At 33.1% G+C, this 144,179-nt stretch overlaps 2 protein-coding genes and 4 pseudogenes across 5 annotated transcripts; 4 read left to right on the top strand and 2 right to left on the bottom strand.

The window, feature by feature from the left end:
- Positions 1 to 13,940: 13,940 nt before the first annotated feature.
- On the top strand, positions 13,941 to 15,630 carry LOC148606855 (uncharacterized; annotated as a pseudogene).
- A 523-nt stretch (positions 15,631 to 16,153) lies between these two features.
- Positions 16,154 to 18,052, bottom strand: LOC148606854 (uncharacterized; annotated as a pseudogene).
- An 8,894-nt stretch (positions 18,053 to 26,946) lies between these two features.
- LOC148606853 (uncharacterized) lies at positions 26,947 to 30,994 on the top strand (annotated as a pseudogene). The gene is made up of 5 exons (XR_015915366.1): positions 26,947 to 26,962; positions 27,401 to 27,600; positions 28,476 to 28,715; positions 29,410 to 29,578; positions 29,843 to 30,994. The product of XR_015915366.1 is annotated as an uncharacterized LOC148606853 (transcript).
- A 7,232-nt stretch (positions 30,995 to 38,226) lies between these two features.
- Positions 38,227 to 51,817, top strand: LOC148606852 (glycine receptor subunit alphaZ1-like; annotated as a pseudogene). The gene is made up of 8 exons (XR_015915358.1): positions 38,227 to 38,411; positions 39,539 to 39,603; positions 41,103 to 41,170; positions 44,974 to 45,200; positions 45,832 to 45,914; positions 46,635 to 46,781; positions 47,517 to 47,887; positions 48,761 to 51,817. The product of XR_015915358.1 is annotated as a glycine receptor subunit alphaZ1-like (transcript).
- A 9,881-nt stretch (positions 51,818 to 61,698) lies between these two features.
- LOC148606851 (uncharacterized) lies at positions 61,699 to 96,158 on the bottom strand. 2 transcript variants are annotated; one of them, XM_088545336.1, is made up of 4 exons: positions 96,028 to 96,158; positions 89,336 to 89,416; positions 66,567 to 66,673; positions 61,699 to 63,502 (listed from the first exon to the last, which is right to left on the bottom strand). In XM_088545336.1, the coding sequence occupies exons 1-4, from the start codon at positions 96,113 to 96,115 to the stop codon at positions 63,251 to 63,253; spliced, it is 528 nt and encodes a 175-aa protein (XP_088401462.1). In that variant the 5' UTR covers positions 96,116 to 96,158; the 3' UTR covers positions 61,699 to 63,250. The 2 variants fall into 2 exon arrangements, with proteins under 2 accessions (XP_088401462.1, XP_088401463.1); XM_088545337.1 differs by lacking the exon at positions 89,336 to 89,416.
- Positions 96,159 to 106,685: 10,527 nt separating this feature from the next.
- LOC148606850 (microfibril-associated glycoprotein 4-like) lies at positions 106,686 to 133,379 on the top strand. Its single transcript, XM_088547080.1, has 8 exons — positions 106,686 to 107,123; positions 107,413 to 107,469; positions 108,122 to 108,199; positions 108,829 to 108,903; positions 114,489 to 114,625; positions 118,477 to 118,573; positions 121,628 to 121,789; positions 132,890 to 133,379. The coding sequence occupies exons 1-8, from the start codon at positions 106,949 to 106,951 to the stop codon at positions 133,150 to 133,152; spliced, it is 1,044 nt and encodes a 347-aa protein (XP_088403206.1). The 5' UTR covers positions 106,686 to 106,948; the 3' UTR covers positions 133,153 to 133,379.
- The last annotated feature ends 10,800 nt before the right edge of the window (positions 133,380 to 144,179 follow it).

The following is a 144,179-nucleotide window of genomic DNA, read 5'->3' as shown; positions in this document are numbered from 1 at the left end:
TGTTGCAGGCGATGTTGCCATAGATGTCACAGCGGTACGATCCAGTTCGAGTCCCGCGGAGGGAACGACTAATAATGTGCTTAGCAAATTGGACCGTTCTAGCATTCTTTGGAATTTATATATATATATAGAAAGGTCTGAAAAATTCCCAACGATGTTAGAACTGTCAAATTTGCGATGCACATTTTTGGTCGTTCCCTCCGCGGGACTCGAACTCGTACCGCTGTGACATCTATGGCAACACCGCCTGCACAAGGTCCAGCGCCTTAGACCACTCGGCCAGGAAAAGACATTGAATGTACTAACTTCATTGCTGACTATTGTTCTTATGTGCTTCTTCTGGCTTATGTCACTAAATCATCTCCCTGAACTTATTCTACACTTCACAGCCTTCATCCTGAAAGTTAAACAAGGATTTAACAGTTCCTTCATGTGTAAAATACTTGGGCTTGTATTTGACTGAGCTGAGAAGTACAATCTGAATATAATTACACATATGCATATAGTGTACATCAATCAATACAAAATACATGTACATTGTACACACATGTATAGAGCAAAAACAATGAAACACAAAACATTGATAATGTAATGTTGATATGAACAAAAATATGATATTAATGTTTTACAGTAGTACAATGAGGTATTGAGTTTTTTTGCCCCCATCAAATGTCTTGAGAGAATACCAGATTACTTAATGACCTGATGCATTGTTTAGAATAAAATAAGGAGGAAGGTCTATTGTTACTCATTGATTTTGAGAAGGCTTTTGATTCAACTGAGTGGGATTTCATTAAAAAAGCACATCAAAATTTTAATTCTAGTGAATCTCTTTGCAACTGGGTTAATATTTTATCAAGGAGCAAAAAGTTGTCTGATAAATAATGAACACTTATCAAATTTCTTTGAATTAGAAAGAGGATGTCGTCAACGTGACCCTCTCTCACCTTACTCGTTTATAATTGGAGCAAGCAAAGATTAAACATAGTCCGTCTCCGTATAAAAATGACAATTTGGTTAGCACATATTCTATTGCACGCTCACATGTTGAAGAATATAATATGTGGCGAGGAGAAAATGAAGTATTTAGAAAAAAAAAAACATGAAATGCATTAATAACGTGTTTTATGCATTATCTAAACCAATACAATAAAAAAAAATATGCAGTAGTACTTTAATACTTTGCATACAAAAGGTGACTAATGGTTTTAGATCCTGACTTAGACTAGAGCTTGAAACCTCTTTTATACATGTACATGCATCAAGAATAAATCTTGGATACATGTACATATATGTCATGAATGAAGGGTTATTTTGATGAATTTACACAGATAACTCATCATTGGATTTAATACTGACATATTTTTTTTTTAAATTAGAAAAAAAAAATTATGGCAACCATTTTGGCTTTAATACCTTGTCTTCCTTACAACCATTCTTTCTATATGAAACAAATGCCTGTGCTTAAAATTGCTCCCCTTGACTTGAGACCTACCTATAGCTAGAACACTGAGAGTACTGAACATTTTTAATCTTCGTTCAGCATGAACAAGATCCAACATACCTGTATTAGGTCGACCAGCTTTGAAACTCCCTGCCAAAATTTGACTTGATTGTAACCTGCTTCTGACAAAAATTGTAAACAATAACATCTAGGAAAACTTCGCGCTTTAAACTTTATCTTCCGTGCGCTTGCTTACCTTGTAAATGATAATAAGAATTACCAACACTTTTCTGATCACGATTAAAGAGCATAATGTGACGCCCTCTTTATCAACACGTTATTACTTCAGCTATTTATTGATATCAATAAATGATTTAATAACATGTTAATAAATTGAACAATTTATTGATATCAATAATTGATTATCAACATGTTGATAAATATTTATTAACATTTTGATAAATCATTTATTGATATTAATATATATTTATTAACAGGTTAATAAATATGAAATATTTATTGATATCAATAAATGCCAATTTATTGATATCAATAATTGATCCTAAATATCAATAATTCATTTATTAATATCAATAAATGAATTATTGATATCAATAAATGGGGAATAAATTCCACAACGACTTGCCATACTTATACGACGATATTCCTATTACACTCGTGTCAACGATCCTGTTTATTTTATCCATTACATAGGTGGATGTATACCACGTTTAAACTAGCCATACATGTACCATGCAATATAGGTCAGTCATACTTATCACCGTAAAAATACCGGTCTTTGTACACAAAAAACCCGTCCGTGCGAGACTCGTAAATGTAGTCAAGGACGTTAAGAAAATCTTTAGTACTAAGACAAAAAGATGTCATTTTTTTCTCAAATTGAAATCTGTACACTGCCATTGAAAAGGACGTAGAAAATACATATACAATGTATATATAGGCGCAATATAAATTATAAAAATAGACATTGACATATACTATAAAGTGTAATGCGCAAAATAGCATAATTTTAAGAGCTACAAAACGATTTTAAGCGGAAAATTTTTCAGGCTAATTACTGAACAAATATATAGTATTTGATTGTCATAATTGCCTTTTTTCACAATCAAGCAATCTGATGAAATTTTGAACGTTTTTAAGACATTTTGCTTAAACCTAAATATTTGATAAACAGAAGAGATCGTAATGTGCAGTGTATGTTCTTACTGTGGGATCGAAAATCCAATATGTTTTGAACTTGTGATACTGTATTATATTATAAGACAGAAATTACAACAAGCCTTCCTGAATGTATACATGTAGTACTACATGTACTGGCATCATGTATCAGTTTGATGGACGTTTTGGCCTCGAATGTTTCGGTCTAAGACATTTCGGCTAAGGATATTAAAGTCTAGAACATTTTAGTAGAACGACTGAAAATATATAAATTTAGTGCTCATTTATTATCCTTGGCCAAAAAAAATATTCACTATTGAGTGAGTGGACATGGGGTTACTTCATCCCCGCCTCCCGACCTCTTATAATTTATCACTGGTTCCTAACCATAATCCCCGTTCACCGAAATCAACCCCCTTAACCTCTGCATCCCTATCTTCGCTGTCCACCCTCCCAGTATTTGATTAATTAAGATATCAAACAAAGCAGATGCATTTGGTTAATCACTTAAAAACTGCACAAATTTACTTCAGAGAAAACTACTATTAATGGCCGTAATCACTCTAGAACTATATTATACTATTATTCTATTACGACTTAAACACTTGCATAGGAAATAAATATAATTTGGCGGAAACGTCAACCTTTTCAAAATTCCAAAGGCCGAAATGTCTTAGGCTAAAATGTGATACTTCAAAACGTCCACTGCCGAAACATCCTGCATTCAAAGTATCAACATACATGTAATTAAATAGCTTCCATTCAGAGAACTGCGTGCTGCAGTGCAGGGATGTTATTTACTATCAGAGAATTTTTCTATATTTCATCATGTTTGGTATGTAGAAATGTGTCTACTAAAGTGAACAAATAGTTTGTTGTTTTGAGTTCTAAACATTAATCATTTCGGGTCTACAAAATGGACTCTTACGATGTCGTATGGTCATCGTACAAATGATTTCACCTTAAGCACTTAATTTTTGCTTTTTCAACCATACCCCAAGCTTCGGGTATCGCATTGTTATTGTATAATTTTAAAATGTCTGTTTGTGGGGACAAAGACCACTGGTACATATCGACTTCACCTCTAGAACTTACTTCTGTTCGTAAACACACAGACGGCAGACACAAATTGATGTCAATGTATTTACTGATATAGATGACAATGAATTATCGAATGTTCCCTGTGTAATAAATTTCTTACTTTCACGCGTGAAATAAAGCCTTTAATTTCACTCTCGGACTTTCGTCGGCCAAAATACTGATGAATTAAAAATTTACTCGAAAATTGCTATAAACTGTTGAGAAAATCTATATGATAAATAGGTAAATCAATTGATTATCGTAAATGACCAAAATTAATAACAATAATAACACTTTGAGATTGAACAGTTAATTGTAGGGGTTCTTCGGCACTCGTGATCATGTTTCGGTTTTCAATCATCATATCTATATTTTTGGAAGAAATATAAAACTAAAAGTAAAATCAGACTAAACCAACTATTTTCCATTACCTTAACCTTGTTCTAATGCATTTATATAATATGAACATGTCATTTCTTCAAGTAAAAACATGCATTAAAATCTCTTGTCAGAGCGAAAAAAAACGAACTTTTTAAAGATATCTGCGGTTGTCTCATAAAGTTTTAACACTAAATGAAAACATAAACACTACCGGATGTCCACAAGGCTGATTTTAGATAGGAACGAGCGAATTCCATATATATTTACATTTTTTTTAAATTGACGAAAATAGATGCATTTACTTTTATTGCTCAAGTTGAATAAATTTTCAAGGGTTTGCATTTTTCATATCATTTCCCTCGTATCCGTGTTTTAATTTAAAATACTCTTTCACGATTTTGAATTACATGAAATCTTTAACGAATAATTATCTACAATTAAATAATAAATGAAAACCTTGGCACTTTTGGATGTCTAAATGGCTGATTGTAAATGTTTTAAACAAATGTTCTACTAATTAAATAAAAATATCCACACCCAACTGTAGACATCAAAGAGTTCAGGTCAGTGTCTGTTACTCGCGTAACTGCTGACATGCCGGGAAAACTTTGCACAAAAGACTAAATTTCTGATGATTTTATGACTTATTTTTTAACTAACTTTTTAAATTAACTTAGTGCATTGCATGCCTTCTCCACTGGTAGTACTTTATATTTACTTGTGAAAAGTGTCTTCCTATTGGTCTTAGTGCACGAGACCGGTCTTTGCGATGTTTAGATGGACCCGTATGCTTCAAACACATTCACTTAATTTAACAGACTTTGTTTTTACACATTCACAATAGTTATGAATTATACTATACGTTTAGATAGGATAAAATGTTTTAAATAATATTTGATATTTGATTTTGACCAGTCCCCATCCATTACAAACCATAACAGTACATAACTGGTCGAACACATCTTGTCATTCTCTGTTACAAGATATACCTGTTCATAATCGGGCGATTTATGATGTTTTCACCTATTGTTACCAATAACAGCTCAAGACAGTCCATGACAGGCAGTGAAAGTATTGACTATACCTTTCATGAACTTTGACAATTCAACAAAGTTATAGACAACAACTAAATTATTGTAGCCATCTGTCAACACATGTGACAATCTACGACAGTCCATGACAGTCCACTGAAAATTGTCATCACCTATCAAGAACTGTTATGGTTCAGGACAGGCTATGACAACTTGGCAAATTTCTATTACCACTTATCACGATCTTGGACAGGAGATGACAGTTTATGTTATGTGTAGAGTAGTTACTGTGAACTCCTATTATCACATTTCTTAATAATTCATGACAGAATTTCATCTCTTTATCACAGTCATTTATCAGAAATTTGCAGTACACAATAGGTCAATAATCATGGTTCCTGGAACAGACAGTACTGTTTTTGGTTCATGTGGTTGTTCATGGATAAGATTTACATTACTGTTCAATATATTTTATGATTGTTGTTCATGAAATTCATGAAATAATTGGAATAGATACAAATCAGTAGATTTACGTCTTTTATAGATTTCAATAATGTTGCTACATTGAAAAAAAAAGAACAAATCTGGACAACCTTCGATATGATTTCATGTCACAGATACGGGAAAATACATATTTTGTTCTCAATTTGCGTACAAAGACAGCAAAACTATACGAAGTTAAAAAAGTACATTGTCCTTACTTCTAAGAAAAAAAGATATTAAATAACCCTTTACATGTAGATGATGTAAATATCGATACTTTTGTGTAATTAAGATCGCGCTTTATTAAACATGAAAAAGGCAGTTGTCACAAATAAATCGAATACACTATAAAGAGACATTTCGTTCTAGTATTGGTACCATTCATGCCGATGAGGAGCGTTTAAAATGTCATACGTCTATGAAACAACATTTACAGTGGCGATCAATAATGAAATAAGTTCGTTAAAATTTATAGACTGAAGAATTTCAGCACTTGATTTAACGAATGCCTATAGCAACAAAGTAAAGGGTATGGGACACTATTATACTAAAAAGCAACATTGATAGAAAATAAGCTTTTGTACACTTTAAAATAATAACAAAGAAATAAAGCCCCAAAATATATATCTGAATAAATTGGCAAAACACCATGTTGAAACACTATCGTTTTTTTAATTCCATAGTACATCGTCATACTCTTCCATTTTGGTGTGCTAAAAAATTCTAATTAATTTATCAACTTGACATTATAAATATGGAAATGTATTTACATTAACGACATATGATTTTCTATTTATCATAAGTTGACAAAAGCGTGTTGTAAAGGCGACTGTCTTGAGGTTGAGGTTGTGGACATAAATGATAAATTTGTTGGACATTCCTTCTACTTTAATGAAATTCCATTGAATCATATGTTTATTAAGTCAAGCATTTCATATTCCCTAGTGGGGTGAGGGGTCCTGATTCTTGTTCATAGTTTAAGATGATTTTTCATAAATCTAGATGACAACCACAGATCGAGGGAAAGGGTTTGGTAGATTTGTCACTTATCTTCGATTTTATAGTTGATGCCTTAAAATAGCAATTATGTTGATAACTGGAGTTTATTGATTAATTCTTTAATACACTGAACTTGATGTTGTCTTATCTACAACCAGCTGTTTATTCAATAACCCCAGAGGCTGTTTCGTAATTAGGTAATATGTCAAGTGGGTCAAGTCAGGGATACGTCATCAGTTTTGCAGTTTCTGTTCAGTTAACAGGCTATTTATTGAGGTCATCCAAATTAGTGTTTTCTTTTAAATTTTCTATTTTTTTCATCGGATATTTAAAGTTGTACTATATTATACGTATATACAATGATTTCTAGTCTTGGATTTACGTGCATATATTACACAGCTGCAAGCGTCTGTATTTGGCTATATCGATTCAAAATTTTGGTTATTTGTTTGTTTGTTGGGGTTTAACGTCCAAGCAGCTATATTTCAGCTATATTCAGACGAAAATTTTGGTAATTATTGAAAAAAAATTCTCTCATTTCCAAGTTTCATAGTTAATTGAGTTGTCTCCCTTTCAAGAGAGACATTATATGCATTGTATTTTCAGCTGCAGTTGTGTAAGTCCCCATTTGCCAAAATGTAAATTTTGTAAATAAATAGTTTAGTTTAATCTGGTTTGTTATTCTATAAGTATAGTGTCATGAATTTCATTGAATGTAAAGCTTCATACATGTACATGAGAAAAAGTTCTGGGCTTGGTGTAGTTTCAGGTATTATGTTGAAGGTACACTGTGTTCGGTCATTTATTCACTACAAAACAAGGAGCATTGTTGAAGAACATGAGTTTGCTTACAATGGCGAAATACAGTATTTGAAACTTTAGGTGCTTTGTGTGTTCATATTTATATATGTACATGTAAATATGAGATTTGGGTGAAATATGGTATGGCACTGTTGTTGTTCTTTACAAAGAAATAGAGTAATAAACTATTCCTGTTTAGTCCTATTTGACTAGTCGCAATAAGATAAAAATAAGTTGTAAATCCATATTCACTGGATGGAAACAATAAATGCATGTTGTAAGACAACCATAAATACTTCATATATCATACATATTGATTAAAATATACCTCTTTTACACATCTGGCCATAACTTGGCGTCCGTCATCGTCGAAATAGATGAATTTTGGAAAGCTAATGCATCATAGACGGAATGAAATGGAAAGAAGTAAAAACCCAATATGAAACTTCACAAATATACTCTAAATAATTTAACAACTGCTTTAAAATTGTATCAATTTAAACAATCTCATTACGGGTCGAATGGATCACGATCCGAGATGTCCGTACAGATTTTGACATAAAGTACTGCCGGTATAAAGCATTTCATTAACTGTTATGGTCTCAGTCTTGTATTCTTTTGCTTCATAGGCTTCTATAATATACCTTAAATTTTCATGATTTTTTTTTAAATAGACAAGGAGTTTCAATCTAATTTTTGACCATGTTTTTCAATTAAGGAAATGTCAAAAATAATTTTTAGGCCTGTACTTTTGATAAAAAATGATAGTCATTTGCCGAGAAAAAAAACAGGAAGAGGTAAAACGGAAGCGCACTATGTTTTTTAGCCTCCATGCTTTGACGTACACCCGCTCAGGAATATGTAATACAAGATTGATACCTTATAGGCATCGCGCCACGAGTCGTATAATAATCAGAAATTGTTAGAGTAGATCTTACTTCAACATATAAACTGAATATATGTTGTTGTTGCTGAGATAAGGTATAGCATTTAGTTTAAAGAAGAAACAAGTCAAGAACCTATTTACAAAATTAAAACAGGTCTAGAACAAGTTTTTTTTTAAACAGGACCTTCAGCAAAGAAGATATCAAGATTCAGTTTTACATGTAATCTGAACTAATATACTATTATTAAACTAACTAACATAAATCAAAATAATACCCGTTGTGACATACTGATTCTTGCGCATGAATCAAAATACATCAATGGAACACGTCAATTTATTGAAGAAAACTTTTCAGGAAAGACAGCTGCCTAAAGGAAGATAAATGCAGCTCAATAAAATTATGTAATTCTTGAGTACATGCAGTGGTTTTACTTAAAGCTTTTGAAAACGAAAAAAAAAATATTTAAAGCATATTTGCGTGAATATTTCTCCAGATAATATATCAAACTGTAATTTATTACAAATATAATAACAGGATATACCGTACAGGGGTGGCTTTCTATGATTATTTGAGAACTGATTAACCGAATGTCAACTGATAAACATGTTTAACGGTCTGAATTCCCTTTAATATTTGTCTCACCGAAGTTATGAAAATCTTTCTACACCACAGGGCACGTATAGCTATATATTCACAGATGGTGTTTTTGAAATTCACATCCTTTCACTTGAAATATAATTGTCGTACGTGTTGTTATTAGTGTTATGTTTGCCGCAAAGAAAGAGTTGTATAAACATTCAAATAATTAGAACATAGTACTCATTTGAACTTTTATTTTCATAGCTAAATATTAAAAAATATACATCAACAATATTAGTCTTTTTTTCCACTGTTTGTTTTTATTTTCAGGTTTGTTTATACATTCATGTTAAATCAATATACCAAAGCAAAATTCACTGATTAAAATAAAGGACACATTAAAAAATACCGCAAAAGCGAAGTTGTGTGTTTATTGACGTAACTTACACATGGTGAAAATGGAAATCCCCATAACCATTTATTAGTCCTTTTATGTAATGATATACATGGATCCCTTTTTTCATAGCAGTAAATCAAATCAAAATAAAGAGTTAACTCTGGTTGCTAAAAAGAACATTTTAATCTTAATTGCTTGAACATATCGGAAATGTTCTTCAAACACCAAAATCAAACGGGACAAAATTTCAACCACACACATTTTCTATTGAATTAGTAAAGTAATAGTTTCATTTATTTTCTTTCTCTCCTTGTAAAACAAGTATCGTATGCGGCTTCAAATGACTTAGTATGATACAACAGTATATATTGTTTTCTTCGATGCAAATAAAACATTTGTAATGTCATTCAATTGACAAATGTAATATAGAAACAGCAAAAGATACGCTAAAACAAGTAATCATATATGAAAAAAGATAGAGAGAAAATGATAATTACTTTATATTTTACCAATTATTTCATGATATTTTGTTTAATTGAATGGTATCATTTATGTAAGTATTGCTCCGTTGTTTTTGGTTGGCCCTTTGTGACTGTCTTTTGTTGTGCAGCATCATTATTTATTATTGTTGATAGGCTATTACCGTATTTTACATGCAATGAGACGGTTGCCACTTGCAGAGCAGTACATGCTCATCACTCCGGAGTACCTGATTTCACTCACGTTTTTTTTTGTTTTTTTTGTGAGAGTTCATATTGTCATCCTTAAATTGTTTTGTATTACGGCTTGCTTCGATATCTTTAGTTTTTTTTTATGTAATCTATGTGTTTGGTCGCTATTTTTTATGTAGATCTTTTTTTTCTTTCTTTTTTTTTTGTTTTGTTTAAGGCATCTGCTTGGATTTTTTATGTATCTTAATTGACCGATTATTGACGCTTCGGAGTATTTCTTGGTAAACACATTCAAAGAAACAAAAACATTTACTTCATTTTCGTTATTTTGTTCGGTTAACTTAAAATAGATGATGCCTGAAACACTATTATTTTTGTTGCTATTAGTTCGGGGAAAAGATAAACTATATGATAGACTTAATGGCTCGTTAAGTATACTAAACTTAACACTTAATTGGCGAAAACAGAAAGGACTTAAAATGCGCGGATGCTGTTATCGATATTTGATCAAATTTTTTAAAGCTTTTGCGAATCTCATATTTTAACTTTTGTCCTGTAGAAATTTTTTTGTCAGCGCTTTTATGACTGATACACGTAAAAAACATGTTAGATACAGTTAAATATTATCTATGATGTGGGTTGCTAATACACATACTTTACAGTATGGTCCTGGTATTCCTTATGACGGTTAAGTATTATAGGTGTATGCTTCTACATCTGAGGTAAATCTATCATTGAATTATCTACGCAGACGCAAAAAAAATGAAATTGACTTATATCGTAAATACAATTGGCAGATTTTTAACCCATCACAAACTTTTAAATTCTAGTCATACTTTGTCTAGTACTGATGTCAATATTTAAGTAGTAATGTTTAATGCAATATATCCTCGCAGAAATGTTCCAACACATCAAGTTTGCTATGCTAACATTTTAGGTCTCAATGACAGGAAAAAGATGTTGGTCAGACTCAATAAGTGTGAAATCTCCTTTGCCTCGGGTATAGGGAGGGACATTTGTAAAAAAACTAGATTGAACTTAGTAAAGAAAACATACATTTTAGCTTATAATATTACAGGCGGGTTAACCAACATGAATAACACCTAACAGAAGCATGCATATTCTGCCTATATTGATAGATAAACTACAAGCAATAAAAGATAGACGACATAAGTCCTGACTTAACGGAAATCTATACAAATTTCAATTATCACTTAGAACCACTCCGGGTCTGATTTCAGCCTTGACGAAAAGTTATATAGCTCACCAAGCTCTACGCAGTCGCAGACTTCCGTTTCCTCTCTTACGAACCTCTGCAGACAAGCCTTTCCAAATTCTCGGACATTATTCAAATCAAACGCCGTTTAACAATCTGATAACATCGCGTAAAACATTTAATTTGTCCCGACTTTGCAAGATTCCTGCATTTTCTGAGAGGACTGGCTGCAGCGTCTAGAGTCAATTTCGAACGTCAGACGCTGTTCGGAGCTTGATAACTTAGAATCACTCCGGGTCTAATTTCAGCCTAACAAGAAATGATATACCTTCATTTCAAGTGGTATAAGTACGAAGTTGAGAAAACAAACACAAACAAACCTAGGGTAATTGACATGTCTACCAATAACGCATCTCCATGTGCCCCATATGCAAACGTCAGGTCTAAAGACGAAAAGCTCTTACTTCATAATCTTATACTTTTAGCACGATTTATCTTTTGTACTGGTATGAACTATGTTCATAAACAGTTTACTGCACCTGCTCAAACAATTATGCAATAGAGATATATTTTTTTGAAACTCAATGTATATGGTACTTAAAGTATTTGATTAATTTCCCTTGTTATTTAATGTATCAATGATATAAATCAGTCGCATAGTTGCATTTAAGTAAAACATCTAAACTAGACACTCCTGCAAATGCAACACACACCATATGAAAAAAAAACAACAACAAATATTCAGACAAACCATACAATTTTTTGTATCAATCCAAAACATTGAAACATGAAAACGTGTGATATAACATGACAAATTTCAAGTCAAAACAGTATTTAATCCCAAAAGATGTACAAATGTACATGGTGAGAGAAATTTCATTCAGCGGCATTAAACATCTCTGATATTATCCGGATGCAATGAAAAATTTGTATAAAATAACTGAAATAGTTTTATGGTTTTCGCTGGCATATTGATAGGACAAAAAATAATTGTGATATCCTATTATTAGATTTGTATACTGTGGGTTTATGTTGGTAATCAATTCTTGTGAACTATATACTTTCACAGTATGAATTGACGTTTAACCAACTATTAAAGATTTAGTGGCTTGAACGCCTGATTAGCTTTAAAGTTTAGACAATAATCTGAAGCGTAAATATAGCAAAATAAATTAATGTGTCACGAATGTCAGGATTTGCATATGCGCAGCTAGTGTAAATTTTATTCTCATGTATTCTAAACACGGGCGCTTGAGATATCATGTTATACATTCACTGTTTCCAATCTAATTGAATAATTTTTTCAACTTCATGTATGCTTAAGATTAAAATTGTGCTTTTATTACTTTTAAAAAGCGATGATAGGGTATCAAATGTTATAACTACTTGAAAAAAGACGAATGCGGGTAAGAAAAAAAAATCGTTATAATAGCTGATATCAACAATTTGAAAATGATAATAAAGAAAACACACGGGAAAAAAAACCTAAAAGTGGGTATTTTAATTCAGATAACAAATTAATTGATAATACGACAGAATCCTCTATTATACACAAGTAGCTTATTAATTAAACAAGCAAGCTAATCACATGAAAGGGGAAGTTATCGCAGTAACTATTTTCAATAACTTCATGATTCAATATTTCCAAATAAATGATTATTGCTACCGTTATGTAAATACAAACTAATTAATTATTTTATGTCATTATCCTCGTAAGTCATTTTATGATTTGAGGCTTACTATTTTCTTTGCAGTCACAGACTTTTACAATAGCTTCAGACTAAACATGAAATGTGAATCAGTTTATTTGTACCTATTCATTGAACTTGTGTTTTCTCTGCATCGCTCGTGTGTGTCTTATTTTCCCCAATTCAAAAGTTGACTGATTGGGAAAGAATATGTGCCATTAAAAGTTGTTCTATTTTTTACCTTTGTTTACCTTCGGCAGTAAAGGCGGCATAAATAGTAAATTAATATGTTTTTATAGAAACTATATACAACCATCGACACATAGATGTAGTAATATATTACGTATATAAGTATGAACCGTCACCCTTCAGCAATAGCATGGGTACTGATAACAGTGGCTATCACGTGATAAAGGTCAGATAGTTCGTCTATAAATAGCACAGCACACCCTTTCGGTCAAGCATTGTAAATAAAATGACAGCAGGCAGTTCGTTTCATTTAGTTACACTGACTGAAAATGATATCCCCGGAGCGAAGTTGGTGTATCCTGATATTGAACAACATTCAAATGTTCAATTGCAATGTTGATTAGAATGTAGATCATTGCCGAAATCGGGAAATCGATCTCAGTTGATCAATAGGTAAGACGAATCATTTTAAACAAAGTGTGAGATCTATGTAACTTTTACATAAAAACTGAATAATCTTATGCCCGATGCATGTTTCCCTTTTGATAAGTTTTTTCTTAACTAACAATAAACTATATTTTGAATACATGGGTATAAATATCGAGTTTGAGCTGTAGATATTGAACGCCGCCATAGATAATTGACCAGAAATTTCTAATTTGTAAATACGCTAGCCATAGTACATGCAGTAGCACGTTATTTTTGCTATGGATCTAAATGTGATGTACTAACATGTTACATTAATAAAAAAAAAATACATTTCATATGAGAAAATTCGTTTATGTATTTTATTATATAATATTACATGCAGATGCGTGTTGGAGTTGGTCACCCGTGGCTAGTCATCGTTATCGCATATATAAGTCTTACATACATTTGTAATTTTCATTATACATCTTTCAGGGTCAACACGTGCATTCTTGCAGTGAATGACAAAGACATATCAATAGACATAAATGGTGGAAAGTGGTATGAAAAAAAGCTTCTGTCCCTAAAACAATCTGTGGATATTGAGCATTCACAGTCTACGGTGCCATTTCTGCCTGTCCGCGGTTGGGGGATATTTTCGTCAGTTAGTTTACCACATTATTTTAATATGGGCAATATACATCATCATATAGTCGAATCTGTACAATTTATCAGAACAGTTGAGCAAGTTGACTGTGATGAAGATGTAGAAGACGTTCACACCTCAAAACCTATGAGAAAGGGAAAGGTGTATTTTAATAGTGGCCATGTTCAGGGTATGAAAGACTGCAGGAAAAATAACTATTATTTCTTGAAAGCAAAAGTAATGGCATCATACAAGACGGACGTTCTGCATGACATTACTATCACTTCATCCCATGTATCAGGATTTGTCAAAGACGCCTTATGTAGTTGTAGAGCCTCTTGTATGGGAAGGTGCAATCACGTGGCAGTTTTGCTATTTGCTTCACTCGATTTTGTTGAAAGGTATGGGTATGAGCAAGTAGCTTCTACATCACAAAAATGTACATGGAATGTTGGACGTAAGAGAAAAAAAATCCACAAAAAGCTCAAGATTCTGTCAAACTATCTGGTAAGAAGAAAAAGTGCACGATGTCGTAGCCTTTGACCCCCGACCTCGTTCTTTACGATAAGGCACACCTAAGGATTCAAAGAATGAACTTTTACCGATCATAGGCGTTAAAAAGTGCATAAACGTATGTGGAACACGATTTTGTTTCATAATTATACCGATTTTCAATTGGACGATTCCGATATTGGCGTCTTAGAACAACAGAGGAGATTATTACTTGAAAATTTGTCTGTAGTTAAGGGTTCTGACACGAATAAAGTTGACCCTGTGCTGTGCTTCTTGTCAATGAACAGGGAACCTAAGATTGGTTCTTGTTTAGAAGATTGAGAATAACTGCTTCAAATGCTAAAGTTATTGGAACTGTCAGTGACACAACGTCATCATCCAGCTTATCAAACATATTATATAAAGTCATGTGGAATACAGACCAAATTAAAACTTCGGCAACTGTATATGGACAAGATAGTGAAAACATGGCACGGGAAGACTATGTTAAAAATATGAAGACTATCAACCCAAACCTTGAATGTAGAGAAACAGGCTTTTGGGTTAACTCTAAATATACCGAGCTAGGTTGTAGTCCTGATGGATTAGTGTTCGATGACAGTGAAGAATATCCCGTTGGACTTTTGTTTGGAAATAAAATGTCCAAAAGTTTTGGAAAATAAGGACATTCTTGAATTCGATTTTTTTTTAGACAAAGGTCAACTTGCACGGTTTTGTTTACAAATAAACGATGGGGAGATATGTCTTAAAAGGTCACACCAGTACTATTTTCAGGTACAAATGCAGTTGGGCCTTAAGAATAGACAATGGTGTGATTTTGCTGTATGGTCAAGTGCAAGCACGTTTGTTGAGAGGATAAAACTTGAAAACACATTTTGGGATTCTCTTCGGAAAAAGATTATTTCTTTTCACCACCAATACATTTGTCCCGAACATTTCCAAATGAAAATTCCAAGGGAACTATAACCAATCAAACTGCCGACCAAATCCAGTTCTACTCATTGGATACTTTTTGTACCTGTACATGTAGGTGTGTAAATTGACATGAAAGAGTTCTCGCAGTTACTTCGTTATGTTCTAACACATGTGTAAATGATAACAGTAATACTGTTGTTAAAGCAGTTGTTTTTATGTAGCAAACCATCTTGTATTAAACTAAATGTACATGTATAATTTATTTTGTTGTGGTCTCAGTCCTTGGCTACATCTTTTAAAAATGTTTTCCTGTACACATGGATTATCTCTTCTAGTATATTAAATCCAGTTTAAATGGATATGTCTGTTGAACTTTTTCTTGAATTACAAATGTACATTATGGCATTGTGGGTTTTGTTCTTGCATATGAAAGTTTATGATTAATAAAAAACTTAATTATAATTTAAGATCACAAGTAAACACATGTATCATATTATACATTGTACCACCTTCTGTCTCTCAAAAGCAGTAATTTATTGATTTATCTAAACTGGCAAAAACGGAGACTGAAGTGGTTAAATAGAGAAAAATATAATTAACACTGAAGTATTTTGCATAAATTACATGAGAATACACACTAGAAATTTTATTGTACCAATGGATCTTGGAAATTAACAAAACATCCAATTACGAAAACACACTGTGAAAATACAGACTGTAGGGAAAGAGGCATGACCTTCTGTAAAATTCTAAACCTTTTAATGCGTTCAATAGAACGTTCAACATGAATCCAGTGTTTTGCAACATCTTTAGTAAGGGACTCTTCCCCCTAAAGTGGAGGTGTAATCATCTTAACTTGTTTCTCATTAAGTAGATCATTAATGAGGAAGCCACGGTCAGCCATAATAACATCTCCTGGTTCAAGGTGTTCTAAAAATCCTGATTGTTTTACTATTTTTTTGTCTGAAATACTGCCTTCATATGCATCGGACAGATACATAACAGAACCGTAAGGTGCAACACCTATCAAAAATTTAAATGTCGTATGTCCTTTATAAGAAGAGTACACATTACTTTGAGCTCCAAAATTACTCGGTTGCTGCACGCGCACCTCAGTACAATCGATTATACAACGCAGGTTTTTGTATTTTTGAAACATTTAGAATACTGAATCTTTTATACAAAAATGTATCCAAGTTAAAAGAATTTTTGAGACATGATTGTTACTTATGTCGAATCGATATCCCAAATCAGTTTGGAGTAGCCCAAAGCGCAACCTCATTTTGTGGCGAAAGTTTCCTCTTTGGACCCCTCCGTTTACCTGGAGTCTTTTCTGGGTCTGAGACATCAGTGTTCCAGTAACCCAGCTTACTAGCAGCAGGACCTAAAAACTGCCACAATGAAAGAAACATAGTGTATGTCAAGCCAGTGTAAAATCGAATTTTTTTGTCATCCTCTTTCATTAATTCAACACTTATAATCTCATTAAATTTACAGTATTCAGATTTTTCAACATCAGCATAAGGAAACAAGTCTTTCCTACTCTTTTTACCACTTGATACATGTTCAAATAAATGTAACTGACTTTTAAGATTCTCTACTTCATTTGTAACAACTTAAAATCAATGGCTAAAGACACATTTTCCGAGACCGATTTTACATCAGTTTGAGTGCTTCTGTCAACAAGATTTGGTTTTATCATACTAGTTGGAATATCAACTCTTGAAGGAGTTTCCAATGTTGTCTAAGCAGGATTTTCAAGTGAACTAGACAAATCAAGCAGAATCTCTGCAATATTGTCCGACTCCACTTCACTAACACTTGTTCTCTCAACAGGAGCTCTTCTTTTTTTTGGTCGTGTAACCTAAAATATCCAATTATAAATGTAGTAAGGCATTGAACATGCAAATACAGGCAATTAACCGATAAAGGCGGCCGGAATAGATCATGCTTACAAATTGACAACAGATGATGTGTATACATGTATGTAGGTAAAAGTTACAGGTACACAGGTCAATTTTTCAGTTTATTATTTGTATGATTTTTTTTATTATATTACATGTATGTATAATCAAATAAAGTTTTAGTATGAACTGACAGTGTATGCACCAGTTAAGGCTTCTACAAGTGTGTTGACAAAACACTATAGTAAATTGAACTATTACACTCTTGAAACGGGGTTATTACAGTTATTTTTCAAGTAAAAGCTGATATTTCAATTGAAACAAGCACTGGGGTTGAACCCAAGCATCACTCAACCACTTTTTGAAACCTAACACTATTCCGAGTTTGATCGGATCGGGATTTTGGTCTGTTGGTCCATTTTCACCTACAAAATGCAGGCTACAAATATTTATGTGTCTTTGTTCACATTATTTATGGAGAAATCTCGTCGTCCACAATTGTTTACTCAACGTAAACACTTTTCTCTGTCCTTGGTCGGTTTAGAAAAGCCATTCCCAAATCCGATAAACCACACGCCAGGTTGAGGATATCGTGAGTCGCTGGCACATACTCCGTAGCAACAATGCTTAGTTGTTACCATTTTTAACTAAAAACGGCTCTTTATCGGAGAATTTTACACTATTAAAGGTACAGTGAGCAAAAAAGTACGGATACTAGTATCCTTGAACTTATTGCCATCTCTGATTGTTATGACTTAACATTCTAAGCACGATTTATAGAAAAAGACATAGTGTTATAGTATTATAAAATCGTGTCATTCAACATATTGCATGTCATTTTTTTAATTTATATTGATAACTACACCTCTAGATAAAAACACAAGTAAATGTACTATCTTTATAAAAAGATAACCGACACTGTATGGTTTTTTTTCTGTTAACTTATAATTTTCAACATTTCATTCAGGAAATAACACATGGCACGTAATTTCAATTTTCGATACAGTTTTTTCGAACGCCATTAAGTTATCAGTATTTGGCCAATCGGGGAACAGAATCGCTATCACAGCGTTTTTGAGGTCAAAGGGTAAAAAGCGAAAGTATACCGACTGCGTGGGAAAAATCGCTTGATTTGCCATTATTTATCTAGAGCGTATAATTAAGTTCAGAACTTGTTCAGAGTAACGATTGAACAACCTGGGCTCAATGTATCATTATATATTAAATGAATTATTTGAAAGGTTTAGAGACATGTAGAAACAGCGAAAAGACAATGACCCACATTATTGTATACTGTGGGTCTTAATTATAAAGTATTCCTAGTGAGTGGTAACAAAGACAAATTACTTTCAAAATTACATTTAATGAAACATTCAAAATTTGATACTTATAAATTGTACTTGTTCGTTTATTGACCCATTAATCAAAGAGATTGAAAGGATAGACAGCAGTATAATCGAAAGGTAAGTAGTTTGAAAAGGGGCTTACTTTATATATTTCAAAATGGCAAAAAGCGACAAGAAAAAATATACAGGATACAAGTTAAACTCAGGTACTTTCACAATTCTTTAATGTAACGATAGTTACTTATACATTTCAAAATGATATAAATCAAATCATCTTTTATATGATGAGATGTTTTTAACATATGAATACCCTTTTCAAATATATAATGTGTATGAGCGAATTGCTGCACTACTATTAAATGGGATTTTACGACAAAGCTGTTTGCTTTCATCACTAGCTTTCATTTTTTCTGACCATAATATTATCTTTTTACTGGCCTTTCAACAACTGTATCAAACTTCATATGTTTCTCTCGATTAGACCTATGCGGACAAACAAATGCGATTTGCATTTAATTAAGCTTCAGCACGGCCACATGTTTTGTCTATGTCTTTGTATGTCAAGGGAACCAAGATTCTAGCGCAAATCAAAAGAATGTAATTCAGGGACAAAGACCAGACATGGAAAACAGACAAACACAACAAAGAACATAAAACAACTAAAATAATACATACAAAGTAATATCCACTAAAACCTGGGAGCATGGATCAGGTGCAACGTTAGGATATGCGTCCTCTGCTTTCCAGAAACACCCACCGAGTTCCTCATAAAAAGAAGAAAGTCAAGTCCAGCGTAGACGAAAGCGGAAAGAAAAACTATGACACGTTGTAAAAATCAGTTCTCATGTTGGAGATGGATAAACCGTAACGGTCCATGAGTTCATGATGACGACCATAAAACTTCTGTAGTGATGACTTAGTCATGTAGCAACATAATGCGGTCCCAGAAGCCTAATTGTAAGAAGTTTAACGCGATACAAAAAGTTTTTTTTGCGGCAAGCTCTGGCATAACCATGAGTTGTGATATGAAAACTCCATACACAGTTGCTGAAGGGATGTTGCCACAGATGAAAGGAAAGTTGACAATACGGAATGAAAATTCATTATGTTTGTCGTTTAGTTTGGCCAAAGTCTTCTTTTACCATCAATCTCTAGGTCTAGGTCAAGATATGAGGCTGATTTCACAATGTCTAGGATTGTTTAACGATAATACGTCATCTATATACTGAGATTAAAGGATCTAGCTAAACAATGTTCTTTCCTTCGGGTCAGATCAGCTGTAAAGTCAGCCTCATAAGAGTAAAGGAATATGTCAGCAATTGTTCCCATTGAAATGCCGATTATTTGTTGAAAAATGTGTACACCACACTGGACAAATATGTTGTAGATAAAAAAAATCATCATTTTGAAAACATCCGCTTCGTGATATTTGGAAGATGATTTGGAATCATTTTTACAAAGTATGAGGAATCTCTACCAAACACTTCATATTTGCATCTAGATGTCCCGTCTTTTTTGAATTAACGACAATGTATAATGTTTTTGAGTCGGGAATTTAACTGAGTATTGGGAATAGTGATTGTGATTTAGAAAAAAACCACATCGTTCTAAATGATATCGTTATCTCGTGAAGATTCTTGTATTTTCTAAAAGGGCTGTCAGCAGTGTCTGGAATTGATTCAGCTATATCTTTGAATCAGCATGATACAGCGCGAGAAAATCGTAAAATGACATGTAAATACTTTACGAACATTTGCATTAAATAAATCATTATTGTATAATATGTAATGAAATTGACATCTTCCCAGATACAAAAACATGTTACCCTGAAATAACGTTTACGTTCTCACAAATTCACTTAGATATTTTTTTGTCTGCTGTCGCCTAACAGACTGCTATTTGAAAGTTGTATATCATAAACACTAGTTCAAATATCTATCAGATTCTACGGATTAAAAAGGAAACATCTGGTAAAAGCTATTAGTTTCGTTCTTTTAGTATGGATCTGGTAATGAAATAACTTTTAAGTCTTTGTAAGAATCATGCAAAATCTGAAAAATGTGATACACCCTAAAAAAGGCTACATATTTTTATTATCTTATTAGTTTTATTTTAATTAAAATGTTTTATGGGTCTATACTATGAAATGTGTAATTATTCATTCAAATCTGCCTGCTCGTAGGAGATAATCAACATTAAAAATCCAGTAGATTCAATTGTATTTGAGCGTCATTTACAGAGTAATCTCCCTTAATTTTGACATCTACAGTGCATTCTGTACATTTTTTTATCTCCTAAGAGCACGGGTTATATGAAAAACTGAATGTTAATTTCTGTTTACTATGACAATTCAAACAAAGTATCAAAAATAAAAATATGTAGGCTTTTTACCCATGAATCACATTTTGCTTGATTCTTAGCTGGAGTGCTACTTAAATCCTTTATTATTCTCCCACTTACGTGATTCAATAAGATCAAACATGAATGAAATGTATGATTATCGTCTATAAGAGTTTTGAAGATTCTGTTACGTTTTAGTACAAAAAATATATTTTCTCCATCGGTAAAGAGTAGTTTGAATAATTTCTTCATTCAATATGAAATTTAGATTTACACAATGCGAGTTTCTTTTTATCTCAGAGAAGAAAAATTAATAAAACAAGTCTAGGCTAAAGGAGAATCAGTAAAACATAAAATTGTAGGAATCAACTTGCAGAAAAAATGTTCACCACCCAATCGTTCAAAGTGGCATCCATGTTTAATAACTGGCTTTGAATGGCCGAAATTACTTTCTTTGTGATATGTATTTACATTTCAGAAATCCATACAAATACTTAAAGTATACCACATAAAATATATTTGAAATATGTGAGCAGCAAACACTTTGTTGTGTAAATTTATTCAAGAGTCAACGTTAATCTTAATTTGCTGCACTAATTACTTTGGCAATGTCGGATCTACAATTGTAACAGTTTTGTTGTCATATTGATGAACAACTGTGGCAGTTATGAAACCAAGGGTGTCTTTTAATTCATTCAAGCAGATTTTCTTAAACTTAAGAATCTAGTCATCGACACACTATGCTCTAATTACCTCCTCTAAACGAACATCGTAAGTCGCTAGAGGTAAAATCAATTGTAAGAATGTCAGGTTTCCAGTAAAGTAATTTTTGAAAATAATTGAAAGACTAACATATTCTCGGCAAATAATTAGATAACATTATTTACAACAACAGAAACAGCATGAAATAGATAAAGAGGAAATAAATGTTTTGCGCATAAGGAAAATGCTTAAAATTGTTAAAAGCAAACTAACGTTCGTTTCCTTATGATTTTATTTTAACTTTGTTGGTCTGTAAGATATCATATAATTGAAATAAGACGCACTTCCAACCAAATATAAATAATAACTTTGAAAACTATACAGTTTTTTCTTTTATAAAGATTTTGAAACTATTCGATTTTTTTTTACTTTTATATCTTATGTAACCCGATATTATTGATTCTCTATGATTTGGTACTTCTTGGACGGCTATGTATTAGCAATATCGCACAACAGACGATTTGAAACGAACTAGTGGTATAAATATTCCGCCGTTGCAATTGATTGTTGTGTGTTTGAGGATATTTTTTTCTCCATAAAAGCGGATTGGTAGAAAGCGGTGTTGTGACGCTTATTTCGTTGTTTATTTACACTATTGGTGTCGTTATAGGCGGACAATCGCTAGATTCCGAATGTCAAGCGGTCAAATTATTCCAAAGGAATCATAGAAGAAAAGGTAGCATAACACGCATTGTTACAAACAGGGAAATAGGAAAATGACAGATCTTTATGAAGGATAAAAATAAACAATTCACTAACCTAGAAGGGGGTTGTGAAAAAGACACAGGGGCACATGGAAGCACTTGAATAAGAAAAAGGAACATGTTGTCCTGAATAAACGGACAAATGTAGTACACATTTTTGTGCACGATATCTGTACTCATAATTTTTATAAATATATATATTGTTATTTTATTTTGTCACTCATGTCACACATAAAACTGTCAGAAAACAATTTCACTGACAGTTTTTCTTCTATATTGTAAGTGCTATGATATTCGTTATATTATTAGAGAATAATGTGCAAGTGTTGTGTTTTTGCTCTTATTAGTTTTAAAACATCTTTTATCCCTTGACTTTATCAGAATATCCAACTTTTACTACTCAACCTTTTGTTGAAAATTTGACTTTATAACTAGTACCACAAAAATTTGAACCCAAATACACACACAAATTAGTTCCACTATAGTGTCCAGTTTTCATTTTAACCTGCCTTTTTATCGTAATGATACATTTTCCTTATTTTTACCCTGATTTTGATATTAGATGTCGGTTTTTGCCACTGCCTTGTTCACAATGATGATGTCAAGATGTAGCTTTTTATTTCCCTTTATATAAATGTTGATAAAAATGTCACATATTTACTTTATTAACAATGACATCCGTAACTTTTTCCTAACACAACAACACTTTAAGAAGCTTTGTAAGTTAACAATAACTGGGTACACATAAACAATTGTTTGCTGTTTAACTGAAATGAAGATTCAATCAGAAATGTTTTAGCTTGTATATGTTTATAGTTAGTAGTCCGAAGCAGGTGTTCTTCTGTTAACCATGTGACACAACATTGGAAATGGATAGTTCATTTGTACGTACTGAAACCGTTGAAAATCTTCTGTAACATTATACTGATGAATGTAATCTTTCTAATCAATCATACAATTAAAACATGGCAACTAAAAGATAAAGAGCAGTATATCATTCAATTTGTTTTATTCTAGAAATTTTGTTTGATTATTGATGTTAGCAAGATGGATAGAATAAAAGCAACCATTTCATAGATTGCACCAGAAACGCTATCTGTGGGCATCAAATGCCATAGAATAAAGCCACATTCACAGAGCAATAAGATTGAAGGACATTTCTTAATTTCGTCGATATCCCTAGATATGCCTAGTAAAGGAGGAAATAGCATGCTATGTTTTTCTTTCAAATTGTTAAATGATGGTGGATGTTGCTTTCCATTATCTTCATCCCTTGTAATAAGTGCTACGGACATATTTCCCTTTTATCTATAATTAAAAGACAATTTTTAAAGAAATATTGAATAGAACGGAACAAACATTTAGCTACTCAATGTAATGTAAAAAATAAAACTGAACAAATCAGATTTCACAATAAAACTTGACCTTAAAAACACTAGTTATTCATAAAGGCGCAATAAAGGAGTAATTTAGAAGTTCAACGATTTTCCACCCAATATTGATTATAAAGACATATTTTTTTATTTGAGGTGTATGAATGTGCAAATACATGGGTAGATACAGAAATGTATTCAAGGGGTTTCAACCAAGACCCCATAAAAATGTGGTTCCGGACTCCTATATAATTGTTTGCCCAAATGTTGCAAAAATCAACAAACTGTTCAATAAGGGGAGTTCAAATCTCTTGACCCAACACTGAGATGAGTGGAGCCAACCTTGCAGTAAAAACAACGCTTCTAGATTTTGAAATATAGCTTTCTTTTCTTTCTCCCTTTTTTGATCTGTTTTGTTATTGCTCTCATTTTTTTCGAATTTGTGTGTGTGTTTCAAAGATACATACTTCTGTATTAAGATTTATGTTATACTTAACCGATTCTGGCTTCATCCATATAATTCTAGGAGTCTAAAATTTGAATTAGTTAGTACTGCTTTAATCTTGTTACTGTTATTATTATTATTATTATTATTATTATTATTGTTATTATTATTATCATCATCATCATCATCATCATTTAATTAATTAATTAACTCGAAAAATAGTTGCTTCCCCTGTGTAAACTTCAAGCTTGTCTGTGTGCAATAAAGATATTGAATGGTAAGCAAAACTTAAAAGACAACAACACATGTGATTACTAGATTTTGTGTATTGTTTTGTTCCGTGATGTTTTGTATTTTCAGTTAACTTTTTGGAAACAAGCATGTGTCATCACGTTCTTGTAAGGGCTTTATATGACGTAGCGTGCTGATGGCAAACTTGGTAATTAAATCTGAATTGTAACAGCAAATCACAAAATCAATTAGCGTTTGTGTTACAAGGTCAAAATGTTCCTTTGATGTATCTTTAGAGCTATTCATTAAATATTAAATTGGGAATTCCGTATCTCTCAAGAGAAAGTATAATGAGTAAATGTTTAACGCTTTTTAAAACAAAAATCAAAATGAATAGATTCACAACTCATTCCTATTTCTTACGCTATATTTATATGATTAATCAGTTTTTACATTAGCATTTTATGTTTTGAAGTTTTTGTTCTAGGTGAGATAGTTTCTTTTCTTTGTCCATCGCCCTCTAGACATTTTTCAAAAGGAAGTCTGAAGAATCAGTTCAAGTTTTGATAAAACTTTAGATAGGGATGTCGAGAATAAGTTTTTATTCAAAATAGAGATAACAAGATGCCAGTTCGAAATCATGTTGGAACAAAAGGTTCAAACAGGGACATATACAAAAAGCAAATCTAACCGAGTAAATTCCCTGAAATGATCAGAATTTGTCACTCAAGAATTAGAGTTTAGAAAATATTTCCAATACCCTAAATTTTGCTGATACAAAGTAAAATATCATAATGTTATGGTTTGAAGGTGCATATGGATAATATCATCTTAAATGATAGGATAATAACATAATTACCGAACAGATAAAAATCTAGGCAGTGGTATCAGAAAAAAAAACAGAAAGTCCATCGGAATGGTGCTGACTTGGTTCAGGCATTTCAAACATGTGGGTTAAACTTGGTTTATAGCGCGTTCAACTTCCGACTTCCATATTACGGTTCATTATTTCCGGTTTATTTCAACACAAATGAGCAGCATGAAATTCCAACCTGTCGAAATAGAAAATCAGTATCCTTGACAGTTCACAAGATATGAACATTAAATATGTGAGAATAAAACTACAAAACAACTTTATGGGGAGATGCGTCAAGTTCAAGATGAATTAATAGTATACAAATAAACACTGAAGGAATATTTATTGGTAGACATGGTAAAATCCATCATCTAAAATCTGTTTGTATTTTTTTAAAAAGATATGGATATCGGAAACAAAACATTTTTAGGAAGCACATGATGCGTATTTTTTATACCTTGGCTCAAAAGCCTGTCTCTAAGGCAACGATGACGTTTAAAGGGTTAGAACAATCGTAATTGCCTCTGACATACCTTAACAACTGAGAAATATGCAGGGGATGCTGGATTATTATTGCATAAAAAAAAGAAAATCTACAATTTTAAAATCAAAATCGTCTAGGTTGTCATATATTTGTTTTAGTGAGAACACCACTTTCGTCAAACTCGTGGTAAAGGTCTAAAATGACACTGAATATGTGCGTATTCTCTCCTTAAAATCTAGTTCTGGACGATGAAAAATGAAACCCAATTTCCAAAGTTAAGATTGTAATTGGAGTACTAGTCATGAATATATCGATATGCGAAATCAATGGATCTAGCCACTTTAACCCTTTTTGTTTTTTACCAAAATTTGAAGGAACCCCTATTAATGAACATGAGGAAACAGATCGGCTAGAAAGGCACAAATACTGCCCGTGAAATACCGATACTTTGTTGAAAAATTGTCACTCCAAAAATTACAAATTTGTTATCGAGGATAAACTCTTGCATGCTGACCACATATTGCTCGGTGTATCAATTTTTGTCTTTTGTTACGTGGTGGTACAATTGGTAGAATCGTAGTCGAAAACAGATTTTGGAGAATAATCGATCTTCCAATTAAATGCTTTGAGAATGATTTCGTTTTGACGGGTTCTTAATTTATCGTAGGGCATAATTGTATAGAATGTTGAAAAGTCATAAGTTTTAAGATAGTTAACTTCATCGAAGGACCGAGATTTAAGAATATCTAAAAGATCTTAAGAGTTTTGTAGGTTATAAGAAAAAGAAGCAATATCAAAGGATAAAGGAGGAAATGACATAGATATTATGATACGATGAACCCTTAAAATACGACGGACGAAGAACAAATCGTTCGGCACAAAAAAAGTAAAAAGTGCATACGGATGAACAAACTGCATGACCCCACATAAACCGCGGTTTTGAGTAAGGTGATCATGAAGGGAAAGCAGTGTTTGCTTTTCCGAGACACTCTTCATGCCGTTCGTTAAAGGTCAGTTGTGGTCAAAAGGAAGAATATCTACCGCAGACGGAGGGTGTGAGTCATATTAGATATTGACACTTCATATTAGTCAATTGGGTCATAATAACGGATGTAGAACTTCAGTTGGGACTACGTTTTATATGGGCAACATATCTTTGTGCAGGTAGCATCGTTGTAAACCAATCAAGACAACCGTTGTTATGGTGTAATTGTCAAGTAAAGTTTCAAATATCTTGGTACAAACGTTTTTAACATGCTTTTGTAAATAAATTGTTCATTGTATTTGATTGTTTTTTCTTTCGTTATTGTGATTTTGACTAGTGTAATACAGATTTCACTTGAATTTCTGATGGAGCTTAATATCCCTTAAATAATATTTTATCGATATATTCTCGACTTTCGACATACGCAGTTATCTAACCTGAATCGAGTTATCGTCCTTGGCAGCAGGTATATCTACTTCCATTATCGACCAAGAATGGGGAAAAAACTACTGCGCTATCAAAGATTGCCACAATACCAACGGTATAATAGGACGTTTTGGTATACTAGTGAAGCTACACCATCTCCCAAAGGATAAAGGCCTACTCGCAACGTGGTTACGTGCCATCAGCCGTATAGATTTTAAGCCAAGCAGCTACACGCAGGTAAACAGATATAATGTGTGAACTGACCAAACATACCTACACCTTAGCTGGGTTGATTTCTTTTTATCCAACTACCTAACTCATTCATTAAGTTTGCTATATTCCCCTTGCATCCATACTGTAAAACAGTGAATTGGAAATGGGAAATGCACATGAATCATGACAGAAAAAAATGTACATTTATATGTATTGACTATTGTATTCCATAATCTACATTGTCCCTCATTTTTTAGTTCTGTGCTTGCCTTTAGGCACTAGCTTGAAGGTTGTGTATTAGGTTTTAAAGTGTGATTGTTTTAAGTTCACATATACTCCAGTTCGCCTCAGCCTGTTTATCACTATCAAGGTTTTTTTTTTAAATAAGTTTTTAAAATTAAAACATTCCTTTAACAAAATGCCATTTTATTCATATCGTTCTGTACTACGATTCTCTGTTTTTAAAAATGAAAACAGGATGACTTGAAACTGAAGTATGCACATGTTTCCTTTTTTTAAACAAAATTATGTTTTGAATAATAAGAGGCTGGTTATTAAAGATTCATTGTATATGTACAACTGAGTACTCTATTTCATTTTATTGTGCTTCTTGGTCTGAACATTTTATATTGGTGTACCAAACCTTGATCTGTCAGTGTATTTGGCCCTGGTAGGGTTCCACGACTTTGTATATATGATTTTAGTTGCTTTATGTTCCTTGTTGTGTATGTCTGTTTACCTTGTCTGGTCTTTGTCCCTGAATTACATTCTTTTGATTACCGCTATAACCTTGGTTCCCTTGATCACTCTTTTACATACATTTGCTTTCCTCATGGTCATTGTTAAGATAAATGTATCAAATTGACAGTAGAGACTGTATAATTATATTTTGTTTGCAGGTTTGCTCAGATCACTTCCCATGTGGTAGAGGGAAAACCTGGTGCCCTTGTTCCTGCCGCAGAAGATGACACCAGACACTAAGCCCAGAAAATCAGTAACTAGCAACAAAGATAGGTTTTGGTTCAGTAGTCTTTGTGTTGAAGATGAAAATGACACCATGGAATTCACTTACACAAATCAAGAATTGTTTGAACAGGTATCAGTTTTTGTACACAGGAGGAAGATCCATCCAATGATTGGTAAGGAACAATGTCTTAGTAATTAAAAGTACTACGGAATTCTATCATGCTTGAACACAAAAACTATCAGTTTGTGATCATGGCTACATTTTGCATGTGCAATATATGTGTACATGTAATGTCTTTTATACTTAAAATTGACCTGTCTAGCCATTATTACAATAATTACATACATGTATAATTAAAATTATTTCTATGTGTAATAATTGAAATATTTAAGATTCTCTAACCTGTTCTGGTGTCTGGGATTACATTGAATGCATTAATTATGTTACGATAGAAAACCATGCCTAATGGAAATAACTACAACATGTGCATGTAATATCTCTTAAAGAGAGTTAAAAGAGTAATGGTGTACATTTTGTAATGCCTTTTATGAACCTTCTTACTTCATTGATCTCCCAACTTCATAAAATCTTAATGTTGTATTTCTTTAATTTTGAAGTCTAAAATATAATCCTAACTGAACATTCTGCAGCTGAGTAAAAGTTTACATTTTCTGTCAAATTGGAGCTTTCCCAACCATACTCCTTTTTGTTGTGTAAACTTATAAAATCAGTGACAGTTCATCTACCTTTTTGGTCTATAAAGCTTTTTGTAAGTTGTTTTTCATTCACCACAAAATATCATTAAGTTTAGGGTTGTAGTTGTATAAACAATTGCACATGTAATTTTTTTTTTATTAATTTTTCAGTAATTCAAATGACCAAAATCAATGAAAATATATCCAGTGATGCAAAATGTAAAATGGTTGATGAAAGTGTACAAGTTTGTTGTCCAGAAATTACCATAGAAGACATAAGATATTCAGATGATCAGGTTCTTTTTTATACTGGTCACCCGAACTATGATACATTCATTGCATTTGTCGTAAGCGTGGACGATAAAGGAGCGAGGTTTAATAAACATACCAAACCCGAATAATTACTAAGTAATTTATTACATATGTGTACCTGTTGAAGTCTGTAGTGAATCTGCTGAGTTGTTGCTGAAGTGTCCCAAAGTCTCATCTGAATCTCCTAATTGGTCCCCGAATAGATGTTATTCGTTCTTCGTTTATCTCCGGAGGTTGCCGGTGTATTGAGGTTACAATTGGGGGAATAACTAATGACCCGTGTATACGACACATTATATGATAGCTTATTGAAGATTGGTGCAGACAGAATGGATGTCGAAAATGGAACTTTAACTTCTAATCGTAAACTTAGGCTCCTGGATGAATTTCTGATGGTGCTAATGAGAATTAGACTTGGCCTACTTTTAAGTGATTTAGAATTTAGGTTCAAGCTGTCATCTGGAAGAATTTCAAGAAAATTTAATTTCTGGATAAATTTGATGAATCAAGGATTACGATCAACAGTTTTTATTCCTCCTTTAGAGATAATGCAGTCAAAAATTCCAAAGTGCTTGAAAAAGTTTTCAATTACCAGAGTTATATTGGACTGTACAGAGATTTTCATTCAGACGCCTTCATCACTCGAAAACAAATCACAAACGTACTCTAATTACAAATCTCATAATACTTCAAAGTCCCTGATTGGTGTGAGTATGACAGGAGCAGTTGTGTTTGTCTCTCCTTTGTATGGAGGGTGAGCGTCTGATGTGTATATCACTAGAAACAGTGGTCTCATTGATTTGTTACAAATTGGGGATGCAGTAATAGTTGATAAGTTTTTTTTTTCATCTCCATACAGATTTGAAAAAGAAAGGAGTTAAACTTTACTGTCCACCATTTTTATCAGCTGCCAAAAAACAGTTTACAAAGTCTGAAATTGAATTTACCAGGAGAGTAGCATCTGCCAGAATTCATGTTGAACGAAAAATGGAACAGATCAAAAACTTCAGAATATTGCAGGGAATTATGCCAATAAGTTTGAGTGGTATGGCAAACTCAATTTCCTTTGTGTGCAGTGCTTTGACAAACTTGCTTCCAGCTTTCGTGTAGTGAATAATGCATTATTCAACAAAATTCAACATTTATTACATTTAAACATGTTGGAAGAAATTCTTTTAAAGAACTTGTGATCAGATTTTGAATAGAAGTGATAACAATAAGGTCCTACATCATGTACATGTATACAAGTTTTGTTGCTGTGGTTTTGAATGAATATTTAAATGGGTTGATTTTCAATAATATTTTCTGCAAATACATCATTGAACCCATTTGATTGTGAAATTTACTATATCATTGTATATATAGTTACATACTAAGGTCCTAAACAAGTAATGTTTTCTCACTTTTGAGCAGACCAGAAATCGATGGTAAAGGAAAGCTATTGCCCAAACTTTACGACAAACGTGATGACTTTTCATTCAGAATTGTCAACTTTCCTTTCATCTGTGGCAACATCCCGTCGGCTCCTGCGTATCACAACTCATACGTTATGCCAGAGCTTGCCGAAACTACGCAGACTTTTTGTATCGCGCTAGAACTCTAACAAATAGACTTCTGGAACAGAGTTATGTTGCTACAAGATTGAAGTCATCACTACAGAAGTTTCATTGTCGTTATCATGAACTCGTGGATCGTTATGGTGTATCCATCAGCGCCATGAAAACTGATTTATTCAACGGGTCATAGTTTTCCTTCCCTAGTTTGTCTACCCCGGACTTGCCTTTTTATGAGCAACTGGGCGGGTGTTTCTAGAAAAGCAGAGGACGCTTACCCTGCCGATGCACCTGGTCCATGCTACCAGTTTTTAGTGGAGTCCGAGTTGCTCATTTACTATTGTTACTTTGTATGTATGATTTTAGTTACTTTATGTTCTTTGTTGTGTATGTCTGTTTTCCATGTCTGGTCTTTGTCCCTGGATTACATTCTTTTGATTACCGCTATAACCTTGGTTCCCTTGATTACTCTTTCATAATTACCACCAAAGGAGGTCAAAGTGTTTATCTATTAGATTAAATAAATAGTACCATATATTTCTACTCCAATCAAGTAACACATTTAAAAGTGTATATACCTCTTTTTATCAATCCTTTAGATGCTTCAATAATGAAAGGGACCATGTATGTTGCATAAACTTTGCTCAGTACTGGTCTTATTGCAGACCAGTAGTCTTGGTCAAACTCTATCTCTACTATTTTAAAGTCTTTTAAACAATATATAACAAAATCACACTTCATTGCCTGACATATTGCCATTTGGCCTTGTACTTGAGCGTAATATTTGTGTGACCTTTTCTATCGTATTTCATTGTCGTCGTCGATTTCATAAAGGAAGTCGCGGTCTTTACAGGCATCCCGAATGGATTTAAAGCGCCATTTATACGGACATTTGATCTTCAAGACCCACGACCTACACGTATCCGTTTTGTTAGTAACAATGCCATCTGGACTTGCTCCTAGATAGCAGCATGATTCACAGAGAAAGAGACCACATTCACGCACACTCACATTTTCATTATGCCGTAGCTTTTTGTAGGCAACATACTATTTCCTTGCAATAGTCTCTCGTTTTCTACCCCATTCCAAAGCAGGAGTATCAACACATTTGCGTTTGTTTGAAAACTGTTCTAATAGTTTGTCAACGTTTTCCTTTTTTCTGTTTAAAATTGCATAAAAATTTGAACTTGTAATTCTGAAGTGTCTCGCGGATTGCCAAAGCGGATTTGGATTTTGTCCTATTGTTCTTGTTTCAATTTCTTTTGGAATGTTTGAAAACTTTTCAATGATGTCACTTTGTCAAGATTTTTTTTTGGCAATAGATAGCAAATCAATATATTTGTCCGATTCTTTAATAATAAGTTCTGAGGTTGAAACCTCTTCAAATCGTGATACATTTAGATCATCCGAAATATCGATATTATTCAAAGGCGATGGTATTAGATCGAACAGTACTGGATTGCAATTGCGGAGATTCCGAGTTTAGAGGTCAATGTGACGAAGAATTCAGTCGAGGTTTAATTGATTTCAATTTTTTTCTTATTTTGACTTACACCAAAATCCTCTCCATACTTATTTTTTTAAATTGTAATTCAGTCACTTCCTGTTGGTTCTTTCTTCCTCTTTCCGACCTTACTCAAATCACATTGCTTAGGTGTACATGGAACTTTGGCCAATTTATTTGCATTAGCCTCGAGTGTAAATGGGAGACCTGAGATGTGTGTGCAGCCTTCGCCTAACCTAAAGGAAAAAGAACCTTCACTTGTCAGACCTCGACAGACGGTTTAACGCCACTCGCAGTCTAAACAAGCAATACAAATACTGACTAAGAGATTATCAAAATAAATTAATGCTAATAATGAATTATTTCGAAATAAATGAAATAATTGTTTAATCTTGAATACTTTATCTTATTTTATTTTATTTTGGCACATACGCACTGAGGTTCGAGGGGTAGGGGTACTTGCATGATTATTGAAATGTGGGATTTAATAAATAGAGTGATTCGAGTGCATCTGAGTGGTAGAAACCTTGCCATAATTTATGCAGACCATATGAAATTTGAGATCGAAAACTATCCAAGAAGGAACCGGAATAATTCCAAGCTACCAAACTTTATGGGTACTTTACATCATATAATGTCAAATTCCAATTTTACTTTTAAAAGTTCTGTATAGTTATTCAAAATTGCTGAATGTGAAGTACCCTCCATCAACACTGACAAAACGAAAATATGATGATATAGACCTGAAATCTATGCAAAACGAACTCTTCCCGGGGGCGGGTTAACTTGACTATAAAAATGCTGTTTTTTTTTTTATTTCAAACTCCTAACCGAAATTATTCAGGTCATTTAAATTTCTTGACCAAAAATGATGCAATGAGGTGAAAAATCTTGACCCGGAACTATCAAAATTGAACAATCCTAAAGGTCAATCAGAAACAAGGTTAATTGTATAAGCCAAAATGTTCAGAAAAATAGAGGATTTTGACTACAAATTTCAGGAAAACGTATAGCCGAAAGACTTTTAGACTTAAGAGCTTTGATGGTTAATATCAAATTACTCAAGGGACTTGAATTGTAGTAATACACACAGATACTGTCATTAATACCAAAATTCACAAAATCTTTATGATCTCTTGTAAGCCATTTATCTAATTCTCGACAAGAAGTAGTTGCAAGTTGACTTATCGTCAGATTTTCATGATAATTTGAAACTTTCTCTATATCAAAAAACGATGAAGAATATATGAAGTAATACACGTATTAAATAACTGTTTTCACAATTACTATGTCTGTTTTTGATCCTCTCACAATTTTAAAAGAACGACACTTCATCGGACGTATTGTTGAAAAAAAAATTACTGCGTTATAATTTTATCCACCTCGAACGTGAGATTTTAAAAGCAACTCGTATGGCATGTATAGGACGCTCTCTCTACCGATGCTCATGGTCTATGCTCTTAATTTTCGGTAAAGTCCGATTACTCATTTACTTTTATATCTGTAAACATGTTATTTTTATTAATTCTAATACCGCTCATACTAGGTTCCTTTGATTACTCATACAGACTCTGGCTATTGATAAAACTAACTTCCGAGAATAATAGTTGTGTTAATTATTGAATTGTCGTAGTTTGCTAGATATTTTCAATTCTCAAACATTGGGATTGTATTGTATTTCAGGGAATAATTTCTTCCTATGCTCTAGTACCGAGTTATTTTCAGTTTTTTGTTGAAAAAAATGGTTTTGTTGAAAATATAAAAATATATTTTGTCAGATTCATTTTGGACTTGATTTGATAATGGATCGGATTACAGAGCGGTAGTTTTGTTGTTACCCATTTTAACCACTTTCGTTTTTTAAAACTCGTATCTGATGGAGAAACTAACATGCATGAAAGAGATGTTAAAATATTACGAAATGATAAATGTATACACTTAAAAATGTAGGGACAACTTTTTCGCTGTACCTGTGTATAGTGATGTTTTGAAGGCAGCTGCAACCTGCCCTGTGATGTGTGGGTTGCCTCGTCGTTCATTGAAAACAAGGGGGTGGCCGTGGGCTGACATTTTAATTCCGGTGGGGTTATTATCTCTTTGACATATTCATCATACCTTTTATCGTTATACCCTTTTTTCGTTGAAATATTTCTTGTTTCCACGTACTGTTTAAACGGTTGTTTATATCAACTCACTCTGATTGAAATATTTTGGTTAAAACTTGTGAAAAAGTCCTCACTTGCAAAAAAAGCGAGAAGCCCAAATGCTCAAAAACTCTTTTCGTTGGGAACTGTCACTCGGAAGCCCCCTTTATTTGAATTAATCAAATCATATGAAAATACAATATTCACAACCAAAAGGGATTTGAATGAAAATTTATTTGATCATTGTATATCGCGCCAAGCATATACATATCACATAAATCGTATAAATCAGAAGAAACAGACGGAATAAAGCGCCAGCTTCGATGACACTTAACATAAATCAAATTAAACAATCGTGTTATTGTGACCGTACTTTGATGAAGAAGTATAGGCAATGAATTAGATATTGAGAAATCTACCATTGATGTTTTTGTCAAAAATGTCACAGTTACAGTTACAGTTTTTTCCAACTTTACTAATTGATTGCCACTGTGGAAATTTATTTCAATTATGTAAGTCGATTACGTCATCTAGAAATTAGCGTGAATTTAAGGTATTTTTGGGGGTTAAATTTCTGAAGTTAAGGGATGATTATCCATGCCATTAAAGTTTCATTTCTACCTCATCCTAAACTGCTCTTCAAAAGCATACACAACTTAACAAATACACACGCATTCTAAACAATCTTCTCATATAGATCTTATATGACATTGGAAACTTATTCTGATTGATTCAACTCAAGTTTAATAAATTCTGCTTTACTCTGAATTGTCTTAGCCCTTTGAAGCGTATTTACCATTTATTGTTTCTAGCATATTTATTGTTATAAAGGTTTAAAACCCTTTGTTGAGATGGGATTTGGGATTTCAAATTAAGGTTGAAACATTCCATTTAATGGAGGCACAGCATTAATTTTTAAAGGTTTTTTTTACGTATATTTCCATTAGTCGAATACCTTGAAATGTTTTTGAAGATATACTTAGACAATACCCTCTGGATTTAATTTATATTTTTTTCCATTATACTTGTATAAAATGCCTTGAAATAAAATCCTCCTTTAATCAATTCTAAAATATAATGAAGGCTGAATATAATTCAAAAGAATAACAAGATTATTATTGAAATGATACTCAACTGTACAAAGGCTGCAAACAATTTTAACTGCAAAAAATGAATAAAAAGCGAAAACATCATTGCATGAATGAGGTGTACCATAAAGTATTTTCTCCAGTTAAAATCGACTATTTCTACCTTATTTAGTTTAACATACATCTTTTGTTTTTATATATGTAAACTCTTATTAACGTGACACCATACATGCTTATTAGCTAATGAAACTATAGTATAAAGATATTCCGCTATGCGTTTTGGACTGCTTGATGTTTGCGATATTACTCCATGGCCGATGTTATACGAACAAAAGATATACAACATATCCATTGCAATTGGTTTTTGTGTAATTTTGTCGCATTGTCTGTTAAATTGGGTTAGTCGAAAGGCGACTTTGCACGTTCCTTGTGTTATTCTACCATAAAAAAATTGGTGATTTCATAGACAGACGATCGCTAAAATTTCCGCCGTGGCAGATGCCAAATTTCAAGCGACTAAATATTCCATGTAAAAAATTGTATAAATAAAGATTTTTGAATATCGTAAAATATGGACTCGCGTTGTAATTTCAAAATTATGACAATCTCGCCGAGGTTCGTTTGTTTTGATGTGTTGATTAGATATTTCGCTACATTCAAATTTCTCTCATTATGAAACCTTTGATACCAGCTCTACGAAATTCTTAGGTTGTTAAATAAGTACATGTAATTATACATGTTATCCATATAAAATAATTTCATTGTATCGGCAATTAAAATGTTTTTGCACTTAGTTTCTTTATGTTAATACGATTACAACTGTTATCACATTTAACAAAAAATATCATTTAAGGATTTTGTTCTCGATATTCCAAACCATGTAATAGACGTAGGAAATACTGTGAAAATCAACCTTTAAAGCCCTGGAACAAATTTGAATCGTTTATCAGTTGGAAACTACTCATGGGAAATATTAACATTAAACCATGAACAATAAGCTGGCTTTTATCAGGGTTCTTCCACGCAACGAAATTGCTTTTTTCTTGTCATCTATGAAGGATCAAACAAAACAACATTCAAACCATTTAAAGAGAATAAATGAACTTAATGAAGAAACCTACATAGTAGCTAGTATTGTACTACTTAGTGTGGGGCTAAAGCAATCCAGGAACGACGTTTTAATCGAGAAAAATTCTGAGAAAAAGAACCCATAGAAAGACATAACAAACTTTTATTATGCATTTAATGTGGTATAAACCATTATCTATTTTTTTCTGAAACCATCATTGTAATTGTAAACAAAATAGGGATATCAAACACTCAAAAATAATTTTTAAAAATCCATTTGTTTTAATTTATATATATTGTAAATGCACACTAAGTCATTTTGTAAACTTGGCCCGTCGCATTCTCCACGATTAAGAAGCTTCTACTTATATCAAAATAATTCAAAATCAATTAATTCATCGAGTGCAAATAATTTATTTTCTTTATTTCAACCATTGTCATTTGTAAATCGATGAGGCATTTTCTTTGATTTTATTTCCTGACGGATAATAATCATATTCAAAAAGTATTCCATAGATAATTTTATCATCTGTCTGATAAAATGCAGTAAAGTGTAAACGCAAAGTAATGATTGCTACATCAAGTAACTACGATATCAAATCATAGACCTTAATCAAGACATCAAATATTCTTGACACAATTCATGATAATTCCCGCAAAAAAAATAATTGTAACTTATTTATCTTTTGAAATATCTATTAAACAAAGGGTTCCTTGATAATGTGAGTTGACAGTTAATAAACCCAGAGTTTAACAATTCTAATCAAAGAGAATCTGAGTGATGAAAATTTATAAACCTTTAAACTTCCACTTATTTATTGCATTGCATATTTCGAAAATTTTGCACGGCATTTATACTTCAACCTTTCGAAGGCATTCATATAAGATGTTATGAATACTTCGATAACATGCTACAATATTTATAATATAGCACAAGTCAAATGACTTTCTATCGCATATTTATCGTTATATGGAAGCTTGAAAACATTTGTGAAATAAAAAGTGTATGTCATGAAAATAGCCCAAAATAGTCAACTCTGTTAAAGTAAACAATAAATGGATCTTTTGTGCGTTTAATTCATTGTATTGACGTCTTAATGGTGCCATAGTTATACGTAATTAAACAACAAAAAAGATATAAAATAAAGTGGATTTTCAGAAACAATAACATCAAAAACTATGTACACAACCAAGAACAAACTTAATCAACAATTTTTTTGGCTGTAGACACAATATCTGTGCAGGAATTACTACCACCAAGTTACCAAAAAGTACAATTCACTGTTTTCTAGTTTTTTATGGATTCAATATTCTAAATTTACAATTATCAGATTCTACATACTTTCATATTATATTCAGTCGTAAGCTCTTAATGCCCTTTCTTCTTTCAAAAGGATATAAAAGTAAAAACAAAGTTAATACAATATTTTCTTTTCTAGATAATGGAGCTTTACCTTATGTTGTCTGCTGCTTTACTTGTTGGTACTGTGTTATGTCAGTCAAGGTAAATATAATTTCGGAGAACAAAATGCATGCTTAAGTATTAGTACCTATGAAAAAAGTATAAAAAAAGGGGGATTGAACTCAAATAAATTAGTTTGAGATAAATACTGTAATCTGATTGACTAAAACATTTTTGTTATATCTCAATGGATAACAAATTATTGACACTCCCCTATTCAGTTAAATTCAGAGCTACTTTTCTCATGTTTAAAGATAAAAATATGTTTTAGAATTAATTTATAGGATACATTATATATATATATATATATATATATATATATATATATATATATATATATATATATATATATATATATATATATATATATATATATATATATATATATATATATATGGATATAAAAAAAGTTTGTCTATTGAAATATAGCATGAATTTTCCATGCACTATATAAAATGCGCAATAAACAATATGCACATGGAAAATTTATGTTATTTTTCAATAGACACATTTTTTATTATTGCCAATTCTTAATTTATCGATTGGTCGTTTTTCGAATATTATGGAAAAGTAATTTTCTCCAAATGAAAACAGTGATATTTATCTATCTCATGTACATTTTAATGAGTTCACGATAAAAAAAGTTTGAAAACTCGAATTGAGGATTTCCTAAATTTCCACAACCGAAATTTCGACCAATCAGATTGCTTGAAATTTTATATTTGACAAAAAAACAAGGGACATACATGTAAGGAAGATCTCAATTTGATATTTTTTTTATGAATCTGTGTCCCGAATTATCAGTGATTCCTGATATCATCAAAACTATACTAATATTGTAAGGCTCGTTGAAAGTGAAAGAAGAGAGATCATCAATGAGTGTTGGATGTTGCTGATCAAATTGTTACAGACACTCTTCATGTTGCACGTGAAACCGTCCACTTATAAAATGAACATTTTTTATGTTGGCAGCATATTTTGGTTCCAGTAGTTTTTGCGTTAATTACTCCGCTCACTCTAAACAGTCAGCGTAATGGTGACCATATTTACAGTAATTAACTCTCTTTTCGTTACTTCGATATCAGTAGGGAGATTAATTGAAGAAACATGTTTACTTAAACAATTTAGTTTTTCATTACAAACCATTTTGCCTTTCATTTATATTTTAGGACAGATTTCATTAAAGCTTTATTAGAGGACTACGATAATCGTATAACACCAAATTTTGAACAAAGTAAGTTAAGTTTACATTAACATGCTAAATTATAACGAAGCTTTTTTTTATTTTATTTACGTTTTGGTAAATCCCAAGTTAATGATTTCAAAGTCTTCGTGACAAAGTAACAGTTTCTCTGGCGGAGAATTCAATCATCATCAGACAATAAATATCAATGTTTGTATTTCAGTTCTTTCAGATCATTTTTATAAAGAACATCTAACATATCAGCATTTAGCGCTCCAGCTACTCCAGCGAAGATTATACAAAATGTGATTTATAGTTGGAAGGCCAACAAATATTTATTTTTGATATTTTGTTTCAATTGCCATACTAAACATAAATTAACATTTGGTTTTTCATATAACCCATGTTTTTGGGAGATACAAATTATATAGAATGTACCATATAATTCAAAATCAAGGAATATAACTCTGTACATGACACTGAAATACAATAGAAACTATTTCATCATATAGACCAAAAAACACCTTTAGAACAAAAACTATAAATTGTAGCCTTTTTTTTTTAGGTGCATCACATATTACAGAATTTGCATGATTCTTACAAAGAGTGCTTCTTTAATCTTTTTATTTGATTGCACTTAACTATAAACCTCTTTTTCATCAGTGTAAATCCCATATCATATATTCGACACTAATAATTTTAATGAATAGAGTCGAACTACTTTTTGTCTAGCCCCGTGCAGGTCCGGGTGTTAAAAGAATAGGCTTGCAGCAGCGCTAAGCTTGTCGTAAATGGCGACTAAATAGTGCTCAGAACCCTAGCTGGGGGCTAGGGCGCTCTGCCCACAGAGCAACTGGGATGGGTGCTCCAGGTGGTGGAATGGGGTACCCCTGGCCTGTTATATGCTGGGGTTGTCGGGCTATAATACGGAAAACCTGACCGCAAACCATAGTGGTGCACCGTGTTGGGAAAGATGCCACGTTTCTCGCACATTAAAGAACCCTACTGTGGTATTCTCCCGGAGTAGGAACCATAGGGCTCCGCCACAGGAGGCTAAATTGCCCGACCCTACCCAACTCTCCCTATTTCCAGTGGCAATCAAAATTTGTCGACCCCATTGTCCTTGTGCCACATCCCTTTTTCATTTCATCATCATTTCATGTTCATTTTATCATCAATTTCATGTTCATCGTCTGAATATAGCTGAAATATTGCTGCTCGGACGTTAAACCCCAACAAACAAACAAACAAAATTTTTGTCTAATGGCTGTTTATCTGTTTATAAAATTTATTAAAGATAGACATAGATCCTGCCGTGCTAATATTTGAGCAAGTTCGTTCAATACACTTCCACAAGAAAAATGCTACAACATCCCATACAAATTTGGTTGAACAATGTTAAGTTCTTTTTGCAGAGTTGATGTATCTACCTCGCAGAAAACTTATCGAAAGGGTCAATTACAAAATCGAAATTATATTTAATTATCTATTTTTATTGTTAAAAATTTATGTTTGTAATTGTTTGAAATCTTTTTTTCATCGATTGTCAGATATACCCACAAAAGTAGATGTTAGTTTGTTTATCAATTCCATTGATTCCATTAGTGAAGAAACTATGGTAAGTTTTTATATATATCTAACACGAGAGAATCTTAAAATCAACTCCGCCAAGGTGGAATTTACACTTAACATTACCGATATAGTTTGAATAAATTTTTCAGAACTCAAAACCAGTAGAAACGATACTACATTTTAGGAATTATTACCAAGAGAATTTTATATGTAAAATGTCACATCCGCTAGATAATAACAACACATGGCAGATGAAGTAAAAACATTCACTAAGTAGTGATAGAGGTCTCAGTCTTGTATTCTATGCCCCATAGGCTTCTATGGTATACCTTCAATTTTCATGATTTTTTCCAGAGCAATTCCAGCATTTTGTAAACATCTTCCTCTGTATATTTGGAAGATGATTTGAAATTATTTCTTACAAAGAGTATGAGGAATCTCTACCAAGAACTATATATTTCTATCTAGGTGTACCATCTTTTTCGAAAACAAAATAGACAAGGAGTTTCAATCTAACTTTTGACCATGTTTTTCCATTAAGGAAATTTCAAAAAATAATGTTTAATTCCATTTTAGAAAAAAAAGCACGCACTTTGATACACCAGGACAGGTCGAACTAAAAAAGATTTTTTCTACTTTTACTTTTATTTTGAGTACATAAAATAGATCCCTTTTCTGGAGCATTATTTTTCATGAAAATACTGTTTTTCCTCAAAAGCAAGTTTTTTTGTGTCATACCTTGATAATTACCCTGTACTTTTGATGAAAAATGATAGCCATTTCCCAAGAATCAAAAACAGGAAAAGGCAAAAAGAAAGCGCACTATATTTTAAGTCACCATGTTTTGATGTACACCCGCTCAGGAGTGTGTAATACAAGACTGATACATGGAGACTTCATTGTAGTCGTAATGTAGGCGATGGTAAATCAAAGTTAATCTTGCTCAATTAAAATCGCAGTCTATATATTTTCTGTCACGTGTAAATAACGTATAACCTTAATACTGCCCCTAGATAATGATATTAATTTAAAAGAATATACGTATTGTAGAGAGCGTTATAGATAGTCTAAGTAAGGTGAATGTTTCTGAATAAACTGTTCGATTTTACACAACGCAACCAGAACTGTATTTCCGAGTAAAATGAATTTTATGATGACACCAAAATTCTCTATAATTCAATATGGAAATGGGTATTAGATGGTTTTATCGCCATATATCACGTTTCATAGTGATGAAGTTCGACTACCAAAAGTTTCAAAAAGATTTATAGATCTTATTGTGGTATCAGTTTATCAATATCAGCATTTCTATCTATTACATGAAGTATAAGTATGCTTTTCGTGGTGAGATGGTGTTGTTGACAATATTATATTTCCGCTATAAATCAAAATAACAGTCATTATATTATATCGATGTTTATTAGGTTTTATATCAATGTTTATTAGGTATTATATCGATGTTTATTAGGTATTATATCGATGTTTATTAGGTATTATATCGATGTTTATTTATGCATTAAAATTGCAATTAGATCAATTCGTATGCTAACATTTAGAATGCAATGGTTTGGTAGTTTGTTTGGTAGTTTTTTTGTTAAAGGGTTATGTCATTTAAACCAGAATCATTTAGAAAGTATTTCATAGTTTCTACATCGTTATTTTGTTTGTGAAAAAATAATATTTTACACATCTTCCACATCTATCAAATATTTACTTGTATTGAATTCAAATTAATCAACGATTGAATAAAGCAATATTGATTAAATGAAAACTAATTAAAGCTTCACTTGAAGCCTTTTTTAGAAATTGGACCCATTATCGAAATAACCCAAAAACGTCGTTGCCGCGTTTATTAATAAAAAAAGTAATTCTTTGAGATAAAATAAACCTGATATTTATCAAAGTGAGGTTGGAAACATTACAAAGGAATCACAGAAACAAATGATACTTTTTCAGTTAAGATGAAAAAAAATAGATTACAAAAACATGCTTAATCAGTTAAAAGGCTTCATTTGTAAAAAAAAAAAAAAAAAACTTGTTTTAATTGAAGGCAGTGTCTTCAATTTAATCTTAATGCATATTAAGATTGACAGGGATGTTGAAACAAAATGAATTGTAACCATCCCCAAAATGCTAAAAAGCATCTGAAAGAATTAGGACTTTCAGATTACATGTATTTCCAGAGTATGATATTTCCCGAACCATATCGATTAAATGATTGGTATATATTCTGATGAAGTTCTCTCTGTTATGTCTGCTATTGCCCAAAAGTTTGAACTATGTTAAGCACTGGGTATGTTAATATTGTAGAACAAAACACTGTTTTTCCTGTTTTGTTTTGTTTTGTTTTTTGTTTTTTTGTTTTTTGGTTTTTTTTTTCGATGTGTAAAATCGGATCATTTACACAAAACAAACAAAAGTCAAATTTTATGTCAAGTTTGTGAGTGAAAAGTCCGATTTTATACACCCTTCAAGTCTGGAGGAAAAACATTGTTTACTCTTACAATTCTAATCCCAAAACATTTATCTTTATTTTTCTTATAGACTCTCTTTTATTGAAATTTATATTGCAAAGGCGACTATCAAGCGACAACTTTGTAAATTTTAATATTCGAAGTAAATACGGGCCACTGATATTCATTATCTTTAAAAATGCTGATTTGAAGATACGATTTGTACATAGAATTTACACTGTTGTAAAAACTGTCATCGCAGAGGTCGTAAATCTCAAAGAATTTGTTACATTGAAAATAAGAACTAGTTTTAGAATGCACATTCAGAGGTGAAAAAATATAGAAAAATATAATGTATTATTTGCAAATCAATATAAAACACTGCAGTTTTGGACGTTGATGGAATTGTCGACTCCTCAGTGTCAACTTGCTATACAAAATTTTGTTAAAAGCAGTTGATGTGAATTTGATTTTAGTTTATTCATTTTCAAGCGCAATTTAAAATAATGTACAAGCATACCATTAACCATCTCAGCATTATTTCGTAATTTCGTCAGAAACATCAAGTTTAATTGTAGCGACATTTTACAGTGACAAATATATTTTATTTTTATTAACCGGGAATAAAATTAAGATTCTGCAAAGTATTTATATATGTGACCAAACGAGCGAACTGTTTTTGTTTAAGGTTTCATAAAATTTGCAAAATTGGTTATGGATATTAGTTTCTTCAATAGGGACGGATCATCAGTGATGTTCTACATACGTAGATCATCTGTCAAAAGCATATATGATTCAAAATCTTTCTGTTGGGAGTGACGTATACAATAAGGGTGTGATTGTTTGAACTTTTCACGTAGAAGCACACCCGGTGTTATTACCGTGCAGTATCAATAAAATTGATTGTAATTTGAGTACACACCGAAAATCTTATTTATGCTTCGAAAACCATGTTCACATCCGTCAGGTTTTATAGAATGATAGATAGTTGGTAATTGTCAAACTTGCCCATTTTGAAAAGGGGAGATGATACTGACAATAAAATGTAAACATTTAGTATATTCTGTTTATATGAATTTTTAATTTCATAAAAATAGTATAGTCTCGAGTTATTGTTTAGTCTGAGCATTACATATTTCACTTGATTCAGCAGTCCTTTTCACAAAAGAGTAAAATTAGTCGTAAGTTATGACGTCGTAAAGATCAGTGTAAGGTCAATACAAACGATTTTTTGTGAAAAGTATTGCTATATCTTGCCTTTTTAGATAAACGGTCTTTCTGTTTACTTGAATTTGTTTTGTTAAGATATTAGATGAATAAATACTTTATTTTATCAGAAAACCTATGTGTTCAATAACATCTTCATATCGTCATATTATTTCACGTGATTTTGTAGGATTTTACCATGAATGCCTTTATACAACAAGAATGGACAGATAGTCGTTTAATTTTTTTCGGATTCATTGAAGCTGACTATCTGGAGCTAGACACGGGACTCATAAAAGAAATCTGGGTCCCAGATTTGTATTTTACTAATGAGAAAATTGCATTATTCCATGATGTTACAGTTCCCAACAGGATGATGCATCTTTATAGCAATGGAAGGGTTGTATACAGAATAAGGTTAGTATTCACACATTCATCTTCAGCTTTGTAAACGCATTGCTGTTTATTTCCAGTTGAAAACCCTATTGGTTCAGATTCCCAGTTTTTAACAGGTGCACCTGGTCCATACTCCCGGTTTTTAATGGAATCCGTGTTGCTCATATGTGTTTGTTACTTTGTATGTACTATTTTAGTAACTTAATATTCTTTGTTGTGTACGTCTATTTTGGTCTTAGTCCCTGGATTGCTTTCTTTTGATTACCGCTAGAACCTTGATTCCCTTGATTACTCTTTGTTGGAGGCCGAATTGCTAATTTACATTTGGTTTTTCTGTGCGCGTGTTTGTGTGTGTGTTTGTGTGTGTGTTTGTGTGTGTGTTATCCCTGTCTTGTATTTATTGTATTATTTTAAGTTTAACTTTGTTTGGTATGAACTAGTTTCAATTTGGATGTCTTTTCCAGTTTTATTGTAAATATTTTCCCAATAGTAATAATATTTGTGCAAATTTACGAACACAAATAATTAAAACATCTATGTTTTTTAAAGCCAAGAGTTTTCAATAGCAGAGTGTTTGGAACATACCCATCGACGTACAGTTTATAAATATACGGCATTATTTAGATATCTTCTATACAATGTGTTCTTCTAGGGTGTCTCTTAAAGCATCTTGTCCAATGGATCTTTATAAATATCCGATGGATGAACAAACTTGTTCTCTATTTCTTCAGAGTTGTAAGTAGTTCTATCAATATTTATCTACAATTATAAGAAATCAAAAGTTTACGACCAAAAGTCCCTACATATAACTTAAAATACAACTGAAATAAATCCCAATAGAGTATTAGTTAAGCATACCACAAACAAGTAAAAACTTGAACATTAGCAATATACATATACCTTAGTTAGCCAACAGATTTAATAAATTACGGACCATGAAGATGGTCGGTGAGTTAATGTTTTTTCGCTTAATTTTAATTTGTCTGTAAGACAAATCTTGAAAATGTACGCAGGTTTTTTTTCAAAAGGAGATCCTTTGACTTAAGACAAGAACTACTTTTGTTGTTTAATTGACAATCTGAAGCATATATAGGTTGCCATTCTGAAAAGACGGCAAACGCGGTCAAACATTCATTATTGTCTGATTATTATGAAAATTGTTGTCTAGATTATTAGACTGATTCGATCAATAATATGCATTGCAATTGATAACTCCGTATTTGTCAAATTTTAAATCTTGCCACCAATAGTGCCGAATCATCAACACTGTCAGATATTTATGAAAATTAATGTATACATGTAGTATGAATATTTATTTCAAATGAGAACATATAATAGCAGAAGTCGACTTCTACGCGTTTTGCGGAATTTCCAATTACTACAGTAACAGATGATAATTAATTCAAAAGAGCTTCTCTGTTATTTATTACTTGATGCTCTCGTTTCCTTTCACAGTTGCATTTACAACGAATAGAATAATATTATATTGGAGGAATCACTCCGCTGTTCAGCGAGAAAATAGACTAGAGTTACCACAATTTATGCTGATATCTAATGATACAAGAATGTGTAATGAAAGTTATGGCGATTCTGTCATTAATGGTATGTTATAAGTATCTCTCAAGTTGCAAGGATTTTACACTCCAAGTATTATAATTACACTAAAATAATTAAACTAAAATGACACAATAGCAATTAAAACCAATTCAACTTATCTTGCTTTTTCAACTGACTGTGCGTATTTTAAGAAGGTGTCATTGCTGTTGGCAAAGTTCATTAATTTTACGTAATCAAAAAATATCTGCACCGTTGGACATTCCTTTGATAATTTTTATCTTTGTTCCCTTAATCACTTTTTTTTACAAATTGTCTTAAATAAAAAGTCATAATAAACGTTTTAATGTTTTATTAAGTACCAGTCTATATAAAATTCAGACACTGCCAATGATATGGTGATTCATGGTATAGAACAATCCATCGATCAGACAATGCTTTTTTGGTCTACATATACCATTTTTTTAATTGACAATAGTCTTTTCTGTATTTAGATCTGTACTTTTGAGAAAACTACACTTTAATCTCCCGCTAAAATTAACCAAATCAAACCAAATCAAGAACGATAACTCTTGCAAAGTGCTTATTTCATGTACAATCTATATTAATTTTATCTCAAAAGCGCAAACCCCAGATGAAAACAAAGACAGGATATGTGATCTATAACAGTTTCTGAACAAGAAATAAAACAAAATTATGTGAGTTTTTGACATGCATGAATCATCTCTTGATTTTTATAAAGATTGCTACTTAAATTTTCAACTCATGGTATGTGTTTTGTAGCAACATTTAGCTGCATTCAACTCAATCTCCACTTTCAAAGAAACATAGGATATTAAATGATACAGTTCTTTGTTCCAAGTGTAATGATCGTACTCTTATCCTGGGTTTCCTTTTGGTTGACGATTGATGCAGTGCCAGCTCGAATATCATTGGGTATATTGACAGTCCTTACCATGACAACTCAGAGATCAGCCGGTACAGCATCGCTTTCGCGGGTGTCCTATGTAAAGGCAATCGACGTTTGGATGGGTGCTTGTTTGGTTTTTGTCTTTGCAGCGCTTTTGGAATTTGCTTTCGTTAATGTTATGGAACGCAGACAAGTCAAGCGGAAACAAAGTGTACGATTAAATGGAGAAAAGAAAGCATGTTTGGTATGTATCAAGCATTATGTATAAATAATTCGATTCAAGTGTTTGAATACGTAGACGGTCATATTTGCAATATTCAAAATAAAAAAGGGAAATCCTAAAACATTTGCAAATGTTGACAAATGAAAATGAAGTCATTTTAACTAGTTTACATAGGTTTTTTCTTTAAAATGTTCCGGAAAGAAATTGCGTGGAAATATTTTTAGCACCTTTTTCTTGCAATTTTGTTATCGCATGACAAGTTGAATACTATAAAAAAAAAGAGAAATATTTAACATTTCTAAGTTGTATTTAAAAATGAAGCAGCAAAGAAAAAAAGGGAATTTTTTACGGTTTGACCCTTGGCAAAATATAATGTTTTATCTTTGTTTTCTTTATAGTGTTTAGTTGCTTTTAGTGGGTAAGGTATTTTTTGTTAAGAAAAGAAGCCTTACTGTTGTACAAATTAAAGTTGATGGATTGATATAGAGAAACCAATCGATGATTTTTTTCTTACATAAATTATTCATTAACTGTCTTGGCGTTGGAATATTATCATCAAATGACGTTGAAAACAGAATGCATCAAACAACGTTGAAAACAGAACGACATGCATATGCAATTTTTGCGTTTAGGCGAAGTTCCAATAAATTGACAGTATCAAATAATCTCGACAAACGGATAAGAGAAATGTACATTAGATTTTATATATTTACCAGAAGCTTGTATAATATTTGTTTTAAAAATTGAGATCAAGAGGTGGAAATGGTCATGCATTCAAAACGTATTGTTTTAAATTAAATAATTAATTCCATTTTTGACTGTCGTAAGTACTATAATTCCAATATTTAACTAAGAATGAGTGCTTTTTATGTCATTTATATAAACATTTTACAGGACAGTATGGAAAAGAACAACAATACTAAGACTTTGACAGGGAAAAGAAGAGCAAAAACTATTGACAATATATCCAGAGTTGTCTTTCCTTTATCGTTTGCTTTGTTTTGTGTGTTATATTGGGTATACTATGTCCTGTAAATAAACTTGAACATACAGACATAGAGCTCATGCCAAACATTTACCAGTCATTTGATGGTATTTTCAAATTCAATTTTTTATTCACACTTTACTGTACAAGTATGTATTGGTTATATACTGTACATATTTACATGTACCCACCATACTATCAAGCTGTTAAACGTGCATATTTAATCCGGTTATATTAAACTTCGTCTCAAGAATTCGAATTTTTTTAAGTGTTTAAAGTGGATAATTTTAATTAATTTGGTACCCATCATTGAAATTTTACAACTTATACAAATCTCGTTTGATATAGATCAGAGAGGCGGGGGCTAAAAAGACTAAAATGACCCCAATATAAGGTTTCTGATCTTTTGTCCTGAATATGTGTGCATTTGAATTTCCGATAGACAATCTTATTATAAAACTGTTATTATCAAAATTGCCTCCACTTCCTTTCACCAAAACAGCGTTTATATGTTGCTGTGTACTCAATACACGCAACATATACAAGAGTAATCAAAGGAACCAAGGTTATAGCGGTAATCAAAAGAATGTAATCCAGGGACAAAGACCAGACATGGAAAACAGACATACACAACAAAGAACATAAAGTAACTGAAATCTTACATACAAAGTAACAAAAACAAATGAGCAACTCGGACTCTATTATATTTGGGAGCGTGGACCAGGTGCACCAGTAGGGTAAGCGTCCTCTGCTTTTCTAGAAACACCCACCGAGTTGCTCATAAAAAGTCAAGTCCGGGGTAGACAAACGAGGAAAGGAAAACTATGACCCGTTGAATAAATAAGTTTTCATGGTGCAGATGGATACACCATAACGATCCACGAGTTCATGATGACGACCATAAAACTTCTGTAGTGATGACTTCAATCTTGTAGCAACAGAAGCCAATTTGTTAGAGTTCTAGTGCGATACAAAAAGTCTGCGTAGTTTCGGCAAGCTCTGGCATAACGTATGAGTTGTGATATGAAGGTTCTGAAGGGATGTTGCCACAGATGAAAGGAAAGTTGATAATTCTGAATGAAAAGTCATCACTTTGTCAAGTTTGTCGTAAAGTTTGGTCAATAGTTTTCCTTTACCATCGATTTCTAAGTGTAGGTCAAGATATGAGGCTGACTTCACAGTGTCTGTAGTATCCTTTATCTCAAGTTCTTTTGGGTAGATGCGATGTATCAAATCCCCGAAATTAGGATTGTTCAAAGATAATACGTCATCTATATAGCGGAAACTGAGATTGAAGGATCTAGCCAAACCATATTCTTTCTTCTGATCAGCTCAGCTATAAAGTCAGCCTCATAAGAGTGAAGGAATAGGTCAGCAAGTAAAGGAGCACAATTTGTTCTCATTGGAATGCCGACCGTTTGTTGAAAAACACCTCCACCACACTAGACAAATGTGTTGTCGATTAAAAATTCCAGCATTTTGTAAACATCTTCCTCTGTATATTTGGAAGATGATTTGGAATTATTTCTTACAAAGTATGATGAATTTCTTCCAAGAACTATATATTTGTATCTAAGTGTACCATCTTTTTTTGGAAAAACAACAATGTATAATGTTTTTAAGCCGGCATTTTAATTGAGTATTGGGAATAGAAGTATACAGTGTTGAAACATCATAGGTTTTAATGCTATTACATTCAAATAATAGTCTTGAACTGATTGTCTCCAAAAGATCTTTCGAATTTTTCAGGATCCACATTGAATTAACACCACTACGGGAGTAACAAGTGTTGTGGTAGGGCTGCTTATGGAGTTACAGTACATAGACGGTAAATCACAATCATCGTTCTTGGAAGAGAAACCAAAAGAGGATAACACAGATTTATTGTTTTCCACAATCTCTTCTTTGGAAAGTGTGATAGCAGTATATGTCTTATCACTGCTTTTATTTTCTAGTCTAACTCTGATAATGAACATTTGATTTAAAACGTTTTGCAGACAAAAAAAAATTTGGGGCTTTGTCTGCTGGTACGACAACATATTTGTCATATATAGAAGACAATGTTTTTGCTACATCGGGGTCTTTGAAAACTGATGTGGCTTTGGCACTCATTGACCTACTTAAAACTTCCATTCGTTTCAAAATTAAAGACCTCACGGACTTTAACCACTCTGACAGCGAATCAATGTCTTCTTGTTCTCGTTTTATCCATTGTCTTGCATAGTCCTCAACAAAAATATTTGTCGGTGAAAGAACGTGAAGTTAACAGTTTACAACTTAATTATGGGTTAGAATATTCACAATATCCAACGAATAGTTCATTATAATGACGGCAGAGAAATGTTATAGCATCAAGTATACGGAAATTATTTTTTAATTAGTTTAGCTTATGAATTTAAGGACAGATTTTGACCAAATGTGACCAAAATGTTAATCAAACTAAAACATTGAAATCATTAACTTTTCTAATCAGACACGTAACAGTGAAAATGAAAGGGGCGATATAATCTGACAAATATTTGCAATACAAATTATTTCACTATGTAAATGTTCATAGAAGACGATGATATTGTCTCAAAAAAGGTCTTGTAAAACTTTTATGTGTACTAGCTTGGTTACATATGTAAGTTTTAATTCAATTTTGGCACCAGAAAGGAATGTTGTTGGATATATTATGCCGGTGTCATATAATTTTGTATTTGATGGTTACATTTGGATTCACTCCAGTAGTAGAAAGATGTATAAATGTATTCATTCACGAGTTCACTATAACTTTTTTATATGCTTGTACATACATAATAGGGCATACCTTTTAATATTTCATGTTCGCGTTTTGTTATTTTGTTTGTTTCTTGTTTTATTAAAAATAGGTTCATATGGTTTTTGTTCAGGTATTTGTAATATACAGTTGTACAGACTTCTTTTGATGTTTTATTCTGTGTTGAATTTCTTCAGTGTCCATGTTGTCCTTGTAAAAAGTGTATTTTGTTGTTAATGAATTAAAACTACATTTGCTTTTGTCAAATATCAATTTACAATAAACATTTGTTTGCTATGTGTTTGAATTTTATGATTTATAATAATGGTTCCCATGGTTTACTGGTCATTGTGTCAACTAAGAGAATGCATTTCCATGAATTATCCGACATGGTTAATTTAAACTGTCAATTGATCATAAGCTACACACAGAAAATGTGAATAATTATCGGCAGTCCACAATTACAAAAAGGTAATGTGAATTACGTATACAGCTAATATTGAAATCACACTCTCCTTTGCTTCTAAAATAAATTCAGAGAGTTGCCTATATGATATTTGATCCGCTTAAGTACGAAAGAATGTACTACTATGCTGCATTGCGAACCATTGAACAATTGCTGTTTCACGTTGTAGATGGTTCCTTTTAACTGCGATAAAATTGAATATGGAAAACAACTGCAGCGAACTGCAAAGCTAACAAACTATTGGGAGGTATGACCAAGTTCTGTTGCCCGTTGTATTGAACCGCAGATTATGGTATTGTAAGTAGAACAATCCTGTTGCGTGAAATGACCAATACGACAAGTTGATTGAAATGAGGTCTTTTACACAGAAATATATAAATGATATAAACCAGCAACACGGAAACAATTTCACAGAAATATTGAACAAACATGTTTCAATAGAAACAGGAAAACCATGACAAAAACTTTACCATGTATGAACAGAGGACTACGCAAAGACTTTTACACAGAACTGATGTTATACGCCCACAACACAAAAAAAACTAAAGAACGTGAGAAAAGTATTGAAAACAAATTGGTAACCCCCCCTTTCCCCCACCAAAAAGAAACTCGACCAGACAATAGTTGTTTTTCTAGAAAGATGTACAGGTAATGCAAAAATGACCATTTTTGGTCTGTTAAACTATTTTTCCCAAAAAGTGTCATTCAGGTTATAATAAGATTGTACTACAAGAACATTATTGAATTTTAAATAACACAACTAAAGTTCCCAACACTTTTAATAACATTTTCAACAAAGATTTGAATGAGTTATAACCAATCCACATACCGTAGAATTATTGATATTAAGACAGAAAGAGAAAATTTATATACCGTATCTTTACATTCAGATAAGGTAAATGAAAGTGATGTTAATTAGATTTTTTTATAATTGAATATCAGAAAAGCGACAGGTGCAGATGGCATACCAGCTTAGATTGAAAAAAAAATTGCTAAACTGAAATTGTACTTCAGTAAACTAGTTTAATAAAGCTTACTATAGACAATTGACTGACTGAAGCAGACACAAGTAACACCTACATTCACGAAAGATAGCCCTTTGTAAAAATCAAATTACAGGCATGCCATTGTATTATCTTTTTACTCAAAATATGTCTGTGTGTGCTGTTTCTATGCGTTGTATGTGTCTTGTACATTTGATACATTTTTTCATTCGGTAACAGCTCACTAGAACTTAATTACTCTGTCATCAAGTATGCCAAACCCAAATAAAGTTTTCATATTCGCATTCGCACTATAGGACTATGGGTCATTATCTAAACTATATTCAACAACAAAGAGGAAGCAAAACCATCAAGGTACAAAAAAGATAAAAACACAGAATGATTACATACATGAACTCGAAATTGACGGAAACACGTACTCATTAAAAATAATTTAAATACTCCAAATTTTTCAATATCCATTTTATTTCTAATGAAGTATATGTGTACTTTATCCAACCGATATCTTTGGATTTTACTATATATAATTAAACAATAATATGTCAAATATTTTAAAAGGAAAACCATTTAATTATTTTGCTTTGCTTGCAAAGAATAATTTATTTTCTGTCACACATGAAATTTTAAGGAGACATCATTGATAATTTGTCATAAAAATGTTTCATAAAAATTTTAAATAATGACATATAAAAATATTTGTTTCCGGTGAATATTTTGTAAGTGAACACCGTATAGCGATCTGTGTGGTCGTAACGTCACTAAGAAAATGGTGCAATTTTGATTATTGAGGGTGAGGCAATTTTGCCGCCTGTAGTTTCTCAGTTGAAACATATAAATTTAGAACCAGTTAAAAGCTTTTCTGATAAATTTTTTTTTACCCGCTTACCCTACCGGTGCACCTGGTCCATGCCCCCAGTTTTTAGTGGAGTCCGAGTTGCTCTTTTACTTTTGATACTTTGTATGCATGATTTTAGTTACTTTATGTTTTTTGTTGTGTATGTCTGTTTTCCATGTCTGGTCTTTGTCCCTGGATTACATTCTTTTGATTACCGCTATAACCTTGGTTCCCTTGATTACTCTTTTATATTTCAATGTAGTATGAATGTAATTTTCCGATTGTTTATCGCTTCGATATTGAATACATGTCTTTTTTCCAAAATAAAATCAATATTGAAGAGAAAACCGTCGAAGCTTTCCAGATACATGCATAGTAATATCATTTTTTCTTGCTTTTTATAGTTAAATCCATTAAAAAAGCGAGACGACCCGTATTATAGCCTGACAACCCCAGCATGTAACACGCCAGGGGTACCCCATTCCACCACCTGGTGCGTACAACCCAGTTGCTCTGTGGACAGAGCGACCTAGCCCCCGGCTTGGGTTCTGAGTACAATTAAGTCGCCTTTTACGACAAGCTTAGCGCTGCTGCAGGCTTATTCTTTCTTTTGACACCCGGACCCGCACGGGGCGTTTTAAGTCAAATGATCGTACCGAAACTATAATTCCGGTGATTTCTATGGTAAGGAATGATCAAAGCTTAAAAGAAATCGCGTATTACTCCGGAAATACTTATTCACATTGCATTGTCTGTTCAAGAAAGAAAATTACGACAGAAAAGAGTATTTCGCATTCAAAATTATAAGAGAACTATTTCTTTTAACCTAGTATTTTTTTTCTTTCCCGCAACACAATATGCATGGTATGTTCTTTGATATGGTTAGACATTCATAATGAGTGGATCAAAGACTTAAATCAATTGCTTAATTAATTGTAAGCGAAAAAATACGGTCGACGTTGAAATCCACGTGTTCAACAGAGTGATTTCGCCCATAAAATGCGGTGACGTCGTGCTTTTCTTTTCATTTTATAACAAATTATTCAAGTTTATTTGTCTGCGTGAACAAGCGATTCTTGTGACCCAATAATTTTATTTGCTAAAAATGTTACGTATACACTTAGGAATACAATATAGCGTTTTCAAGAAATTCTTTGGCCCAAATTAAGTGGTATATTATTACTAGATTTCCAGTGATTTTTATATGTTTTGGTGTTACTTATGCCTGGAAATAAATCGTATTTATCCGTTAAGACACTGGTAGAGTAAGCTGAAAATTTAGAGTATTTTGAATTTCAAGCTCTTATTATTGACGCTTTTTTTTAAATTCTATGGACAGATGCCTAATTGAACCTTGACCTTTAGAGTTCTTTTACAAAATCCTAGATGTTCTGCCACTGGCATAGGTGTAAGAGATCTGAAAATATATAAGAACTATTCATTTTAAGAAATAATGAGATTTGTTTGTTACAGGAACTGACTTCCAATTATATTTTGGTGTTATGTTATCATTTGGTGTTTTCCTTACATTTTACGACTTTGATATTCCATTAGTACTTAGTACTGAAAGGCATATAATTCATGTTTAAGTCTGGGAGAAAGGGCAATAAATCAATGACGAAACATGATATTAATGAACCGGGGTCAAAAAGGAGGCAGACAATGTAAAAAAATGGTAATAAATCATAGGTTAACCATAAAAATGCAGACATCATCTTCAGCAATTCATGAGCAAGCCGGACTAAAACTGAAAGGAATATAGACTAGGTGCACCGGTGCGGTAAGTGATGTATTTCTTGGCTCACTGGTTGCTCATATAGTGCCAAAACCGGGTTTTAACAAAGAGTAGAATGATACTAAATTTTCACATTGTTAACTAATCTGATTTCATGGCGGCGATGGTCGCGCTACCCTTTGGAATCGATCGACATTGCAGTTTGGTCAAATACAACCAGGGTTAATTATTTATAAAGGAATCAATACAGCAAAAACGAAACAAAAAATACGAGCTTAATAAAATAAAATATGTGAACAAAGCACATTTAAAGATAATGCGCATGCTCCATATACAGTAGACATGTTTTTGCTCCTACTATATTACTCATGAATCTGACAATATAACTACAACTTTCCAAGAATTGGTTCATCATTTGTTATGTGTGAAAAATGTACATTTACCGTTGCTGTTATTCATTCGATGGAAAAGGACGTAGTGATTTAATTAATTTGTCCATTGTTATGATCTGTTTATTTTACTGAGCATACCTCAGTTCAGGTACAACGTGTCAATAACTAGAACGTATATTAATGTAAACAAACTGCCCACCTGTTATTGGTATCGTAATTGTCCTGAGTTTAAATATCCAATGTCATACTACACTCCAGATAACAGTCGACGTAGAGAAAGTTATCCCACTCCACCGTCTGACCAACCTCATAAAAAGTCTTACATAGTGACATCTCCGCCCATACATATCCAACTTGACAACCCCGTCATGGACCCCAGGCTGATGTCCTATAATGCATCACCAAGTACATATCAGCAACAGTACACTTCACCTCCGCGTACCATTTTTGCCTTGCAGCAAAGTGACATAAACACCATTATCCAAGAACTCAAAATCGTAAAACTTATCGCATCAATTATATTGAAATGTTACTACTATTTGACCTCTCTCATTCTCTGATGGATGATACAGGTGTCACTTAATTAATGGGTATTAGTTTATATTTCGACAACTCCGATATGTTTTCGATATTTTCCAAATCCGTATCGTTTGTTCAACTCAATGCTCAAAGCTTAATACCAAAATTAGACTTGGTATTAGTTGAATACAGCGAGTTTGATATTTTGTCGTTTACCGATACGTGGCTAAATTCTAATAATTTCTAAAAGACGTTTCGCCGAGACAGAGGACCCAAAAAATTAGGAGGCGGACTTATTGTATATGTAAAGGATAATATTTTCGCGATACGTAAGCTAGACTTGGAAAACGACCGTCTCGAATCTATTTGGCTTCAGTTAAAGCTAAACGGTAAATCGGTTCTGTATAGGACGTTTTACGTTCCTCCAGACAGTTTAAATGGTATATGGGAGTTAATCGATGATTCTATAGAAGCGGACATTAATGATAATCATGCCGATTATGTAGTCGCCACGGGTGATTTTAACGACAATCAACTAAATCTTAATGCGAACTCGAACATTCGGAATATCCACGCGTTATAGTTTATCACAACTTATTGATGAACCAACGAACTATACTGAACATTCGTCGTCCTTGATCTCATTCTTACAAATGATGTAAATTTTATTCCATATACTGCTGTAGGCCCGTCACTATTAGATCAAATTCGTTACCGTTGCCCTATCGTGGGATTCATGAATATCCAGAAACCGAAATATACCACCTCTAAAATAAATTCAAAAATGGGAATCCTAGTGAATTAAAAAAAATACAGACCCATTTCCCTGCTTTAAATCATATCAAAATGTATGGAACGTTGTGTTTATAAATATATGCACAATTTTCTTTTAGATCATAATGTTAATACTCCTAATCAGTCGGGCTTCACTTGCGGTGACTCAGCAATCAACCAACTTGTTTATATTCCAAATGAATTTGGTATGGCATTAGACAGCGGGAAAGAAGTTCGTGTAGTGTTTTACGATATTAGCAAAGCATTTGATCGTGTTTGGCAGAATGGGGTTATTATTAAAGCTAGAGAAAATATGGAATATATGGCAATTTGTTAAGTTGGGTTAAAATTACCTCACAGGTAGGAGACAAAGAGTAGTCCTTAACGGGAAAAAGTCCGATTGGAGGGAAATAAATGCTGGTGTTCCACAGGGTTCTATTTTGGGACCTCTTTTCTTTTTGATATTTATTACTGATATTGTGGACGAAATCGATGCCTCTATAAAATCATTTGTTGACGATACAAGTCTTTATCTAGAGATAGATAATGCAGCTGAATCGGCAGAGATACTGAGTAGGGATATCGATAAAATTCACCAATGGTCAGAAAGGTGGTTAGTAAAAATTAATCCGCAAAAAACTGAGTCAATGGTCATTTCACGTAAACTAATCAAACCACTTCACCCGCCATTGACAATGAATGAACATGACATATAAGAGGTAACTAGTCATAAACATCTTGGCGTTATAATATCGAAGAATGGATTCACGATCACATTGAATATATCGTTAAAAAGCATAAAAGCGACTAAACTTAATTAGAAAACTCAAATTCTCTGTCGATAGATATGATTTGCAGAGAATATATATGAGTTTTATTCGACCTATTTTGGAATATGGAGATGTAATCTGGGATTGTAACGACCAGTCTCTCATCGATAAAGTTGAAAACGTTCAACTGGACGCGGCAAGAATTGTAACTGGGGCTACAAAACTTACCTCAATCGATAGAATATATTAGGAGACTGGTTGGGAAAAACTTTCCGTAAGACGAGAACGGCATAGATTACTATTACTTCAAACGATTTCGACAAATAATACACGGGCTTATCTACGTTGTATGATACCAAACTTAATCACAGATCGGCATACCCATAACACGCGTCAATCTCGGAATATAACTGAGATTCGTACTCCCACAATTTTTTATTCAGAATATTTCGTACCGTCCGCCATTAAATTATGGATAAATTGCCTCATTGTATACGTGATGATTCCAGATCTTTAAACATGTTTAAAGATCATCTACGAAAGTTTGATAAAAAAATTAATATCTCAATTCTTATTACATTGTGATAGATATCGAGAACTTCGCAATGAGACTATATTTTTCCTAAATTTACCAGTCATCTTAAATACCGATATTTTACTATTTGGTTCTGATCAGATGACCGATGAACAAAATAAGCAAGTTTTTATCAAGGTGCAGAAATTTATCCTAAAGAGTAAGAGATTTATTAACTGACTTGCAACTTGATTAATTTAATTTTCTTCCGTATTGAACTCTTCACCATTTCCTTTTCCACAATTTGTCAACAGCTTAAATTATGTTATTAAGAGCATGCAATCTTTTTATTATGTTTTTGTCAATATCGCAGGAGATGGACTTGTGAAAGCCTTGAGGCTTGTTTCCAGATCATGTCAGATATAAAATTGTTATGTATTAAATGACATGTGTATTTTTGCTGAATAAATATGTTTAAACTAAAGATAACTCCGCTCTCCAAATTTGCAAAATATAGACAAAGTCGTCAAACAGCAAGATGATTTGGCTGGTAAGAAATCAAATCCCATAAAATTGCATATAAACTTTAATCATGCTTCACTCGGTAGATCGAGTGACTACAATGCAGAGAAAACATAAACAAAAAGGTGCGGATAAATGAACGGACGAACGGATGGACGAACATTATAATTATTATATATTATTAACTTTATTTAAACAAAACTCCTCAGAACGTATATCCAAATCAGTTGCTTTGAACAGATCCTATTTTTAATGAAGGACATGCGTATTCATGTAAGATATATTATAAAATGATAATGTTTGAAGAATTAGATACATGGAAAATCATATAATTGTTTTGCTGACAGAGAATATTTTTATCTTGTGTCACACCAGAAATGGTAATGAGGTATTGGTGTTAACTTGTAATAAAACTTTCAATGATAATTTAAAACGATATAGATCTGTATTATGTTTTTTTTTTTAAACTACAGCTTTGTCTTATGTTCCCGTTATTCATTTTAAGTATGAAAGATAACGATATTTGATCCGGAAGAATTCAATTATTACTCATTTGAATATCCGGAAGAATTCAATTATTACTCATTTGAATATCAGTTAACTTAATGCACATAATTATATTTCTGATAAAGTTAAGGGAAGTAATTCAAGATTTGAAGATATAAATCAAAATATGATACAAAGCATCAATTACCACAAATAATGTGTATGTGTTTATAAAAGCAATAATGCATTTACAAGCTGAAAATGCAGACCTATACCCCTGATTTTGCAGTTTCGGCAATTACCGGAAGTAGTCTCTCGCCCCTACGCTGTATTTGGCTATCAAATACACTATTCTTTAGTGACAATGCGTATAGCAGATGCAATTCTACGAAACTAAATAATTTTAAAGGGAAAGTAGCATAATCCATGACAGAAAAGCAAATAAATTGTTTTCGCTTTGCTAATTCGGCCCTAAGTAAAACGCGATCTTTCGTCCCTTGTGACCTAAAAGAACGACAGAGATTAAACGATATACCAAGTCGCTATTTAAACATATTTATACACAGCAGAAAAAAGAGAATGCCTTATTTCTTAACAATAATGCGTTCACAAGTTGAAAACGCAGACCTATACCCCTGAATTTGCAGTTTCGGCAATGATCGGAAGTCGTTTTTCGTCCCCTATGCTTTATTTCGCATTCAAATACAATATTCCATATTAACAATGCGTAGAGCAGATATAATTCTACGAAATTTGATAATTTCTAAGATAAAAAGAGAAAAATCAATGCGATATAATGCAGAAAACAAAAATACTTTTTTCGCTTGGCTATTTCGACCCTAAGTAAAACGTGATCTTTCGTCCCTTCCGACCCTCTCCCCCCCAACGACTTAAAATTATCAAGAGATACACCGACTATTGCATCCTATATCTACACATTAGAAAATAAAACATGCCTTATTTCTTAACAATAATGCGTTTACAAGCTGAAAATGCAGACCTATGCCCCTGATTTTGCAGTTTCGGCAATTACCGGAAGTAGTTTCTCACCCCCTACGCTGTAATCAGTAATCAAAAACACTATTCTTCAGTGACAATGCTTAGAGCAAATATGATTCTACGAAACAAGATCATTTGTCAGATAAAAACAGCAAAATCAATGCCAGAAAAGCGGGAAACCAAAAATACTTTGTTCGCTTGGCTATTTATTCGGCCCTTACCGTGAGTAATTCTCTCGTCCACTACGCCCTTTTAACTTATACAGATGTTGCAGAATATACATCGGATGTTTATTTGTACAGCAGTGGTTATATTGTATTATACATGGACAAAATAAAGCAGTAAAAGTGTAAAGAGCGATGCCTAAACTTTGACTTTTATCGTACGAGCTATATTCGTATTAGGTCGTTCGTCCCCTGATTTTTTATCACCTAATTTTGTTTTGTTCTTTTTAGTGGGTTACTCCAAGACTTTGTGGGTCAAAAGGATATATATTGGTTGCGCATGAGACAAAATTTCATTTAATTATCTCGCATAACTTATGAGAAATTGATAAAAGTGTAATGTTTCATAAGTGGGTCAGTGGGACTCAAAACTGGGTCATAGTGACTCTAAGTAGGTCAGAGGGACTTTTTGAAGGGGATGTTTGAACATTTATTTTGAGCTTCCTTGTACTCTAAAGAGTTGCAAAATATGTTCCAATCGAACACTTAATGTATTCCTCGTTATAAATATCTCAGTTATGATCAAGTCATAAGAAAGGATGATTTTTTAAGGGGGAAATGAAAGTGGGTCAAAGGGACTATTTTAAAAAAATTTTTCCCCAAAAGTGGGTTACAGCATCAAGCACGTAATATTTGTCTATGTGCAAATATGATAATAAGAGTAGACATCTGTTTTTAATACAAAAAATATCAAAAAATTCTGTTTTTTACATTGTTGTATATCAATGCTTGCATTCGTTGATTGAATGCATGTTGTTACTCGCACATCCATAATCATACAGTAAATCTAACTGTAATTCAAAATCAATGTGTATTGAATTTTCTAAGGAAAGCATCATCTGACATCACTATGGCTATAAAACACTTTTTTATTTAATTAAGATCATTGCAAGTGCTATGTATTTTAACTTACATGCACATATGTGTACAATATCATAATAAAATGAGCTCAGAAAAAAGATTATTACAACCTTTATGTACTTAAGTACATGTATAAAACATACTTGATTTAACAAACGTAGACTTGACGGACCCGTCGTACTTGTATAGTTCATAAATTATTTACACACAATAGCATGTACATAAATTCATAATGTGACGGTTTTCTACAAATCGGAAATTAAACAAAAATAGTAGGTAAACTTTAAGTATTTTAAGAGATTTAATATGGTAAACATCTTCAAAAAGATTAATATTTACATGTATAATGTTAAAGTTTGAAGGTGATTAAAATCATATTTTTATGTACATGTATGAACTGTACTTTATTTGCACGAAATGGTTAAATTAGTTGTCAGTACATGCAGTCTGACATATATAGCAAAACTATACATTGTTGGAGCTCCTAGAGAATATTTTTTCATGTACACTGTACTTTTACGTCTAACATAACCTTTATATGTATTATGTAGAGTCCCTGAAACTTCATGATATAGTAATGGGCAGCTAATTGGACTACCCCAACTTAACAAATTCCTCAATTAGTCATGTGTTATGGAAGATATGTAAAAGGAAGGTCATATTTAATCTTAGACCCCAAATTTTTCCTCCAGCAAATGTGAAGAAATATGGACCATATTCAACTTGTGTTCTAAATAAAAATGCAATTTGAAGAATCTAATTACTTTATGGACTGCTTTATGAAGATTACGGTAATGAACTCCATCTCTTGTTTAAACAAGTAATATCTTTGAAAAAAAGGATAGCCGACGCAGTAAAATTTTGTTCTTTTTAAATATAAGTTTCTACATTTAATTCAAGAAAACCAGCACATGGTTTCGATACAGTTTGTTTTTGAACGCCACTCAGTTATCAGTATTTGGCCAATCGGGAAACAGTATTGCGATCAGGTGACTTGCGTTTCCATAGAAGTGCGTCCTTAAGGTCAAAGGGTAAAAAGCGAAAGTATACCGACTGCGTCGGAAAAATGTCTATATTTCATGGTTAAAGGCTTACCAACATTAAGCGGGTCGCATTTATTTATTTATATTACACAATCGGAATCTAAGTTTTCTTGATTTGGCCCGATTCCAAGCTAAGTAATTAAACTACTCGGGTTATTCAAAATCCGTGGTATACTCTAAACGTTTCGAATAATTGACGATACCTACCAGTCAAACTCTGTTCTAGAACTGTCAGAACAATAGTCCATTGACAGATTTAGAACCGTTCGGAGCCAGCTCAAAATACGAATCTTCAATTGTCGGATATCGTGAAGCTGAGACTTTTCTAGAGCTATTCCTGCTAGCTCACTTTTAAATGCAAAATTGATTAAAAAAATGAACTGAATCACTGCTGGAATTTTCACATCATTTTCGCAAAAGTTTTGGCAAATTTTAAATTCACAGTTATTGATCTAATCATGTTTATGTTTACATGTACCAGTATAATCATGTTTATGTTATTTTTTACCAGGTTTATCATGTTTATGTTCAATATTTCCAAGCCTATCTTGTTTATGGTCACGTTTACAAACAAGAACAGGTACCGGAGAATGGTGAACACAATAATCACTGACGCTACCAAGAAAGGCTCGTTTTACTTTCCCCAGGCCACGTGTTCCAACAACAACCATATCAGCGTTCTCTTCAATGGCTGCTTCTACAATGGCTTCGCCTGGTTTCCCACTCATCTGCTTCATCTTTCCAGTCACCTGTTAAAAAGCAAGCAAATTACTCCTCTAGTTTTTAAGATATTTCAATACTAGAAATGGAAACTGTATAACTTCTGGGAGACTTTGTCCTAAATTTATAAATGCTTTACTATCAACAATAAAATCTAAACTATTTTTGGTTTCACAGTCTTGCTTATGTCAATAACATTGGGTTGAGGAATAACACATTTATCTTCTGCAACTTAAAGAGTAATCAAGGGAACCAAGGTTATAGCGGTAATCAAAAGAATGTAATCCAGGGACAAAGACCAGACATGGAAAGCAGACATATACAACAAAGAACATAAAGTAACTAAAATCATATATACAAAGTAACAAAATTAAATGAGCAACTCGGACTCCACTAAAACTGGGAGCATGGACCAGGTGCACCAGTAGGGTAAGCGTCCTCTGCTTTTCTAGAAACACCCGCCGAGTTGCTCATAAAAAATCAAGTCCGGGGTAGACAAACGAGGAAAGGTAAATTATTACCCGTTCAATAAATCAGTTTTCATGGTGCTGATGGAAACACCATAACGATCCATAAAGTAAGGACATCTGTTCCACTCTCCCGTCAACTCTCTTAACCCAGAAATGTAACTCTGAATTTCATTTTTTTACTCTTTATCACGCAATAAAAACATCCCCGCCCCACAATGGACTTAGCGTAAATGGTAGGAGATAAATATGTTGATCTTTATCATCGAATAGGCGAGTACATAATGATGTAAAAGTTGCCTCGAAAATTCTGTGAATAATCATAACTCGAATATCATTTTACCCTATGAGTAATCATGCAATTTAAGCGCCATTCTCTGTATAAATCGAAATCATGTGAAACCTCAAACTTTCAAATACCTTTAAAATAACTAAAATAAGTTTTGATGACATATCAACATCGCAAACCCTTTGCCATGGAAACCAACATTTAGTATTAACCTTAACTACCAAAAGGGAAAGTTTGCTATTTTCAGCGGACTTGTTACTATGGAAACCATTAATGCAGACAGTCATAATAAATTCATGCTTTAGATAGCTTGACAACTCTATGATAATAATGCAACCAGTTTTTGTAGGTAGTCACATTCCTCACATACTAGGATATTAAAAGTGTCTACAATGGTTTCCAAAAATAGTCACTTTTTCATTTTCGGAATCCTATTTTATGTAAATTTCAATACCAAACAATACAAAATTGCACCCGTAGATATATGTATACTTTCAAAAGTGGATATGACTGTCCATGCACAAGAAAATTATAGAAAACTAGAGATGAGTTACTTTTTTAAATTTTGAGATATTTGAAGGGAAACTTGGTAACCATGGTAATTTTCAAGAAAATGGCGACTTTCAGTGTTTTTTTTTTCTGTAGGCATTTCAGTAATACTCTAAATCGTTTTAAGATAGCAGGTTAAAATTGGTACTGCATAAGAATTCAAAAGTACATAGAAAAGCATTATTTTAAAGTTCAAGGTCAAATTGTCTGATTTCAATGTCATTCAAAAGGTCATCATAATTTCTGATTTATAAACATGCATTTTTTTCATGACCTTGACCTTATTTTTCACCACAAAATACATTTTTATTGTTTTTTATAGGTATATCCTGACCTTACACTAACATTTTCATCACTTGATAGAAATTAAATATAAAAATAAAGTAAAAAAAAATAATATTTTCGCTTTTTCGCCATGGCAACTATATTCAGTGTCATTTTTATTTCAAAATAGAAAAATAACACGCCTGTTATTCTCTTATAACATATGGTAAAGTTTATTGTTTCTAACATTTAAAGGGATTATCTATTTGTGGGTGCACTTTGTTTGTAGTTGCTAATTGAATTTAACTAAAATGTCTCACAATGTAAAACCAACAATTTTTGAAAAGTACTCTTAGAGTTTTTTTTTTTAAATCACGAATTTTAACAGCTGTATTACAACTATGACAAATAACTATACAAGATGTTAAAATGTAGGTTTTAATAAATGCAGAACAAAGTTATTATTAGTAAATTCATTAATAAGTAAAATCATTTCCATCCAGACAGAACATTTGAAAATGGCATGAACTGAAAATACAAAGTATAATATTTAGCACATTAACTACTATGTTTGATATTGTTATAACGCTGTGATGTACTAGCTTCGTCAAGAGTTGAAAATCTCATTTCCGATTTTTCAAATTAAAAGTAAATCCCATTTATTAAAAAACATACTCAGCCTTAAGATATGAAACCACAACTTTCACTGATTTAAAGACTTCATCGAGAAAACAGAGAACATTGTCACTTAAGAAGGCAATACAAAAGATAAGTAAGCAACTTGTATTATATCAAATTCATAGAGCATGAACCTTTTGACTTGAAGAGGTAATTCCTTTTTGGTGCCATATCCATTTATAAATGTGAAATTTCTTACACCCAACAAGTTAGTTTTAAAGGGAAGATATTTCCTAGACACATCAATCAATTTAAAATCCAATATAAGTTTTTGTCTAAATATTGGTAACAGAGAATTTTCACATTAAACACTAGCACACATTCTGATGTTTCGCCTATGGAGTAAGCTCAATCTCGTGCAAAATAGTTTTCGACTAAGCCACAGTCGATTCTCGTGCAATATTTTTTTAAAGAAGCCTATAACGAAACTACTTGATCCATTGATATATGACATGACGTATTCTTTTGAAATGAGACATATCGAAATCCTTCCGACTATAGTGAGTACATTAATTCTCATATGAGTCCATAAAATGACCATCCATCACTCTTTCCATAGATCCTTTTTTGTTATTACCATAAGAATATTGGAAAAATAAATTCAAGTCAGAAACTCCGAAACTATATGTTCTTGCTAAGTTAATGATAAGTTTGCTTAGAATTACTTATGTATAATCAAAATTGTACACAATTTAATAGAGTAATTACTTGTATATGTTCATACATTCACACACATACTAACTAACATGTATAAAAGATATATTTGTATTACATTTTTTTTTCAGAAATATTTGTGTTTTTCAGATAAATTTCTTCATTAAATATCTTAGCGCCGACAAATCATACCCCGGCTGCTTGCATCTTGTCCGAATATTTTTTCACAAGCTTGTAGGTGTGTTGCTCCTCTTCTTTTATCAATCGTGAAACTGTTCCAGGATCTGTTAGCAAAGCCGCTAAAATACAGTTTTATGGGATAATTATTTTTAAAAATCTAAAAAACATAACTTATATATGATCACGCAAGTACATAAATATAAACTGAATGTACAAAACAGAACATCCATTGGTATCATGTGTGAAATATTTTCCACCGGAAAAAATAACATCAAATTTAATCCGGGGATATTTCCGTGACTATGAATTGTCTCCCTACTTAAACTTATGATGGTTAAACACACAAGTGTCTGAAAGGGTTTTCTTTAGAGGTACTCTATAAAACAATGGGGATTGGTTTGTGATTGGGTAAAAAGTCACAGTGTTATAGGTGTTAATAATTTGTATAGTTTTGGATATGACATGTTGTCCAGGATGCTTTTAGATATCAATTTTCATCCAGGATGTTTTCAGATATTTTAAAATAGATATCCTGGGTGATATTTCATGGGATGTCTTACGCATAGATTTTCATACAGGATAAAACTTAATTGATAAATACTATCTATTTCGTCTAGAGTATGAATTATGTTCATTCTTCATATGTGAGTTATATTCAGGATATTATTTAATAGTATGAAATGATATCCTGTGTACAATCATTTTTTTCCTGTTCACTCTGTGTTAACTATTTTCTGGATATTATTTAATACTGTAGTATGAAATAATATCCTGTGTACAATTATAAATACCTCTAGCTTTTCATAATAAACTATTATATCATTGTTCAAGTAGTGGAAACAATTTAATAGGTGTGGAAATTATTTCATTGTGAAATAATATCCTCTAGAAAAAAATGATGTGAAATAATTTCCACTGGATAAGGTTCCATCCGGATAGTTTTATGTCTTTCAAATGCACGTTTGAAACAATATTTTACCAAAACATATTGTAGTCCGTTTGAGTTTTTAAATCTTCGATTTTTTAAAAATAAAATCCTTTTTCGAAATTATTCAATTCTTCAACTGCATTTGGTTTGCTATGGTGCATACGAACTTTGAGAAATATTTTTTTATAATTTCGTCTCAACAGACCTAAGTAATCCCTTTTATACTAAATGTAATTTTAATTTTTAATATTTAACCATCATTTGTCTCTATGAATGTTGGAACTTAATCTAAATGTAATCAAAAAGCCATGTGCTCAGGCTACATAATAAAGCTAGATCACTTCAAATAAATATCTATATATGTCAATACAGATTCAATTGACACATTTAGATACTCAAATGAGTTGATGTCACATAGCTTAGTTATTTACACGAATATTCAAATAGCTCTCACAATACTTACGCATGCAAAAAAATAGTAGACCTATATAAAGTTGAATTTATAATAAGCCAAATAGTTTTTTTACATAGAATTCTGAAAATATTGACTAGAGTTCGTATGTACTATAGAAAAGGATATGCAGTAGAAAATCTAAAATATTTTGAAAAACGAACTTTTAAGAATTAATGAACTATAATGGAAGTTATTTTTCTTTGTTGTAATCAACTCTGACAACTTTGTTTGTTCCAGTTTAGGTTGGGCGTCAGTAATGTAAGACACGAAGCGCTCGATTACATAACGCAATTCCTACTAAAAAAATAAGATGCTGCACGCAAACTCTGAAGAAATGTAGGCTCTAAGAAATTTTCATTTCTTATGCATATTTTGATCATGATTTACCTAACAATCAAATAAATGGTTTCCATGACGTAAGAGTAATCAATGGAACCAAGGTTATAGCGGTAATCAAAAGAATGTATTCCAGGGACAAAGACCAGACATGGAAAACAGACATACACAACAAAGAGCATAAAGTAACTAAAATCATACATACAAAGTAACAAAAGTAAATGAGCAACTCGGACTCCACTAAAAACTGGGAGCATGGACAAGGTGCACCGGTAGGGTAAGCGTCCTTTGTTTTTCTAGAAACACCCGCCGAGTTGCTCATAAAAAGTCAAGTCCGGGGTAGACAAACGAGGAAAGGAATTTAGGGTTCAAAGTTTGAAACTGTGCATGATTATAATTCAGTGGGCAGTGGGCATAACAGCATCAGCTCCAAATTTTACTCATAAATTCTTCTGTTTGAAATTATTTACGACGGTTTTTTTAAGAGGGTGTCTATATAAAAACACACTGTGGGTGGCACATAACAAATATCGTTTTCAAAAAAATCCATCAATTTCATATAACAAATGCATCATTTCTCAAAGTTTAATGTTGGTTTTTGATTAACTGCCATGGTTAAAGAGAACAAATTACATAGAAAGCATTGACATTCATTTAAAAACGGGAGATAACTCATTTATTTTGTACAAAATTTTGATGGTTTGTTAGGGAAATTTAAAATCGTTTTCCGAACCACCAATTGTCACTTTAAACTTGTTTTACTATCGATCATACATATGATATAAACATTATTTATATTGGAACGAAAAAATCAGTGAGATAAAATTAACCTTGACACGCGATGTGCCAACCAAATCAAAGGATCTGCCTGATGTTATACATGGATATCCTCTAATCCTATGTAAAATTAATATTTTCCTCTTATAACCTATTTGGCTTAAAATGGAGATTGATTGATTAATTGTTTAACGCCCAAGCAGCAATATTTCAGCTATATTCAGGCGATGAACATGAATGGGGTGATAAAATGAACATAACATGATGATGATGAAATTAAAAAAGGGATGGGACACAAGCATAATAGGTCGAAAATTTTGATTGCCACAAGATAAAAGGGAGGGATGGATAGGGTCGGGCAATTTAGCCTCCTGAGGCAGAGCGCAAAGGTTCCTACTCCTATCGAATACCAGGAAGGTGGCATCTTTCCCAACACGGTGCACCACTATGGTTTGCGGTCAGGTTTTCCGTATTATAGCCTGACAAGCCCAGCATGTAACACGCCAGGGTACCCCATTCCCCATTGAAATGAACTAACCCCTTGATATGAATTTTGGATTTTGCCTCATATTCTCATTCTTTGACCCTTACATCATCAATTAAATTCAGATCATAAGTCAAGTTTATCCAAGCTATTTTGTCTACACTTGCTAAAAATGGTCATCGGCTATCGTATCCTGCTGAACCTTCCCAAGCATTTTATAGCATCTTCTTTATATAGAGGCGAACTATGTTTAAGATACGTTTAAAAAAAATAAAATAATTCACTAGAAAATCATTCGGATAAAACATCGAGCTCGACTTGATTTTCCTATTGCCTATACTTTTCGACAAATAATTTCTCCTTGAACTTTAATTTTACCCAGTAGCGTACGGCCTCTTAAAATTGTGAATGGTTATTTCATGTACATATTTGCAGTTTGTAACTAAACGTCGTAACTACTTTTTGACCTGTATAGATGAACAGCATTTAAGTACCTATCCATGTAAAATTCAGACACGGCCAATAGTAAAGTGATTCATGGTGTAAAAAAAACCCACTAAACAAACGATGCTTTTTCAGTCTATATATGTTATACTTTCACAAAGTGATAATCATTTCTGCACTTCTTAGAAAATCATACATTTGTTTATCACGAAAATCAACCAAATGAAACCAAATCAAGATCGATAACTCTTGCAAAATTTCATGTACAATCTATATAGTTTTTATCTCAAAAGCGCAACAACCACATGAAAACCTGAGACTGGTTATGTGATCAGTAACTGCTTCTAAACAATAAATAAAATTGAAATCAGTGGGTTTTTGACATGCATGCCTACTGACTGATTTTTATAAAGACTGCTACTTAAACCATAACTGAATTATAGAAATAGTACGACGCTTTAAGAGAACTGAATTCCAATCCACACCAAAACAAATAAGTGGAGATGTGTTTGTGATCAGAGTTAAGTTTCATGACTGAAGTTTTATTTAGGGTTCTGCTTAACTCAAAATTAAAGACATTATAATTGTCAAGATAATTTTAGTTAAGATGTTAAGAATGCAATTAATATGTTCTTGAAATCTTTGCTTGATGCTTCTTTATACAGTATTCTTCATATATGCACGTTTCCTTCCTTTACAAAACATGTTACTACAACCATATTTTGCTAACAACAGAATGAAGTGTAGACATCAAATTTTAAAATAAATGTACAGATTTACAAAAACAGATTTTTGTAGCCTAAATATCTAGTGCAGTGCAAGCTAGCAATCATTGTGACAAATTTAAAGAAATGATTTTTTTAAGAAAATGAATGATAGCTTGCACTTCATGGTACATTTAGGAATAGGACTATATAAATTTCATACTTCATATTTTGTTTGTGATTGCTGTAGATTTATTCTAAAATATGTTGTTTACACTTTTGTCGATAAGGCTATTCAGAAGTCATAAAACATTTTTTTCCATAAGTTTGACTTGTGCTTGTGTATTAAATACATATAAAGATGCATTTAATATATTATTAAAACTATAAATGAAAACATTTCATTAAGGAATGTCCTAGATTTGACTTTAGCTAACCTTAAATGTATGTACATTAAAATATTATATTGTTCGATTGCAGGAGTTTTTATAACGTTTCATCAAAACTTTAACTTGCATTTAGTGTTCTAACCAAGACATACTTTATGGCTCCACTGAAGTCCTGGTGAATCAACTACACTTACCCAGAAATTACGCTGAAGTCATTGTGAATAAACTACACTTAATCAAAAATGAAACTGAAGTCACGAATCAACTACACTTAGCCAGAAATTAAAAACAATAATATGGGTTCTCTAGATCTTTTATAAATATTTCATTTGAAATCAACACGTATCAACACTGATTATACAAGTAAATGAGCTTTTACTATGAAACATTCTGAACATTTGGAACGAAAAGCAACATTCTCAAACCTCAAACGATAAACAACGAATAAGAATATCAAAACGAACGATTGTTTGCGTTTCCTTTGTGATATCAGACTCTTAACAAAAACGCAATATTTCATTTTCCCTCGGTGTGTGACTCTTTCATTAAAAAAAGAACGCTTACTTTGTTATCAAAACATTTCTTATTCGTAAACATTTTTTCCCTAAGTTTGACTTGTGCTTGTGTGTTAAATACATATAAAGATGCATTTAGCAATGATTCAGAGATAAATTTAATATATTATCAAACTATGAATGAAAACATTTCATTAAGGAATGCCCTAGACTTGACTAGCTGAACCTTAATTTAGAACGTGGGCTGACATAACCCTCTGTGCAACCCCTCCCAAACTCATCAACCAAAATATGATTTTCAGGTACCCTTATACCTCTCATTTATGAATCTATTTGTCGCAAAAAAAAATAAACTGAAGCATTTTTGTATTTTTGGCTACTTTTTATACCTCGTTGAGGCAAAAATATATTTTTAAAGTTTTTTGATTCAACGAACTTCTCCTTTGTATAAAACGAAGAAAACTGACATATGTACGTATCATCATGTGGCTCCATGTCGCAGCTTTACAATAGTACCAAGAAAGTTGTTGGGGTTTTGCGGTAAAAGGAAAAAAATGTACCCTTCCCCGCCGAAAAATCGCTTAAATCGACACATTTTTCAATGTCAAAACCCCTAGAGTATATATGCTTCAGTAAAAAAGGCTTATTTGGTACTTTTTGTTTAATATTATAACAATTTATACTTCTTGGGTTCTTTTAATGAATTTTGGCGACTTTCGTAGTCAGAATTTATCCAAAAAATGCGAAAAATGGGACTTTCCATTTTTCGGTCATAAGTCACATAATTCTCATTCACAGCATACTGACATTGTAGAACTCATGTTTTGGGCATTCATAATTAAGATAATGATGTACCTAACATATCTGTTTAATTTAGGCGCTTAGATATTCCTTTTGAGTGACATTAACACAAGATCGGAAAATGGGAATTTTCTGAATATTGTCTTTTTTCAGAATAATTTAGTTTAAAGAAGCTTTTGTGTGATACGGTTCATTAAAACAGTGTCTGAACTTCAAAATGAGCCCAATTAATGAATATTTTAAGTCAAGGTAGGTGGAAAATTGCCACCACTACCCATGATAAAAATGCATTGAACATTAAAAACATGAACTAAAATGTTAATTTATGGCATAAAAACGGTAAAGAATAGGCATTTTGGATACTATTGTTTTAATTATCAATGTATTTAACATATCTTCTCATTTCAGGTGCGAATTTTTCATTTTACCGCAAAACCCTAAGTGTTACGGCAACTTTCTTGGTACCATTATAAAGCTGAGACATTGGGCTATACGATGAGTCCTAAATTGACTTAGTTTTTTCACACATGCTATCCCAGGAAGGCTGCACGCATTTCTACAAAACTAAATGTGTCCATAAACAGTGATTCAATAATTAAAACAGAAGACATATGGCCGACTGGCGTGTCATGTCGGGAATGGGTTCATAATCGTAAATGGTACGGATAAAAGTATCAAGGCCACGATAATGATTAAACTTAATATACAACAACGTTAAGTTGCTTGTATAAAACATTCCATTTAACTGGTTGCATTTTGTTACTTGTTGTTTTCTAATTGTATGTTTGATATGTATAATCTTAACGTAAGAGGCGTTATGTCCTCCACAGTGTTTTGACTTATTTGCTTATGAGCAAGAATTACGATATTTGTATTTTTTCAGACCACAAACTTGAATCACCTTCTTTAGAATATTTGTCCTCTTTAGATCTTGAATATAAATGTATAGGTAAGGATGACAGTCTGTTAGATAATTACAGAGCTTATCATGGAAAACGAAGGGTAGCAATATGTTTTAAAGAAACACTTAAGTTTTCCGTTTATGATTTTTAATCAGAACGAACAGTAGGTATAGAATTCATACATGAGAATGGGTGTAAATATTATTTATTTGGTATGTATTTACCAGCAGACGAGTCTGAGAAATGAGAAATATTTGTACGAAATCAATTTACTAGACACATTGTTTACACGTTACTGTCAATATGGAAATGTTATTTTTTCAACAGTATTTGTAATCCTAATGATAAATAGAGCTAAATCCACTGAATTAACAAAACTTGGTACATCGACACCACCTTTGTTAAGGATTTAGTTTTTTCTTACTGTGATTCTTTGACCCGAAAATAACCATATGAAAATTGTCATCAAAATGTATATATCAGCTTAAAATATGAAGTTATGTTATCATTCAATTACAATGCAATGAAATTACAATGAAGTTAAGTGTGAAAATACCGGAACAATGAAAAATTATTGCTGATCCGCTGATTGTCAGAGTTCGAATCAATAGGACATTTACGGTATAACGAACGACAACAAGGCGCAGATTAGGGCATAATAAGAGGTTATCAAAGAATAATCTACAGCGCAAAATACGCTATATTAAAAGGTATCAACCTTGCCGACAAGCAAATTCCTTGGGCAAAACAAAACAAAAGCTCATAAAATACGTCAGTTGCACGGACAAATTATCGGATTGAAACATTGCAGGAAATACTGAAAATGGCATCTGAACAAGCCATTAGCTATGAAATACATTTGAATTACACTGCCCTCAAACAAAATAAGAATTCCGCCCACAGAATTTGCAAAGAAAATGAACAAACGTTATAATATATATTTCAGTTGTAGAAAACTAAACAAATCTGAATGAAAATAAATATACCATGCTGATTGCATTTCGCAATATCGAATATATGACTTACAAACTATATTGATGATGCGTCATCAATAACGACGCAATTAAATTCTACGACTCGTGCTCATTATATTACATTATGTTTAAACTTTTACCATGAGACTGATCATTAAGTCACAGACCGAAAAGTATTCACTGCACGTCAATATACACATAAACATAACCAATGCATAAAAGCACAATAAACAATCAAAAAAAATATTGTCAATTCACTCATGAAATGTCCATATCAATACCTTCTGTTGAAATTCAGTTTCCTCTTTGGCGCTACCACAATACTAGATACCTTTCTTGGTGATAACGACCTTCTATCGTCTCAGTTTCTCCTCCATCTTGGTGGTTGTCTTATTCAGTTTTTTCTGCTCATTTTCTACTGATGTTTTCTTCTTGTCTAAACGTTCTATAAATTCGTGAAATCTGGTGCACTCATATTTGTGACTGTCTTTAAGTTAATGAATTTCTTTTTCGTATTTGATTGACGATTTTCTCTTCTTTTGAATCTACTGTTACTTCAATGATTTGCTCTGTTGTTTCCACGAAGTAGTCGCCATGTTTGGCCACTGTGTGTTTTGTAATTTCTGGCCCTGGTATCAACTTTATCTAAGAAAATTCATAACCCCTCAGAAGGTAACAGTGTATGGATAAAGGCTTTTTATGCATACGTGCTTTATATATGGCGATTCTTTAAAGTGACGTGTCCATTTAACAAAAGAGATGGCTCTGGCGTTGCATGTATGACAAAAATAAGGAAATTATACTTTTGGATTATGCCTGCCAGATAGTGATAAATTGAATTGGCTCCTCTAAATGGGCATCTTGAACATTGAAATAATACAGGTGACATGGTAAATACTGAAAAATACATAGATTAGCAACAACGGAACAAAAGTTCTAGCGGAAATCAAACGAATGTAATCCAGGGACAAAGACCAGACATAGAAAACAGACATACACATATACATGGTCGCAGAAGGTTGTCAAAGCCAAGGGGTGGTATTGGGAATGGGCTCTCAATATCATTTTGAATGCTCCTTTTGGCGTGCGTCTCAAACAGCCTCTGACAACTAAAGTCCAACTCCAACCTTTACGATGGGTTTACCAACTGGTGGACCCGGTCCGGCCGTTTCGAATGACTGAAGAAGAGGCGAAGGTGAGTCACTGGCGCCTAAAAACCAAACAGCTTCGGGTAGATGGGGCTCGTAAACCTTGGAGGTTAGCTCACCTAGGAGAAGGAAAACTCCCATCTAAAACCTCCACTGCCTTGCGGCTACACATACAGGGAAAGGCTTCAGGAGACAACCTGGAGGAAAATTCAGAACCAGGAATCTGTAATTTCCTGTACTTCCAGGATCAGAACTTTTGTTCAGTAGCTAAGGGTGAGGTAACCCCGACAGGAAATCTAGAGTGCTGAATACGGAGGTGTTGGGCGATACAGTGCACTCGAACATACCACAACACCACGCACAAACAGCTAAAATGACACTTGAAACCATGAACAAACGATTTGGTGTTCGCCCTGTGAGGAACCATCAGGCAGGTGCAGTGCCGGGCTCTCTGTCTCGAAAGAGCCCAACCAATGCTACTGGAGGTGCCTTAGTTTCGTCTTGTGGAGTCAGGGGACAAACAAGGAGATCTACTGACCAGAGAAAGATCAAACCGAAAAGAAAAGAGCAACCACATATTAACATGCAGTGGAATGCAGAAGGGGTATCAAACAAGAGAGAACTTCAACACTTTCTTCATGAGAACAATGTGAACATCTGCTGTATTGAAGAAACACATCTGCAAGAGGACAAGTCTTTTAAGATCAGAGCATACCAAGTCTTCAGGAGTGATAGAATGAAAAGAAATAAAGGTGGTGTAATGACTCTTTTAAGAAACAACATTAATGCCTTAGAGACAAAAAAATTATGGAGGAAGCATAATACATTGAAATCAAAGCAACGTTTGGAAAAAGCTCGTGTAACATCGTTAACTTCTACTGCCCCAATGATAAGAAACTGTCACTAGTAGACACCATACAAATACCAGACAATTCATTCCTTTAGTATATTTCATCAGCCAATCACATTGGGGATATTATACCATGGACAAAAGAGGGGAGACCATAGAAGACTGGCAGGATGAAAACCTTATCCTTGTCAACGACTCCACTGACGCGCCTACTTTTTATTCTCGTCAATAGCATACAAAAACCACACCAGATCTAGCTTTCTGTACTGATGATATTCAACAAAAAAATCAGTAGAAAGGTATTTGACCAGGTAGGAGGCAGTGATCATCGACCTGTCATGATATCCATTGCAGAAACAACAACATCTGAGTATGCTCAGCTACCAAGATGGAAATAAAAGACGGCAAATTGGAGTATGTTTCATGCTAGAACAGATAAACTTACAAGGGACATAGCAATAGAGGGAAAGAATATTAACAATGTGAAAGCATTCAATACTGTTGTATTAAAGGCAGCAAAGAGAAGTACATGTATACCATAAGGTGTAAGAAAGGACTGCAAGCCATACTGGTCCAGTGAGATACAGGCAAGACACGAGGCACTCACAAGGGCAAGGGATGAAGACAGCCGTCAGAAAAATGAAAATGAAAAAGGCCCCAGGTCCAGATAACATCACCAATGAAATGCTTTAACACCTTGGCATTAACAACTTTGCTAGAGATTGTCAACCTGAGCTGGAGACAAGGTCATGTCCATCAATGTTGGAGAGAAGCCATAATGATGTCAATACTGAAGAGGGGAAAGAACAAGTCGAAAGCCTCAAGCTACCTCCCAATTAGCCTAACAAGCATTTGTTGCAAATTAATGGAGCGTATAATCAACAAGCGCCTACAGACATACTTGGAATCAGAGAACATTATTGGTCATGAACAGGCTGGTTTTAGACAGTACAAGAGCACAGAAGATCAGACAACACATCTATCTCAAGTAGATGAGGATGCATTTCAATCAAAGAAAGTATCGCTAGCTGTCTTCGTAGATGTTCAGAGACCATTTGACAAAGTCTGAAAAAATGGCCTTCTTGTGAAAATTCTTAGATTTGGAGTAAGTGGAAGAATGTACAAATGGACCAACTAACATCTGTACAATAGAAGAGCAAGAGTACTCGTAGATGGGAAACAAGGCCATAAAATACTTCTAAAACCAGGTGTACCGCAGGGAGGAATATTGCCACCGACTCTCTTCATACTCTATATGAATGACGTAGTTCCAAAGCTACTAAATCAGCACTTTACGCAGATAAACTTGTCCTCTGGTGCTCTGAAGAGAATGCAACTACTGCAAGGTAGAGGATACAAACAGCATTAGATATGGTGGTCAAATAGGCCAATGAGTGGTGTGTAACCATCGATAGAAAGAAACAACAGCAACCCTCTTTACACTCTCACCTAAAACCTAATCTGTCAAACTGCCCATGGTTGACATCCATATCACAATGGAAGACCAGCAAACATACCTTGGTGTAACCTTCGATAAAAAAACTTACATGGAAACAGCATATAATGACAGCAGAAGCCGAAGCTAGACGAAAACTAAACATCATGAGAAAACTTGCTGGTACGAACTGGGGTACTAATGAGAAAGTTTTGAAATCTGTCTACGAAGGAAATGTACGCCCACATCTAGAATATGGCTCTAGTGCTTGGATGGCAGCAGCTAAGTCTCACCGTCAGAATCTAGATAAAGTCTAGAATCAGGCACTCCGCATCATAACAGGAGCCATGAAATCAACACCTATTGCTAGTATGGAGGAAATTACAAACATACAACTATTAAATAAGGGGAGATAATGTAAAGATATTATACAGGACACTAAATATCAATGCTTACCAAACCACCCAATGAATGAGAGACTGAAACAACTATCCTCGGGCAAACTCAAAAGATCCAGCTTCACTCTAGAAACAAGAGAATTGCAAAGAAAACACCAAGAACATCTACTAAGCATCTCAAACCTATAGATTTTAAAATGAATGTCAATCTATGTGCAAAGAAAGAGGACAATGTAATCATTCAGACGACAGTTACTCAGTGCCAAAGATGAACAATCAAACATCGTCAGAAAGACCGTAACAATATGCATGCTGGAAGAAGAGTATCCATTAGGATTGTGGGCAAGAATTTACACAGACGGTTCAGCCACAAATGCGACAACAAAAGGAGGGGCCGGTATTTACATAGAATACCCAAATGGAGAACAACAGTCAATGGCAATACTAACAGGACTACATTGCTCCAACTACAAGGCTGAAGAAGAAGCACTCATACATGCGGCAAATTACATCAAGGAAAACGCAGAAAATATGCTAGTAGTATTCCTAACAGATGATACCTTCACATTGTGGAATCATCGGAAATGAACAAGCAGATAAGCTAGTAAAGGAATGCGCGCAACAACAGCGAGATGAAAATCCTGTCTGCTACACAGAGATGAAGACCATCATCGAGTATCTGCACAATACCTGGAGCAGAGTAGTTGCGCAGTGGAAGCGATTTTACGATTGTTTATATATGTAATTGGGAAGCTAGACGACGAGCACTATAACCTTTTTCTACGACCATGGTTTCGATTAAAAACGATCTTTCTAATACTACGTTTATTTACACAATATATATTTTCACATATTTGAATACAATGTTTACCGATCGAACTCTGATTTCTAACTGTCCATAATTATGTGCCGAATCTGAACTAATAAACCCAATTAACCTAAATGTAACGGAAAACTCCCCAAATTATCAATTTGAACTTTTACTTTCTCAGTGTCTGTCTGATACAGATCATTCAACATGTTAAGCAGCTGACCGCTATCAAAATAATTAATTAGTTCCATGTACTGGATGACCAAACAAACAACGACTATTTTATCTTAACTAGACCAAGGTTACAATTCGATTTCTATGTAAAATTATCAATGAAAATTAAAAGTGAAAAGAAACAAGTAATAAAAAAAACGTTATCTAAAAAGATATCAAAATTGAAGTAAAAAATATAATTGTCTTCTAAACAATACCTTTCAGAAGCAAGATAGCTACCATCAACTAAAAAGATCTGAGCAAACTACAATCTTCAGGCTCAGATCAGGACACAACAGACTCAACCAACATCTGTACAGAGTTTTGAAGGTCATACCATCACCTATGTGTCACTGTGGAGAAGCAGAGCAGAATACAGAACACTTTCTGCAGACGTGCAATTTACACCAGGCACAGAGAGAGAAGATATGGGATAAACCAACCCCCATTACACAGAAACTGTATGAACTCGTGGAAGACATACAGAAGACGGCCAGATTTGTTGAGGAGACTGGCATTCAAGTGTAATGGCGAACGACAAGAAGAAGAAGACATACACAACAAAGAACATAAAGTAAATAAAATAATACATACAAATAAAGTAAATGAGCAACTCGGACTCCACTAAAAACAGGGAGCATGGACCAGGTAATCGACTACTATCAAACTTTTTAAAATTCATATTTGTGGTTTTTGTCTTTGCCCAATCTGGTGTTTCGCCTATACATGGTTTCAAGTTCAACCTTCGACCTGAATTCAAATTTCAAATACTACGGGGCTAAGAATTTTGCTTTTAAGGTGAGGTCCAGTAAAGGGGAATTTAAACTTCTGCTGAATATTTTCATCAAATTTATAAACTAAGTAAACAGTAGTATAGGTTTGTTTGGACAGTCTAGTGTCATGGTCTTGTTTTTGTCGTTCAGCATTTATCCTGAGGTGTCTTCGAGTAGTTTGGTAAGCTTCTTCTTGGAGTTTGTTGTTCAGTTGTCTAGCATATTGGTCTGTTAATTTACTCTGATTGCCAGCTATTGGATAGATGAATTGTTTAGGCATTTTTATTTCTCTACCCAACATAAAAAATATGAGAGAATCCAGTTTCAGGGTGAGGAATGCATTGATAAGCTGCGAGAAAAAAATTTATCTTCTCATCCCAGTTTTTTGAGTTGTAGTTGATGACATTCTTTATCATCCCAAGAAGTGTTCTATGAGACCATTTGAAGATGGTTGATACCGCTTTGTACGGATTTTTGTTATTTACAGCAGACTGCACACAGATTTGAACAAGTAGCTTTCAAAATTAGTTCCCTGATAACTGTGTAGTTCAAGAGGCGGTCCTGATATAGGGATAAACTCCATGACTAACTTCTTAGCAAAATGTTCTGCACTTTGGTGGGGCAATGGATACACTTCCATCAATCTGGTGAAATAGTCTTATTACTAACCGATCGATACCGATGCGATCTAAATAATTACCAACTCTATAATCGACAAGTGCTGGTTTTGATTTTCCTCCTTTCTGTTTTCTGCATACTTCACATTGGTCTAGATGTCTTGTTCACTCCTGGACGATGCTGTATTTCAAAGTCGAAATGGCACAGACTTTCAATCCATCTGACAAGATGTGCGTTGGGTCTTTTAGATGACTTAGTGGTGTAATGATATCATTGAATTTGAGAAGGTATTTGCGGTAGTAATTGCATAAACCGAGGAATTGTTAAACTTCTTTAGTTCAACAATTCCTCGGTTGGTTCTTTCAAAGCTTGAACTGACTTAAATGATTTTGCGTTGGGTTTAATTCCATTTTTCCTACTATATGCCTAAGATACAGTAATTCCTCTTTCACTAATTCACACTTGGAGGATTTCAGTTTCAATCCTGCGTGTACAATTCTACTCAGTACTTCGTCCAGTCTTTGTAGATGTCCATCTATATCAGAACTAAAAATGATATTTATTATATTCGCACAACCCGTACTTGGTGAAAAAAAGCTGTTTTTGGACTATCTTTATCTGCCAATAACCGCTCTGAAGGTCTAAACAAGAAAAGATAGAAGCTGATGCTGAGCAGTCCAAGCACATATACATTCTTGGGATTGGATAAGCGTCTTTTATTGTCAAGTCGTTGACCTTACGGTAGTCTACGCACTATCGGACAGAGGTATCCTTCTTCCTTTAAAGCACCACTGCAGAGGCCCTTGCTGATTCAGATGGTCTACTCACTCCATTGTCCAATTGGTTTTGAAGGTATTGTTGTTCATCTTTTTTCAAAAACAGCAGGTGCACATTTTAAGGGCTGTCTCACTGGTGCTCAACCACCAGTGTCTATTCTGAGTTTCATAAAAGAACAAGTTCCAACATCTGTTTTGAAAGGTGCAAATTCCTATTTGTTTCTCGTTAGCAATTCAGATAGCTTTTACCTTGCTTGATTGTCAAGTATGTTCTCACGACTGTTTTCAAATAGATCTTGCAAGTGTTCTGGCAACGTCGGAAATTCGGCCCTGTTCTTCTGTTTACATGTAACTTTCTTGAAATTTAACTTTTCCTGGTTGTCATCAGACCATGTTTGTAGAACATGCAATTCTGTAGCACTGCCATTTCAAAACCTCTCGTAAGTTTGTACTCATTTCTGGTTTGTTACACCTCTACACCTACAGGTATCATGATCAATCATTATTGATTGATCTCTGTTCTCCATCACCATCGGTTCTATGGATTCAGACTCTGATTTCACAATAGACATAGAAGCAGGGTGTTGTCCCTCACTGGTGTTTTCCTTTTCTATTACTTCCATCCTTGGGCTGCAAACATTTCTGTGCTTTACTTCTACTTTTTCCACTTCAGGTTCTTTGAATAGTTGACCTAAATCAATTTGTGCTGATTAATCCTATTCATTTAATTTGTCTATTTTTATCATCACAATTTCTCTTTAACAAAAGACTGTCACTTGGCCGTCAGTACCAGCCTCTAGTTGTTTAAAGAATGTTGCTTCTGGTTTTGTACACTCTGATAAGGTAGTATGGACAGCATATATATTAAATGCTGATGTTGTCAAACAGTTCTTTATCCATCCCTGGGTATGCCTTCTGTACCATTCCTCTTTCCCTGGCAGCATATTCATAGATGCTTTCTTTGTATTGTTTCTTGATAGACTGTAGTTCTCTCCTACATTTCTCTGGAAATTCATTGTTCCCAAATCTACGTTCCATTTCAGCATCAGCATACCGTATGATGTTCTGACTTCGTGTGTCAAATCTGCTGCAAAGGTTAAAGCTTCATCCTTTAATACTAGAAGGATCTCTTCTGCTTGTTGTCTTGGGTTCCACAAGGATATTGAATTGGATCTTGAAAGTCTTCCAGTCTCCTTTACCATTACAAAATGGTAGTCTTGATCTGTAAGAATCATTACTGATTGATGGCTCTGTTCTAGTCTGTCTTGGATATGCATTTCTTTCATCTCTGAATTTGCCGAATCTTGAATCTACCTGGTATAGTCTATTGTCCAATTGGTGTTGTCTTGCATATATTCAATGATGCAAATCACCATTGTATGTTGGTTAAACTTCATCACAATACTGATTTGGACGAAACTGATGAAACTGCTGCTGGCTATGACTTGGTTGAAAATGCTCATTGCTACGAATTTGCTGAAACTGGTCCTGGCTGGTTGATTGAAAGTCTTGATTTTGATCATAGTTAAAACTGTAAGGCTATACTAAGCTTCTTCTACATAGATAGGGTATTGTCAAATTGTGATGTATTCTCTTGCTCAAGTTCTATTAAACTCTCATTACACTGAGTTATGTCATCTCTTTGGACAGGTGTGTGGTAGTTCCTCGGTCTGTACAAGACAGTGTCGCTCTTAGATATCATTCTTTGATGTCGTGTATAGTCATGTCTGTCAGTTAGAGTCCTTGTCAGAGGTAGGGCCTTATAACATGTGGAAAATGTATTTTGATAGCCTTGGTGTGGGTCTACGTTTATGTAAAGATTTTCAATTGAACTAGCTTCTATATTTGAACTATCAACAAATAAATTGTCAGAACCCAATTCTTGGGCAGAACTAAATGGCATATAGAACTGTTTGTAAGTACTTGATTCTTGGATAGAACTCATTTGGATTAAAGAAGTGAATGTTGGAGCAGTGCTACCTACAGTACTAGAAATAGGATCATTGACATTAGTTTCCATATAAGAACCCTCAAAATGTGGTTAACTCGAATAAGAAATTTTTTTCATGCTTTTACAGGGTCTCATAATAATCCAGAATTCCCCCACCTTTTTAAAAAATGGATTAGGTAATTATTGCATAAGATACATTGCGTTTTAACCAGACTACGTATTGGACATGCACCTATGAAATTCTATAATTCTTAGTGTAAACAAAGTATACAAATTTTGAAGAAAAAAAAACACCTTTAAATTTCAATAATTCTATGTGCTGTGAATATGAATAATTGAAAACACCTATAAATTTTAATAATTCTTGTTGCAATAATTACAAATAATGGAAAACACCTTTAAATTTCGATAGTTCTTGGTGCTATGAATATAAGTAATTGAAAACACCTGCAAATTTCAATAATTCTTGGTGCTTTCAATATAAATAATTCTTGGTTTCAAATTTTGTATATGGTTAGAACACCTTTCATTTCCAATAAATCTTGGTGTAAAGTTTGGATAAACACTTTTGAATTTCTATAATTCTTAATGTTGATATACTTCAAGATTATTTGTAATGATCACACTTTGAATTTCAATCAATTCTTTTGTGTAAAAATTTAGTACTGTTTCAAACATGCATTTTTAATGTACCGGTAAAAATGTAATCAATTTTCGAAATTCCATTTTTTTATTTAATTTTTTATCACTGCCACCAATTGGGGTGTTTTCTGGCTGGGTTTTTTGTTCTTTGTTTTTGTTTTGTTTTGTTTTTGTTTTTGTTTTTTTTTTACACAAATATAACCATATAAAAACTACTATAAAAATGCAAATGAAACTATTATTAACAGCTTTAAATAAGATTTAAGTAAATAAAGTTATTGTATAATTCAATTACAATGCAATGAAATTACTAGAACGAGTGAAGTGTAAAAATACATGAACAATAAAAAATTACTCCTGGTACGCTGATCTTTAGATTTCGAATCACTGCAACATTTACAGTAAAAGCAGGAGTTATCGTTCCACGTTAACATAGTTCTGTTTCCGGTATAACGAAGGACAACAACAATGAAGGTTGCAGACGAATATTACTAAAAGGCGCTGATTTTGGCATAATAAAAGGTTATCAAAGAATGATATACAGCCCAAAAGACTTTATATTAACAGGTACCAACCTTGCCGACAAGCTTTGGCAGAACAAGAACCCCTCAAAAAAGACGTCAGTTGCACGGACAAATTCACGGACTGAAATATTGCGGGAAATACTGAAAATGGCATCTGAACAAGTTAAAGCTATGAAATGCATTTGTTTTTATTGGAGTCCGAGTTGCTTATTTACTTTTGTTGCATTGTATTTCTTGTTGTGTTAGTCTGTTTTCCATGTTTGGCCTTTGTCCCTGGATTACATTATTTTGATTTCTGCTAGAATCTTGGTTCCCTTGATTACTCTTGCATAATAATGGATGTGACACTCCACTGTAACAAAGCAGACAATGATTGGTTACATTGTATTTAGTACTCAGGTTCAGAGGCAAGTGACTTCCTATGAAATTCCTCCTGAAGCGATATTTTCTAGTACCTTCGACCACCTACCAGTAATTGTAAATTTAAATATTGATTTACTCCACATTTTATCATAAACCCAGAAATACGCCTTCCAGTACAAGGTAAATGAGTGACAATTAAATGACTACAAAGGTCAGCTACAGTGTTGATCAGATGCCTTGTGCAAAAATCTCCAAATAGACGATAATTGTAATATTAATTAAATGAAGGATATTTGTGTAAAAGCTTGCACCAATCAACAGAAGAAACCACCCAAAGTGCAGTTACAATCACCCGCACAAAACCTTAATGGAATGCAAATGTTAAAGCAGTCCATAATAAAGAACCAGCAGATGAGGCGTCTGTGGCTAGCAGAAGTTCGCCTAAGAGGCATGAGGTTTCACAGATACAAGCACTATAAGTGAATTTCGGATGTTTTAAATATTCAAAATGTGCAGCTGACAGATATTAAATAAGATTCTAAAGAAAGAAACGATGCAGCTGAGTGTGACATTCGCTTATTTTGAAACATAATTAAACGCCGCAAACCTAGGTCCGATAAAATATACCCAGATATAACCTACAACGGAAAAAACTCCCCCGAGTCAGTCGCTGATAGAATACTTCTCAATTCTGTATGAAGAAAGTGATTACGAGTCATTTATTTGATAGTAATTGCAGACGCACAGTAGAAGAAGTCTATAGCGGGATGCATGAAGCTGTACAACACAATATAGAAATTCTATCTCACTGCCTCCTTCAATATGCAAGAATTTTTTTTTCACAATTTAGAGGTGTCTAGTTGAGTTTTCGTTGCTTTTTAGGACAGCGGAAAACCCTTTGAAACGGATCTGGCGGAAAGGTCTTATGTTTAAATTATATAGACTAGGAGTAAAAGATAAATTGTGGAAAATTATTGACGATTGTGATACGAATACTGTAAGTTCTATTGAAAACTTTTTTTCAAGTTAATGAAGGTGTTAGACAAAGAGGGGGGCCTTGTCGGGTCTTTTGTATTTAGTTTTTTGTAAATGATGTGTTTCGACAGCTAGAATAAGAAAATTCTAATAAAGGTATTATGAATGTAGTTAGCTCTAACCAAGCCTTGGCGGACGATATTTCATGTACTGCTACTTCCCCGTGTCTTTTCAGCGCATGCTTAACGTATGTGAATGTCATGCATTTATCTGGCTTTTTTTTTCCCAGACGGAAGACCAACCCTTCCCTTCGATTAGACTTTAGAACGTATTCCTCAAGCTCGCTGATATACTCACATAGGAATCGAATTTAACTCAAAACCGAACTCAAGTGAAAGAACAAATAACTCGTGTCGAAAAGGAAGAAATTGCATTTTTGGCCTTACTGCAATAATGTCGGAAATGACAAACCTAAAAGTGATTATTGAATTATACAAATACGTTGTCCTTTCGTCAACTCTATATGGTTGTGAAGTATGGAACAGTTTGAAAGTAAAAGAAATACTAGTAGCCATTTTAAACCGTTTGCAACACTGTATAATCAAACGTATTTTGAAAGTAAAGACATCAACCCGTTCTGACATGTGTGAGTGCATTCGTGAATTTATATCTTCGAGGCATTTTCCACCAAAATTTGCTTGGAAAAAAACTAGTGTCTGAACGAAAACATTTCAAGTGTTCAAAACTTAAATTGACAGTGATTCACAATTCACACGGTTTCGCAACATACATAAAAGTGTGTCATTTGCCAATTACTGCAGAAATTCAAAACTTGTAGTGAAAGAGTAATCAAGGGAAACAAAGTTATAGCGGTAATCAAAAGAATGTAATCCAGGGACAAAGACCAGACATGGAAAACAGACATAAACAACAAAGAACATAAAGTAACTAAAATCATACATACAAAGTAACAAAAGTAAATGAGCAACTCCAATAAACACTGGGAGCATGGACCAGGTGCACCGGTAGGGCAAGCGTCCTCTGCTTTTCTAGAAACATCCGCCGAGTTGCTCATAAAAAGTCAAGTCCGGGGTAGACAAACGAGGGAAGGAAAACTATGACCCGTTGAATAAATCAGTTTTCATGGTGCTAATGGATTCACCATAACGATCCACGAGTTCATGGTAACGACCATAAAACTTCTGTAGTGATGACTTCAATCTTGTAGCAACATAACCCTGTTCCAGAAGCCTATTTGTTAGAGTTCTAGCGTGATACAAAAAGTCTGCGTAGTTTCCGCAAGCTCTGGCATAACGTATGAGTTGTGATATGAACATACGCAGGAGCCGAAGGGATGTTGCCACAGATGAAAGGAAAGTTGACAATTCTGAATGAAAAGTCATCACGTTTGCCGTAGAGTTTGGTCAATAGTTTTCCTTTACCATCGATTTCTAAGTGTAGGTCAAGATATGAGGCTGACTTCACAGTGTCTGTAGTATCCTTTATCTCAAGTTCTTATGGGTAGATGCGATGTATCAAATTCCCGAAATTAGGATTGTTTAAAGATAATACGTCATCTATATAGCGGAAACTGAGATTGAAGGATCTAGCCAAACGATATTCTTTCTTTCTAATCAGATCAGCTATAAAGTCAGCCTCATAAGAGTGAAGGAATAGGTCAGCAAGTAAAGGAGCACAATTTGTTCCCATTGGAATGCCGACCGTTTGTTGAAAACACGTCCACCACACTGGACAAATATGTTGTCAATTAAAAATTCCAGCATTTTGTAAACATCTTCCTCTGTATATTTGGAAGATGATTTGGAATTATTTCTTACAAAGTATGAGGAATCTCTACCAAGAAATCAGGAAATACCAGACAAAAACCTTAAACTGTGTAAATTATATGGTAATCAATTAACGGACATCTGTGTTCACGCGTGTCGCTCTTGTACATGCACTTATCCATTACGCGATTTGTTGTGGAATATCATCACCGAAAACTTAGAATTTGAACTGTTAATAGAACTTCATTCGTATGACGACGGGTCTTAGGAATGCTTCTTAATACTTATATGAATGACGGCAATTTATTTAACTTCAGACGTCTATATCAAGCCATACTCGTGTGATTCAGTGTTTATCGCTGTTCAGAATGTTCACTCGGTGACAAATTGATTCATGAGATAACGTGCGCCAAATCTCCCCAATATCCTCTGACATAATGTATATAGTGATTCCTTATAATGCGACTATATTTTGATATCTTGATTTTTGTCATGTCTTTATTTAGCTAGTATTTAGCATTATGTATCGCATTGAATTAATACCACTACAGGAGTGACAAGTGTTGTGGTAGGACTTCAAACCCTCTTTGACAGCTGTGAGTATAGAAGTTAAAAGTTTTGAAAGATGTTTGGTAGTACATTTCGCAGATTCAGCTATGTAACTATGTTTGTATGGATTCTTGTGGAGTTTATCAATCCAGTACACAGACGGTAAATCACAGCCACCGTCCTTGGTAGAGAGACCAAAATAAACAAAGATTAACTACATGTACGTATGCAATATGTAGTTAACAGATGAAAATAAAATTGCATGTAAAAACTAAAGATGAGAAAAACGAGAGATCACACAAAAATAAAAAAATATATATGTATAACAGGAGTGATAGTATATCCTTCAGAGAGGTAAGCAAGTCCATGACCCGTCACATTGCCAAAGAATTATTTCCACGTGAAAAATATGCTCCACGCCTTCACAACGTATTGCTTCATACTTAATTTGAAATTTGAACCAATACGGAGTTTAGTGACAAATTTGGGGAAACCCTAAAGAAAAAAAACTTTATCTAGCAAAAAGGAAACACCCGAACTGAAAACCTTACACACTGACATCAAGATGAAGCTCCTGACCAAATTTCAAATCTATTCCTTGTTGTAGTGTTTTAGACATGTTGTTTAGAGGTATACATATTAACAACATTAATACTAATGCCCAGACACATTAAGGATGGTCGCTGGTCATGTTCATGCATTTTTGTCAGATTTTCGGACTCTTCTGGTTTTATCCATACTATAGCATTAATATTTTTGCCCATTGACCCCTATTTTTATTTTCATACTTTCATTAAACACGCTTGAAAATGTTATTTGGGAAGTTTTTATGAAATCCTTGTTATTTTTTCAGTCTTTTTATAGATAAAACATACTTAGACAAAACCTATCTAGAGAAATTCTTTTCCCGCCAAAACTTGAAATGCTAATATCTCAAAAATAAGCACACTGACTCGTCTATTTTTTCTTCTTGTTTTGTTCTAGAATGAAAGATCTTGAAAGATTTCACAACCCTTTAAAATCCTTGTTATTCTTATCATTCTTAAATAGAGCAAACAAACATCCATAAGGCTAGACATATACAGTTATTTTACATATGATCATGAAATACTAAAACATTCAACTATAAAAACGGTTCCTATATTTCTACCAATGTATATGGGAATAAAATGACAACACGTTTAAATAGCTAACATGTTTTAATGAGCGTGTTTATATTATAAAACATTTTTCTCTGACTTTTTATATACTAGTACTTACGAGCCTGAACGACTTTATGATACTCAGGAACATGAACCAAAATAAGCGTGTCTCCCTTCTTCTTTATCTCTGAGAAATAAACTGGAAGTATTGAAAAAAAATTACTTTTGTTTAACTCTTGACACACGTCCTCGGCAAATTATGTGAACACCCTCCCAATACTTTTATTAAATAAAATGTTTGCAAAAAGGTGCATAAAGCGTCAATATCAGAGAAGGAAAGTATGCGTAAAGTAAGCGTCAATGTGGCTCATGCTTTTTGCATAAACTAAGTTTTCTCTTATATTTTCCAAGTAAATAAATCATCGCGTCAGTGCCAACTGCTAAAACTACAGGACCTTTGGAGGCATTTGTTCTTAATGCGCGTCTACATGATAAGACTTACTATAAAAGTTAATCGAAATTCCCGGAGAAATTGTGCTTGTTTCTTGTAAAAACCCCTAAGTTCGATTTTGTATTCATTTGCAGACATCTGACAACAGTTATTTCCCATGTGAATATATAGATCTCCAAAGAGGAGAGTAAGTATACCCTTAAGTATAATAATCTTCTAGGTTATTGGGCAATATAAAATTATTTTCCTTCATGCATAATTTATTTGTGAAGATCAACTCTCCTTTAAATTTTCAGAAAGACAGACAGATAGGATTTCTATAAACTCCAAGCTTTAGTAAAAAAAAATACTTGTTCTTAAAGCTGCATTAGCTGCCAAATTTGTCTAGTTTTGATACTACAGAATTTTCCTGATTCAATGAGATAAGTTTGTAGTAATGCAATTGAAGCAATAAATGTATATAATACCTACAGAATATTTTGAAAACAGCGTTTTTTGTCAAGGAAGGCTATTTATAGGCTATTTTCCGTTTTTTGTCAAGGAAGGACTATTTTTTTCTAATTGACCTGACGCAGGTCAAACACAGTACCTCCAATAACCGAAAACAATATGGCGTCGGAAGGACAAGTGGCTAATTTCAAAGTACTGATACCATATTGATTATTACAGACTTTTGTTAGGTATCTAGAAAGTGCTGGAATACTAATAAAAAACTTATTTGCAAGTGTGTTTAAATAACACAGTAAGCAATTATACCACCCAAAAACGTGTTTTATTGAGGTTTTCGGATTTTCAATCTGATTTTCGGTTAACACCGAGGTTTTTTTGGTTATTCGAGCAGCCCGGTCAGACATTCACAAGAAGACGTCGGAAGTACTTAATGACGGATTTTTTTTATCTGCAATGTACACTCTTCGAGTTGTTAGTATATTGTTAATGTCTACCATTACAAGATGGGTCTTGTAGATTTGAAAGTGTTAACTGTTTCTTAATCTTATCAAGGAGTTAAATATAGACTACTATCATGACTGTAAAAATCTATTGCGAATGTCGGGAGCTTCTAATAACGGATTTTCGGAGCTGTAATGTACGTGTTTTGTGATGTACAAAAACCAAAAAAACGTAAGTATAATTTTAATGTTTATGATTACATAGACCTATATTGCATACCCTATATCACATCTCTAGACCTACATTGCATACCCTATATCACACCCCTAGACCTATATTCCATACCTTATAGCACACCCAACACGGAACACACTTGAAGTACATGTGTAATTAAAATATATGTTTTGATGAACATGACATGCCAAAATCTGTATCTGATGAGGTATCAATCCTTGACCTATATCACCCCGCGACCAATAGCCCTAAGTGGGTTGACATAGGAGTCTTGTGTTGATACAGCATGTGTACAGATTTTGGCATGTAATATTCAGTATGGAATGTACATGTGTATTATATCCATATACATGTAAGTCATAATGGATTATCAATATGGTTCTTTTTTAGTGCATTGTCAAGAAATACATTTAGAATGCAGATCTTAAAGTTAGATACAGGATTTTCATGACACATGAAGGACACAGTCAATTAGGTTAGAAATTCTATGTCCATGAAAGTGGATTGAAAATATGATGGATATCAAGGCACCAAAAAGTAGACCTTTCCTAAGAGCTGATTTTCAGGGACATTCATACATGTACAATGTACATGTATTAGGTAAGTGAAGGTATACATAAGTTTGTTCATATACTTCCAATGTACACAATGATTTAAAATTTTCAGAACTGGTGATAGGTCTACTGTAAACATTGCTAGTGTAGAACAGTTGTCATATGTCTTAGCAAAATTTGCAGTTTACATTTGTATGTCTGTGAACAGGAAATTTATACTGAAAACTTCAAAAATACATGTGCATGTACTCTAACTATGATTACTGGCATATGCAATACAGTATTAATTAAAGATTTCATACATGAAATTATGATATTTGTAATATAATAATATAATAATGCATGTAACAATTTGTTATTTACTTTACAGTGTGACATTAATTGCTCATATATAAATCATCGTACAGGGATGGATCCAGACATTTTGAAATGGGGGGTGGGGTGTTCCAGGCATCATTATAAATCATCAGGTAACTAGAAACCATATATGGGAGAAGCCCTTAAGAAATATTATTAGTAAACTTTCCAGTTTCTGTATTTAGAAGTTTTGTTTAGTACATGAAATGACTTTAATTTATTGTTTTAAAATCACCACTTCAAACCACTTTAATCATCTTCCTGGTTATGAGGGGATATTGTTTTAACTTTAACAATGACCACCTGTCAGTCAGGTGAAAAGTAACCTATTCTACTCTTACTTAGGTTGCCTGTTATTAACAGTTATTGAAATAAAGATGTGCTCCTGAAGTACACTGTACTACATTTTTGTTAAGTTTGTTATGTTTTATTTAAGATAAATTTGAATTATTTTAGAGAAAGCGTTTATTCTGTCTTAATTATGACAGCAGATAGAGATATTATAAGAATAACATTTCAGAACACTAAAATATAATATATATTTATTGTATTAACTTTTTATAATGTAGGACAGAAATTATAATGCTACAGAAATACTGTTTGCAAAATTTTCAATCAACCAGTACTGACTAGGTGGCTTAAAAACCAGTAAAAACCTGGGACAATGATAACCACCCAACAGACAGGTACAAAACACTCTGCTTAAGAGCAATAATGATTCATCATAAAAAAGTGGTACTCATGGGATATGGGTTCACTAGTAACCTTTTTGTTTTGGAAAGTAGAAAAGATGGATTTATACTCAAAGTGCATTTGTTCTAAAGAAAGACAAAATATTTCCTGTATTCACTACATCTCTTTATCCTTGACTTTCCATCTTGATAGGAATCTTAAATTGCTAAAATATATGAGGTACAACCAAAGTTTTTTTAAGTTTAAAGATTTTTAAACTGCATAGTAATTTTGATAACAAGATTTTGTATCCTTGTTTGAATTGAAAAATTTCTAGAGAAAGGTAATTATTTATTGTAAAGAAGTGTATAGTTTTGACATTTTCAACTCAGGGCCTAATCTAGACAACAATGACAAGGACAAGCTTTAGTAAATTCTGTTTGAAAACTAACAATATTGACATATTTGTTCATTTAATCTATTACAAATCACTGTCAAAGAGAGCACAAACAAGGAGAAGTTTTTTTTTTGCTCGTTTCTCCCTTTCGATTCGGTCCTTGGTCAACCTACCTCCCCTAGTCCACAGGATTAATTTCTACTTCATGCATCTCCAACCCGAAGTTTCAAAGTGTGGATTTTTTCTTACTTTGAAAATCCATATAATATTGATAGTCAGTGATTCACAGTGGAGATCATATTTTTGAAGAAATGCTGGTTTAGGTGTAAAGTGTCAAGAAATTTAAGGACATAAACGTACACAGCCAGAAATACCAAAAACAATAAAAGAAAAAAAGATCCATAAATGCATTAATAAACAAGCAGTATTGATATGCATTTCATTAAAACAGATGGTTCTCTTTAAAAGTTTTTTATCGTTTTTTTTTATCTTGCAATTTGGTTACATGAATATTTATGAGGTCTTCCTTGACTCAGTGCCTCAGCACTTTGATTTAATCAGAGAATATCGATAGCTCTGGTCTAATTATTTTTCGCCATTATTCCAAAGATTGCCGACAGGACATGCAACTGGGTTAAAAATACTTCAACCTTGGTAAAAAAAAAATAACAATAACGGATACACAGTTGAGCACGCGTCTTGTTTTCATTTCATTTCATCTATTTCTTGACTAGTTTTCAAATAAATAATGACCATATTTGAGCCACATTATATCACAATACGTAAATTTTAAAAGGATCCTTGCGTAATATTCGAACTTTTCTCACATGCATACGAATTTATCTAGGTTGATTTTTTGTCTTGCAAGACAATAAATATATAGACAACTATTTCATTTATTTAATGCGTTTTATTTGTGGATATCAAATGAAATTATACAGGAAAAAGTACAATTTAGTAGAAATAATTAAAAGTTAAGGCATATTTTAATAGAAACAAAAATTTGCGAAATTGACAGCTAATGCAGCTTTAAGTACGTTCTTAAGAACACTTGTTCTTGTTACATTATAATTTCTAATTTGATATGTCAAAAGTATCGAACTTCGACCGTTATAAGCTCTACACGAAACTTACGAGTTTCATATTGCACAAAATATAGACCACCGTTGGTAGATGTGCACAAAGGTTTTAATTTCAAACATAACCACCATTTCAAAATCCCCCCCACATACACACACACAAAAATCGCAAAAGGTTCTTTTTTTTTAAATTAAAGAAAATCGAAAAAATCATGGAGCCGTAGGCAGGGATTAAAAACGCTTCTGACACAATGGAGGAGCTGCTGGAATATCCTGTTACTCGTGCGTAACATTTATATCTTTTTGACTAGTTAAGGATTGTTTTCACTTTCAAACTGTACTTTAAGCATGTCTTTTAAAAAAAATCGTACTAGACTGCTTCAGGCTTCTATGTTTCTATACATAGGATACAATAATGATATAGTTAGCTACAACCAAATAAATAGAATATACAATACTACAATTGTGCAAATGGTATGACACAAATATCCTTTTCGCAAATACTAGTATTGCATTATAAAGTGGCATATATCAGGCTATAGTTCACCGTGTTGAGTACGGATTTTTTTCTAGTGATAGAATGGTTAGTTCCTGTTACATGCTGATATTGTATAAATTATATCCGGGAAAACAGTTTGTCGCTCAATATTGTGTTTTGTTTACATTGAAAAATGAAAGTCATCATCATTTTTTTAATCAGGTATTGCAAAAATACTTTTCTTTTCCAATATTATATATAGTCAGTTTCGATTGTCACTTAAATATCTTGCATTTTGTTAAAATGTATTATTTTTTAAACTTAATGTAAGCAAAAGACTATCCTCTGTTCCAAATTTTACTTTAAATTTGATAAAGAAAAATCATGCAAAAAGTATAAAAAAGAGATAATACAATTAGACTTAAGACTTTCGTGTCAGACCTATTACACTCATTTTTTCTTAATGAAAATTTTATATATTTAAAGAGTAAAAAACACTCTGATACATCAAAACCAGCTTTTTTTTATAATACAACAAATTTTCGTACATAGGACATTAAAATTACTTTAACTCCGCCAGGTCCCAAACCCAGAAAAAAGAACGAGGGGGGGAGTCATGATTTACACGGATTAGTGTAAATACAGTGTCGCTTTTTTTTGGCGCAATTGATACAGATTAAAGAAAGTGACCAGCACACAGAGAAGAAAATATTAAACACGTACACGAACTGACAGACGGATGCTGAAGGCATATACACAGTGATTTCTATTTCAGAATATATTTAGCAGTACCATAGTTCTTAAAAGTTTATCACATAATGGCGATTCATAGACAACAAAGTCATCATCGAATTTGCTTTAAATGTACCGTTGACGGTGTCACATTTTTTATCGAGTTGAGTGTTTTACACTGAACCATCAGGTATAAATTAAGCATCAAGACTCGAATTAACTCTCTTTATAACTTTCTGGATGTCGAATAAAATTGTTTCAACTTATACTTTAATGCCTAACAATCCTAAGATTTTACTGTTGTAACTGTGCGCTCGGTTTAAAAGTATTACGTCGATTGATGTCTAATGTTGATAAGAATTCAAGTTTGTATAATGAATGTCAGCTTGTGCCAAAAATCATATTACACTCAGATGTTTTCACTTCGTTGTGATAACTTTTTGGCTATCTTTCGACGGAGTCTTTGTACTGCATGAAATAACAAAATAAACAAGGCATTGAAGGCAGGATCCCAGATTTACGTGCAACGAGTGTATTCCCACAGCTTTGGAAAAAAATATTACATTATTAAGTGGTCCATCAGACTCCACGAACACCAAGGAGTGGGCAAGTAAATTAACAACATAACTGTTTCCGAGTATCAGTAGTTGCCCCTGACCATTGAGGAAAAAGAGACGATTATTAATTAAAGCTTAATCAAGGTTCATGTTCCCCATGATCTTAAGTTTCTACAGTCGATCGTCAACGTGACCTTAGTGACCCATAAAGTGTCCCTTTCAGCGTGTAAAATATAGGTTAACGGCAAAAATTAAAAGGACATCAACATACTAAAAAGTGTGTAGTCACTGAAACAACATTGTTATATATCTACATCCTATCAGCTAATCATATTGTCTTCATGCAAACCGTGTAATAACACCCCCCCCCCCCGCGTTCAATTAACCTACAGAAACATGCATACTTACAATTAAATGCATATTCTGAATGTTCCCCATCATCCACAGCAATAACTATGATTCTTCTCTCCAAAGCTAAGCTATCAAGCGCCGCCATCACGTCAGTTAATCCCAAGCCTTCATCTATATTGTTTATAACTGATTGTTCATTTCAATTTACAGGAGTTACAGACAGTTAACATCATCGCTTAGACATTCACAACTCTTCCGCATTTAGGATTGACATATAGACGGGAAATATACCGGACTGAAGTTGAAATATAGTTCACTATTCACTATTCACTATTGAAAAGTGAATAGTAAACTAGTTTACTATTCATTATTCGAACCTACATGAAACATCAGACAGGTCATTAAGTGGATATCTACTTCAAAACTAACGAGATGAATATCTTACTTTTCAAGATTATGAAATGAACAAATCGTTAATATCTCAACGGTATAATTTATGATACTAGGCACACATGCTACAGGTGAAATACACTCGGGGGGGGGGGGGGGGCTCGGGGGAACTCCAATATTTCTTTGACTTCTTATTTAAGGAGTGTTCCCTTGATTATGATACACTACTAGGACACATGTAAACTTTATTGACATACATGTATCATATTTTGTTTTCCCCACCTATTCGCATTTTTGCAGGCTGGAAAATGGAATATTGAGGAAGTGCCCCCAACTCCCACACCGAGAAAATGCAAGATAAAATTATAAACATTCATAGTAATATATTAATGTTACAATACTTACAATTAAGATATAGCAAGTCAGTATTTATTAGATTTGAAAGTAAAAATTATCACGATGAAAAATGAAAAAAACAGAGAGGTTTACTTCATGACTTTGCATCTGCATCTACAACCACGTTCAATGAAGTGTGACTGTTCAAACCCTCCACATAAAAAAATGAATAGACGAAGTCTGGCAAGCAGTATATATACATTAAGCACAAACGATCGTGATTTTAGCTGCGGGAGCGGACACCAAGACGTGATATTTACGCTGTAGCCGTACGCAGCATGTCGTAACATTTCTTAACATTCAGTTTCCGTCAAAAATATGACAGCATTTAGTTTAAACTTATTTATTCAGCAAAAGTACACGCCATTTAATACAAAACAATTTTATATCTGACAGGATCTGGAAACAAGCCTCAAGGCTTTTACAAGTCCATCTCCTGCGAAATTGACAACAATATAATACAAAGATTGCATGCTCTTAATACATGTAACATAATTTAAACTGTTAACATATTGTGGAAAAGAAAATGGTGAAGAGTTCAATTCGGAAAATGAAATTAATCAGGTTGCAAGTCAGTTAATAAACCTCTTACTCATTAGAATAAATTTTTGCACCTTGATAAAAAATTGCTTATTTTGATCATCGGTCATTAGATCAGAACCAAATAGTGAAATATCGGTATTTAAAATAACTGGTAAATTAATGGAAAATAGAGCCTCATTGCGAAGTTCTCGATATCTATCACAATGTAATAAGAATTGAGATATTGATTCACAAACGCAATTCGGTGAATCCACTCGGTTGCGGGAAAAAAGATCTTAATTTAAAGAACTACAATTCATTATAACTTATAACACTTTGCGCATAGTGTCATCCCCGAAATAGGGCAACCATATTCTTCTTAGATGTTGCTTTTCTAAGGGGCTACACAGTAGGTATTCCCTTAATTCCCCTTTTAGGACAGTGCGTAGAAATAGTTGTTTGACGATAAAACTCCAAAAAGGAAACTCCCCGTGCAGGTCCGGGTGTTAAAAGAATAGGCCTGTAGTAGCGCTAAGCTTGTCGTAAAAGGCGACTAAATAGTGCTCAGAACCCTAGCCGGGGGCTAGGGCGCTCTGCCCACAGAGCAACTGGGATGTGTGCCCCAGGTGGTGGAATGAGGTACCCCTGGCGTGTTACATGCTGGGGTTGTCAGGCTATAATACGGAAAACCTGACCGCAAACCATAGTGGTGCACCGTGTTGGAAAAGAAGCCACGTTCCTCGCACGTTAAAGAACCCTACTGTGGTATTCTCCCGGAGTAGGAACCATAGGGCTCCGCCACAGGAGGCTAAATTGCCCGACCCTACCCCCCTCCCTATTTCCAGAGGCAATCATAATTTGTCGACCCCATTGTCCTTGTGCCCCATCCCTTTTTCATTTCATCATCATTTCATGTTCATTTTATCATCAATTTCTTGTTCATCGTCTGAATATAGCTGAAATATTGCTGCTCGGACGTTAAACCCCAACAAACAAACGAACCAAAAAGGAAACAAAAATGGTTATGGATTTCTGTACAATTGACATAATATCATTTCTGTGAGTAATTGATGCGTTTAGTAGCTTTAAGAACTAATTAATAAGAGGTAACGTAGATTTTATTGTGCACTATATTCGAGGTACACGAATGAGCAGGCTAAAACCACTACTACTGAAATCGTAATGTGACGACTCACTCTATGTACTACACTGCTCCATCGGATCAAATTGATACAGGGAAGATATGTAAACGTATAGAAAGGTCTGAAAAATTCCCAACGATGTTAGAACTGTCAAATTTGCGATGCAAAGTTTTGGTCGTTCCCTCCGCGAGACTCGAACTGCTGTGACATCTATGGCAACATCGCCTGCTAAAAGTCCAGCGCCCCTAGACCACTCGGCCAGCTAGGCTATATACATATATAGCTTCCGCTGGCCGGGTCATTCCTCCTCGTAGGATTAATCTATGGCTGTAACTTAGTACACGATGTATGGTAGTACGGGACAGTTCATTTAGATGTTATTATGTTGGATAGAGGATCAAATTAATGATGCATATCACAACAAATCAATATTATACAAACGTCTCAATGTGACGACTCTATTCCTGGCGGTGTTGCCATAGATGTCACAGCAGTACGAGTTCGAGTCCCGCGGAGGGAACTACCAAAACTTTGCATCGCACATTTGACAGTTCTAACATCGTTTAGAATTTTCAGACCTTTCTATACGTTTACATATCTTCCCTGTATCAATTTGATCCGATGGAGCAGTGTAGTGAATAGAGTCGTCACATTCTGAGGATAAAGGATTAGTATTGTGTTATAAAAGGGACTAATTAGTACTAATTATTATGTTTGAAGCTAATTTAATTTGAAGTTAAAATTAGAAATAAAAGTTTATTTTCAGAAACAGATAGAAGCTTTATGAAAAGAGTTAGTATTATATAATATTTTTACTTTTAATTTTATGTTTTAATACTTGACGGTAATTCTCACTTCCACATGTTCAAAAGCTATTAATGTTATGGTTATAACCTTCGGATTCGAAATTCAAGTGTTTAATATATATTCAAATGTCATCTTATAATTTAGGATCTTTTTGAGTGTCTGCCGGATATAATAAATTAATATAAAACAATAATCAAAGAGTGCCGAAGGATTAATTTACATGTATTTGCCACATTGCAAATCTTACGTGTCCGTATGAAATGGACATGGGCGGAGTTTCGTAAGTCTCTGGAGGCCAAGGATCAATCACTATATAAGTCGAGATATTTTTACTTTTTATTAACTTGATGCTTGGAAAATAAAATTGTTACATCCAGAACTTGCGTCTATTTTAGGTAAGAATATTTTTGTCACTTTTGCATTTTATTTTATTTTTGTTCTTGGTGAAAATAATGTGTTCTGTGTTCAATAGTTACAAGTTACTTATTTAACTGTTTATATTAGTTTAATCAATTTAATTCAATTAAATATTTTACATTTTATTAATTGATAATATTTCAAGTATGGTTATTCGGTTCCGGAAGATCTTATTTAACTAATCACCGGTAAGGGAGATAAATATCAATTTTACGTTACAATTATTTCGCTTATGGTCTCAGTATCGTATTAATTTTCCGATAGACTTCTATAGTGAAGTGCATATTTTTAGGATTTTTTAAAAAATATGTAAATTGATTCAATAAAACTTTCACTTATGTAGCATTTCTAAGGACATGTGAAAAAATAATTTCCCGCAAAGAAAATAGGGTGAGTCCACGAAGATCGGACAGAAAATTAGTCTCGAACTATAAATAGCCATTTTCCCTACTTTCACTTTCGTTTTGCACTCACCAAACCAACCTTTTCAGTGGAACATTTTTATGATATTATGTTAGATTTTCTTTTAAAAAAGTTCTTCATCTTACAGTGTGATGTTTGCTCTATTTTATAAGTCATTGTTCATATCTTTTGACAAAATATTAGTTTGTAGAGAGGCAAAAAGAAAATGCACTATATTTTTATAGCATCCATGTTTTGACGTACACCCACTCAGGGATATGCAATACGATACTGGTACCTATTAGTAATAAACATTTCAATATAATCCTAAAAGTTGTTGTTTTTCTGCTAGAGCATTCATTTTCATACTGAAAATTCAGAATATCATTGCCCTGCTACAAACATGAGTTTTCTATTACAATTCTTATATAGGTACCCTCTTCCAGGCATAAGACTAATATCTCAATGTAAGCCAGAAAATATTACTTTTGATAAAAAGCTGCTGCATTAATCAAACTAAGCAACTTTGTGGTTTATTCTGACATGGTAGATACATGAGCTGTACTATGAGTTCCAAATCATTATTTAATCCCCACTTGTGAGTTCCATATATGGAAATATTGATATCCGAACCTCCTTTTTTGTCTTTAACTCAAGGGAGCCTCTTGTTTAAAGTAAAGTATAATGACCGGTACAACCAACTGTTTTAAACTATAGATATGGTCATTTCAATTATAATGAATCCAGAAAAAATTATACCAATATCATAGTTTTAAAAAAATATAGCTTTTCATATGCAGAAAATACAGATTTTAAGCCATTTTTGTACCCCAGGCAGATACAAATGGATCTAAATATGACAGGAAAAGGACATTTTCTTTAAAACAGATAGCTATGATGCAAGAAATATAGTTTACTAGTATGAATATTATAATAACAATTGTCTGCTTTAGATACTTTTTGAAAAAATTCAGTTTTTATATGAAAAAATACAATTATTTTTCTTGCCGCATTAGAATCTGTCCATTTGAACCACTAAAAAAAGTCCACTAAAAAATTGGCTGATGACTTTTGTGACATTTCTGTGTTTAAATCAACCACACAGTTATATGGCAACTCATTTTAGCTATTTATTTGAAAGAAAAACAAAAAATTAAAAAAATATTCATTTTTTCATATATAAGAGGCAATGTATGGAAAATGACTATTTTCAAGTCCTAACCACATACTTAAAATGTGTTGTAACTTGAAAACTATCCTTTATGCAGGAGTATTACTTGCTTTAGGTTACCTGAATATAGATATGCTCATCATAAATAGTCAAGATAATAATTTTATTGAACTGATATCCTACAAATTCATGAAAACAAAATGCATTTCCAAATTTGGTAAAGATTAACCATAAATGCAAAAAACCAGAGCTACCATAAAAAATCAGGTTCAAAAGTTGGCTAATTCACCTTAAAAGTGTTACCTGCATTGGGGTACTACTTTTTCAGCTGGTAAAGACCACTTGCTGAATATCCAACTTTACTTGAAAAACTGGCTTACTAGGTCTCAGTATTGTATTAATTTTCCGATAGACTTCTATAGTGAAGTGCATATTTTTAGGATTTTTTAAAAAATATGTAAATTGATTCAATAAAACTTTCACTTATGTAGCATTTCTAAGGACATGTGAAAAAATAATTTCCCGCAAAGAAAATAGGGTGAGTCCACGAAGATCGGACAGAAAATTAGTCTCGAACTATAAATAGCCATTTTCCCTACTTTCACTTTCGTTTTGCACTCACCAAACCAACCTTTTCAGTGGAACATTTTTATGATATTATGTTAGATTTTCTTTTAAAAAAGTTCTTCATCTTACAGTGTGATGTTTGCTCTATTTTATAAGTCATTGTTCATATCTTTTGACAAAATATTAGTTTGTAGAGAGGCAAAAAGAAAATGCACTATATTTTTATAGCATCCATGTTTTGACGTACACCCACTCAGGGATATGCAATACGATACTGGTACCTTATAAACTTATGTTTTTGATTTAAGTATTATTTTAGAAAATTATACATACTGTCACTTATTTGAGGTATAGTAATATTATTTTTATGACTTGTATGAAATTAGTTAAGTAATAATTTTAAGCGAGTAGCTCTTAACCATGTTTCCCCAAATGAAATATTCTTGTACAAGTATTGTATTTTGAGAATTGAATTCAGTTTTAATATAGTATACTGATGTTTTGTAATATTTATGAAATAATTTATGTTTTTAAATATGATTAATTTGATCCTTGGAAAATAAAATTGTTACATCCAGAACTTACGTCTATTTTAGCCTTGATATGCAGAATCATAAAACAGAAAAACACCTAAAAGCAGCACAACATTAGTACTTTGATATTCCGTCGAGGTGGGCTTTGACATTTTTATTTTTTTTTTATTTTATCGGACATGATAAAGAGATAAGAATGGGCACATAAAGTTCACACTTCAGTATTTAAGCAAACTCTTCATTTTATTATCATGACAGATTACTGCCATCACCTTTAAGTTTAAACTCATCTCTTGGTATGGAAAGAACTTCTTGTGATATTCATAATCCTTACAATTGGCGGGTGATAATTACTTAAAAGTCCGGAAACTTTATGTGTACCCGGTCTAAATCTCAACCTAATGTAGTATACATGTGAACAACTACAATATATAATAGGAAGACATTTTTCTCAAGATGACACCGTGCAATCACGGCTTGGTATCATAGGCCTTGGTCAGGGCAAATCATTGAATTAATCTGACCTGATAAAGTGCAATCGTGGATAAAAAAAAAATATCAATATTCATATTACCTGGGATACCGATTGTGACTGTAGGTCTACCCCCACCCTGGTGTCTTCCTCGAATGCCAACATTTTATATGTTACCTATTCCTTGAATGCCAACAAAAATATTTCAATAGATGTTTATATTATAACAATAGGTGTTTTTATAACAATTAAAATGTTTTTTTTATTAGTGTTAAACTGTTGAATTAATGAAGTTGATAAATGGAACATTTTATCCCTTTTTTTATATGGAAAGCAGAAGATTTTTAAAATATGTAAGAATATAATAAAATTGAATTATTAAAAATTTGTAAAAATGTAATAAAATTTTACCATTTTTTAACTTTTATTTGAAGAAATATGTAAATTATATACAAAAATATTAAAGAAATTCAGAAATTTAACATCAATAAACATTATTTCAAACTTTGAATTTTATATTTATGATTTATTTATTCTTTATCATTCTAACGTTTTAAGTAATTAATCTGAATATATTTATTAATTATAAAATGGATAATTATTAATTCATAGTAATAAGAGTATAATCCTTACAAAACAACCAAGACCAAACACAATATATAAGTACTATGAACCATTTATATATATATAAAAACAAAATAGTGTGATATTATTACGTGTAGCAAAAACAAAACTATTCTGAACTACTGAACAAAAAACATAAACCACTTACAGCAAAAACAGATCTTCTACATTGTGTAGCAATTACAAATACTTCATTAAAGTGAACAAAAACCTCATTTTTAATAACTATTCTAGTACTAGTATTTCTACATATCCTCAAATTATTGGAATATGTAAATAATTCAAAAGTCTATTGTGCTGTACATGTACATGTATGATTTTGTGAAGAAACAGCCAAACAAAATAATAAGACATATTCTGAATGTTCCCCACCATCACAGGTATCAACACTTTCTTTAATAAAGCCGTATTTTATTCAAAATGGCCATCAAATAGGCAAAATTTCAACATTGTTTGATTTAGATGAAATTTAATTTCCAGGGTTAACGTATACACGGCCTTCTAAATTCAATGTTGGCTTCATAGTTTGGTTGATTCCGATTTTGCAGGTTAGGTTTTGGCAACTTTTGTATTTTGCATGCATGCAAACGCAGTATCACTTGTTTTATTTTGTCTTTTAGTTGCTTCGTCAATGTTTATGCTCTAATATTGACGACAAGTAATGCCTGTATTGATTAACATTAAATTATAACTATATTTAGTATAATAAACAATTATATAAACCGACTTTAGAACAAAAGTATTGTTAAGCAGTTGTAGTGATAAAAATGATCACATATTGTAGTAGACATAGATTGTGAGCCAGTCCGTTGGAATGAAAATCTTTCTTTTGTTTGTTTGTTTGTTTGTTTGTTTGTTTGTCTTTTTTGATAAATACATGTAATTCTTTTTCATTCTTACTGATATTTTTTTTATTTACCAGAAACATATTTTTGCTCAGTGGAAATAAATGCTACGTAGCACTAATAATGTGCATGTACTCCATTTTATATTACGTAAACTCTCTTTTTTATTTTCCATGTAAACAACGTGAGCTCTAGAGATGCAACTTCAAAATAAGATGCAGTGTCTTAGAATATTCAATAGGCTATTTTTAGCAGGAATGATTGGTAAACAAAAATATCAAACGCTACGTTAAATGTCAAAAATTATATTATACAGACATGTACCAGTTGGATAGATAACGTTCACATAGATACAATATCAACGGTCAGCACACTCGTTTTCTATGGTAAATTTATTTGTCAAATGTAAATGTGTCATTGTCTATGTAGTCAAAAAATTATATGATTAAATTCAGTTACCATTTAATATTCATTAAACTAGGTGTCTTCTAGCTATTCCAACATTTTAAAAATATATATTCTGGATATTCCTACATGCAGAGAACAATGGATGTTGTTTTAGTAGGTTTTGTTGTTTTAGTTATTATTGCCTAATTAATTTTACAGGTAAATTTGGAATTCAACATTGGATTTAAACATTTTATTAGCAAAATTATAATGTGTTTTAGAGAAATGTGGGGCTATTTTTGCTAAATTTATAACTTTTTTCATGGTAATAAACATATAAAATATAGACTTAAAATGTTGAAATATTGGAAAGAAGATAGAGACTGAAAATTAAATTCAGTTAATTAATAAACAAACGAAGAAGCCGTCCATGCCTGCACCTTGCTCCAGTACCAAGCCGATGGTAAACGTGTCCCAAGAAAACGCAAATACCGAGAGATCGACTCCAGACTGACAACACTAAAGATTCGTCTACAGAACTAGGAACTCACATCAGTCGTTTGCCTACGCTGCTTCTCATCTTTTGCATCTAGAGTAGAGTTGTGAACTTTTGATTAATGCTTGAGCTGTTGTGCTTTGTATGTTTTATTTATGCATTTATTGTATGATTCTTTTAAACAAATCATGAGTACTTTAACTTTATTTACCGCTTTTTCATTTATTTACAATATTATCAGTGCTTGAATATTATGTACTTGTGAAGTGTATATTATCAATGACTTATTGTCATCATGAATATTGAATATTTAATAAAATTGTAAAAAAAAAATCTTATTTTTTTATTTATTAAAAAAGAAGACTTTAAATGACACCTAAACACTTGCAAGTCTAAAATTCATAAGAATTTTCACATGAAACCTTTACAGATCCCAAATAAAATTTCATACATACAGCAAAAATGTGACAGGTAACTCCAACACATTTAGAATTCCAATTAAAGTTTTGTTTTCACAGTATACACAAACTTAATCCCTTGTTTATACAATCGTTCTGGCTATTCCTACATGGATTTTATAAATTTTACCTATAAATTTTAGAATGTTGGAATAGCCAGAATAAACCATTCAAAATACGTAAAAAAATCATGGATAAATACGTAATCTGCCGACAGCGAATACAGAAAAAAGACAACCTTCTTCTGGAATCATTTATCTCCAGTATAAACCAAACATATGTCTTAAGTGAACAAAAGTTACGGTTTAAAGTTGATTTGGTTTCCGTATCCATCCATCCATCATAAAATTTTCTTACCATCGTCGGTACCATCGTTACCATCATCAAAAAATTTTAACAGTTTTAAATCTCTCAATATCGACTCCCAACAGTACTCATAAAAGGAAAATTGATATTCTAGAAAAAAAAGAATTACATAGTCTAAGTGTAATAATACAGGCGGACAAGTCCTACATTTTCTTCTTCTTTTACATATACAAACAACATTCAAGACAAACTTTTCGCGCTATAACGCATAAGTTTTTTTTTTTTTTTTTTTAAATTTTTAGTATACGAACATGAGCTCAATGGGCTTACGTATTTAATATCTTAACGCATGTAAACGCATAAAATCAAAAATAATAATTGACTGCAGGAGATGAATTCAGAAGTTAAACAAATTATACTTTTCAGATTTTCATTTGTTTATTTTCTTAGATATATCCGCCTATGTCTCCTTATAGCGTCTTTTATATTTACGAACAAGACACAAACAAACGGCCTCAAACGGAAAAAGCTTATCTTTTACGTACACATGTACATTTACATTCTACTGGAGACATGTAGAATAAAAATATGAAATATAAACTTTAAGTATTCATCCGTTAAAGTTTTAAAGATCACTTATAAACTGTAGGATCGGAAGTTGCAACTTTAGTAACGTCCTATATAAGTACCACGATAAATATTGTACATAGATGAGGTATACATTCATTCACTCATGGCCTTTATTTTAGGAAAGTACCTGCGATTGCTTAACTTAATATTACCGAATAATTATTCAGTTCACTAGTTATGAAAAGAGTAGGATTCTCTCTTTAAAAAAATCAATTCTGATAGTCACACATTTTGTAAAATAGTGCATGATCCTTTTACGGAACAATACTTTGATCGGATGTGTATAATTAGTGTCTCCGTGTTCATTGTACGTTTACAAACTTAGGCACATACCAAAAGTACCATTCGTCATTAACTATGTTTTGGGAACTATAGTCCCTCAAACAGAAAGAGTGGTTTAAGACTTTGGAAGGATGGAAAACATGGACATGGGTGAACATCTTATACCAGGGAGTAAATTCACCGTTTGGAATCGATATAAGAGTTTGATAATCGGTATCAGTGGGGTTGTTATAGGCTGTGTCTTCACAATTGGTATCAGCTACATGTTTTTTAATTTAGGAAGGTCTCAGCATACTACACCACTGGGTAAGCATAGTTATTATACACCAACTTAATATTTATGCATCAGATATAAACCAATTTTACGTATTATAGAGAGATGTCTTTTCAATTTTTGTATACAAATTGTTTCTGACCTTTTTTAAAATACCAGAATGCACTTTTCAGTGCGATTTCTTTAGCAAACAGCCCATCTGTTTTTTTTTATTTCATAAACAGTTTTTAGCATGTTTCATTTATAACTTTTCTAGAATTGCTGTTACTTTCTTTTGTTTGTATTTTATTCGTTATTTCAAGTATTTTTATATATATATAGCTAATCCTCAAACTTCTGCACACCAATCTAAATTGCGGAGGAATATTAGTTATGAAGGTAGGTACATTTTGACAGATATACGTAGCCGTTTGTTGTTCGTTCCGCAAATCAAGCATCATTGAAAAAATGCAAAAAAATAGGACTAAATGCACATATATTTATAGCACATATATCCATGCATATCAAAATCGGATCATTTGATAAAAAAAATAAAGGGTACTAACTGTGGCTGTAAACATCTTGAATTTGACGAGAGGATATTTGACATATTTAGTTGTGTATTGCTATGGTATTTGAAAACCTCGAGAGCGGTATTAAAAGTGAATTCTAGTTTTCTTTTATGTTAAATGTTTGAAACGGGAGGGGCACATTTTCGACGTAAGCGCATGAAGAAATGTTAAACTATAAAACATCTTACATTACATATATAGGTCGATAAAAACCTACATAAAACATTCAAAACTAAGAAAATAACAGCGAAGTGTTTGTGTTTGCCAGTGAAGGACGTAGAACAAAGATATCATTTCATATGGTTCAACTGTTACTATTTTTCGACACAAAATGTGCTTTACATTCCAAAAGAAAATATCAAACTTGATTCAAGTGAATGGATTATCTAGAAAATTGGAGAACATTTATAGCTGTCAAAATAATTACCATTTGTAAAATATATGTATTAGTGTCGTTTGTTTGTTTGTTTGTTTTTCAGACTATTTGCTTTTTGCAAGACAAGACAGTGAAAAGTTGGTATCACTCATACAACAAATACGTAATGAAAGCCAGACAGGTACGATGTAACAATTATTAACGATTATAATATTCCGTGGTTCGCATGAAATTATTTTTCGTTATTGACATTTCTTTATATGATAAAATATGATTATCATTTCTTTTGCCTTCCTCCTAAATTGTTTGCTATACATCTAAATTCACAAATAAACTAACAGAATTCGTAGAACAGACATAAACAGGTGTGCTATAGCACAGGTTAATTTTAATCCGTTGGAAACGAAAATCGGAAAGAATGAAATATCAAACGGAAATTGTTTCTATTCACGATGACAGACTATTACACGTACGACTTGATAAATAATCAACTTGTGGATTTAATGATTTCTTGCTGTTTTGGAGTAAAATTTTGGATGGTGATTTTAAGTACCTGAAAGAGGCGGAAACTGACTAAATTTTAGTAGACCCAATTTATTGTAGAAAGCGAAATATATTCATCTGAACAGTCAGATTGACGGTCAGATGAAGGTATATACTGACCTTTCTGTCAAAAGTAGATGTTTAAAATTAGATATAACAAAACAATCAGAAGGATAAAAAAGATAAAAGAAAATAAAAATCAATATATAAAAAAATTAACAAGCAAGCAAACAGTGACCACACTTCCATTAATTATTTTTCTTATAGAGCTATTATTGATAAAAGAATCAAAAGATGAAATCATGGAGCTGTTGGCTCAGATAAAAAACAAAAGCAATGAAGGTAAATATTGACGTTCATCCCTTTAAAAATGCATCAGTTTTTAAACAATATTTATTCCCTTTTTTACTCGATGTACATTTGTCTTCTATCGATGGGAAACATTTATACGCATGTAAACTAAAGCTATACGATAAAGTTAAGTTTCTATTATGTTTTTACATAAACAAGTAAATAACAACAAAAAATACGTTTGCTACCGGCATTAAAAAACTCAACTCAATTTTAACCGGAAAATTGGACAGAACCCGAATTTCCGGGAACATAAAATATCGTTATGTGAACAGACAACCACCCACAATAGAATACAACATCCCGCCCGAACAAAAAGAAATTTCTAATTTCTTTGATGGTTGCCTGCTTCACAATTTACACGAAAAATAATACAAGATCGATGAAATTATGTGAATCAAATTATATACTCTCTCGTCAGAACTATCACCTCTCTAACTATACCATATGCAAATAATGTGATCAAGTGTCAATTATAGTACGATGCAATGGAATTCGGTAAAACATGAGCAGAGAATGTTCTGATTCAACCAACCAGAAGTACTACTATTTCTCAGTGGAGACCCTAAAACAGCTTTATACACACTACTACACTATAAAGAGTTTTATTTCTAAGAAAATTAATTGATCTATCTCCTACTCCACTCCTTAATGACTTCACTGTGATCATTCAATGACATTTAAGATATTGCTCTATTAATAATCTCTCACAACATGTATGAAAATGCAATATCTAAACAATAGGTAGCAGACGTATATAACAGTCAATTATTATTGAAATTATTCAACATAATATTTGTGATTTTCAAATTCAAATGGAGATAGACAATGTTTAGTTTAGTGAAGAAAATCACTGTATTATAATAATACATGTAGACAAGAATATTGAAAATGATTTCACAGCACAACTTCTAACTCATTGCTGTAACATCATATTTCAATAAACACGATAAAACATTACTTTTGATGAGAATGTTCGCACCGACATATTGCCTTCGTTACTAGTGGCGGCGGGTTTAAAATCAGCAGTTCTTGATCTTTTCTTGATATTTGAGAAATAAATGGTTCTCCAATGCGCATTTTCTACTGGTTCACCAACAAGCTGAACCAGATTAGCGAGAACCCGTTTAACATTTTCGGTATTGCAGTTTGTCTTACAATCAGTTTCACCGTTTACAAAGTTTTCGTCTCTGTAGCATACCGGTTTTTTTTTAATTGTCCTTGCAGAACGCCTTTTAGGTTGTGTATTCACAATTTCTCCTTTCCATTGTTGAGTCTCACTTGATTGAAGAAATTCATCATTACCGTGACTTTTACATGTAGCACTATTCGTGATGTCTGAACTGTCACTACTAGTTTGAACCCTATGATGAGCTGAATGAGGTGTGATCACATGTGCAATTTTCAATATGTTGATTTGTACTGGATCCTTTAAAGTTCTCTTTCCAGTAGGATGCCTAAGTTTGATTAAGTGCGGGCTAGGCTTATTGTTTACAATGAATGGTCCATCAAATATGGCCTGAAATTTTCGTCCAGCACCCATAGGATCACTGTGCATAAACACATAATCCCCAATGCTCAAAATAATTTCATGAGTTTTGTCGTTTTCTTTCTGTTCCATGTAGAATGCTGTTTCAGTTGCATTTTCTTTCACTGTATCATGAGTAGTTTTAATTTTTAATGTCAACTGTTTGAAGAAATTGTGCATGTTTGATGGTATGTCATTAAATCTTTAAAAAGAGAAAAATTGTGTTGTCTTCTGAAAACTATTATGAACGGGGAAAAACCAGTACTTTTATTCACTAAAGAATTCATGGAATAAACCACCGACTGAAGTTCGTTTTCCCAAGTTTCCTACTAAAGTACTTGCTAATGTCCGTCGTTGATGTTCGCATGCTCCCAAACAATGGTGCGCAAATGCGGGGTGTGTTATTGGGTTACTTCTATTAAATTTACTAGTTCATTTGTACAATTTATTAGTGAACTCCGAGCCTCGGTTGGAGATGAATATTTAAAATGTTCCATATGTTGTAAATAAGACATGAGAGCTTCACAGACAATCAGTGCATCATTATTTCTAAGAGGTTGAGCATATAAAAAACTTGCTGAACGTATCCACTGCGGTAAAGACATTCATATGAATTACTGTTAAGTAAAACAGGGTATGGACCACATAGACCAACTTGCCATACTTGAAACCGTTTTGTCGGCGTTGGAAAAGCAACAATGGCTTGTTTAGAATTCTTATTCGAAATTTTCCGTACTTGACAGAGGTGACATGATTGTACATAACCATTCTCGGAAAGAAGAAAATTTAATATTCCTTTGCACGGTCCTAAGTGTTGTTTATGCCACAATGTCCTCCTAACGGAGTCGTGCACAACTTTTAACACAGTGTCAACAAGAGACTCAGAAATATCAATTTGATAGCGTTTCATCAACGTATTGAGCTTATTTTTGGCTACGCGGGAATGAAAAGTACTCTGTCTATTATGGCGTAATCTGGCCTTGTAAAAGAATTCGCCTGGCTTCCTTTAGTAAATCATGAAGTGCGTCGTTTTCTATTCAGTTGATAGTTTTTGCCAGTGACCAGTCTTGATGTTGAAGTACTTTGATTTTATCAGCCGAAATGGATAAATTTTGAAAAACGGAGTTGTTCACAGATTTGTTTCCAACACTTTCTCGATTTAAATTTTGTTTTTTACATGTAGCGTTTTCTTTTTGTTCGTTCCTAAATTTGTCTCAGTGTCAGAAACGTCCGTGTCGTCCTCGTACGATCATTAATTTTGTTTTTATTTGTTGAAGCTAAATTGCTCGATCTAACTGTTGATGAGGTGGGAAAATGTTTTGCCGACGGCCATTTTCGCAGGAAATATGTGGATCATCCTCAACAGAGCTCTCTACGACGTCTACGTTCTCATTTTCACGTCTAGACCATGCATTTACTCGGCTTTCAAATAGTCAGATCAATCTAAAATGCTTACTACCGTGCATAACAGTTCTAATTTTGTAGGTCCATATGATTGCTGCCAATGACTGTATAAAGTACATAAGCTAATTTGAACCAAGATAAAGTTGTAATTAACACAGTAACTTATACTTGGAAATAAGTATTTCAAAGAATAAAAGACTGCTCAAAGTTAGTGTTCTTATAAATATTATCTATGTTTAATTTTTCAATGATAAAACAATTTATATATAATCGTTATTATTATAACTTTTATTAATTATTATTATTGTATTTATCGACTTAGCTAGTGACAAGAGTAAGGATGTGAACTATAAGTGAATTTGGTTTGTTTAAGGTCCCTCCCGCCGAGTCCCTGTCCCTCACAACATAAGGCGAGTTCCCCAAACAGAAAAGCAAACATGGAAGCAAGATAAACAGAAACAATAAAATAAATTCCCTTATAAGAACCCGAAACACAGCATTGTAAACCCTCAAATTAAATTAAATGTCAAGTCATAACTAGGAAATTTTGATGCCCCAGAATTGGCTACCTCTAAACTGGTCTTTAATTCCTGGAAGGCAGATTCCTGGTCAGTGTCTCATTTAAACTTTTGCCCCTTTTGTAATAAACCAGTTACAGGATTTGCTACGGTTCAATATTTCGGAATAAATCGCCCAATCCAGTTGATTAGGCCTATTAACCTGCGTACTTCCTTGAGAGTTTTAGGAGAGGGTACTCAGTGATTGCTTTTATGCGATCTGGCGGAGAACGAATTTCGTCTTTAGAAATCATATGCCCTAAAAATGCACATAACGACGCTGAAAAAAAAAACACTTCTTGGGTCCTATTACCTAAATTTAGACCAGCTGCTCGAAAACGATCAAAAACTTCTTTCAAATCAATCAGATGTTGCTCAAATGTAACTGATGTTACAAGGACATCATCTAAAAAGTACAGACAATACTTAAAATTCAAGCCTCTGAAGACCTTGCATGATATGTAAATCTATTGAAAAAAATTGTCCGCCCGTTCCCGTACTTGTTCCGTAACATGTATTTCTGAATTACCCGTAGTGCTCTTTTCAGCAGTGGGGTTTCTCAATTGCATGTTACATTTCTACTTCTGGAACCCCATCTGAAAATGTGAAACTATCATAATCGCTATTCAAAAGACTGAATTCTGCTATTGTACGACCTTAGACTGTCGTAGACTGACAAAAAAAAGGAAACCTGTGTGAATCGGAGTTGACGGAGTATTAGTTGAGTCAGAAATTGAAATTTCGTTTATCTTAAAACTGAATCATCTATAAGTGATTTTGACTTGTTCTGGGCATGTACGTCTATTCATAATACCTCGGCGCGACAATTCTCACTGATTTGGAACTTTATTGATATTTCAAATATAAAACAGACATTCAGCAGTACAGTCAAGTGTCACACACTTGCAAATACGCAGCAACCACAATCGAGCTAAAAGTCGAATTGGATGCACACCATCTCGGTACACAATGAGAATCCAAATATAAAATACAAGAGGGGCCGGAATGACTGCGTACAAATGTCTAGAAATTGTCTCGTAAATCGTAACTAACCCTCCACTTTAGCCCCTCTTCGGTGTCACCATATTATCTCCCGTTCACCAAAACGCTTAACCGCATCACTGAGGTAGCCTGTTTTACTGCCTGGAAATACGACTGGGGTTTTGTGATATGAATAGGGGGGGGTCGGAACCTTTGAATTAAATTCAATTTGATTGAAAAGTCTACGAAGAGTCATAACAAAACTTCACCTTGCCACGTGCTTCGAACGGCGTTCTAGTCGCATCTTAGTAAGTTTGAATTGTCCACCATTTTGTATCCTATCGATGCGGGGATCTTTTAATGTACTTTGTATAAGCTCTGTTTGTTTCCGAATCCTTGTCATATAATTATTGTATTGATTTTATAATTATTGTAATTGTATTATTACTAAATAAAATATGTTCAAGCTAATATTATACTGGATACAAATCAAGAAACGAAAAGCTTTACGATAAATCTGAGCTTCTATTATGTTTTTTACACAACATAAGGGGACAACAAACAGACCCGAAGTTTCGGAAAAATATAGGCAATAGAAACCACTAATTACACTCCCAATAGGCTCCAATTCTAATTTCACAATAATTAATGGCTTCTCTAGACTTTACCTTATTTTAAACCTGCTGAAGACTATATATGTATCAGCATGATTCTACATATGTCAACTCACGATCCTTAGAATGGCATATGGGGTTAGCAGACTTGCGGTGCAGCACTGGTCACTGGAAGTGAAGGATCTATAAATAGCATGGGAAATCCAAGTGTTTTCACAAGATAGGGGTATATTTAGAAATCATTATGGAGATTAGGCTGTACAGTACAGGAAGACCAATACACAAGTGAAATGTTCAAAAATGTTTTTCCTTTCAGAAACAGTTTTAATTTTTGAAATAAAATGAACACTTTTTTCACAGCGCTATGAGGAACAGGCGTTAATAGGACTATATAGTTCAAAATGCTTATTGGTTGAATTGGTGATATGTAACCTACAATACCGTTAAGAAAAAGTAACAACGATGTTCTTTGAAGAAACTGTTGTTTTACAGGGGTCAACACCATGCGAGATTGTGTAGACTGGAGACAAAAGGGATATAGAATGAATGGCATATACAACGTGAAACCACCTGGATCAGCTTCATTTGATGTATACTGTGATATGTTGACGGACGGAGGAGGGTGGCTGGTATATCATATGCTTGATATTAATTCTTAATGGCCGTATTAGTTTTGCTAATTCAGAAACCGTAACAGAAGGAAACTGTTCTCTAATAACTGAGAGAAGCCTCTGTCATGATAACTTATGTCTTCTTTTAATTTCGTGATAAGATTCTTTATTTTGAGTATTTATAATGACGTCATCACTTGGGAACAGTAATAGTGTTCTCAAAGTGGTAAGATGAAGAGGCTCCGTCAACGAAATAAATCACGGATTATAAAAAACGAAACGACAATTTACTAGTTACAAAAACACACCTTATCAAATGTCTTTGAGTTGCATCTGCCACAATTTGTAGTAAAATGTCATCGGAGCATTACTCGGCCTTATCCGAAAACTGGAAAAGGTCGAGTGATGTTCCCATTGCCGAATGTTTGTATCGTGACGCGCTCGCCTATGCTACAATTTTCACTAGGGTAAAACGGATGACGGTAACGGTTGTTACGGTCATCCAAAGACAGAGGTTGGAAATTCGTCTCAGAATATTTTTCTTTGATAAAGTTGTATATTCAAGTTATTCCATAAAATAAATATGACAAATGGTTAGTCGCTCTATGCTTGATATTTGAAGCGGGAAGCATATAACTAGAATGTATGAATAATGAGAAATTACAAGGTAAAAATATCGACGGGATGACCGTAACGAAGAATGTGGGATGACTGTAACAGAACAAGAGACTGGAGATCGGGATGACCGTAACGGATTTTTTTGATAATTAATATAGTATCATATTAATATTAATGTAGTTCGGGGGGGGGGCTTTGTCAAGTGAATGGTTCACGATTCAGGGACGCCTTACTGGTCCCTTCTGGATCATTGTCATAGGTATTATTCTGTGGTAGGTAAAATCATTTTATTTTTTAAAATTATTTTATTTTGAAACTTATGGGAGGACTTTTTTTACTTTAATAGTGCTCAACTAAAAATGATAGTTTAGCGGCATTTTATCAAAAATTATATAATAAATTTGTCAGAGTATGCAAAAAATAGGCTCGGTAATGTAACCATTAACAGACATATTTTTTTTTTCTTGGCTGCACATAAGATGCCATCAAAGTAAATGAAAGTTTGTAATATAATATGTCCGTCAGAAAAATCGTTTTAGAAAGTCAGCTATTTCAATTTCGTTAGTATATTTTGCAACATGCGCTCTCACTGTATTACATACAACTACATTAGCTTAATCCAATAGATTTGTAGCTAGTAAATTTACCACATGAATGTGTTGAATCACCAAAAACTCTACTACTTAATATTCTCATATTATTTTATATGAATAAATGTTTACCTCTTGTGTTTATTTTCTTACCATAGCTGTTTCTCATTTCTCTAATATACATTTTTGTTTTTCTCATGTTACGGACATCTCTTGTGGCATATTACAGTTATGCTTAGAAAAAGAAGATTCTTCGTTACGGTCATCCAGCCGATATTTTCACCATGTAATTTCTCATTAATCATACATATTACCCATATCTTCCCACTTCAAATATCAAGCATTGACGAATGACTAACTATTTGTCATATTTATTTTGTTGAATAACTTTAATAGACAACTTTATGAATGAAAATTATTCTTATCCGAATTTCCATCCTCCATTTTGGGATGACCGTAATGGCCGTTACGTTCATCCGCTTTACCCCGGTGAATTTTCAAGTAAGTACTGGATGTTTTACAATATGTAATTCAACACATCATCAAATGAGTTTAATTTTGTTGTTATGTTAAATCATGTTTAATCCTGGTTTGCCCACTTTTAATTACCCAATTCTCAATCAAATATATAAATGACAAAGAGTTCACTGCGTATGAAGTTGTATAGTCTGTTCCAAATTTATAGGTGTCATACATGTATGTTACTGTGTATATTTATACCCCCGCTTAAATAGTTGGGGGAGGGCATGTATTGGGTCTTCCTTCGTTTATAAATTATGCCAAAAAAGCTAATGAAAGCTTGGAACCCCTTCCTCTATCGGAATCATTGCCCTTTTTGTAAATATTTGGATCAAACACCGCGTAAAATGCGATTCCGATTGGTACTCAGCACCCCTTTTTATCTTTGATGGTTTCCTTCCCTGCTTAACAACAAAAAGCTTATTATGCGTCTAACATTTGTATAAAACTAGAGTATCGAAAGTAACGACTGGTCTTATCGGGGTACATGCATGAAAATGAACAACAGGTACTGAGGTTAGAGGTCAACTATTTTTAATTGGATCGCGTAGTTAATTCAAACTAAATTAATCAGCATACTTTGTTTGGAGTTGTGTATTGTTTTTGTTTATAGGCGTAAATGACATGACATAGATCCTCATATTTTATAAATAACGGTACAGGGTACATAAGTATTTGCATTTGAACCTTAATGTTGTATGTCTGTGGAAATAGTTGCAGATGCTAACAGGCTTTACAAATATATAGGCTCTGGCGACTGCTATATCAGTTCTGATTTGGCCATTAAACAATTATATGGGGTCCATTAGTACTGAAGGATAAAAGTTGTTTGAATGACATGAAAATACAGATTGTTTTTATCACAGTCTTGAATACCCTTTTTGCGTCTCTTAGGACTGCTCCATTTTATGACTGTTAGTAAATCTATTTCGTAGAGGTGAAAGAACATTGGCTTTGGGTGAACTACAATGTTGATGCTTTTGGTCTGATTGTATGGTCATAATTCATTTTGAAAGTAATTAGACAGCCAAAATGGCAATTGTTATTAAAACCTTGTATGTGCACGTGTTCCCGTACTGCACAAGATGGATTAAAAGCAGATATACATTAATGAAGTACCAGTGCAAGGGAAGACTATCCTACTTAACAGTGTAACAATAGTATGGTAATAACAATAATATTGCAATTTCCGATGTAAGATTTTTGTGACACTGTAAATCTTTGATATCTACATGTAATCAATGAAATGAATACTGTCAAAACATCTTTTGTATTTAATATGTTGGCATTCTTTGAATATATGTTTTCAAAATGTTGGCATTCATTGAAGACACCTCATCATACCTAAGAAGCAAAACAACACAACCCCCTGTAGTTACTTAAACATTCAATTAAGTAGTGGGCAAACTATGATGACACCGTTATGTCCATCATTTATTGTAGTAAAACAATGCACTAAGTGATGGTAATAGATACATATACTGCGAATATTGGTTTATGTAAATAATTACTACAAATAAACAAATAATGGTTGATTCTAACATGCAAAAGACTCGGTCTTTGGGTTTAAGTTCAAACGAGAGAATGACCGTAAAAATATCGATAACATATGTCAAGTATTGCAACGTGATCGTGAACGGAACAAGTTAAGCACCCTGAACAAATGTTTTCGACAATTTCTGAAAAAAAATAACACTTCTTTTTCAAACAAATCAAAGATATCTATGGAAATGATAATCATTTGCAACATATAGTAGTTAAACGCGTCTTTTATTTTGATGCACGATGATAAAAACCTCCTATGGTTTTCGTTCAACCGCATATATCGCGTGGAGCACTTGATCATTTGCTTAATGCGATTTCCATATGATCAGTTTCTGTTCGTCAAATCATTAGCACATGCTGTGGGATCGGGTCCGTTTAAAGTTGGGGAGGCAATTCTACATAAAGGGAATTTTTTTCTAAAACTTACACAATAAGGGACAGTTAGAGCGTATTCATGCTTGGATCCGTTAATGATGGATCAATGGATCGATATGAAACTATATGGCATCCTGGTATAGCTATTGTTCGTGATGTATCTGATTGGTCAATATGTATCTTACGGTGCAACACTGTTTACGAAGACGGAGTATTTTCCAGGTATTCCAAAGACGAATAAATGGCACAGTTGACTTCTTCAGAGACTGGGCATCATATGAGTTTGGATTTGGAGATTTAAACGATGAATTCTGGCTAGGTAATCAACCATTCTGGTATATAGCCCACTGAAATGGCACCCATAAGTAATAAGCTTACACGAACCATGACTTAATTATCTAGTAATTCAAAATGTAACACACCTCAATAAATGTTAAGTAGCTGTCTTTGTAAGAATCGTGCAAAATCTGAAAAATGTGACACACCCCAAAAAAGGCTACATATTTTTATTTTTGTAATTAAGTTGTTTTATGGGTCTATACTATGAAATGTGTAATTATTCATTCAAATCTGCCTGCTCTTAGCAGATAATCAACATTGAAATCCAGTAGATTCTATTGTATTTGACCGTCATTTACAGAGTTATCTCCCTTAATTTTGAAATCTACAGTGCATTCTATTTAATTTTTATCTCCTAAGAGCACGGGTTATATGAAAAACCACATGTTATTTTCTGTTTACTATGACATTTCAAACAAAATATCAAAATAAAAATATATAGGCTTTTTACCCATGAACCACATTTTGATGACCCTTAGCTGGAGTGCTACCTAATACTTTAGAGTAAAACAAAACCAACACTACAGATTGGAAACCTCGCAATGCATAAGAAAATTAAAAAAAGAAGTCGAGATTATTTTCGTCTTCTTCCGTTTGGATTATTTGTTACACCACTGATCAGATAGCTTAATATGGTGAAATAAGATGGCATCGACTATTTGATTTTACGAAGGGTGATTACGGATTTTTTTCATATGAAAAGTTTGATTAAAAGGAGTAGGGAAAATAATTTGGCAATGAAAGTTTTGGGATTTTTTTATCTTCTCGTAGAAAATATTAATCGTTTATGTAACTATAATAACTGCCAGTCTCATATTCACCAACACTAAGCTGTCTTCGATGTAACTTATAACTCTCTGTAAACGCTTCAACAAAAGCTAAATATACGAGTCACACAACACGACAAAAATTAAATATTATTTAAACTAATTCATAAAATGGGATTTAATCATTGTCAGAGTTTTCCTCCCTAAAAGTACATGGTATAGAGTAGCATAAACATTTACATATAATACATACAAATATATACATGGATAAATGAAAGCTAAACTATAAATGATGATAAGATGTCATTTGCTACCCTGGAGAGTTTAACCTATTATCAATAATCTTTATGAATTTACATATGTTTGTAAATTCTACAAACAGATCACAGTTCATTAATTCTTTTTAGTTTAAGCATGTTGGGTCTATTTGTGAACTTGGTTTTGAGATACTGCTTTCTGACTGGATAATGAATCGGATAAGTGTTCGGTACTTTTGCTATTACCCTTATTTGCTGCTTTCTGCTTATATTGAAATCGGATCATTTGAACAAGAAATGGAGTTTGATTATGTCTTAAAAAACAAAGTTGTAGTGTAGGTTTTTCAGGTACACCTGTCACCAATTTATCCCAATAGTGCAATTTTATTGCTATTAATGCTACATCAAGAGGCCACTTCATTTTAGTTTCTGACATTTAAACAGTGTCATCAGCGTAAAGTATCAAAATAATTCATTATAATTCAAAGATCAGATTCAATTTTATCTGTGACGCATTTTTTTTTGTTTTGAAAATATGTTTCAAAATCAATGATATATAAAGAAAATAGCAAAGGCTAGAGGTTTTCTCCTTGTCAAACACCAACTTTGCATTGGAAATAAACAGAAAATTCATGGTTAATGAATTTTGCCGTTTGTTTCGAATAAATCATATTCCGAATAATAGGCATTTGGTGCAAGTTAACATGAGAAATACCTAGTTGTAATATTGCTATTAGTAACAACTGTTTGGTGAAAGGTACGAATTCTGGGAATGGTAATTATTTTAACAACAAAAGAACACAAATAGTCCGTCCTCAAATCGCCCCGTGTTTAGATATACCACCAAATGCAAAGATTTTTTTGAAACTCGGAGTGCTTGAGGTATTTCAAATATCGTCAATCTTTCACTGAAGGTCCCTACCAAAATGTCACTTCTTTTTTGTTTTAAACTATTCAGTATTTTGTTTACTTTTTTTATTTTTCATTGTTTTTCTTCTTATTCCCTAAAACCGTAAATCCTCATTTAATGGATCTACATCCTATCTTAATTGGCAAGTATTGCATTGTTTCAATATTTTAATCCTCCTCGTAAAAATGTTTCGAGTCTGTCGGTGTGTATTGCAATGTAGAATTTATAAACGTAGAGAAAACGTCAAAATGTCCGCCTTTCGATATTTTGGTAAGACTCGGTTTTTATGCTATATAAATAATCATTTGTTAACCACGGAAAAAATAATAATAAAATTAATTTTATGCCTGTGAGTTAATCGAATCACCAGCAATTGTCTTAAGGTGTCATTCGATCGAATTTTGTATGGAATACTCATAAATAAATTGATATTTTTGGTTAAACATAGAAAAAACTTATCCGAAATAGTATCTAACCTAATATGTCTTTTTAAGTATATATACATCTAAAATTCAAAGTTTCACAATACTCAAAACTACAGAAACAAGAGGCTACCCTGGTTAAATGTTTGCCTTTCGAGGGCAATAACTATAACAAAGAATTGTACAACAATTTTGACTCAATAGAGACTTAGGTAGGACCTATCATAAGGATCATTTCATCAATGAAAAAGTTTGTTTCTGTCTATTATAGTTTTCAAGATATTGACTGAAAACAGCTAAAAACATTTTTTTTTTGCATTTCAAGGGCAATAACTCTAACAAGGAGTCGTCCAACAGCTTTGATTCCTTAGACTTTTGTAGGCCTAATTTTAAGGATCATTTCAGCAATCCTTTTCAATGTTTCTTTCTATCTACCATAGTTTTCAAGATATTGGCTGAAAACAATAAAACAAAAAACCTGTGATTTTTCACATTTCAAGGGCAATAACTCTAACAAGGAGACGTCCGATAACGTTGATCCCTTGCAGGCTGTGGTGGGCCTTATAATAAGGATTATTTCGGCAATCAAAAGATTAAAATAAAAAATAAATTATTCTTACGGAGATATCGTTGATATATTTACATACACAGTCAATAGTTGCTTCTTATTTATTTCAGGAAATAAATATTTACATACATTAACCGCAGAACCTACAGACCTAAGGATAGATTTGACAGACTGGGAGAACGAAGAAAGGTTTGCTGTTTATTCCACATTCCGTATTGGAGATGCAGAATCCAAATACACACTGTACGTTAATGGCTATAGTGGAAACGCAGGTAATCAAACGACCCTGTTACATTATTACGAATTGAGCGAATGAGCTGCTAATGAATTATAAAAAATAGGAAACTCTGTTGATAATCACCTGTCATATGATTAGTCGATGTTTGTTTGCACGAGTCCAAACAAATGTGCAACAAGTATAGCGCATCAATTTTTTTAACAAACGAATAACGAACACCAACGCGAATACGGAACGAACCCAAACGTTCTCTACACGTACATTTGTATTACTAACGATCTAAATACATTGAAAACCGGTAGCTAACCAGTGTTGGGGCTAATTAATTTCAAATGTAATCGGTTACATCATGATTACTCATAATTACAAATATAATCGATTACATATGATTACTTTGATTACGTTATCTTGATTACTTCGTGGTTACATTTGATTACTTCTGATAATTCAACACATGAATAAAATAAAATTATTTTTTTCCTTGACATTGATAATGTAATGACAAATTAACAAAATGATTTATAATTTTGAAGGAGAAGTACGGAGCCCTGTTAGTCTCACAGAGATAAGAGATTGTAATTTAAAAAGTCCAGCGCTGAAGATTTAAAGTCCAGCGCTGGAGATTCGAACTCCAGCGCTGTATATTAAAAGTCCAGCGCTGATGATTTGTTTAAAGTCCAGCGCTGTAGATTCAAAGTCCAGCGCTGTAGACTTAAACTCCAGTGCTGTAGATTCAAAGTCCAGCGCTGGGGATTTAAACTTTGAATCTACAGCGCTGGACTTTTTTTAATTACAAACAATAGCATTGAATAATATGCTTGCGTTGTAATTACACACATTAATTTATTCTTTCTTGAGGTTATTGCAATAATTTAATAAAATTATGATTTACACAGATATAACACAGAACACGTATTTTAGGTTTAATTGGAAAAAGCTTGTTTCTCTGAAGCAAAATTTTAAAGTAAGATTATGACTATAGTTTAAAGAGTAGAATTCCATTAACTTGATTTCTTCATAAACTTTGGATCAAGCCACAACAAAATTATTAACAAATAAAGAAAAAAAGCTGTATATTCACCAATTGTTTCACAATTTTTTATGTGAACATTATGCCATAGAGGATTTTGCAAATAAATTATCAAAAAAGCTAATTAAAAATTCCTTTTCAACTGTATATATTTCTGTTTGTTGTGATAAATAAGTAAAAATATTGTTAAATTTTTCATTGATACCTTATCTTAGATAACCAAAAATCTCATATACTTCTAGGCGTTATGAATATACGTCCAGTGGCGGATGTAGAGGAGATGCAGAAGGGTTGACATCTCCTTTTTATTGAACAAAAATGGCAAATGATGTCCTAGCACCCCTTTTCCGAGGAATTTCGGCTGGCTCCCCTCCTTTTCAAAGTGTCTGGATCCGGCCATGTCATCTTTGGTAATTAAATAAAATTCTAAGATTGCTTTGGTAAATAAAGATTGGCCCGACAGCATGTGATACTGGGTTCAAAGGGTGCTCAACCTTACCTTGGTATCACTGTGTATGGTTTTGACAAATGAAGTGTAAACCCTAATATTCTTAATAAACAGGTACGTAAACAATTTATAGTTGATGATTAATTTCTAACGTATATGAATAGAATTTTAGAGTAAAGTTTATATCTTAAATGTTTCATTTAAAGTACATAAAATAATAGTAAAATTCTTATTAATTAAATTATGAAAATAAAAAAATAAATATATTTTGATCACTCTGTATGTTTTGGACAAATAAAGTGTAACACCTAACATTTTTATTAACCAGCCCAGCCCCAAAAGCATGCAGTGTCCGAACGGCCACGTACACAAATCCGAACAATGATAGTAAAAAAATAACAAAGTACCGCGACATCTATCGCAATTCCACCAAGGCTCCACCATTAAGCGAGTGTTCCCGACACAACAAATGATATCTAAAATACTTTTTTGTTGAAACGTTTTGGACGAATAGGGCGCCGAGACGTTTAGATGAGCCGTGCAAAGCTGCGACCTCTCCGTTCCGACCGTGTACAGTTTAACAACATTGAAATTCACAAGTCTTTGTTGCATGTTCCAATTGTGCTCCACCTATTTAAAATTTTGATCTGAACCCATCTCTTATCAGTTATTTTTCCTATACAACTGAATGGAATTGACTTAAACTTTCAGATAATGTTTATGCCATGTACATGTAACGTATATCGTACGATACATACATACATGATATATAGCCTAGGTTCGTACCGGATGAACAGTGACTTGAACGTTATTGAACTACTATCCATATAACAATTGAGCCAATCAAAATAAAATCTATATCAAAATGAACTGGACTATGATACACGATATGATGTAACCAGCAAGTCACACTGCTGTGGTGCACTAATGAGGTCGCTGCAAACCGCTGTACCTACTTCTTAACACTATGACTTGTAACACCATCAGTAACTATTACAAGGAATAATATGACTATCAAGTCGCCACTAACCCTTGTAACAGCTCTACAATCCTAGCTATTGTCACCGAATACTACATGAAGTGGTGTGACCAGCAACACACTCTGCAGTAGTGTGTTGTGCGCTCTCCGCAAGCCATGCAGCAGTTTATGTCCCGTTGTCGTCTTAAGTTTAATTCCAAACTGCATGTAACTATACCATTAAATCTATAAAGCAAAACATGTAGACCTTTTTCAAATTCACGATCTAATACATGTATGTCAATCGACCTAACTGTTCAGTGGTTTAAGCGAAATTGACTCACCTGTTCGATGGTCGAAACGAAAATGATAAGTTTCAACTATGTCTCGCACGGACGGCCCAATTATGAAGGCTTTATAATGTAATTATTTTCAAATTTATTCATGATTATATTTAAAAAAATTCAAGAAGAAAAAACAAATAAATAGTAAATAATTAAACAATTTAGTAAGATAAAAATAATCGAGAACAAGTAGGATAAATTAAATATTATAAAATAAATTTGATAATAATGAATTATTGAATTAAAAAAAAACAGGGAGACGTAAAATAAATACGAGAATTTTAAAATAATGTAATAATAAAGGTGCATGTTTTGAGAAAAAAATTGTGGATAACAAGGAGAACGTGAAATTTTGAAATGCCAAAAGGTGTATATATTTTGAGTCGAATTGGTTTGATGTATAATCAAAGGTGAAATGTAAATTTGGAAATTTGTTCGAATTTTGAAGATATTAAAAGTATATGCAACTTTAAGACCAAAAAATATATAGTTAAGCCAAATGGTGTATGCTAATGTAGACTGCCTTAACTAGCCGGGCATAGTTATCGCTTTTACTTTGCTAGACCACGGCGTTAGTACGCAGTTTCACTAACGCTACAAGGGACCGTTCCAGCCCATGCCTCTGGTTAATGGATTGACCAATGTTGTTTTACAATATATTTTATTTGTTTTTATAAACAAGTGTGGGTATTGACTGGTATTGTCCGAAGGGCAAGTATGGACGCAGACTGGTATTGCCCAAAGAGCAAATTTGAACATACATACGTTTTGTCTTGAAAGAGTAATTAATGGAACCAAGATTCTAGCGGAAATTAAAGGAATGTTATCCAGGGACAAAGACCAGACATATAAAACAGACAATGAACATAAAGTAACTGAAATAATACATACAAAGTAACAAAAGTAAATGAGAAACGCGGACTTCACTTAAAACTGGCAGCATTGACCAGGTGCACCGGTGGGGTTAACGCGTTTGCATCGTTTAGAGAACTCCTATTACTGAAATCAATAATTGAATTATGCACATGTTGATAAATATCTATTAACATGTGTTACTAAATATCTATTCACTTGGTTTTCGTGCGATGACTTTATGGTTATGGTTGATCAATTGTTATGAAATTTTGATATGATATTACTAATTATTAATTAAGGATTGCTTCTATTTAATTTTTAGTTTATTGTATATATGTGTGATTTGCAAAGAATTTGAGTAACAGTCATGTACTCAACAAAAAACATTCGAAAATTTTACAATACCGGTATATGAAGGACTTTAATGCTAAAACAATGTTTCTGGTCATCCTACTGTCCTCCTTCAGACTACTCAAAACTTTTATTTGAAATTTTGAAAAGAAAAAAACACACATGTCAAGAGTGTGCTCTTGGTCTTGGATAATTCCTTTTGGGATTCGGCACTTGAGATATTTTTTGTTTTGACCATCTCCATCAAAACAAAACAAAATATATCTCGAGCGCAGAATCCCAAAAGGGATTAGGCTGTGGACTAAGTCTATTACATGTTTTGTTTTTTTGCATATTAGGTTTTCATTGTATCTTTATGACTTATTTCATTAAAAAACAAACGAAAATAATCCCTACCTACCGACCCTACAAAAGTTTAGAATAGTGCTCGGAATCATAACATTACTTTTTTCGGCCTTGGAAATTTCTCATCAATTGACTGGCATGCACCAATATCTGTCTTACATGAACTGGAAAGTGTTGATTTTATCATCCACAAAATTTTGCTGGGTTAAAAGATTCAGCGAATTCTGTAGGCTATGCAATGCTGCATATAGCGTGCACATCATAAATCGGATCACTAGGTCACGGATCGACATTAAATCACGTGATAATGCATTAATCTTAATGAATTGAATGAATGAACGTGGTCACATGACTAATTTCCGCGAATACACAATGACTCACATTCACGGTTTGACTTTGCCCGGGGAATGTGTAAACACTCTGATGATTTACACCGTCCGTGAGAGACCCCATACGATAGCCAAGGACATAAAGAAACCCCCTCAGTCCGTCATGTATTACATATATAAGTCCAAACCGGTTCTAACAGTATTGAGTATACATGTTAGCACGAAAACGAAAATTAAACCAGTACTTGGTACAGTACTATGACGCTGACACTGTTGTGAAAGATTTTTTTGGGATTTTAGTGGTTTATATCCAGAAAGACAGTCAAATTATCTCCTAGAAGAAACGATGTTCTAGCTTTATAATGCACGAAATGAAGGATGCAACGGATATACGAAAAGTGCTATCGTTTTCAACTTTATTGTTACAGTGTTATTTAATTAAATTTGTCAACTTATAGAATTTAACAAGTGTTATTGTAGGCCCAAACTTTATACGTGAATTTATTAACCAAAATTTTAGTGAATGTGAAAATAGAAATAATTTAACCAAAATTATAGCCAATGTAATGGTAGAAATAATTTAAATAATTGATAGAGGTGACAAAAGTGAGTTACAGAAAAAAGAAAAGAAAAATGTTTATTGATAGTATAATTATAATAATATTATAATAACCGTGTGAATTTAGCATGAAGCTTAGATATAAGCCGGAATATACTAAAAAGATAACGTGTGATATATCAGAATCCGTATTGACGCGGTTATAAGTTTAATAAGCATATGTAATCCATTATACTGGAACAAAAACAAAAACCAACAGAAAATAAGTATAGCTGAAGGGGTATCGTCCTGTTGCGCCAATTGGATAAAAAATCGTAGTTAAATTGCGCCAAGAACTTTTTTGTAGTCCTTCGTGCCAGAAAAAAAAAGCTTTTCGCGCCAAATACAAATAAGGAAATTAAATATAAAGAAGGTAAAAATCTAAAGTAAACGATCATAAAATAAAGAAAATGAGTTATAAATGAATAAATTTAAGATAAGAAACCTTCAGTGCCTTAAATAATGTGAGTGTGTATGAAAATAAATGGTTTGTGATCACAACTCACTACCTAATCCGATGAATATCTGTGACGCATTAAAATTTTATTGACAGTTATAGACACACGTTGTGTGCTGATCTTGAACATTGTGTAAAACTATAAAACTACAAATATTTACAAACACTGTAATAAGTAACTATACAAAATAGGAAGAACTTAAACTTTCTTATTAATTCCGTGTGGATGTCAACACGGAGTTGTTTTATCCAAATTCCCTCCCGCTTCACTCTCATTACATCGCTTCAGATAAAGAGATGGATGACAGCTCTTAGGCATAAGATATTGATGTGTGTCGGTTGGTTTGGAGTATAGGTCCGTGGAGAGCTCACACCGATAAGGTGCTATAGTGCTGCGGACGGCTAAGGATTTTCCGAACTTTAATGGGCCTAGAGGGTATACGGCTATATCATATGTCAATGGAAAGATAAATCAATGTAGTTTTTGAATATCATTCTTTTCTAACTGAAAAGTGGTAAAGTTTTCTGCTATTTTGCATTAATTAGAGGAGGGGTCAAAGATCAATCGACCCCAATACTCTTTAATAAGTGATTGAAGTGAAATTAATTGTAGGTATCGGAAAACAAGTAACATGTAAAGATCACATGTTTAAAATTTCAAAAATGTAAAAAAGAACTTTTTCCGACAAAAGTTGACTATTTAATCGCAGGACAAAAATGCCTTTAAAATAGGTTACATTTTAGTGCATTTACAATGATTAAGAGATAATAAGACACCGCAGAATTTTACAATGTATATTTAAGTATTCTTTATTGAATAACAAATAAAATAAACGCAACGCTCTCGATTCGATCTGCAACATGGGCTTTGCAAAATGAGTTTGAAGTTGCAAATTTTCACATATTTTTACATTTTCCGGACTGTTTTCTTTATGGACAGAGATACATGTATAGTATCGAGTCTACCTTACGTTATGTTGAAAAGGCTTAAGGTTTCGAGATTTGTTTATGTACATATAAAAATCATACATATTTTTTTGTTGCATTTGCCTTTATATGCTTGGAATTTGTATAGAACCCAAAAGATTTACATTGTATAACCATGAATCAGGGATTCTCAAACAGAAAATGCGACTCGGGGTTAATGATAAGGCTGGATTTCGTAATGAATTTGATAATACATAAACTGTGAACTTTGAACTTTGCATGGAAGCATGTGGTAACATGTACATGCATGTTGTAACAATATTTATGTCTTATGATGTTTAACTGTGCACCAGGCTGATACTTGTAATGCAATATCCTCTGCAGTGGCGATCCACAGTGTGGAAAGGAGGATGCCAACCGGGGTTCCTCAGAAAGTGGTGTGTGTGCTAGGATATTATTTACCATTTTTTGTCAATTTTACACATGAAAATAACCCCTTTTCTAATAATAAGGGGTGCCAATGCCATGCACCCCCTCTGGATCCGCAGCTGCTCTGAACGAATTATACTAAACGAGTTGATAAAGAAAAAACAGATTCCATGTAAACATTTTAACGCAAAAAGAAGTTCAGACGCAATAAAAAGTTCTAAGATTTTTTTACCTCTCAAAAAGACTCCAGTTTTAGTAGCCGTATGAATAGGATACCATGGTAACATAATTGTTAAAGAATATTAGTTCAAAGGAAGCACCATTGTCTAGGCCAGGGGCGGATCAAGAATATTAAAAAAAAAAATAGAAGACGTTTAAAAACAGGGGATACAATCTATCGTTTGCAATATTCAATAAGTTGTTATAAACGTACTTGTTTTGCGGCGTAAACATACATGTACAGAGCAGTGGTAGTAAGTGGCTTATGCATTGAATTGTGCGTTACGTCTGTTGTCATATTTTGACATGGTAGAAAAGTTGTTAACATTTACAATGTCATAATTTTAATTTTCGGACAGCTAATCATGTCTGTCTGCTTCACGCAAAGAATGAATAAGTGAGCCACTTTATGGTTCACTCTAATTCTGATTTGTTATAATCTAAATATCAATAACAATTAAACTAAACATGGGATAACAACTGTAAAAGCATCTTCGCTACCCTAGGGTTACGATCTTGCCCCTCCCTTCACGCAATAGGAGGGGCAGGACCGTAACCTTTACCTAAATGCTGTAAAAGCTAGGAATCGGAAATAAACTACTCATAACTTGGAAATTTTTCAACGGTCTATATGATATTTAAAGCCAATTTTATTTGAAATAATCCATTTACAAAAAAATCCTTAAATGTTCTTTGTTGTGTATGTCTGTTTTTCATGTCTGGTCTTTGTCCCTGGATTGCATTCTTTTCATTACCGCTATAACCTTGGTTCCCTTTATTATTCTTTCAAACACATATTTTGAAGCTCATGTTGCAGATCGAATCGAGAACGTTGTTTTATTTTATTTGTTACCCAGTGTAAAGAACATGTAGATATACATTGTAATATTCTTCAGAAAACTTTACCACTTTTCAGTTAGTAAAGAATGATATTCAAAAGCTACATTGACGTATGATATAGCCGTATACCCTCTAGACCCATTAAACTAAAAAACTAAAGCACTTTTTGATACCTGTCCGCAGCTATACTAGAGGTGTCGAGGAATGAGATGTTAGTAGCAGATGTTTCGTAAGTAAACCTAATTGAAAGATGTTGATTGTTGGCCCGTGCAATAAAAGTGTTGAGTTCTACTTCGTCATATGTCCACTTCGTATCCACTTCGTCAATAAACCTATATCAGGACAGAAGTTTTTGTATAGAGGTTTCAAGTAGTTCTTTGTCATGTTTTCCCATGAAACTGTTGGCATAAGACGGAGCCATTTTGGTACCCATAGCTTTGCCATTTATTTGTAAATAATGGTCTCCATTAAAAGTAAAATTGTTCTTTTTTAAAACCATTGTGAGTAAAGTGACTAGGCAGTCAGTAAGTGGAACTTTGACCTCCCGAGAATCCCATACTTCTATACAAGCCTCGATACCATCAGAGTGAGGAATGTTTGTATAGAGAGATGTGGCGTCCATAGTGACAAGAGTGGTGTTTGGTGGAAGGGGATTCAGAGCCTGCATCTTCTGTAAGTAATCAGTCGTATCTTTTATAAAGGATGTAAGTTTTTCAACATGGGAGCGTAGATGAAAGTCCTCAAATTCCGAAATTTTCTCTGTTGGATGGCCGTTAGCAGAGACCTGGGTGTTGATTTTGTGAATTGTGGGGAGTATATAAAGTCGACAAGGTTTAGGATTTTCAGGTTTGAGATATTCAAGAGTTTTAATGTCAATGTGGTTGACCGAAAATGTTTGCTCATTATATGTTTTATTTTAATGTATTAACGTCTTTATCAATATCGTTGTGCCACCCTTTAGATTTATGTATACAAATTTACCTGTATTCTGGTGCAAAAGGATCATTAATTTATTGGCAACATTTAACTACCAACATCGAAAAGTAAACTGACAGAAAAGGGAGTACTGGCGCAAAAGAAATGTGGCGCATAAGGCCTCCTTTTTGGCGCAAAAGGAAAATGCCAAGCTGTAGAAAGGGTTTCAAATAAATAACTGAATAATGATAAAAACTTGTAAACAAATAGAAAATGTACTGGATATAGTTTATTCGTTTTAACGAATATATATTTTATTACAGTTCGTACTTATAATGTGAAATGATAGTACATTTACAAGGTATGATCGTTAATGTAGGGAACGAAGTTGAACATTGACCTTTTGATCAAAGAATGATACGGTTTAATATTAACCAGGATTTATTTTTATTCACAGTTTTATACAACTTTATAACAATTTTGCTTTGTTAAAGCAGTGATTCTGTAAAGTCTTCAAGTAAATGTACTGGACCTATACTATTGTATATATTATTGTTTTATGTTGTTTAGCTGCTTGAATATTATTTGTGTTTTAGAGGGCCCCAAATAAAAATAACATTTATTTTAATTGGGTTACGTATACCCTCTTTAAATGAAGAGTTTACTTACGTAACAAACACAACGAATAGAAACTGATTTGATAACCAGCGAACGTTCTCAGGACGTTTCCATCTGTCGAGAATTTTATGCTTGCATGTTTTATAGCGAATAACATCGAATAAGAACGAACGCCAAACGAATACCAGACAAACTTGTGCGTTCCCTCAAGACGTTCGATGAACGTTTGACAAAATTGCGGTTCGTACCCAGTTTGTTGGCCAACTCGTTTTATTGCAAGATCACCTCTAGTAACATGAAGTATTTAAAATAGTCACTTTATGAATAAATAATATTATAAACAAACAAATTCTTTGGTGAAAAATAATTTAAAAAAAAGCGTTTACTCTTGACAATTCGTTTCGATAAGACTTAAGGATATTACTTATTAATTTACAAACTAGTAGCCTTCATCGCGAGTTGATTTGTTTCGTCTGGAAGTCTAAATGACCAATTAATATATGAACGCATTTATATAAGAATTGATTGGAATACACGTTTGTATACCAGCTACATAAAACATTTCTTATACATTTATCAGTTAATTCGGGGCATTTAAAGTTCTACAAGTTAAAGGTAAACGGTGTTTTTAATTCATTTTTTAAAGAACCTTAGAGTAAATAAATACCCTGCTGAACTTGGTCGCTTTGGAAGCTATTACATGATAATATGATGTTTTATCCTACTTACTTCGGTCCTCGACCCTAACGTAAAAATGTTAAAAAATATTTTCTACACGGCATTGTATACGTTCTTTTTGAATTTATACTATTTGTTTTTATCCACATTTTAACAAGACAGAAGTAAACCAATGAGGAAAAGCCAAACATTGTCTAAACTAGTGTCCATTTTCTGTCCTAATATAATTCCCGTAATTTTGATTTTCTGGTTGGGTTCTACTTTTATAATGTTGGAAAGTTTTGGTGTCTGTTTAGCATCAATTACTTCAAACTACGTTACTTGTTTTATCTTTATGAGTTAAACGCCGACGCAGCTGGAGAGGTGAGTAGTTGGCAATCTAAAATCTGTATAAATAGTTTTCATTCGATAATAATTGACACGTGTACAGTACAAGGATAACTTTGACTTTCTTTTTTTCCTTAATTTGCTCGTTCGATATAAAATCAAAACAAATTATGAAGAAAATCGTAATTTGACGTGCAGTTTCTATAGATTCATCAGACCTGCAAAGTCTACCCTTTTTTAATCACCACTGGTTTAGTCACGCCGCAATGGAAGAGGGGGTTTAGTGCGCTGTAAAACCTAGATTTAGTCCACCATTTTGTCTGAAGTGCTTGTACCAAGTCAGGACCATTGCGGTACCTGCTGCTCCGGTGGTGTAATATCTATTTTGCCAGATTTATTTTGAACTTGACTCGATTATGAATCGGATTTGTGTTCGGTAATTCTGTTGTTACCCTTATTTTCGTAGGTGACAGTTTAGCATTGCATCACAAAGTGAAATTCAGTACTCGTGACCAAGACAACGACGCTAAAAGAATTGATTGTGCAGGATTAAATAAAGGGGCATGGTGGTACGAGCACTGTTCCCACGCATGTCTAAACGGGGAGTATACAAGAGGTGTCGATGGGAAAGGCAAAACAGAAAAAAATAAAGGGATCAATTGGGAAAAATGGAAAGGAGATTATTACTCGCTAAAATCAGCATCGATGATGTTACGAAGGAAAACTTAGCATGTTTTTGTCTTAGTAAATTGTGGATTAAGAGTGAATCTACATCGGAACGCAGAAAACTGTCAACAAATGACGCAAGACAGTGGACATGGAATGTAGAATACAAAATTGAAGTACCATACACATGATACATGCTTATAACATTTCAAATATTGTAAAACTGTGTGGAAATTATTAAACTATAATGGTGTAAGTTATTCCTAAGATTATATATGTTTTATGTATAATTTTTGCGTTTTATGCATAATGTGTGATATACTTAAAAAGCAAACTTAAAAAAAAACATTTTTCGATTGACAATTACAATATGCAGTTTAAATAACATAGTAACACAACCTGTTCTAATTTCAAAAGGAGACATGTACTTAAATATGTTTCTGCTTGAAATTCTAGTATTATACAAAATTCCGGAAAATTTCAGTAATTATACATGTATAAGATTTATAAACATGCCAGTTATTATACATCATTACTAAAAAAAATTCAGTCATTATATATAAATCCTAAGTACATGTATAAATATTTACTGTAACATACATACTTTATTCTGCTAAATACAGTAGAATCATTGATAAACATACTAACATGCATATTTTACAACATGGTTACTACAATGTAGTTGGGGATAGGAATGAAGTACTAATAACAAATGAACAAAAAAGTAAGAAAGATAAATTCTATAATTAGGAGTATATAAAAAGGATGTGGGTAAAAATCAGGGTAATAAGTAAATGACTAAATACAAAAATATCAAGAATATAGATTGTTCCCATGAGTAACCTCTCATTATCAGCATTATAATGAAACATTTAGGAAGATCTGTATTCAGGAGATATGAAATGAGAAAATCAATTTTCTTATTGATGATTATAGAAACATCAGTATAATCAAATGTAGAAGGCCAGTTGTTTTCTTCCTTTAGTTTTGTAATCAACTACCGTTTAAGTTATTTTAAATTCAGGATGTACGTTGTATTATGACAAGGCTCAATAAAACGAAATGTAAATACTATAAAGCTCATATCTGTTTTTAAACAAACATCACATATTAAACGTGACCAATAGAGAACAGATTAAGGTGGATATATAATCCTATTGGATGAATTTAAACCACAGGTTCTCGACTTGGGGTCTGTTGTTTACATACAAAGTTCCTTCCTCTTTTTGAGCCGATTTAATACACATGTTTTAACGTATATTCTTAATATCAAATAATAATTGAATACAATTTTTCTCAACCTGACAAAATAACCCAAAAACTATTTGAAAGGAGTTGTTATACAATGAATAACTTGTTAGCTTAAAATGTTCAAAATACAAACACCAATAATAATAATAATAATAATCAAACAAAATACAATGCAGAAGGAAACATAGCAAATACATTTAAAACCGATTTTGTGTTATTTGAAACATAAGTTTGATGTAAAAGATAATTAAAACACAAATAAATATAGTCACAATAACCTTACAGAAACCCAACTATAAATTGTCCATCAAGGGTATTTTTTTTTTACCTTTGTGTTTATAAATAGATCGGTGTTATTATTGGCACAGATCAGAAAAGGGAAGTAGCGTCTTGTTTATATATAAGGTACATGTCTTGTTTAGGTTTAAGCATCAATATGAAATTTAGTTTTCGACAGGTAAGCCACGTGGTTTTTAAATGCCCTAACTTTAAAATACTTTGATAATGCTACCCGACTATAGCAAGTAATACTTTTTAACGGTTAGAAAATGTTACCTACTAAAGTATATAATATCACTTTTAACGGTAAGGAAAAATTGAAAATTTCTTTGTTGATTGGTACGCAGTGACTATTGGACATACCTATACCATCTAAATACAGCATTTTGTTCTGTCGTTAAAGTGTTGATAGAATGATTAAAGTACAAATGTAATATAAATCGTATTTGGTGAAAAAAAGTTTTTTAATACATACATAAAAAACTAAACCATCCATGTTAATTTAAAGGAGTAGAAATAACACAAACTACATTTTGATATTTTTAAACTGAAATAAGGGCTGACAAAGGTTCTGTAGTTTTACTCTAATGGATTTGTATTAATCAATTAGAAAAAGAAGTTTTAAAAAAGACTTAAGTCTTGACTATTAATGGTTACAGAAATTAATAATTTACCTTGCAGACACATCTTATTATAATCATGTTAGAAATATTGATACCAACAAAAACCGCTCCAGCCTTCTGTAGACATCCTAGCAAAAATAAAATGAGAAGGATACGTGCTAATTTTCTCAGAAGAACTAGACAAAGTCTTCATGACAGTTTTGGCTCCTTGGGACTTCATAGTCAATATCCTCCTGTACACCTTTATGATATTGATTCAAAATGGATACACACGAGGAGTATTGACTTTAATCCAGCAGAAGCAATCTGTCCGTTAAAAGAAGGAATCACTCCATGTCCACATTATTTTGTTTTAGACGTTGATGAGCATAGAATCCCAAAGGTAATATTAAAAGCAAAATGCAAGTGTACCGAATGTCTTAAGTTAGATAATACGCTTGATGAAGTATCTCGCACTCAATCTGGTTGTATTCCTGTCCAGTATTACAGTCGGGTCTTGCGTGTGACCGGATGTCATAATGGAATATACAAATATTCTGAGGTTTGGGAACCAATAACGGTTGCTTGTACATGTGCAAAAAAAGGACACTTACCTCCGAGATCTTAAAACAGACAATGACTCTAACTAGAAGGGAGTCTGTGGACAAAGATGTTCTGACAAAGGGTGGATGACTTTACCAAGGATGCGGAGATTCGAGGTGAGATAAGGTGGAAGGCTGCATGGTGATTTTCGATTCGAGACTAGTTCCGTACTCGTTAGGCAAAAAAAGCCTACATATTGATCGATTCTCATTATCAAAATGATAAGTGAGTGCATTTAGGAAAGTTCTCGTCTATAGGTACTCATAACAACACTTTTGTCAGTTCGTTTGAATTGACATTGAATATACAATCCAGTGAAAAGTAACTTAAAACGTTATAACCTGTGACGTATTATCAATGTCCTAATAGGAAATGCAGAGTTACTTATTTGAGTGCTTTTGGAAACATAAATTTTGGCTCTGCCAAATTGACACTCAGTATAGCTAACTACTTTGGATTTTTAAATATATACGTATACTCACTTTCCATGTCTGGTCTTTGTCCCTGGATTACATTCTTTTGATTACTGCTAGAACCTTGGTTCCCTTGATTATTCTTTCATATGATTAACTCTGCATAGCACCTATAAAACTGTTATTAAAACCTCCAAACAATATTACTTATCAGAATAATATTAATATATAAAACGTGGTTTAGAGTAGTGCTACATCGTAATTCGAATATTATTCCGGTATTACGACATGTAAAAGTCAACGTCAGATATGCAAGCCATTTAAATAAAATACGACAGCCTGCATTAAAAAGGGTTTGTAATGAAACAACGCAAAACAATGACAACTTCTAATGACATGTTTTGCCTGGTCCGAGTTATTATGATAATAAAACACATTGTGACGCTTTGGTATCAGCACACTGTATAACAAATTAAGATTTGTCTAAATCTTTATGACAATGAAATATCAGTATAAAGTTGAATTTCGGTACTCAAAGTGCAATTCCATCTCCGAAGGATGTGCATTTGTGCGCCATTGTAAACTGTTTAATAATTGATTAATCAACATAATGTGGAAAAAAAAAAACAATGCGATAGAAATGTAACCTGCTTTACATAAACACGGAAGTCTCTATCTGGGTCAAGGAATTTAAATTTGGTCGAATCGGCAAATGAGAGTGATTATAATGTTTATGTACATTTAGTTAACATCAACCAATCTGACAATATTTCTATTATAATTTTGGATTTATTTATACGCATAAATACGGGACGGATCATGGTATCCTGGTGTCCGTCCGTCCGTCGTTCACACTTAGCACAATACCCCCAAATGCTGCCACCATTTTTTGTGAAACTTTGGCAAACCTTTTTTTGTTATTGATATGGGCTCCCTATCGATTTTTATAAATTTTCAAATTTTCGTTTTTGAGTTATGGCCGGAACTTTATTCGTTCAAAAATGGAGGGGGATGTTCTATTTACGGACTATGACTCAAAAAGCCATGTATCAATTTTAATGGAAGTTTGATAAAATTCATTCTTTATTTTGATGAATGCTTTCTTTCAATTTTTGAAAATTTGTGATTTTCCGATTAGAGTAATCAATGGGACTTCATTCATAACAAGGTGTAATTCGCAGTTTTCAGACTTCAACTCAATAGTTGTCACATGAAACTTTAGTGAAATGTTTCGTTTGTTTGATGAAAGCTCTCTTTCACTTTTTATACATTTCTGAATTATTATTTATGACTTCTGGAACTGTATTCATAATAGGGGGATATTTCCTTTATTTACAGAAAACTTGAACATGTTTCAACAGTTGTTTCCTTGAAGAGCTGTCGAATAGTTTATTTCTACAAGTTTAAGCTCCACATTGATTTTTATATATTTTGAGTTATAGGAGTTATAGTTCATAAAAGTGTCAATTTTCCATTTTTTTTACTTTAACTCAAAAAATTATAGCACCGTGTCCATTTCTCTGTTTGTCTAGTTTAGTTTAACTATGTTTACAACAATTTTATTTGTACATTTCACAAAAAGGGATTGGATACAAGTCTTTCCAACTTTTGAAGTCTTCAACAGAAAATAATACATAGATAAGAACATTGATGGCATACATTTATTCATCATAAATTTTTAAAAAGATAGTTTTAAGTTAGATTAAACAGGACATTGAAACAAAAAGAAAAACTACAGTACAATGAAAATAAAAATATTAAAAAGTTTCAGAAATGTATGTTTAAAACTTAAGATACATATTAAGGGGACACCATCGGAAGGATACACTGTGCGACACTGATTTTTACATTCATAATATTAATTAATAAGGATAACAACAAAATTCCCGAACCCTAATCCGTTCATAACCGAGTCAAATCCAAGATCAGAAATCTTTTTGATATTCTGATGAATATGAAGACATTATCAAAAATAAGTATATTTTCTTCATACGTTAGATCAGTACTATCAAAATCGCCAAAGCTCGAATGGTGCGATGCAACTGTCCTCAGGATCAATATGAAATCTGTGTAGGTCGTAGTTAAGGGAAGACACTGAACATCATAGCTGTTTAATTTACAAGGAACGTAATATCGGGGAATGTCTAAATTCGTTTCGGATTGCACGTTTAAATGTTGATATTGAATTTACATTTTGCATGTCTTTCCTTAAGTTGTTCCATTCTTAATGGGAACAAATTGTGCTCCTCTACTTGCTGACCTATTCCTTCACTCTTATGAGGCTGACTTTATAGCTGATCCGTTATATAAATGACGTATTATCATTACACTATCCTAGTTTTGGGGTTTCAATACATTGCATCTACCCAAAAGAAATTGAGATACTACAGACATTGTGAAGTCAGCCTTATATCTTGACCTACACTTGGAGATCGATTGTAAAGGAAAACTATTGACCAAACTTATGACAAACGTGATGACTTTTCATTCAGAATTGTCAACTTTCCTTTCATCTGTGGCAACTTTCCTTCAGCACTTGCGTATGGAGTTTTCATATCACAACTCATACGTTATGCAAGAGCTTGCCGTAACTACGCAGGCTTTTTGTATCGCGCTAGACTTCTTACAATTCGTCTTCTGGAACATGGTAATGTTGCAACATGATTGAAGTCATCAGTACAGAAATGTTTATGGTCGTCATCGTGAACGCGTGGATCATTACGGTGTATCTATCTGCATCATGAAAACTGATTTGTTGAACGTTTCATAGTTTTTCTTATCTCTTTCGTCTATCCCGGACGGGTGTTTCTAGAAAAGCAGAGGACGCTTACCCTACCGGTGCACCTGGTCCATGCTCCCAGTTTTTAGTGGAGTCCGAGTTGCTCATTTACTTTTGTTACTTTGTAAGTATTATTTTAGTTATCTTATGTTCTTTGTTGTGTTTGTTGTTTTCATGTCTGGTCTTTCTCCCTAGATTACATTCTTTTGATTTTCGCTAGAATTTTGGTTCCCTTGAATACTCTTACAATAGATGGTACGAACGATTCACTGGTTAATGATAATCTACAGAAGGATAATATAATATCAAATCCAGTAAGTAGCGGATATACTGTTGTACTATGAACAAAAAGGAGGGGATAAGTTTACCGAGATAGGATAGAGCATTGCCATTTTGTATATGGTAAAACATTTTATTTTCTCGTATTTCGCCTTTCAGATAATTTTCCACAGCCAAATTCTTCGTACAAATAGCTACATTTTATAAATATGGGAAGACATGTTACTATCCTTGCGACTTCTAATTGCGGTTCTTTTTAATTTGTTAGAGTAAGCGATACCGCAATTATCCCATACCTCATTAATATATTCTAAGATGAGGCGTATAAAGACAAGACATAACTACTGTAGATTTTTTTACTTAACCTTAATTTTGATTTTCGTAGTACACACAAGTGTTTGGATACACTTAGAATAATGTTATCAATATGGGTGTTCCATTTATCATTATCATAGAATGTTATTCCAAGATTCTTATGAGTAGCCATAATTTGTATTTGGATCTCATTCAACGAAACAGTCTGTTGGTTTGTCTGTCTATGTAATCTCTTAAAACTCTTATTGCAAGTACATATATTTCAAAGTTATTTGACCGCTTCCATGTTAGCCGAAATTTTATTCTTTGTCATACCTTTAATCACAATCAAAAATTCAAATTTGTATTAAGCATGAATTTTGTGTGCATATTTGACTTTCTACTTCTCTTTAATTTTATGTTTTTTTCGTGTACTGTTCTGAGGGTCTATGTGAAATCAACTCATCTTCAAGAATCATATCAAGCTCCTCCTTAGTAATTTCTTTGCGATGTTCCAAGACCTCATTGGCTACATCAATATCGATTATGTTACTACATGGAATGCTATGAAATTCTTTACTGCAACATATGTCACTCCTAAAACGACTAAGAACAAATTCATCGTCATGACTATCCGTAATTTCAAGGGGGTGGGGTGGTCACTACATGCATGCGCTCCGCTTATTTTTCTCTAATTTACCGCCATATATCCAATACCAATAAAAGGGAAACAATTCCGTTGATTGACTTTTTGCGAAACCGAATACATTTGAACAAAACTTCCGAAATTAAAGGGAAAGACCACCTTTGCTTTACGTTAGGCTCTTATGATAAATCATACCCATGTACACACAATAAATAGCCGTTAATGCAAAATGCGCTTTTATAAAATGCGCAAGGCAATGTTAAGTTCAAAATCTTTGAAATATATGTAGATTGCCATCTTGCAGAACTCTCCTATCCGAAGGAAGATCATAAGCAGACTTTATTGATTTTTACCGATAACTTACGATTGGCTCGTGACGTCACTAAGTCGGTTTGGTACTGATGCAAGTACTGCAAATAATATATAAACAAAGAATATTCCGTAAATATTTCTACGATCCTGTTTATCTAATCATCAAAAATATATTGTCTTGACAAGCTTACGAGTGAACGAATGATAAAAGAGAAATATTCGAAGTTTTTTGACCGGCAACACGAACATTCTTTCGAATGGAAGTAGCCAAACTCCGGAGCATTGGTCTCTTCCATGCCGGCCCTACTTTTAGTGGAGGAACGTCAACGGTTCGGAACTGGAGCTGCTTTGGAGTTTGGGAAGTAGCCATTACATTTTCCTCTGACATACTAGTCTTCTGGTTGCAAATCCCGTTGTAAATACATATTGTGCCTCAATCTCTTCTTCTGTTTATTTGGGGTTTAAATTACAGGGCAAAAGTCCCAAATTTGCGATTCCTTCGGACATCGTTATCAATTACCTATTTACTTTCACTTTACAAACCGACTGCGTGACGTCACAGCTCAACCGATCATGGTGGCGCCATATGACGACATAAAGTACGACTAATTTTGCTGTAACAATTTTTATTAAACGTAACACTGGGCCCTATTTGTCAGCCATGGCCACATATTCAAACAAAGGCAAAAGAAAGTTTGACGTCACTATATAATATGTTTCAAGAAATGGCGGCGTTCTCTAGGAGAAGCGACAAAATAGAAATGTTTTCAGGGAAGACACATGTACTTATGCTCCTTACAGATCAAAGATCGGATTATCTTTTACCGGGCTGGTTAGGTAAAATCTTCCGCCGCGCTCCACTTGGGTTATAGCGGTTATCAAAAGAATGTAATCCAGGAACAAAGACCAGACATGGAAAACACATACACAACAAAGAACATAAAGTACCTAAAATCATACATTTAAAGTAACAAAAGCAAATGAGCAACTCGGACTCCACTAAAACTGGAAGCATGGACCAGGTGCATCGGTAGGGTAAGCGTCCTGTGCTTTTCTAGAAACACCCGCCGAGTTACTTATAAAAAGTCAAGTCCGGGGTAGTCGAAAGAGGAAAGGAAAACTATGACACGCTGAACAAATCAGTTTCCATAGCGCAGATGGATACACCGTAACAATCCACGAGTTCATGATTACGACCATAAAACTTCTGTAGTGATGATTCAATCGTGTAAAAAAATACGTTTTTCTGTTGAACGGTTTGGTCTATATTCTGACGACAAAACTAGAAATAAAGAGCCTGAACTAAAACGACAACTATGCAGCAATTTAGCATCTTCAATCATATTGATATAAATTGTGGATAGATAAATGGTGTTTTTGTTTTCCTTAATCGCTTTTTTTCCCTTTGGTCATTTGATAGCTTTTTATTTTATTGCCGCTAATGAGAAAACATATCTATAGCATACCTGAATTTGCAATATTATTTTGTGGGGTATTTTTTATTATGACAAATATAAGAACCTTCTACTACCCGAGTCCAATTTAAAGATTTACTTCATATTCACATATTTTACTGATTAATTCAGATGAAGTTTTTTTTTAATGAATTTTTTTAAGCATTTATACAAAACATGGAAGTAAAAGATATGCCTATCTAGTATTAGGCAGAGAAACGGCTAATTTTGTAAAGAGTAATTAAGGGAACCAAGATTTTAGCGGAAACTAAAAGAATGTAATCAAGTCACAAGACCAGACATGGAAAACAGACAAACACAACAAAGAACATAAATAACCTAAATGATGCATACAAAGTAACAAAAACAAATGAGCAACTCGGACTCCACTAAAAACTTGGAGAATGGACCAGGTACACCGGTAGGGTAAGCGTCCTCAGCTTTTCCATAAACACCCACCGAGTAGCTCATAAAAAGGTCGTCCAGGGTAGACGAAAAAAGAAAAGGAAAATTATGACACGTTGAACAAATCAGTTTTCATTGTGCAGATGAACGCACCGTAACCACCCCCGCGTTCATGATGACGACCAAAAAAATTCTGTAGCTATGATTTTAATCTTGTAGCAACATAGCCCTATTCCAGAAGCCCAATTGTAAGAAGTCCAGCGCGATACAAAAAGTCTGGCACAACGTATGAGTTGTGATATAAAAAAATATATACGTGATGCTGAAGGGTTGTTGCCGCAAATGAAAGGAAAGTTGACAATTATAAATGAAAAGGCATCGCGTTTGACGTACAGTTTGGTCAATAGTTTTCCTTTACAATCGCTCTCTAAGTGCAGGTCAAGATATGAGGCTGACTTTACAGTGTCTGTAGTAAAAAAGCAAACTGATTTTAACAAAAAGTACTCCGAGTCTGATGTTGTTTAAGTGTGTGAATTTTTGGTCGACAACACTTTTGTCAAATTTGGAAGACAATATGACGGGTGCTGTTTGCGGAGCAGGACGTGCTTACGTGGTATCATTTCCGGTTTTTTGTGGAAAGGAATACTGCTAGTGCCATCTCACTGTTCACGCTTCGGTATCTTTTGCCGATATTTAGAAGACGAAGTTGTGAGCTTAAGATGCCATTTTGACAGACATTTCGATTATATATTTGAATATTTCGAATTTGATCAGCAAATCACTTTCTGTCAGACTGGTATAAGTGATTCTAAGGTCCTGCCTTTATTTCGTATAAACTTTCGTTATGGAGAATTTGTATTACAATAAGAGGGAACTATATTAGTTCATAAATTTTCAAATTGGGGATTCAAAAAGTGGCCACTTTGAGAATAACCCACCCCATTGCCCTTCCTAGTTAAAAAAAAATACCAATCTCAAGAATAAATAGAATAAGACATTCATTAATTAATTGAACTAATTAAAAATAAAATCGAAGACCGTAATCAAAAAATACAATCCAAAGATAAAGACAGGGAAAATAACACACAACAAAGAAAAGAAATAACACATACATAGAAACAATAGTAAATAAGCAACCAATACTGCAATTAAAACCAGGAGCAATCACCACGTGCTCCGATGAGGTAAGCATCCTCTGCTTTTCTAGAAACCGCCACCGGGTTGCTAAAAAATGTCCCTGGTTGAAGAAAAAAAGAAAGGAAAACTATGAGACGGTGAACAAATCTGTTCTTTTTGTGCAGACGGATGCACCACAACGACCACAAATCTGTTGTGCTAAAGACTTTTGTCCTGTAGCAAATTAACTATTCCTGAATACTGAATGCAAGAAATCTTAGCTCTGGCATAAGGAATATGTTGTGATATAAAACTCATACATACATATAAACAAACGAATACAATTTCAAACTTCAATAAATTGATCATTATTAAACATCTAACACAAGATTTATACTAAGTTTAGTACCACGAGAATTTGTGATATTACTTGTTCAACTGGTTCTGATTTCATTTCAGTCTCTCTACTAGAACAAAGTAAGTATGAACACATAATAAATTTCCTTGAGGTAGATTAGTTTCAACCTGAGAATTCATCATCAGCTTCTCATTCTGATCCTTTCTAGACGTCTGCAAGCACACCCAACAGATATTGCCTCGAACCCTTCCTCGAATTGCATTGTACCATTAGAACAATGTGTGGCTCTCATAACTAGT

This window comes from Perna viridis, chromosome 9 (assembly GCF_037379345.1).
Source record: "Perna viridis isolate PV_CMFRI_1.1 ecotype Kerala chromosome 9, ASM3737934v1, whole genome shotgun sequence".
Taxonomy (NCBI): domain Eukaryota; kingdom Metazoa; phylum Mollusca; class Bivalvia; order Mytilida; family Mytilidae; genus Perna; species Perna viridis.
This window is presented reverse-complemented; position numbering and strand designations above follow the sequence as displayed.

Bases quoted from the DNA above. Each gene is read 5' to 3' on its own strand.
- LOC148606850 (XM_088547080.1), top strand. From the start codon at position 106,949: ATGGAAAACATGGACATGGGTGAACATCTTATACCAGGGAGTAAATTC. The intron at 107,124-107,412 runs GTAAGCATAGTT...ATATATATATAG, and splicing joins TCAGCATACTACACCACTGG to CTAATCCTCAAACTTCTGCA. The intron at 121,790-132,889 runs GTAATCAAACGA...TTATTTTCGTAG, and splicing joins TGGCTATAGTGGAAACGCAG to GTGACAGTTTAGCATTGCAT.
- LOC148606851 (XM_088545336.1), bottom strand. From the start codon at position 96,115: ATGGCGGCGCTTGATAGCTTAGCTTTGGAGAGAAGAATCATAGTTATT. The intron at 89,417-96,027 runs GTAAGTATGCAT...CAATACTTCCAG, and splicing joins TTCAGAATATGCATTTAATT to TTTATTTCTCAGAGATAAAG. The intron at 66,674-89,335 runs GTAAGTACTAGT...ACTGTATTTTAG, and splicing joins TCATAAAGTCGTTCAGGCTC to CGGCTTTGCTAACAGATCCT.